Raw genomic sequence first — 144,179 nt, 5'->3', positions numbered from 1 at the left:
ACATTTTTGCAGTAAACGTTCCCTCTGTGCCTATGTTTCTGCCTCTGCATATCTGCACGGCAGCTCCATGCCAGGTGTCTGAATGCCTATGCCCAAAAGTGATGCACAAACTAGGGGAAAGTAGGCGTTCCTTTGCCTACAGGCGTGATCCTGTAAGTGTGCTCATAGCTCACTTACTGAACCAGGCCCTTATAGGAAAGCTTGCACAAAATGGAGGGAGGAAGAGGCTGAACTCCCTCATCACTTTTGGCTCAATGGTTAGGGTACTCAGCTGGGATGTAGGAGACCCCCAGTTCAAGTCCCCCTCCACCTGGGTGGGGAGAAGGGCTTTGAAAATGGATCTGCCACCTGAGTGCCCTAACACCGGGCTGTGGGATATTCTCATGTGGGGCTCCCTCAGGGGAGACAAAAGGGGCAGGGACATTAAAACACTGCCATGGCAAAGGACCCTGTAGCGCTTTAATGTCCCTGCCCCTTTTGCCCCCCCCCCCCACACCGACAGGCCAGGGGGGGTGGGGCAAAGAGAGCAGCTATCCTGGGGCCTGCGATTTAAAAGGGCCCGGGGCTCTGGATGCTGCTGCCACTACCGCAGCAGCGGCGTCCGGGGCCCCGGGTGGCAAGGACCATGCAGCATGGAAGGGCTGGCTGGAGGATGCTGACCCCCGAGCCCCGCCCCTTCCACAGGCCAGAGGCATGCCCACCACCCCATACCATTAAGTGTCCTCAGTTACTTTCACCCCTGGCCCAGTTACAGTACAAAAATAGGTTTCAGAGTAGCAGCCGTGTTAGTCTGTATTCGCAAAAAGAAAAGGAGTACTTGTGGCACCTTAGAGACTAACAAATTTATTAGAGCATAAGCTTTCATGAGCTACAGCAAATGCATCCGATGAAGTGAGCTGTAGCTCACGAAAGCTTATGCTCTAATAAATTTGTTAGTCTCTAAGATGCCACAAGTACTCCTTTTCTTAGTACAAAAATAGTCATACACTACCATGCTTGTCTGCAGTGCTTTAGCACCACTGTGCTCTAACAATTTTTTAAACGGCAAGTATGGGGAGAGAAAAAAGAGTTTTCTAATCACATTAGGGAATATTTGTCCTGTCCACTGCAACAACAGCATATCCATATTAGAACACAGATGCTCCAAACTGATCCTGGTGCAAATGCCTAGCTGGAGCAATGATAGACAACACCTGTTAGCGCACAGTTATACCTGCAGTGCAGATAGGCCCTAAGTTATCTCTCTTACCTTGTGTGAAAGGAGGGAGTAAGGTAGGAGCAGTGGAAATTTACCAGATATAGAACAAAGGAGGCCAGGTGTCCAGGAGTGGTTTACAATAAAGAACACAGAGGAACAGGGCTCATATGGGAAGAGGAAACAGAGAGCAGGAAAGAGTGCAAGGTCACCAGGACCGGCTCTAGGCACCAGCTAAGCAAGCACGTGCAGGGGCAGCATTCCGGTCATCCTTTTTTTTTTTTTGCTTGGGCAGTGGCGCTCTTGGAGCTTGGGGGCAGCAAATTTTTTGCTTGGGGCGGCAAAAATCCTAGAGCCAGCCCTGAAGGTCACACAGCTGGGTAAGGGGTACCAGGAGGAAGAGGTCACATAGCATATAGAAACTGCATGGGGCCAGGAGTCCCTGCCTACTTTCCTGAGTTCAGATGACCCCAGGGACTCTAGACCACCCAAAGAATGGCCTAGGGCAGGGGTCCCCCATGTGGTGCCTGCGTTGCCTTTTCTCGGCGGCATTTCGGTTGCGACACTTCTTGTCACTGCCACTTTTCGGTGGCATGGTGTCTGGCGCCCACCACAGCCTTCTGGGAATAGGAATATGCTATTCCCACAGAAAGGTTGGGGACCACTGGCCTAGGGTATGAGGAAACTGAAGCCAGGACATGCATTTGTTTTGTATGATTGATTAAGTAAAGAAAAGCATAAAGATGTTAGACTGTGCAAGGTGTGTGATCATAATTGCTGCATGCTCCTGAGAGAGTTAAACTGTCACCTGAAGCTTCACCCCTTTTGGGTGGCGTTCTAGGAGCAGGGTGTGTTTAAGTAACTGGGATAGCTTGGGGGTCAGTGCTGGTACTGAGAACCTGGGATAAGTACCTCATTTCCAAGAAGGTGGTCCCTTGTTATGCATATAACAACATTACAGGTAAAGAGACAAATCATCATCATTTATTTTTGAGACTATACAGTTAAATGCCATATCAGATATTCCTCAGGGAAAACAAACAATTACAGTGCAAAGGTAAAGATTAATTTAAATACCATTAAAATATAATTAAGTGTTAATAAAAGCATATGTTCTATTTGAAATTAAGTTATTTAAGCTTCAGTTTTTTTCACAAAGCTCACCACCCACTCCCTTTTTTAATGCCACAAAATGATTCATACTGCAAAAGTTTTCTAGGCTCCTGATCAAAAAGCTGCAACAGTTTAGATTTTTCGCTTTGGTCGTAGCAGAGCTTTAGAAGTCAAGCACCAAAGAAACAGATTTCTATGAATCATTACTGCCATAGCTCATACTTAAAAATATCAGGATTTCTGACAGGAGAGAGAGAGAGAATTTTGATCATATGCTGTCTTGAAACAATCCATGAAAGTTATACAAACTGGGCAAGCCTGACTCATGCCGTATGCCATATTGTAAATACAGTACTTCCCCTTGCTCAGTATAGTCAGTGATGTATGGAATAAAAAACAGCTCATTGCACCTAGTGTATACAACTTGTAAGATGTGATGTAAGAGAGAGGAGTGGTCAGCATTCAGCCTTTTTTTTGTATTCTGTTAAATGTTGCTTTTTTGCAATAGTTACTTGCCTGTTGTGCAAATCACTATTATTTGTAATGAAAAGTAACTGTATAGATGTAGTATTTGGTTATTCTTTGCCATGACATAAGGTGGTTTGCAAATGACAAAAAGGGTATTTCCCTAGGGTCAGTAGGTGGGTTGTCGCATTTTAATGTTCATGTAGTAAGATGAAGAGTCTTCTATTCATACTCTGGGTTCAAATCCTTCTCTGGTATGAAGAGTCCGTGCAGGTCCAGATGCAAGTTTACATTAACTGTGGCCCGAGCCATCTCTGTGAATGTTTTAGCATCCAAGATGAGCAGGAAGGGTGCTTTCCTAGGATCCGATGTCACAATGGAGGATAAAATAAGACCTAAAAAGGTATAAATAAGGAATGTATTTAAAAAGGGAGACAGACAGACAGACTTGCTTTCCCAAATAGAAAAGGCAACATCATCAACTGATAAGTCTGGATAATCAAGGACAGCAATGAAAACTGCTTTGTGGATCAAAAACTCTAACTGAGGCTTGGTCTACACTGGGCGGGGAAATCGATCTAAGTTACACAACTTCAGCTACGTGAATAATGTAGCTGAAGTCGATGTACTTAGATCTACTTACCACAGTGTCTTCACTGTAGTAAGTCGACAGCCGACGCTTTCCTGTCAACTCTGCCTATGCCTCTCACCCTGGTGGAGTACTGCAGTAGACAGGAGAGCACTCGGCAGTCGATTTATCGTGTCTAGAGTAGACGCAATAAATTGACCCCTGCTGGATTGATCGCTGCCCGTTGATCCAGTAGGTAATGTAGACAAGCCCTAAGAATGCTAAAACAAAACTACTAATGAATGCCTCCATCTTGTTGCTGATTTGCCTGGTGTATGCCACAAAGAAAAAAGATGCTGAAGCAGTAGTCTCAGTTACACATCACAACTGGTAACATGGTTGGGCATTTTAGCGGTGAGGCTAGGGACTTGAATGGATCCGACTGCACTCCCCATCCACTACTGTGGTTCCTCCAGAATAGGACTGGCAGGAGATGATGTGGGAGCTTGCAATACTACTGCATCTGTTGGGCCTGGTCTGTAGTTAGACCGCTTCAAGCTTCATTCAGTCTAGCAGTTTTGAAGAATTCTTTGATGCCAACCTGATAAAAGATGGCTCCACTGGGCTACATGAAAAATCCAATTGTTTTTAAAGTCTAGCTTGGGAGCATACATATGAGCTGATTTTGGCCCATTGTTCCTTTGCAGGAGTGGAAAGAGGCAGTCATATGCCCAATTTTGAGGAAGGATGACACAATGAAATGTAAGAACTAGCATGTCCTCTCCTTCCTCATTACAGCCTATAAAAATCTTATTTTGGATACTCTTACATAGACTTATTGTTTCGAGAGAGGAAATAGAAGGAGATGATCAGTGTGGATTCTGGAAAAACAGGTTCATTGTGGATCAAGTATTTTCAATTCATATGCTACTCAAGAAAAAATGGGAATATGATCAAAATATTGTGGCAAGGCACCTTCTTGGTTGGGGTAAAACAATCCCTCGTGGCTGCACGGGGCAGTCCATCCTTCTCTCAGCCAGTGTTTTGGGCTTGTTTTTCTCCCTTATGGGAGGGAATGCAGCCTCCCCTCCTAGAGAGGCTTGCTCCTACTCCCCTACTGGTAGCTTTTTTCTCTCTCCCCCTGCCCCTTCTCCCCAAAAAGGAGGGTTTAAAAAGGTCTCACAAAGCCCTTAGTTGGAATCAGCTGATCCTAATTGACCTCAGATAACTCCCTCTCAGCTGATCCTAATTGTTCTCTGGTAACTCCTTTTCAGCTGAACCTGATTGATCTGTAGTCACTCCTCCCCAGCTGATAGGAAGAAGGACCTTTTAACCTTCTGGGACTGTTTTCTACACCCCCCTCCTTGCAGTCATTTGTCCTGAGTTTATCACTATACATACATAATTTTTATAGACTTTATAGGAAAGCACATGATCGTATAATCACAAGATGGCCTCTGGGCCTCAAGGAAAAAAATCCCTGACAAAATTATTAGGATGGTACAGCTGGTACTAGAATGATCCTCAGAATGGAAAATCCACCTTATGAGAGGAGCCTCAAGGATCTGGACTTGTTTAGCCTAACCAAAAGAAGGTTGAGGGGAGATAGGACTGCTCTCTATAAATACATCAGAGGGATAAATACCAGGAAGGGAGAGGAGTTATTTAAGTTAAGCACCAATGTGGATACTAGAACAAATGGACATAACTGACCATCAACAAGTTTAGGCTTGAAATTAGGTAAAGATTTCTAACCAGAGGAGTGAAGTTCTGGAGCAGCCTCCCCGGAGAACAGTGGTGGGCAAAAAACCTAACTGGCTTCAAGACTGAGCTTGACGAGTTTATGGAGAGGCTGGTATGACAGGACTGCCTACAATGGCATGATGCCGATCTGCAACTGCTCTCAGCAAATATCACCAATGGCTGGTAATGGGACACTAGGTGTGGAAGGTTCTGAGCTAAGCATATCTTGGAAGGATAATCTTATGGTCTTTGACCTCATGGCTCACCAAGGAGAAGATGGAGGAATAATATTGAGAAAGATCTAAGAGTGCCTAATGTGAATTACCATTAACAGAAAAAATTACCATTAATGGGGAAAATATGCCATTGAGAGAAAGCGGTTAGGGCAGATGGTGAAAAAGTTAAGGACCTCCATCTCCATGGTCTACAGAGCGAAGAAGTAGTAGTAGCAGACATCTTTGTTTGCAGGAGCACAATGGCTGGGGCTAATTTTACTTACCCTGTGGCACAGTTGTTCAGTGGAAGAGATTTCATATTAAAGGTCATTGACAATAAAACAGTTAAAATTTCTGATTCTTCATTGCAAGTCATCTTGACAGCGTAGGGCTCTATATACTTATATATATGTTTATCCCCAATTTATTAGAAGAGCAGTCTTCTTACCATCATCCTCTTCTTTTAAATCAGGACTCGGAACAAAGACAGGCTCGGCTGGCCAGCAGTGCTCCTCCTCCCAGCTGAGCTTTTTCTTTGTCAGAACATCAAATTTTGCTATCTAAATTATTAAGACAAAAATAATTCTTCAATCTCCATTCTAGCTCTTAATTTCACAATCAATCATTCTGTGTACCGTACAACAGGGTGTCTGGGTAAAATGATGGGATCAGTACTGCAAGTCAGGAAGCAATGGAGATATAATTACTCCAGCATGCCACAGATGAAATATTTGGAAAACTTTAGGCTCCTCAGTCAGGTTTAGTGGCTGTATAGTCACAGAATCTTGTTTGTATTTAACAGAAGACAATTTTACTTTAGAGCAGAAATTGATACTGTTTTACTACATTTCAACTATACCTGTCAACCAAGGATCTTAAAGCATTTCACAAACCTTAGTTAATTATTTAAGCCAGATGACATCTCTGTGTCAGGTGAGTCAATAATATCATCCCCATTTTACAGAACATGAGCCTGAGACACAAAGTTTAAGTGACCTGCGCAAGGTCGCACAGGAAGCTTATAGCAAAGCAAGGAATAGAATTCAGAACCTCCTGATCCTTAGTCCTGTGGTTCAATCATTTTCTTTTTTGTGTGACCTCAGTCTTTACCAAGGTAAAAAACCTTAAGTAGTTAAACAGAACAAATATTAAAACAAAATCAAAGAGACAAGGCGAGTGAGGTAAAATCTTTTATTGGACCAGTGTCTGTTGGTGAAAGAGACAAGCTTTTGTGCTTACACAAAGCAGAAGAACTCATTGTCAGCTTGAAAGCTTGTCTCTTTCACCACCAGAGGTTGGTCCAATGAAAGATATTACCTCACCCACCTTGTCTCTCTAATGTCCTGTGATCAACACAACTACAACCACACTGCAAAAAACAAAATCAGTTCATTGTGATGGTTAAGTAGCTAGTAAACCAATGGGGCCAGGATTTCACCCATGTACTGTAAATATCTCCTCATCTCACCCAACGCCCAGTATGACAGAGTTACGATTTCACATTCAGCTCCGTTATCTTCTGTTTGCATCTGCATTGCTAAAGGTAAATCACTGTTCCCCTTGTGAACCCCAAATCTGAAGAGATCCCTGACTTAGAACTTAAAGGTATTTAAATAAATTATAAGAGAAAATATACAAAACAATATCAGATGTCTTCATTGCACCTACTGCATATCACAAATACCCAAAGGATTAGGCAATATAAAAAAACCCACCAAAACAAATTCTAACTCAACAACTATGGTTGTATTTAAGTCATTTGTAAAGGAGGATTATCTTAGTTAGAAATCACAAAATTGCTGATTTGTTTGAGCTGTATCAAATACGCTGACAAACATTTTATTGCATCATCGACTATATAATGTTACATATCCAACTTTATTTTGTAATCAGCTGGGATAATTAAAAACAGGAACAAATAGTGAGCTCTATCTGCTTGGCCTTATATTCTCTCTGTAGGTTTTAGGATAGATTGTGCTGAATGAGCAACAAGCATCAAGAGCCAGCTTGTCTACAGAACTTTCTCCTACCCTCAGTTAACAGGATTTTCCAGCTTACAATGTACTTGTGTCCTAAGAAGTCTCTCCTTAAAAACTGGTATCATGGAGGAGCATGGGGCTGGGGCTCTTCCAGTCTAGGGCTGGTGCTGCAACATAAATTAAAGCTTCCTGAAAACATCAGAGGGTCAGAGTGAAGGGTGCGTTGTGATGAAATAGGCATCTCTGTATGTGGTAATAACAGTCCGTATTCTCAGCTGGTGTTAAGTGGACATAGCTCCATAATGAAGCTACACGGATTTACAGCAGCTGAGAATCTGGCCCAATTGGTTTTATTTTTGTCATGTGGGCAATGTAGGACTTATGCCCTTAACTTTTCATCCTTTTGCTTGGAGTGTGTAGTGCCAGAGTTTGTAAATTTGATACGTAAAAACATATTGTTATGACTTACTTGTTTAAGAAATGTGAATTTTTTATGTTTGGAACATTCGCAGTACAGAGCAGAACAACTGGTTAGTAGTGTTCCAATTCTGACCTCACAACCAGGCAGCTTCACTATAGTTGTATGGATGTAGATCAGGGCATAATTTGGACCATGTAGGTTAGCTAGTGAAATAAACTGCCTTCACTATTTGCACAAGTTTAATTTGATTTGGGTTATATGAATACAGCCATGCAATATGCAATCAGTGTTATATTATACCTTTGTGGGAACTGGACTCCACCGAACTTCTGTTGCATAGAAATATCTGTATTTTTTGCCATTATAATCATAGTTGATGCGAGGCAGCTCTATTGCTACAGGTAAAGTGAAACATACATACTGATAACAAGGAAGAAAAATAGCACAACTGTACATCTAAGACATGCTAAAAAAAATGAAGTACATCATTGTCAAGATCTTCAGTTAACCTCTGCAATTTATATGCCTTGGCAGAGTCTATGTTAAGTTTTGCTTAGACTTTATGTACAGATATATGGATATATTTTAAAAAAATTGAAAGCTGAACAATTATATAGGTGATGCAAATTCATAAACCACTGACATTTCACTGTCATGGTTTCACTCTCAGCCTCATAATCCTCCAATGTATTTATAGTCTTACTATTCAGTTACCTTTATTTTTCCATAAATACATAGTAATATAGTGCGTTTACCTGTGAAGTGTAATTGGAGAGCTCTTCCCCAAAGTAAAAATAGATAAATATATGCATATAGATAATCTTGCATATTTAGATCCCATGATCTCAGATCTGACCTGTAACTTTAATGTCATGATATTTTGAGCATTCGTAATCTACTGTTCCTTGAACAGCTATTCCCATTAGACTTGCATTAATTCTTCATTTAACCTGGATCTAGTTAGGTCACTGAGGTGAACCCATGCGGCCATGCAGAACCTCACTGTTCATCTCCAGGACCTGACTGCTAGATCAGGGCTAGATTATATAGAAGTATTTAAGAGATACTAGCAGGGGGTGCTGGGACAATTTTTTTATAGTGAGGGGTCTGAAAGCCATTGAACCAAACTGTAATCCCTGTATTTGATGGAAACCACTTCAAGCCATGGGGTGCTGCCGCACCTCCACCTGAACTTCGAACACCCTCGATATCACACTAGTCCGTTATTATAATGCACCTACATTTAAGAAAATACAATGGAAGATTTTTAATGAACACATCTCACCTTCACATAACATTTCAGGCTGACAATAGATGTTTCCATCTTTTTCTTTCAGAGCAGTTGCAGTAGTTGACGGAAGTTTGACTAAATTAGTACCTACTTCTGCATCCTGCAAGAGAGAGATGCTAAAACCAACAAGACATTTCAAAGGACATTTTTCTAATTTAGGACTTTCATCAAGGTTGATTTTACTGTATGTAAATTGCTATTAGGTTCCATTTGGCATAAGCCAGATGATCCAACTTCAAAAGGCTGCCTTCTTAGCGGCATTTATCTTGCATTATTAGACTATGAGCATTTCCATTTAAAAGCCCTTAATTTGCAGGGGATTCTAATAAATCAGCTATGGATCAAACTTGATAAAGGTGTCAGCCCAGATGGTATTTTTGCTTTATCACAGAAGCAGTGTAAATTCATCATGCTATTTGGAAGTTAGGGCTTAAGGCTGGGATTTTCACAGTCATTTAAGGGAGTGAGGCACCTAAGTCATTCGGGCTTGGGCTCTCATATCCCTTCAACTCCTTTGAAAATCCCAGTGTATAAAAAATAAATGTAATGGCTTCTCATTTTAAGCATGCGCACATGCACACGCGTGTGTGTGTGTGTATGTATGTATATATATCTAGCCCATGTATTATCCTCAACAGACAATGTTAAATAGACACCATGTACATTGATGCCATTTGGTGTTTTTTAAAAAGCTTAACGCTGATATTTACTTTAATGAAAATGCCACAGAGTGTTCATATTAGTAGTTCAATGAGATTTTTCGGTATAGTGTCTTTCTGTACAATGCTGCTGAATTCTTAGATTGCAAGGTAGGAAAGCAGGACAATTTGAGCAGATCCATCATAAGAATGCAAGAATGGCCATACTGGGTCAGACCAACAGTGGCTGGTGCCACATGCTTCAGAGGAAATTAACAGAACAGGGCAATTTCAAGTCATCCATCCCCTGTCGTGCAGTCCCAGCTTCTGGCAGTTGGAGGTAGGAACACCCAAAGCATAGGGTTTCATCCTTGACCATCTTGGCTATTAGCCATTTATGGACCTCTTCTCCATGTATCAAATGTATCCTCCTGCATTGCTGCAGAACTGTTTTCATGGCATTAAAAAGACCCAGTTTCCAGGGTGTAACAAGGCAGACAGTATCAGCCATTCCAAACGGAATCAGGCTGAAACTTGCCTGGCAAGTTGCTGAGCAGAATATGAGTTTTTCCTACAAAACAATGATGTGAAACAGATAAGCTGTTTCAAAGCTACAGAAAGGTTTGATCCTCTTCCCCACTTTAGTAAAGCTCTCATCGAAATAAAAATCCCATCTTCATAAAATTACTATTGAAAAGCAGCTAAGTTTTTTTTTCAGGGAGGAGTTTGGTAGGTAGCTTGCGGGGGTTCTGTGGGGGGGGGGCAGGGTGGGAATAATTTTTCACAAGCTTCCACTAATGTGCATTAGATTGTATGTGCAAAAACCCATGCTTGCACCTGCCAATCAAGAGCCACACTGACATTTATTCATGTGAGGTAGCACCTTGCCCCACAAACAGTTCCATTGACTTTGAAGAGACTAGTCAAGTTGAATAGGACCTTTCTCCATGAACAAAGGAATCAGAAGCTGGCACCAGGTAACTGCCCATTGCTTGTGCAAATATAAATTGCCCTGTGCACACAAACAAACAATTACATACCTCCCCAAATTTTGTGGATATTATTAAAAAAAAATCAGGAATTTGGACGTGGCCTGGCAAACCAATGCTTCATACACTTTTTCATTTAGTGAGTTATTCAAAATACTGCTCAAATATAATAGATTAAATGTTACCTTGTCAAACCCCAGAGGAACCACAAATCGCTTGCAGGCTGGTATGGAAGTGAGTTTGGTGTTTTTCTCCAAGTCTTTATTCAGGTTTTTTAAATAGAACATTTCATACAGGCTATTGTCTGAATAGGAAATGACATCAATAACAACATGGCCATCCTCCTCATAAGCATTCACATGGTGAAAAAGGACCATGGCATCTGTATAAATCTTGGTGGATATATCCTTTTTGGTCTGTTTGTCTATGAGGTGAATCCAAGTCTGAAAGATGGCAAACACGCTAATGTTTAATAAGCAGCGAATACGTAATTTAAAAAAAAGTTATTTCATTGCAAACCAGTGTTTCCAACTCGATGATGGTACATTTGCTTTATTTATAATGATGGATTTGGAGTACACAGGTTGTGGCATTAAGAGGCGAGATTCTGGGTAAGAGGCACAGCACAGAGCATGCAGGCTGGAGGTGGGGTGAGGCGGCAGCTTTCAACCACTTTTACACCCTCCCAATTCAGGGCTTCTCTGGGAGCTGAAGTGGCCTCCATAAAAAAATTTTGGGCCCTTGGGAGGTGTCTAAATTACAGTCACCTGTCTCACCTGACCGGACCCTCCACAGTGCTACATGCAGAGGGCAACATGCCCTCTCACCCATGATTCCAACTCTGGCATACCAGGGGCACCCTCAGAAGACAGCCTGCATTTGCCTTCTCCTGTTTCTGCATTAGGAGAATTCTCCCTCAGCTGAACACAGGGTTTTTAGAGTGCCTTTATGCCAATCTGGTCCTCTTGCCTCACGTAAAGGAGCCAGAATGGGGATTAGAATCTCAACTAAAGTCTCTACACTTATTGACCTAAATGTGTATACTATTATATAATATGTTGTTTAAACTAGAGGTGATTGTACGTGGTTACTTGACATGACAGATGAGCAGAATCTCTCTGCTGCTGTGGGATATTTCTAATAGTACCTAATACTATTCTTTCTCTCAGGTACCTTGACACCAGAGATTTACTTATTGGAATTTTAGATGGGGTGGTTTAGGAGTCTTAAGGAAAGATCCTGCTAGCTACTGAAAATATATATAGGACGAGAGGGGGAAACGCATTCCTCTAATGGGAAGTGACTGAACTTTTACAGTCAGGGAAAATATAGTATAGAGTGGGAGTGGCTTCCCCCCACTGCTTGGCACGTAGTAGGAAAAGTACCTTATCTTCCTTATGGAAGGAAAGGCAGGACGCCCAGTTGACACCTCTGAAGTAGGCAGTTGCCAACTTGAGAATGTCCAGTTTGAATGGCTGCTCTATGAAGATGATATAATTTTCTGTAACTCCAAAACTGTGATAGTAGCTTGGGTGAAGGAGAGACTTGGAAGGGATAGAGCAAAACACGTCCAGGTGTTTGAGACAGGACAACTTCTTTTCTTTCTCTGAACATAAATTAGAAAGATAAACTATAATTATGTAAATAGTATTTGCCACTCAGATTCCTTTGCATTCTCCTCGTAGGGGCAGAGTTCCTTCTCTTCTCCAGGATTAGCAGGGGAATTAGCCCCCTAGCCAACAACTCACACAGATAAGACCAGGGCCATCCATGCAGAGGACTTGAGCCTTTGCAGTTACTCCCAGCCCCTGGGGAGTTACTCAGAGGCCACTGCCCCTGAAGTTCCAGCATTGAGGGGGACAGAAGATAAGTATTGTACGTAGCTGTACAGAAGTGACTGTATGGCCCCATGCTAGTGTAACCTCCTGGTGAGCTTGTGCTTCTGGTCACCTCTGTGCCACAGATTATGTGAGTCTATTACAACCCTACCTATAGTGCCTGGCGCTTAAATTGTAGCCATTCATTCTTTTCACTCTGGAAGGCTCAAGTTCAATCCTGATGTATTGGCCAATAGGGTAACAGCTACATTAGCAGCCAGGCCCTGCTCCATTGCTACATTTAACAGAAATGCACAGAAAGTAGATCACCATGAAGAAGAAAAGGGGAGAAACTATATGAGCTGCGACACGAGTGCAAAGAAACCAATGAACAGCCTTTGCTTTGGTGAGGGCTAGCATTGGCAAAGCTGGTGAGGAATGAGACCTACATACAGTTTCATGTATTGTGCCTCGCTCTAACCAAACACTGTCTGTCCCCACTTTTATAGGTATTTTCACCCACTGTCCTTTTCCCTGAAAGTATATTTATAAAAAAAGACATTTTACAAATTCAAATACTACATGCTGGATACATTTTTTTTTCTGTGCTTCATCCGTTAACATATCTCACAATGCAGAGAATGGCAAGCTAGGAGTAGGGACTAATCCTTCTGAAACAACAACATTCTTCAGAACTGAAATATGAACAGGATACAGTGATAAAGATGAACCTGTTCAAACACCAAATACCCAACTAGGACGAGCAGCTAGTTCAGGAGTCTCAGTCTTTTTCCAATGTAATTTTCATGCAGTTACTCACCACCTGTCACCTTAACAGTGAAATGTCAAATGTCTTTGTACAAAGAAGTGATGTTAAAAAACAAACAGTGATTCAGTTGGTTTCTAGACCTTTTGTGGCACAGCCCTCCACCCTCAAAAGAAAAACAGCAACAAACTAACAAGGAACTCAGACACTAGCAGAAGCCATCTCTTACCTGGCACTGAGGAAGGAATCTTAAATATAACATATTTTGTCTTCCCCTTGTCAACTATAGAGGTGCCCATATTGAGAACATTTCCAGCGCTGTCATAATGGGGATGAGAAGTCGCCAGGTTCACCGCTACATATTTATTGTAGTCAACCTAACCAATGGACAGCATAAGGATGTATAAAGAGTACGTGAAATTACTAAACCTACATCACAAAAACTATCTCCCCCTTTGGCACTAATGGCCTTCCCATTGGCAACCCCAGCACAAGACCAAAGACTCAGGCCCTGTTTCAGGAAAGCCTTCGAATTCAGGAATCAACTTGCTTAACTTTTAAGTCTTGAAGTTAAAAACATTGAACTCAGTGGGACTTAAGCATGTGCTTAAATGATTTCCGTATTCTGGGCTTGAATGGGTCATGGATGCTGAGCTTTTAACCCTAAAGGTCACCTCCGGGGTGAGGCACACGGGAAGAAGGTTTGTGTAAGCAAAGGTAATTGCCAGTGCCAATCCCTTACTGAATGGGCTTCACACAGCAAGGCTGTAAAACCAGCAGCTTTCATGAGCAAAAAGATTTCTAAGTTATTTAAAGTCGATAAACTGTATTATAGCAGGGGATAAGGACTGGGAGGTTATACACAGTAGAGAAGGTTAACTAAAAAACATATCTTAATGTATCTAGACTCACTTTTTTAGAAAATTAAAGAAATGTCTTGCATAAGGAAATTCAGATGGTCTAATGACTGAGGAAGTTGTGATATAACTGACCTAGAGAATTAATTACACATTATATAAATTGTTGCGTAATAGGGATAGCTAGTAGGATCAGTAATCAAAAGGAATAATTCAAAATAATCAGATGCCATAAACACAAGACCTGACATTATGCTTACAGCCAAGTAGGATTATGCACAAGTTAAAACTGCAAAAGCCAATACTACTCTAAGACACCAGGAATTTTGTAGTTTGAAAGAAATGAAGACTAAAATATTGTAAGTTAAAATAACTGAAATTATAAGTTGGCAACAACAACTACCCCAGTCTCCATGGCTCCCAAATGGCCTATTCTGACACAGGAAGCACTGGCTAAAAAACATTTTATCTTTCCACATTTACTTATGTCAAATTTGGCCACCTTTAACCTGACACCCCAGACTGTAAAGGTCAGCATGACACTGTATTCATTAGCAGATAAAGCATCCATGTTGGATACCATGTTTTACCTTCTCTAATGTCTCCAGGGTGTGAGGATTAATTTTCCTAATGAAGTTAGTCTCGCTTGTAGCATAATAATCCTCACCAGTTTTCATAATATTGATCAGGCAGTTATCTGTGAACTCAGGAATGGTGTGGGACAAGTAGCAGAATGCCCTGTGGGGATGAAAATGTTATATAAATACATTAATCTTTGAGAAGATCAGCTATTTTATAGTTGCTTTCACTCTCAAATGGGACAGAAGTGATCATGGCTCTGTTTGTTACTTGTTTAGGGTTATCCTCCCCTTGAGCCACTCATAGAACTGGAAGTTGTGCCTGCTATTAGAGAGCAGGATGTGACTTCTATGCAGCACAATCATTGGAAGTGAGTTTATTATTGAATTTGTACTCTCTCTGCTGGCTAGTCCTACAGCAACACTCTTAACCCAATCTGGAAGTGTGGACACACACAACTGCTGCTTTTGCATGCACAAACAGTTCATCTAATATCTGGCCAATCCTGCTCCTATTGGAATCAATGGCAAAACCACCATTGACTTGAATGGGAGTAGACACTAGTGTGTGTGTGTGTGTGTGTGCGCGCGCATGCTTCTACATGCAGTTAGAGATCACATTTTGAAAGTCTGGCCCAGTAGGTCATAGATATTGGTAACTTTTTCAATACGCTTTGGTAAGAAAGTGGTGGATTAATACTTCCTCTGACAATACGTTTTTATTCCCAAAAATATTCCCTATCATATTACCACAGTGTTAAAATAAAGACTTTGGGCATAAACTGCTTGATTGTTTTCTGTAATTCTTGCTTAAAGAAATCAAAAGATTTATTGGAGTACTGTGAGTAATAACTCCAGCACACACAGGCAGGATTTAACTTTGTAATTGTTACTTGCAATGTGCCAATAAATCCTTTGATTTCTATAAGCGAGTATTAAATTTTTTAAAATGTATACAAAGACTGGAAATTAGATCCCTGGCATTGCCAATGGTGTGTCAATTTTAAATTTACATACAAACATTGGGGCTTATTTTGTATATGCCGAGGGGAAATTGAAAAGCAGTTGTGTTGGAGAAATAGAAAGCAGAACCTCGTTAGAAAAATATTGCTTACTTGGCAAATAGGTTTTTGCATGGATCTGGATAAGCCATAGTTCCAAACTCTGACACCACAATTCTGTTTGCTTCTATATTGCAATTGTATGCGTCACTGCGGAGGTATTTACTTCTGTAGTAAACTTCGCCTGACAAAGGGCAAACAAAATGCATCTGATGAAGCGAGTTGTAGCTCATGAAAGCTTATGCTCAAATAAATTTGTTAGTCTCTAAGGTGCCACAAGTACTACTTCTCTTTTTGCAAAATCTTTGTATTACATGCATACTCAGAAGATATTTATTTTCCTTAGAAAATTAATATAGAACATGTGTCAGATAAAGAAATTACAGTAGAACCTCATCTGGTTGGCCCAGTTAAGCAGACTATGGATTGCTTTCAACCCCTAATTTTTCAGGTGGTGTTTTGGGTCTCTGAAAAAATTTCAGGGGAAAATGGGACTGTCTGTACTTTATTTAACCCAGGGTTGTGAGTTCAATCCTTGAGGGGGCCATTTAGGGATCTGGGGCAAAAATTGGGGATTGGCCCTGCTTTGAGCAGGGGGTTGGACTAGATGACCTTCTGGGGTCCCTTCCAACCCTGATATTCTATGATTCTATTCCAATTTTTTATACTTATAGGCTGTCAACACTGATAGCCCAAATTTTGACTTACCCACTTTTCTTGGTTCATAAAATGTTTAGGCAATATTTTGTGTATTGGATGTTGAGAAGAAGGTTTTCAACTAAAAATGTCAGCACTCGAAAGCAACTCTACATTAACTTATCTACATGATGGAGCGGGAAGAATAAATTGTAAGTTTCAAGTTCCTAAGGAATTGTTACAACAAACATTGAGGGAGTTCTAAAATTATGAAAGACAACATGACTTTTTCCTTTTTAAAAATCCCACTTTACTAAATTTGACCATTTAAGCTTTAAAGGCAGTTCCTTTAAACTCTCAATGATGCTGTCACTAAAACTATCTAACCCACCCCTAATCCAGAATAACCCTTTGTTACATTCCTAAAAACCTCCTCTCTAGAGCTGGAATACTTGCAGGCAGCTGTTCATGAGCATGTTTATGATACTCATCACTAAAATATTTGAACACCTGTCAAACAATGAATTATGCCTCACAGCACCCTTGTGAAGTAGGGAAGGATTATTATTCTCATTTTATACACTAGGAACTATCACAGAGAGGTGAAGTGACTTGCCAGTCATCACATAAGAAGTCTGTGGGAGAGTCACACACAGAACCCAGATCCCAGAACTCTTATTTCTGTGCTTTAATCACCAGCCCATGGTTCCTCCATCAGGAGAACAGTATGCATCTCCAGACATAATGGGGGAGGGGTGGCGGAAATTGATTTTTTTGGCAAATTTCAGTCTCCAGTGTTTGTAAAAAAGCAGCACTCTTCTAGGCCTGAAGGAATGCCTGTATAGATTAAGCCACTTCAGGCATATGGCATGTGTGTCTGAACAAACACAGCTCCCTTTGCTTTATGTGGTGCAATAAACTGGCAGTTTCAATGTCTGTCCATTTCTGTTTATGGCTGCATTCTTAACAGGCACTGAACTGGGGAGGCAGACAGGAAATGTGTTTCTGGAATCTCTCATCCCAACACAGCAATGGAAAATAAAAAACGAACAGGGGCAGGGAACCCAATTCTCCTACAAAGCTTGTATATTGTGCAGCAAATAAGCACAATGAAAAACAGCCCCCATTATATTCTAAAGCAGATGAAATAATATTCTATTTCCATATTTTACGGTCAGGTTGAGATTAAAAAGAAACCAGTATGGACAGAGGAAATATTGCTTCTGATCATTTCCAGCATCTTGCCTGAGGGTAGCAAGTAGGATTTGGACATTCATTTAAGTATTGTTTATATAAACACAGTAAATATACCTGAGACCTGATTTGCAAGCTAAGTGGCACAGTGGCCTAGTTTCACTTTTGGCTGCTGTCATAACTAGGTTCAAATCCTAAGAGGGTGTGTAACCCATAATGTAAATAGGCTGTTTTCCCATGTCTAGGAAACCTCTGTACATGATGGTACTATTAGCTGATTCAGTTTGGAATCGTGCCGGTACTGGGGCTCTGGATGGAAGCATAGTAGCAAAGTCTCTATACCTCCTGGATGCGCCATGGCTACCTTCAGCTGTGGCAGAGGCAAAAGCTGCTATGTGCTGCCAAACAGCTGCAGAATGGAAGTTGTAAACGGAAATGCAATTCTATTGTGAGCTGCATTTCTTAATCCTTTACTTTAATGTCTACTCAAAACCATGGTATCTAGAGCAGTCCACCAGAAATCCTGCCCTAGAGTGAAATCTTGAACCCACTGAAATCAGTGGGAGATTTGCCATTGGCTTCAGTGGAGCCAGGATTTTACCCCGGTGTAAATATTCTGTATTGCACAGCTCTATGCATAGTGCCCACAGCACAAGCCTGTGAGAGCCTCAGGCACCTCAGCTCCCACTGAAGTCAACCTCAGGAAGGGTCAAAAGACCTGGCCCTTTAATGGGTACTAACATCCTTGAGGGAAACATAATTGACTTACATTTTTAAAATATTTCAATTAGTTACTATGAGCCAGCTTTTTCTCTGCATTAGAGCAGGTTTGTCTCATGCCACCAGCATAAATCTGATCTAAAGCCAATGTAGCTGTCCCAGGGAGGGTCACCCCAGTGTAAGGGGGGGAATCATCTTGTGCCACTGAGCCACTATAACAGCTCCTAGGCACCCCTTTCCCTGCAGCCAGAGAAGGGCTGTAGCTGGAAGAAAAGGGTATGGCTGGGCATTCCTGCTGCCCAGCAATCCTAAGGTTCTCGAATGTTTTTTTGGGGCCAAGGGCAGCTGGTGCAAATTAGAGCAGCCTTTAGAAGACTGATCCAGCACAGAAGCCCCAGGATCAAGGGAACATGCAAGGCTGACTTTAAGCCACCTTTGCACATTCCCCTTCTGAGGTGAGCACAGCATTTCCACCTCAGAGAAGGAAAGTCGCACTGAGAAGGGCAAGACCAGTACCCCTTCTCTCTTTGGCAGCTGTGTCTGTAAGACTGCATTGACTGTCCTTCCCTTCATTTGATGCTCACTAGGTACACCGACCCTTGTTAGTCTAATGTTTTGCAGGACCCCTAACCAACCGTATGTCCGACAGGACCTTTAGCTAAGCATCTGAAACAATTCAATATACAAATATTGTAAGCAGACTCCACCCACATTTATAAAACCTCACGCTCCTGTTTAGAGACCAAGACTTGTTTTGGATGCTCGCACTATAAGGCTGCAACCTACCATTTTTAAATGTAAAACTGTGAATCAGAGCCAAGCCATCAAACCAATGATTATATTGGGTTTCCCCCACTGTGTGCATGCCTGGGCCATTGCGAAGAAGAATCCCCCGCAGCCAGCTTGGTAGCTCACCTGTAAAGAAAAAGGACACAGTTCATTTCCACTCCAAGTCAAAGGTAACCTTGTGCACTAAAGGACAAATTTCCAAAGGTAAACAGGTACATGGATGATGCAAGTCAGGATTTTACAATTGCGTATTTGCCATTTAGGTTTGCCTAACGATGCGGCCCTCATTATATGCAAAATTGAAAACATGAAATTACCTGAACATAATTTACTAATTATAAGAGATTGATGAGGGAGGAGTATTTTCTTCCTGAACTTTCATTTTAAAATTATCCATCTAATCCCATTTGCTATTACCAGCAAAAGCCAGGAGTTACCAGAAATAAATTATAGGAGTTATTTACAGATCAAATGCCTCAGTGGCCAAGATGCCAATGTAAACTGAAGGCTGGGTGAATTCCAGTAACAATCCCACTAATGAAATTACACAGTGTAATGAAGCATCATGATGGCAGTGCTTTAGAACACTAATAATGTCAATTCTCAGAGTATAAATAAAGATTATAAATATTGTATTGATACTACATAAGTGCTGTCCAGGGTTGAATACAAGATACAGGGATTTGGTGATTTATGACACATGAGGAACAAGTTACTACATGTTATTCACAAAAAACTCTTTGCTAAAAAAGCATTAAGGTTGCAAAGTCAAGCATTCACAAGTTAGGAAATGCCAGAATTAAGCTTGCCTGTTTTTCCTTTGTCATATGCATGTGCTATTGTCTTAAATTACTTTATCACATTCTATTTTTTCTCCACAAGACCACAGCCTCAGTCAGTGCACAAAATGGATGACACTCATTTAATGAGAAGCTCTTCAATATTTTGTGTCTTCCTCATTGTTCAATGGGAGACCCCACAGCACTCAGTTCAAACCCTGCTCCAAAGACAAAATTATTAATAGAGCTGATCAAAACACTTTCAATGAAATGTTTCAAAGTAGCAGCCATGTTAGTCTGTATCTGCAAAAAGAACAGGAGTACTTGTGGCACCTTAGAAATGAACAAATTTATTAGAGTATAAGCTTTCGTGGGCTCTAATAAATTTGTTTGTCTCTAAGGTGCCACAAGTACTCCTGTTCTTCTTTCAATTAAATGTTTGTCAAAATATCTGGTTCCATCAAAGCTGAAACATTTTGCAGAGATGTACTGATTTTGACTAAGTTTTTGATAGGAAGATTTTTGAGGTCCAGGATGGTCTCTCTGGTCACTTCTACCGAGAAGCATTCCTGATCTTTTCTATACCAAAAAATGGCTGTTTGAACACAGTTTTGGTTTGTGAAAGTGGTTGAAAGGTTCTGGTTTTGTTCCAATGCAGAATGAAAACAAACTGTGAAATCTTGAAGGCTGTCTTGAAACAGAATGGTCATCCTCTAGTCAGCTCTAATTATTCATTGCCTCATAGGCTTTTTTGTGAAATGGATTGCTCTAGTATCTGACTGCTTCATAAACATCAATTAATGTATTTTCACAACACTCCTTTGAGATGAGGAGCTATTATCCCTATTTTACTAATGGGAAACTGAGGCACAGAGATTAAGGTCAAAACGATCCACCAATTTTGGGTGCCCAATTTAAGATACCCTATGACCTGATTTTTCAGCATACTTAGTATTATATAGCACTTTATGTTAAAAGCACAGCTCCCACTGACTTCAATTGCAGCTGTGAGTGCTCAGCATTTATTTTTCTTTAGTAGGTATAAACTTTAATTCTTTGTAGTTTAAGTAGGATGTGTTAACAACGGGCTTTGAGGCCACTCTGTTTCTCAGCCTTGATGCAAAGAGGAAGGTGACCCTTCACCTAATTAAGCCATGAACAACTTGTTCCCTAATTTTTTGCTGGTAAAAAGGGCAAAGGGCAGTTGAAAAGGGACTTCTAGGAGTATTTTAAGAAAGGCTGAGTGGGAATATGAGTGGGTGAAAAGCAATGGCAGTCACCACTAGGTCATAAGTCACATATAAGAATGTGTCAAGGCCCTAGTAAATTCAGGGCCATGTGCACTCCCAACTGTTACCCCCACGAGAGGAGCAGAGGGGACTGAGATACTTCCATGAAGCAATCTCCTGCTTATCACATTTTTGGAGTAGCCTATGCTTGTGGTCTAATCTAACATCGGTTATTAGAAGAGAACTTTCAATTAAAGGAGGAACTTTCCAAACTGACCAAGAGCCAAGCTTGCCCATCCGTGACTGGGAGAGGACCATGTTTCTGGGTTATTAGATTTGTGGTCCCCTGATTAGCTCCAGGGAGGTGCCATAAATTCGAACAAGCTAAAAATCACCACCATAAGGATCAAGGTAGATGTGGAGAATGGCATGTTCCTCCTACTCCACCACAATGTCAGCAAGGGCTGATGCCTTTGCTTTCTGTAGGCTAGCTTTAACGAGGAGGAGACCAAGACCACCACTGGTTACGCCAGCTTGACCAGCACAGAGAAAGCCCATTGGTCAGCATGAGATACCAACCAGAGATATCATCTGTTCCCCCGACCTGCAGTTCTGTGCTGACACTCTGAAAGCCACAAAAGCTGAAGAGCAAATCTTTTTCTTTTATTAAGAAACTTTCTTTTTTCTCTCTCCCCCACCCTATTTTGTTATTGCATGGAGACACCTGCCAATATTACCGATTTTTCTCTAACCCTTTTAAAGGGTGTATGGTGTGCATGTGTACAAACTGTGCACATGTAAGCAAAAGCGTAAGTAACAGTACATGCCATTAATCATTTCCCAACCAACATGCTAAGTGAGTCCTCCCTTAAACCATTTTATTACCTGGTTTGTGTCTGTATGCACCACTCCGCACTAAGAGGGGAATGGAGAGTTGCAGATCTTTGATGTATCAAAAAGTAAGGCAATAGTCTGGAACTGTTCAAAAAGTGGATCCATGTGGCCTGAGCCAGGGTTTAAATTAATGAAAGGGGAGGTGACCAGCCAGCTCCCTTCATCCTAAACTAGCCCCTGAGTACTTACAGACTCTAAAGGGGAGGGACAAATGTTCCCCTCTCCCATTCAGCTGGGGCCAGCCCAATTGCCAAGGTCTCATCAAGTTTCCCACCGGGTTGAGGAGGCACGTCAAGGACGGAGAAGGAAACACCACCTTCTTAAGCTTCCAGCATTTAGTATTTGAAATAATTGACCTGCTGTCTTAATTTCATGATTTGATTACTGGCAGTGTTCATCTGGTACTATAATCAATTGGTGATTCCATTCCACATCATTGTTAAGGTGCTTCATTCTAACTGTGACCTTGATGTGATAATTTGTATTGTGTGGTCTTACTTAGTTTATTAAAAGTTTAAGTAATTACCCATAGTGAGAAGTTAATTGACTTTAAGTTTGCTTGTTTATTAATTTGAAGAAGGGGTGTGCGTGTTTTCCTCCCCAAACAACCTGAAGTGCAAAAGTAATTTTGTAGAGTATCTGAGGGCTATTTTGCTCTGTTTCCAAATAAATATTTATCTTCCTTACAAATTAAAAACTGCATCATAATGGATATTCACAAGGGGTCCAAATTAAGGTTGTAAACAAACCAAAAATACAACTATTCTACCATGTGACATCATGAGGGATAAAACCTATAGAGCTACCACACAGACCTCGGCTTCTTCAAAAGTAACTGATAGTACAAGTAGGTTGGTATCCTCTGTGGACCAGCACTAGAGGGGGATGAGACAAACACTTTCACAATGTGTTTCACAGATATTTGCTAACAGCAGAGGAATGGTAAGACTCAGGAATCATGAGTTCCACTCCAGGCTCTGGAGGAGTGTGTTATTTAATAGGCACAGACCTCTACCTTTTTTTCCCCAAATGCAACTCTTTCTGCCACCCCTGCCAGCCTGTCCTGTCTCCAGTCCTCTCTCTTCTGCACATCTGTATCATCACCCCGTCCCATTCTCCACTTCCAGTCAGCACTCCTCAGGCTTCTTGTTTCAGCTCCAGGCTCTTTGCCCAGCAAGTCTTAGTCTCACCCCTCTGGAATCCCTGTCCCCCAGCCTTCCCCCCATCCCAACTCCCAGTTCCAGTCTCTTTAACCAGACATTCCCAGGCCACATCCTAATCCTGGCTCCTCAAGTAATCTCTCTCTCTCTCTTCCCTACCTTGGCCTCCAGTCACTCCCCACATTCTCCATCCCCACTTGCTCCTACTCATCCTCCAGGGATCTTTGTCCAAAGTCAGTGAGACCTCCACAGCTCCTGTCCCAATCTCTTTACCTAGCCTGTCCCGGTTCTCCTTTGCCCCAGGTCCTTGTCCAATCTATTTCCCCTCCCTTCTGACCTCTTTCCTCCTGCCCCACTCATTCTCAGTTCCCATCTCTGTTCCAGACAATCCCCCTCTCTCCTCACTTATTTACTCTCAGCCCCTTCCCTGATTCCAGTTCCTCTCTCGTTCCCCCACCCATTCAAGTCCCCAATGGTCTCCATCCCAATCTCTGCCTCGGTGCCAATCTCCTTGCTCAGCTAGTCCCAATCTTTCCCTGCCCCACCTTGATTCCCACCACCAACCAACCTTTATGCCCTTTGTCCCAGTCTATTTTCCTCTCCCAGGTTTGGCTCTTGTACTCACTACGTTTGAATCCTGTAATTTTCTCTTCCATGCTGCCTCAGCCCAGCAGGGGGCATTGACTCTCCCGGGCTCTCAAACACCCTATTTTCAATTCCAGGGCTTGGATCTGGACCTGGCACAGTTCTCAGCAGCCCAGAGCTGCAACCTCAGGGACAATCCTGCTCAGCCCAAACTGGAACCTGCTCAGAATGGATGGAATCTTCAGGGAATCTGAATGCTAAAATCCAAGTCTCTACCGAGCATGTGTGGACTCAGATTTTTTCAAAGACTTATAACTTGGCCAAATTTGGGTGGATTTTCACAGGGATAGCAAAAGGCACATCCCTGACACAAAGGCCAACCCCCTGTTAAAGTTCAAGTCCTTGCACCAAAGCATGGAGACAGGGAGCAGGACAGGCATAATGCAGTTTAAAAAAAAATCACCAAAATTTTTGAAAATACTTAGAACATCTTGTCACACCAGCCTTGTTCTCAAAACTGGCTGAACAATTCTGGCTGACATTTTTCAAAACACATTCAGCCTGAGGCAGACACCCGGCATGGAAAATTTCAGTCCAAATGGGTAAAGTTTGGAAAAGTTCTAAGCAACTGAAAACAGGCTAGTACAATGGAAAGTCAGGCAACCTTAATAGAAGGCGATTTTAACAGGCCCGCCTTTAATACATTCCAAGAACATTTATTTAACTAATATTGAATACACATTACTACTATTTATATTGTAACAAGTCCAGTCATGGACCAGGATCCCATTGTGCTAGGCACAGTACAAACACAGACATCTTCATATGGTATTAGGTTTGAAATTCTGTGCAGGGGGGAGAATAAATGGATGAAGATTACAGATGCACATTTGACTGTTCTAACAAGAGCTACAGAAGAGTCTAGGCTCTCTGACAGACAGCATAAAAACTTTTGTTACATGGTGCAAACACAAGAGCCAGATAAGAAATCCTTGCTGAAGTATGAGGGGGTATATGTTATTATTCTAGTCTTCTCATGTACTTTCCTTTAGTCTGTAAGAGTTAGCCATATGAAGAGAGTGGCTCTCTTCAGTATTGCCACTAGAGGGCTGAGAGTAGATAAATAATGTATGTTTAATATATTCCAAGGGGTTTTCAGATTGCAAAAGCTTTATTTCTTGTTACATGTATAACAGAATTGGAGGGGGAAAACCACAATAATTCTCTCTCTCTCTCTCTCTCTCTCTCTCTCTCTCTCTCCTTCCACCTCAATCCCCCCAAAAAGGATACATATCTGGGGGGGGGAGGGGAGGAAAAAACCAATCCCATACTCTAAACACCTTCCCTGCTCCATAAGATGCGTTCGTGCAGAGTTTCCCCAAGATACGGGGCAAGGGACTAGGCAGACACAGATGATGTACCAGTTAAATTAAGTAGGTCTCTAACACCACATGGTGGGATTGCTTTCAGCCTTCATTAAGTGGGGCTCAGCTGGAAGACATTGTTACTGTATGTACACAATACTGTATACAACAGAAATGTTACTCTGCACACAGTGAAAAAGACTATTTCTAAACACTGATCTTGTATGAATTTTCATTCTCTTGGCGAAAACAGCTAGAATCCTAATTAAAATATTTCATCATCACTCCCATAACCGCATTGGTTGCTGGGGCACCATATGAGCAATTAACCAATTGTCTCCTTCCCTGACAATTGTGTGTCAGTGCTTGAGTCTCTGAAGTCCATTCCTGTCCACTCTTTTATGTTGTCATTCCATCTCTTCTTCTGTTAACCTCTTCTTTGCTTCCCCTGTACTATCCCTTGGAGGATGATCTTGGATAGGCCAGAGTATCTTGTTACCGTACCACTTCAGCTTGCACTTCTTTACAGTCGTCAGGAGGTCTTCATGTCACCTACTGCATTGGGTGATGTTGCAGACCTCTTCATTAGTGAGGTGGTAGAAGTAGGAGTTTCCCAGGATTTTACAGAAGTAAGTATCTCAGCTCTATCACCAGTATTTTCCGTTCAAGTTCTGCCATAAGGGTCCATGTCTCTCACAGATACAGAAAAATGGAGATGACCAGTGCATGCAGCAGTTTCAGTTTGGATTCCAGGGAGATGTTCTTATTCCTCCAAATTGGCTTTAGCTTTGCCACTGCTGCTGCTGGCACAATTCTTGCCAGAATTTCTGCTTTGGATCCTTCATCAGTGATGATTGCCCCCAAATACTTGAACTGTCTCCAGCTCTTGTCCACTGAGTGATATGCGAGCTGATCCCATCACGTTTGTCTGTCATCAGCTTGGTTTTCTCTGCACAGATTTCCATGCTATATTTTGTGGAGGTTTCATCCAATCGCTTCACAAGGTTGGCAAGTTCATCTTCACTGCCTGCCAGGCCATCAACATCATCAGCAAACCGAAGATTTAAGATTGTTCACCCCCCAGTGCTGACTGTGCATATGTGATCTAGGGCATCAGTCATTATCCACTCCAAGTAGATGTTGAACAGTGTGGGCGAAAGAAGGCAGCCTTGCCGGACTCCAACAGTGGTGCAAAACCACACTCCTATTGTGCCATTGACGAGAACTGCACTGCTGGCCTTGGCACACAGTTGTCTAATGGCAAGAATAAGCTACCACCAACATTGTACTTCATGGTTCTGAGAGAGCTTCGTGCCATACTCTGTCAAACGCCTTCTTGAAGTCAAAGACGTGGTAGATGTCCTGCTGGTGTTGTAAGTACTTCTCAAATAGAACACGAAGGTTGAAAATCTGTTCTGTGGTACTTCTTCCAGCATGAAAGCCAGCCAGTTCTTCAGTGATGATGCTCTCCGCTTGTGATTTCAATCTGTTCAATATGACTTTCAACATCACTTTGCTGGGATGGCTAACTAAGCTTATGGTCTGGAAATTTTGACAATTGCAGGTGGCCTCTCTTTGACAGAGAGATGATTAGTGACTGTGTGGAGGGCCACTGACTGGTCTGCCAAATCTTGTTGCAGATCTTGGTGAGTACATCTATTGCTATTTCTCCTCCGAATTCCATAAATCATCAAGACAAAAAAGGGAACAGTCTTACAGAAGAAAGGGACATCAATAGGTGGACAAACTACTGCTCTGATCTATACAACCACCAGACAAATGGAGATCCTAGTGTCTTAGGCAGCCCAGCTTCAACAGAGGAGGATGACTTTCCAATACTGCATGAAGAAAGCTGTGAAATCACTCAAGAACGGAAAGGCTTGACAACATCCCAGCCGAATTGATATTAAAATATTTACAGACTATAAAAACTTCAGGGGACAAACTCCATTGGCCTTATTCACAGAAGTAGTCCCAGTGGAGAGAACAGATTTACTTTTTGGAGTGAGGTGAGCAAGATTTGGCCCTAGATGCATAGAATTACCTAAAAGGTGAAGGTTTCAGAGTAGCAGCCATGTTAGTCTGTATTCGCAAAAAGAAAAGGAGTACTTGTGGCACCTTAGAGACTAACAAATTTATTAGAGCGAAAGCTTATGCTCTAATAAATTTGTTAGTCTCTAAGGTGCCACAAGTACTCCTTTTCTTTTTGCTAAAAGGTGAAGAGTACTGTAGAAGATAAATGGGGAAAGGGAAGATGATAAGCAAGAGAGTGAAGAAAAATGTGTTCAGAGGGAGTAGTACTACTCAAGAAATGACATATGGTAAGAGATCCAGCCTATTAAAGTTAGATACAGTACAACATTTTTGCTCAGTAGTATATTTAGTTGAAGTAGCCCAGTATAAATATCTGAGAATAGGAATGTTTATCTAACGCTCTTATTTGCATAACAGAACACTTCAGGTTATGCAGTCTCTAAAGACAGTCTAGGTGACTGGAGCCCTTTGTGGCCCCCCCAACCTTAAATGGGGCATTGGAACAGGAATCAGTGCAATGAACTTGGCCCACTGGCCATGTCCCAGCCAACCCTCATTACCATCACACCACTAAGAATCAGGCTAACCTGCCTTTCCTACCATGCATCCAAAAAAAAAAAAAAAAAGTAGTATTTCTGCAGCATTTGGGGCTTTGTCGATTGACCAAGGATTTGGCCTTGGTAAAGCTATTCTCTGCCCTCAGATATTTCACATAACAAATGGCAATCATTTTTGCAATTCAAAGAACATCTAGATTCAAGTTAAAAGAGACCTAATTAAAACATGTTCTCACATCAGATTAAAAATACTCTAAAGATATCTGGAGAGTCAAACAACTAAGACAAACTCTTTCAGTGGCATATATAATGGAGCAAGGATGGTTTTGTGGCTAAGGTATTGTATAGAGCTTTAGAATACCTGGTTCAATTTCTAACTCTGCCACAAACTTCCTGCATGACCTTGTACACATAACCCAGGGCCACATTTTAAAGATATTCCGGCACCTCAAGATGTACATAGGCACCTAAATACCTTTCAGGATCTGGATACAGCTACACTGCAAAATAAACCCATGTCAGCAAGTCTCAGAGCCTGGGTCAACTGACTCAGATTGTACGGGGAGACTTTGGCAAACCAGTAAAGTGCCTGAAACCACTATGGCTTTTTGCTAAAAGCAGCCAAGTCAGCAAGCTGTAAATTGGCCATTCAGCAGTCTCAGTTTAACCAAGGCAGGAGAGGAGGGAGGTTTCTGGGTGCCACAGAGAAGACAGCTTGGCCCCTGTCCTTCCTGATAAGAATTGTGTTGAAGTTGCTGATACATGCATTTTAGAAGAGCAGAATGTGTCCCAGTAATGTCTATTGGGGCCCCCAGGCTTCAAACTCTGGAAAAACCCACACCTGGTTAATTGATAATAAGAAGGAACCTCTCACTTGACCATTGAAACTGCTTACTTAACAAGTTGCTTTAAGGACATGTCATTCTATTACTAATGTATAAATAAGGGGGAAAAGTTTGAGGTGGTGGGACTCTTCAGGACTGGACTCTCCCTCTGGATGCATCTTGTGTTCCCCAGCAGCAGACAGGCTGCTGCTGTGCCACTCAAGAGCCACACTCAGCTTTGGTAATTATCAAAGGTTGGGGGTGTTTTACTAGCCTGTTGCAGACGTGCGTATAAGTGCTTGAGACCAAGTAAAGTTTAGCTTTAAGTGAAAGCACTCGTGTTGTCCCTTTTGTGCCAGCCATCTATTGGTTGGACGGCCATGTCTCCCCTGACACCACCTTTTACAGAGTAAAAGTTACCAAGAGCTTGGGTTGAAAGAACCCCGGGTAACAAGATTTGTGAGGCTTGCGCCACGGGGCTAAAAGTCAGTGTAGATGTTCCTGCTCAGGCTGGAGCCCAGGCTCTGAGACCCACCCCTGAGTGGGAACATCTACACTGCTATTTTTAGCCTCCTAGAGGAAGCCCAACTCAGCAACTCGCTGCCGTGGGATTTTTCCCCCAGTGTAGATATATCCTATCTGGCTTCTGAGGCACCTAAGTCCACCCTTTTGGCACCACTTACACTTTCAGATCTGCTGCTCAGCTGCTGCCTTACCTTGTAGGTGTTTAAATTTCCACCAGTCAGCATTTGCAAAGCTGCCTATGCACTGAAGCCACTCCACAGGTAATGAGCCGCTTGCAGCCCTAGCTCAAGCCAAAGCCCTGAAGCAGGATTCTCAAAGTAGGCAGGGGAAAGCCTATCTCGCCAGCAAAGGCCAGTCAAGTAGGCAAGTTCTGAGCACACTTAACATTTGCTTCTTACCAGCCCCCTGCAACAGAAGGAAGCCACTAATGCATGGAGGCGCAGCAAAGCTTCTGCACAAAAGGCAGCCCGGGAAACATAGGTGAGAGACAGACATTGTTTCAGCTGCTAGTCCATGGGCTACATAAGCAGATGACCTGTCTTAGGCACCTAGCTCCAGGAGAGGATTCGTGGCTGAGGCTCCCAAGCAGAGGTCAACCACTTAGGCGCCTAAGCCCCTCTTTTCTCTCTACCCCTCACCTCAGCATATCACTCCAGGCTAGTTTAGGCAGCTTCCTGCTCAGCCATCCAGTTTCTGAAGATCCCTTCCATACACGAAACTCTCTCCTCATGAATTATAATCCCATAGTATTCTTGCCAGAAAGTTAAAGTAGTATATGTTGGATCAATGGATTATAAAGTGGATAGAAAGCTGGCTAGATCGGCGGGCTCATTGTGTAGTGATCAATGGCTCTATGTCCAGTTGGCAGCCGGTATCAAGTGGAGTGCCCCAAGGGTTGGTCCTGGGGCCGGTTTTGTTCAGTATCTTCATTAACGATCTGGAGGATGGCATGGACTGCACCCTCACCAAGTTTGCAGATAACACTAAACTGGGAGGAGTGGTAGATACGCTGGTGGGTAGGGACAGGATACAGAGGGAGCTAGACAAATTAGAGGATTGGGCCAAAAGAAATCTGATGAGGTTCAACAAGAACAAGTGCAGAGTCCTGCAATTAGGATGGAAGAATCCCATGCACTGCTACAGACTGGAGACCGAATGGCTAGGCAGCACTTCTGCAGAAAAGGACTGAGGAGTTACAGTGGACGAGAAGCTGGATATGAATCAACAGTGTACCCTTGTTGCCAAGAAGGCTAATGGCATTTTGGGCTGTATAAGTAGGGGCATTGCCAGCAGATCGAGGGACGTGATCATTCCCCTCTATTCTGGAGTGAGGTGAGGCCTCATCTGGAGTACTGTGGTGAGGCCTCATCTGGAGTACTGTGTCCAGTTTTGGGCTCCACACTACAAGAAGGATGTGGAAAAATTGGAAAGAGTCCAGCAGAGGGCAACAAAAATGATTACGGGGCTGGAGCACATGACTTATGAGGAGAGGCTGAGAGAACTGGGATTGTTTAGTCTGCAGAAGAGAAGAATGAGGGGGGAATTAATAGTTGCTTTCAACTACTTAAAGGAGGGTTTCAAAGAGGATGGATCTAGACTATTCTCAGTGGTACCAGATGACAGAACAAGGAGTAATGGTCTCAAGTTGCAGTGGGGGAGGTTTAGGTTGGATGTTAGGAAAAGCTTTTTCCACTAGGAGGGTAGTGAAGCACTGGAATGGGTTACCTAGGGAGGTGGCGGAACCTCCTTCCTTAGAGGTTTTCAAGGTCAGGCTTGACAAAGCCCTGGCTGGGATGATTTAGTTGGGGATTGGTCCTGCTTTGAGCAGGGGGTTGGACTCGACTTCCTGAGGTCCCTTCCAACCCTGATATTCTATGATTCTATACTAGGAGGAATGGAGCCTAACTCATGGCTGAAGATCCCACTGAGCAGCAGGCCACCTCGAGGTCAAACATTGCAATGCTGAGCAGAGTAATGCGTAAAGTACCTAAGGATCGGGGCCCTAGTAAGATTTTTTTCCCCCTCCATCTGCAAGGAGGAGATGATATTTTCCTATGTCCCCTGAGGGATGTGAAGATGAATCCATAAATGTTTGGCAAGTGATCAGACATTACAGTGATCAAGTCATGTTAAATTAGCATGTTATTAGATAGGATAGCACAGTGAGTTGCCGGTGAAGTTCCTGGAAAGAAGGAAAGTCAAATAAAGGCCTCAGATGCAAACTGAGATCAGTACATAGAGTGAGTGATAATAGAAGCCACGGAAAAATACAGAGAAGGGAAGGTGTGCATAGCTGACTGAGAAAAATATTGAATGTTTAAAGATTTTCTTTGTTTCCTCAATCAATAAGTAACTGGACCATCATCTGTTTTAAGTGTGTTCTATTCTGAAAAGTGACTTTAAAAATCGGCATTGTGGAATTCTGTGTTCATTGTCTCTGCACCATGACCTAAACCTGGAATCTGAGAGACAAGTTGGGTCCTCTGATGCACTGCATCTCTACCAATAAAGATTTTGCAGGTAAGATTTTAAGCAATTCTGGTTGAGGATTGCAAACCAGAGTACGTAGAATCCAGCTCACCCCTTATCTGTGTTAGCCATGACTACAGGACTGAAAAGCAATAAAATCTTGTTTTTATCTCTAACATCAGCAGACATGACTCTGAATTCACACCAGGGGCAGATCTGTTGATTCAGAAGGTACCACTTTTACCTACTTGCTGTTCTGACAACCACCACTCTTTATAAATCATTCTTCACCTCGCTGCATCACAAAACTCTTTAGAATGAGATAAAATGTGGCAATCAAATCAAGGCAAAAATACTAATCATGGACACAGTATCTACTGAAATGACTTCTGTCATAAATATAAAGGGAAGGGTAAACAGCTTTAAAATCCCTCCTGGCCAGAGGAAAAACCCTTTCCCCTGTAAAGGGTTAAGAAGCTAGGATAACCGCTCTGGCACCTGACCAAAATGACCAATGAGGAGACAAGATACTTTCAAAGCTGGTGGCAGGGGGAGAAACAAAGGTTCTCTCCGTCTGTGTGATACTTTTGCCAGGAACAGAAAAGGAATGGAGTCTTAGAACTTAGTAAGTAATCTAGCTAGATATGTGTTAGATTCTGTTTTGTTTAAATGGCTGATAAAATAAGTTGTGCTGAATGGAATGTATATTCCTGTTTTTGTGTCTTTTTGTTACTTAAGGTTTTGCCTAGAGGGATTCTCTATGTGTTGAATCTGATTACCCTGTAAGGTATTTACCATCTTGATTTTACAGAGGTGATTCTTTTACTTTTTCTTTAATTAAAATTCTTCTTTTAAGAACCAGATTGTTTTTTCCTTGTTCTTAAGATCCAAGGGTTTGGGTTTGTGTTCACCTATGCAAATTGGTGAGGATTTTTATCAAGCCTTCCCCAGGAAAGGGGGTGTAAGGTTTGGGAGGATTTTGGGGGGAAAGACGTTTCCAAGAGGGCTCTTTCCTTGCTATATATTTGTTAGACGCTTGGTGGTGGCAGCAATAAAATCCAAGGGCAAAAGGTAAAATAGTTTGGTACCTTGGGGAAGTTTTAACCTAAGCTGGTAAAAATAAGTTTAGGAGGTTTTTCATGCAGGTCCCCACATCTGTACCCTAGAATTCAGAGTGGGGAAGGAACCTTGACCTTCACCCAAAATGCATTCTACAAATTATATAGAGAGAGAATTTGTAGAATATATATATTTTCATTAAATTACCCACTTAAATCATATGACTTTAAATTACCCTGATTCAGGAAAACCGTTCTTTTCTCTGGTTTGTTCTGCTCTCTTTGTAATTAAGCCACTTGGCATTAGTTATGTCTGCCTTTCTATTTGTCTTTAGAAACAGTTCTACAAACAGTTAGAGTGTCCCTCTCTGGTTCTAGGAAGTGAAAATGACAATATCAGCCACTCCTCTGAACTGCAACATGGAGAAAGAGACTAGAGGCTAGTGACTGACTACAGAAAGAAGAGAGAGAGAGAAAGAAAGAAACTGAAAGGACAAAGAAGGGGGGGGAAATGGGGGTGGCACCAGATCTGAATCCCCCTGACTTTGTTGGTAACCACCAGTTTCAGTGACTGTTTCCTCCAAGTAAGTTTGAAAAGGATACACCCAAAAATGTCCATAAAGTGAGAAAAGTCCTGCAATTAGGGGGTAGAAATAAGATCTGATCTCAAACTTCTAAACAGCCATTTACCTCTCTCTCTCTCAGTCTCCCTTTCATTAGGCCCAACAGTTCCCCTTTTCAGTGTTGTCTTGGGGAAACAAGTGCTAGATTATTAACTCATTTGAAAACACAAAAATACCCACCCAGTTTGGACGAGATTTCCTTACCTTTCACCTCTGCTTTTATGGGCTCTGGGTGCTCCTCTTTATTTCTACCAAAGATCACATCCATGTCTGCTGCACTTAAACAACTTGTATATCTGCTGCACAGCTGGTGTTGCTCTTGTGGTATCCCCTCTGACTAGGCTGGAAACAGCTCTTTCCTGTTATTTATAGGGCCAAAGTGCGCCTCCAGCCAGCTGCTGGTGACTGATATCCTTTCTTTAATCCTTAGCACATACTACTATAATTCTCTCCCTCCCTCTCCACACTTAACTCTTAATCTCAATTCCTTTGATGGACAGAGAGAACTAATTCATTTGCCTTTTTGCTCATGATTGAACAAGAGATCAGTTCGGCAGGGGTCTATTATCAGATCCCACCTGAATCCCAGGGATTCTGAGAAACTTTAGATATTGATTAGATAGGGATCCCTGCCCATATGACAATGTTGAAGGAAAGAGCAAAAGAAATCTCCACTTGCTACTGTGATCCTGTTTTTAGAAGCTGATAAAAAAAAAGTCTCCAGAGCTGACATCCTTCTCTCTGGAATACAAGCTTGTGCCATTCTAAGAATTAGCAGAAAATGATCAGTGCACAGCTCTGTGTTTTATTTTTTGACCAGACTGTTGGAAAGTAAGCTAAAGGGCACCTCTCTGAATGACAAATGGCTGTCTTCACAAACCAGGGTTGTAACATACCCACCGTTGTATGATTTGAGTGAAGTGGAGTTAGGGATCTTTTTAAAAAAAAAAAAAAAGAGTTTTAACTTCACTTTTGTTTCAAGATTAGGTTCTTAGCTGATTCCAGTGTTCATTTTGAAATCCTCCCGTCAAATAATTAATTTCAATATAAAGCATGTGATTGCAGAGCAAGGGACTACATTTAACATGCACGATAAGACTCCTTGTACAACTGAATATTATACAACTTCATATAAGATTACCTTGGAAGTCAGAGACTTATTTGTTCCCATATGTATAAATCACCTCCTATTAGCTGATTAAGCAATGAAAATATTTACATGCTTATTTTATGTAAAATTTAGCTTTCATTACTTATGACAGCTCTTGCTTCCTTGTGGATATTGCTCCTGTTGTCCTTACTCGCAGTCTTCCCGCAGGTCTGCCTTCACACTGCACGGTTCCGCAAGGCAGTCATCATGCCTTCTTCTCCATTTGGAAGACATCTCACACACTGTGGGCTCCACAAGAAATAAAGGATAATACAGTAACACAAACCAGCTTCTAAATACGGAAATAAAGGTGCTTTGCCGGAGTCTGTAGCACTGGCAAAGCAGCACAAGGATTTTAACAGTGAGGGCTTGAGAGGGGAGGAATCAAAGGTAACCCTCCATTACACAGGCTTAGTAATGGGTGTGTTATCAGTGATAGAGAATGGAGAGCATTTGGGAGGAAAGATAAGGGGCCTGATTCTCACACTACACCCATTTCCCCCTGTGCAGGGAGCCTCTCTTGCAACATAAGGCCTCCATTGGTCCTGTTCCCTGCCCTGGTGAAGAGGACATTGTCAGAGTGCACTGCACAGGGCAAATAAGGGAGCAGGGGAAGCAGAACATAAAGCACAGTCTAATCCAAATTACATCAGGAGCGAAAACAGGTCCCTGAACAGTCCCAGAAAATGGGGAGCACAACGATGGCTTAAAACCACCTTTTCTCCTCATCTCCCAAAGGCCAGGAAGGAAGTAACTGAGAATCAGTCCCAAGGAGTCTGAGGCCTGCTCTACAGTATTAGTTGGTTATTTTGGAATTAGCCTAGTTAATTTGAAATAAAACTGATTCCGTCCACACGACCAAACTGTTTTTTTCGATTTAAAGGGCTCTTTAATCCGGTTTCCGTTCTCCACCTCGGCAAGTGGAGTAGCGCTAAAACCGAGATCACAGTTCTTGGTTACAGGTACTGTGGACGCAATTTGACGTTATTGGCCTCCGGGAGCTATCCCAGAATGCTCCCCTGTGACTGCTCTGGACAACACTGTTCACTCCAATGCACTAGCCAGGTAGGCAGTAAAAGCCCCGGGAACTTTTGAATTTCATTTCCTCACCATGGCAAGCTCATCAGCACAGGTGACCATAAGCACAGTCCACCATCACAAGAGACCACGCAGTCCCAGATTCGCAGACAAGCTCCAGCATGGTCCGAACTGGAGGTACTGGATCTCATCGCATGTTGGGGAGACTAATCTGTTATGGCAGAATTACGTTCCAAAAAAAAAAAAAAAAAGGAACGCAAATACGCACACTAAAGTCTCTAGAGCCATGACGGAAAGAGGTTACTCCAGGGACACAGAGCAGTCGTACAAAAATCAAGGAGCTCAGGCAAGTGTACCAAAAAGCCAGGGAGGCAAACGGGCGCTCTGGGTCACAGCCCCATACATGCTGCTTCTACCATGAGCTGCATGCAATTATGGGGGGTGACGATGCCACTACCCCACCACTGTCTGTGGACACCTGCAAGAGAGGAGTTGCACAGATCGAGGAGGAGGACAGTACACAGGCAGCAAGTGGGGAATCCATTTTCCCCCCTAGCCAGGAACTATTCTTAATGCTGGAGCCAACAGCCTCCCCCCACTCCCAAAGCCCTGGAGAAAGCACTTCTGGTGAGTGAGCCTGATCGGAGCCATGCGGTGGGGATCAGGGGGGAACCCAGCTGCGCTGGGCTGTTCGTGTTTAGTTTAAAGGGTTCATCCCTGCTCAGAGCCTCATCGGAGCCCTGCGGTGGGTGCAGGGGTTGTGTGAAGCAATCATCCCAGAGAGCCTGCAAGCCCTCCTTTTATATTACAAGCGCACCAGGCATTACTTGCTATGGGAAAAGGGGCCCGGCCCTTTGAAAGCATTGAAATGAATGTGGAAGAAGCAGAACCCTGCGTGCCCCTAGGGCTTACCATGGCTGCCTGCAAGCTGAATTCTGTTGCCCAGCTGCACGTGATGGCTTACTCACACCAAAGTGGCAGGCACTTCAGTATAAGAGGCAAAATGCAACCTTGTACAGAAAGAACTGTGGTATGTACTATGAATTGCCTGTTTCACTGAGAAAGAGTGTCCCCTTTGTTTTCTAAAATTTCTTTAAAATACTACCCTCCCTTTTCCTCCTCCCGCCAGTGCAAATGTTTCAATGCCCCTCTCTACTTCGTCCCAGACGCTGGTCCAGATTAGAAGGTGTAAAAAATGAATTTGGGACAACAGGTTCGCTAAGCTCTTGCAGTCCTCCAGCAATGATGGGACCAGCTGAACGCGTGGAGGCAAACAATTGCGGAGTCCCTTAAAGCGTTCAATGAACACGGAGAGGAGGGACGTGTGCGATGAGAGCAGGCAGGATGCTATGCTCAAGCTCATGGGGGGAAGCAAACTGACATGCTCCGCTGTATGGTGGATCTAATGCGGGAAAGGAAGCAAGACCACAGACTGCCGCTGCAACCCCTGTATAACCGCCCTCCCTCCTCCCCAAGTTCCATAACGTTCTCACCCCGACACCCATGAACACAGGGGTGAGGAAGGCGACAGGGACCCACACCGTCAACCCCAGAGGATTGCACAAGCACCAGAAGGCTGGCATATCCTAAATTTTTATTTGGTTTCTGGACTTGTCCTTCCCTCTTCCTCCACCTCTATAAACCGAATCCCACCCCTGTCCCCCCTGCTCTACCTTCTCAATGTGTTGTGCAACAAATAATAAAGAACGGTTTTTCAACAATTGACTTTATTTCCTTTCATATATCTATATAGATACAGGGGGCGGCTAACTTCGACACACACACACACACACACACACACACACACACACACACACCCCTGTCACACCGTACCCTGGCCAGTCCTGAAACTGGCTTTCAAAGCTTCTCTGATGTGCAGTGCACCCTGCTGCGCTCTAATCACCCTGTTGTCTGGCTGTGTGAAATTGGCTGCCAGGCAAGTTGCCTCAACCTCCCACCCTGCCATAAATATCTCCCCCTTCCTGGCACAGATATTGTGGAGCACACAACAAGCAGCAATTACAATTGGAATATTAGTTATGCTGAGATCTAACCAAGTCAGTAAACTGTGCCAGCGTGCTTTCAAACACCCAAAAGCGCATTCTATGACCATTCTGCACTTGCTCAGCCTATAGCTGAACTGCTCCTTACTACTGTCCAGGGTGCCTGTGTACAGCTTCATGAGCCATGGCATTAAGGGGTAGGCTATTTCAACATCCTCAACAGTAATTTTCTGGTCTGGAAAGTAAGTCCCTTCCTGCAGCTGTTCAAACAGACCAGAGTTTCTGAAGATGCGAGCATCATGCATCTTTCCCAGCCATCCCACGTTGATGTCAATGAAACGTCCCTTGTGATCCACCAGTGCTTGCAGCATCATGGAAAAGTACTCCTTGCAGTTTACGTAGTAGCTGCCCTGGTGTGCCGGGGCCAAGATAGGGATATGTGTTCCATCTGTCACCCCGCTGCAGTTAGGGAACCCCAGCACATTAAAACCATCCACAGTGGTCTGCCATTTCTCTATAGTCACTAACTTGGATAGCAGCTGGTCAAGGATTGTGTTGGCTACTTGCAGCACAGCATCCCCCACAGTAGATTTGCCCACTCCAAACTAATTTGTGACTGACTGGTAGCTGTCGGTAGCTGTTGCAAGCTTCCACAGGACTATGGCCACTCACTTCTCAACTGCGAGGGCTGCTCTCAGGACAGGGCAGGGAACAGCAAGTCAAAGTTCCATGAAAGTGGCCCTACGCATATGAAAGTTTCTCAGCGACTGGGAATCATCCCATACCTGCAACACTATGTGGTCCCAACAGTCTGTGCTTGTTTCCTGGGCCCAGAATCTGCGTTCTATGGGATGAACCTGGCCCAACGCCACCATGATCTCCCAATTGCCACATGCCGTGCTTCTAGGAACGCCTGTGTCCATGTCCTCATCAGTATTGTAATTGCGCTGTTGTCGCTTCCTCACCCGGTTTTGCAGGTACTGCACGTACTGCTGGATAATGCGCAAGGTATTTACAATGGTGAAAACTGCAGCGGACATCTGAGCGGGCTCTATGCTTGCTGTGCTATGGCGCCTGCATGGGTAATCCTGGAAAAAGGGCTCAAAACGTAGGAGAGCAGCGTGGCAGCGGAAGAGGTGCTGTTTGGGTCACGATAGCCAAAAAAAAGGCAGGAAATGGTTGTCTTCTGTAGCTTTCAAGGAGGCGGGAACCCAGGGCAGACAACATGGAGAGGCTCGGTCACGCAGCAAGAGCAGGAGAGCAGAGTTGGTGGCGGAAGCTGTGCTGCTCAGTTCATGATGGATGAGCAGAGTTGGCAGCGGAAGCAGTCGAACAGAAAGAGTAGATATTATAGAGATTACATAGGAAGATGAGAGGAAATGCGAGATGAATTCATAGTAGCAGGAGAGCAGCGGTGCACCGTACTGCACTGTCTGCTGAAAGCACTATGGCATCTGTATGCCAAAAAGGTGCGAAGCTTTCATGGAGGGAGGAGCGACTGATGACACACCCAGAAAAACCCACGAGAATGGTTTTGCCCCATCTTGCACTGGGAGCTTATCCCAGAATTACAATGGGCAGTGGGGACTGCAAGATAGCTACCCACAGTGCACCACTCCAACATTCGATGCTAGCCTCAGTACTGTGGACGCACTCCGCCAAATTCATGTGCTTATTGGGGACACACAAGACTGAATGTATAAAATCGCTTCCAAAAATTCGAATAGAATATTTTTGAAATAATTTCATACTGTAGATGTATCCTGACTGTGTTGCAGTTAAGCTCATGATGCGACAGCACTAGGGTGACCAAATAGCAAGTTGAAAAATCGGGGATGAAGGTGGGGGGGAATAGGTGCCTATATAAGAAAAAGCCCCAAATATCAGGACTGTCCCTATAAAATCAGGACATCTGGTCACCCTAGGACAGCCTGTGATGTATAGGAAGATTTGCAAATCACCAGCATGCAGATGGCAGTGGCAATAATGAGAATAAAGCAGAGAAAAGGTGTAAAGGAAGAAAAGGAGGCTGCCAAGGACAGAGCCATGTGGGAATTTCACAAACAGTGGGAAAGAAGAGGACCCACTCAAAGAGACGCTGAAGACACTATCAGAGAGGCAAGAGGAGAGCCAGGAGAGAAGAGAGTCATGAAGGTCAAAGGAGAGGACAACATACTGAGGAAAGTTTGAATTTTAAGAACAGGCTGGAAAAACACCTGTCAGGAATGACTTACTTTCACTTGGCGCTGCCTCAGCCCAAAGGGATGATGGACTAGATGCCGTCTCAGGGTCCCTTCCAGCCCTATATTTCTACAAGTGACAATGTAAAATCAGCATAGAGATCCAGGGGCAGAGCCAGGTTTTGCAATGGGTCATGGGCTGGAGAGCGAGCCCACCCCACACTCACCCAGCATTCAGGGCTCCAATGCACCACAGGGCTGGGCCCAGCTCCCCACTCCACACGTTGAAATCTGGCACACGAGGTCACAGCACCTTTCAGGTTTGGCCTAGCTGCCCCTTCATCATGAAGGAGGGGTGGCCAGGCCAAAGTGACCTCCTGCACCATGGTGCAATGCCCAGAGTAGGGAGCTGGAGCCAGAGCCAGGCCCAACCTGCAGGACAGGCTCACTCTCCAGCCTCCAAAAAGTGCCATACATACACCTAAAGACTGCCAGGGGGCGGTCACCCCCTGGAACCCATTACCGCCACCACTGGAAAGACCTAGGATGATGTGGATGGGGTACAGGCCTTGAGATTTGTCTAGGAAGAGGTCATTAGAAAACAGTGAGAGTAGTTTGAACAGAAGACCATGCAGCTGCAGGTGCTCAGCCCCTCTGAAAAATCAATCCACATGTTTATTTTGCTGCTTAGGTTTAGGTTTTGATGGTTAAACTTTAAAGAGCCATGTTTCAAAGTTTTGGCAAGTGTATTATAGCATTTAGCTAATACAGTATTTTCAGCCTTACGAAGGTCTATTCTCCCACTTGCCTGGGGTAAGTAAATTTTTCCATGGCAAGCTAAGTGTCTTTAGTTTGCCTTCATCATCATGCTAATGATGGCATTTGAATTTGGGGTGGTGAATTTTCATGGTATTTTTACAGAACTGTATTTTTCCTCCCTTTGTGTTCAGCCAGTAATATTACATACAGTATTACATTTATTTTAAAATAGTTAGCAAAGGAAGAAGGTGAGAATTGGATTACATTTCTGATTTCCCCATCACTTAATAGAATTTCTACCTCTCTGGTAGACCGAGTCCTCTGCTTTGGGAGTTTATTTACCCTACAGCAAGTGCTTTCTAAACGGGTGTAGACAGGAGATTATTTCTTGGTTGATGGTTTTCTACAGCAAATAGTTTCTTGGCCAAATATGATGGTGGCGGGCAGTCAGAGCATGGCAGGGGGTGATTTCAGTTTCTCTTTTGATTTTGAAATTCAAAGAGAAGTATACAATTTTATCAATATGATTCTCCCAGAGATCTAAGGCTGCGTGTCAGCACAAAACAGTGCATGCTCAGAGTTCAGCTGAGAGCTTGCCCTGGAAGCGTTTACACTGCGGTACTCTGGTTTTGGATCAAACTCTTTGTAAAATGGAAGACAAAGAACATAGCACAGGACTACACCCTTGCCTGGCTCTGTGGTAGAGACACCCCGCAGCTCTCATATCTTTGTCAGAGGCAGGCAAGGGCACTGAAGTGAGATGAGATCAGTACACAGGACTATAGCTGTCAGCCTCAGCAGACTTTGTAAGCCAAGGCAATCAGGTTATCACTATGTTGCACTGGGTAGACCATGTTCTACAGCATCCATTTTAAGTCACCTTATTTGAAGATGTAAGTGGACAGTTCACAATGCAGGGAACAGAGATAACTAATGAGTATGGAGGAGGTCCACAGGAGGAGAAAGTGAGGAAATAGAGGGGTTTTTTTTATCTTCAAGATAAAATAATGAATCAGGCCAGTGGTTACCTATCCGCCATACCTCAGTACAGCCTGCCACTGGTAGTGTGAGCAGCCATTTTGCTGTTCCTTGAGTGGAGAGGAAAGAGGTCCATACTGCTGAAGGCTTGAGCTGATGTGCACAGGTTCAACAAAAGAGCCTGAAAGCAGGCTGAGCCCGAGCAGGTCTCAGGGGTGGTGCTTTGGTGGCTGCGTTGAGAACACTATTGCTTTGTGTTTTCTGTGCACTGTCTCTCCCAGGCCTGTGGGTACAGAAAGTTTGTATAATTTACATAAAACCTCCATGTCCTAATTTGAATAATATATACACTACCTCATTTGCAAAAGTTATCCTCACAAATTCTTCACTTCCCCATCTCCCACCCCTTGCCAAATCTATCCTCTTCTCTCCCCCCACCCCAAGTTTGTTCCTTTCCTTCCCCCTGGATTTCCCAACTCACCACCCCACACTGGCTCCTGTCAAGTTTCCTCCACATCCCCCCTTTAAATTCCTTGCCCACACCATCTAGAGCACCCACTTCAAGATTCCCCTCCAACACACTCTCCCTCTTCCCCCCTGCCCCGCATCCCCACTCTGCCTCTTCCCACCTACAGCATAGTCCCAAACTACACACGGTCAAAGAGTGATGCACTACACATCACACTGCCTGGCATTGCTCTCACCATATCTGTGGCCATGGACAGCTGGGAACTACACTCAAGGGGGAATCTTTAAGGCTAGTCCTGGAGGACTGCCTAGAGCAAGCTATAGCCATAGAAACGCAGCTGAGAGCTTTCCAAATGTAGACAATATTTGGGAGCCAGGTGGAAGCCACTCAGCGTCAGATCCCTCCCAGCCAAAGGGCTGCTTTATATTTCTGAGCACTTTTCCTGGGAATAGAGTTTAGCAGACATTTAATACTCAGTTCAGTGCAGGCTGTTGCCGAGGGGAGCCAGACTAATAACATACATCTATATTAGACAGTGTTGCACTTTTCTCTAGCACTGGTGCTAACAGTGTAAGATATAGCACTGACAAAACTCGGGACGTTTTTGTGCCCGTCTCCTGTCAATACTAGCAATGACACCGTTACTAAAAATAGTGCCACTGCACCACTACTGACCAATGTAAACAATTTTCCAGCCAAACAAGGCCTAGTCTTGTTCCTTTATTATAAAATATATAAGTCAGACTGTAAGCACGTTTGCTTTTGTGTATGGAAAAAACAGTGAATGTTTCACACAGATTTCCATATAGCTGCATGATAATAAAAACATAATGAAGCAATATGTTTATCTTTGGACTCGTAGTTTGTCTACTCAAGAAGTAGATTAATACCTTGCTAAGCAGATGGGCAATGATATTATTGATTATATGTATTTTCAAACACAAGTACTTATCAAAATGACTTTTACTACTGAAGGACCTTGAACTTAAAGTGAAGTTATCATCAATGCTTGTAAGTGAAAGTACAAATTGTTGGATTCAGTTTCTAACATACCCCGACTACATTTTCCCATCTACTACTACTTTACCAGGTATGGACTGTAATAGCAGTAACTATATCTTACTGAATATCCGATATCAATAACTGATATCTTACTGAAATTATATTGACTGATATCTCGCTGTGCCAGGAGATGCAAGCTGTATTTTTTAATCTTTGTTAATGATTGCCTTGTGAACTTGAACTCCTTTTAAAAAAAATGTCAGATTTCTATATCCAGTGTAAATACTTAATTATTGATGTCTACTGATAAAATCCTTAGCTATAATATCAATAGCTAAATTATAATAATTGACTTGTTTACCAATGATGTTTTGAACAAAATAATTGTTTCTATATGGAAAACTTTGTAAAAAATGATGAGACTTGTCTTTTCCTACATTCATCTTCATTCATTGTAAAGATAGAAGATGTTATCAGTAATATTAAATTAATCATTTAAGTAAATACTACACAAAACCGTTAATTAAGGGTATGTCGGCACAGCAAATAAAAGGTTTATTCTTAACTGATTAGCTAAGCAGCCTTAGCTAACCTGGGTTAAAACAGCAGTGAAGACACAGCACCTCCGCTTTTAACTCAGGTTAGCAGCTCAAGGCAACGCTTACAGGGAGTTGGGGTTGAACTCAAGGGCTAACTTGAGTTAAAGGCCAGGTAGCTGTGTTTTCACTACTATTTTAACTCAGGTTATTTGCAGCATAGACATACTGAGAGTTAAGGATGCTCAAGTGGTTTCCTATCAAGGGTATTACTAATTGAGCCAACATTAATATCCACACCAACCTCAACTCTTTCAGTCATCAAAATACCCTAACATTCAATGACTGCTGATTCCACAACAGCCTCCTCCTCCATTCCAGCGTGTAACCAAGTACAATCCACACCTTTACTTACCCATCACCATCACACTGAGCCACGTAATCCTAACGACTACCTCCAACAATGCCAGGCCATTTACGTGTTCTAATGTTCAACCAGCATGTTCTAGAATTTACCGAGACATGTTTGTCTGTATGAGTATGGAGAATATATCTAAATCTCACAGAGGCTGGAGTTAGGCTATGTTGAGTGAGATTGTAATGTATGGTGGAGGTATAAAGGGATCTACAGTAGGAGAGATCAATGGGATTCCACTATATTTCCACTATCCTCTTCTGGTTTATGTTGTTTGGTGAATTTTAAAATCCTAAAGTGTTTTTTTCCCTTCTGTGCATTTTTATTTTTTCACTCAGACTAATCTGCAGCTGTTTTCAGGCACCCTGCTGCCTATCCCAGTGTGGCCAGGTGGCTAGAACAGTGGAATAGGACACAGGAGGTTTGGGTTCTCTGTTCTTTGTCATGGGTCTGTTGTATGACTTTGGGCTCTGTGCCTCAGTTTCCCCATCTGTATAATGGAGATAATGATATTCATCTACTTTGTAAAGTTGCTATCTACTGATGAAACATACTGTAGAAGAGCTTTATTATATTATTATTTTATTAATGAATCCCACCTGTTTTAATCCTTTTCTCCTGTAGCAACTGACTTCCTGGCCTCATGTCAGTTGCTTTTTCTCCTCTAAGCTCAGCAGCAGCTCAATAAGCAGAAGAAAAACTAAGCACTGGTTTAAACATAAGAAACAACAGGTCTGGTTCTGCTCTCACTTACACCTGTGAGAAATAGGAGTTGCAATGTCAAAGGAGTTGCAATGGCTGGACATTCTGAATCAACCCAACTTTTTGCAGCTCTGTCCATGCTATGGACAACTTTGTGTCCAACCATTCTTGTCCAACACTGAAAAGATAGTTAATGCTTTACCCAGGGAGGGGAAGTTTAGAATGATAAATTCACAGCCCAGGTCTCTAATTAAGATACCATCCAATTGTATCATTAGTGAGCTGTCAGGACATATCAGCAGGTATGCCATAGAGACCTTCCACATGCTATCTGAGTTCAAGGCTAACCCGGATGCTCAGCGCAGGGGACATCTGACCAGCATGATCATGAGACACTCTTTGCACAGGTTTCTCCCAGTGACCTTGGCAGCAATCAAGTGTAGGAAGGGGCAAGAGATGCAGGAGTCTCTGCTGGGGAGGGAGTAGAAGACTGCAGTTGAAGAAACTTGTATTACTAGACCCTAGACAATTTTTAAATTTCCTCTAAAAATATGCCGAGGGCCGAATGGAAGACTGGGAGGTCAATCTGCCCCAGAGAGCAACCATGCCCTAGTCTCCAAACTGCCCCTTGTTACAAGAGCAGTCATTTAGCATATGCAGTGTTGTAACCACAAGGTTGGTGAAGTAATATCTTTTATTCTTTAGCTGTGAAGAGCAGCTCTGTGAAACTGCAAACACTTGTCTCTCTCACCAATAGCAACTGGTCTGATAAAAGATATTCCCTCCTGCACCTAGTCTCTCATTTGGCACTCACATTTATGCTCACCCCACACAGGCCTGTTTTATTCACCTGTCTGTGATGGTTTATCACTCACTTGTAGAGATGGTGAATAGTTCCCAACAAATGATGCATCAAATGCATTGCACCTCTTTCCGTTTGCAAATTGTCCACGAGCAAATAGATTTGCTGTTTGAACTTTTTCCACCAAATACATCATTTTCATTTATGGCAAAGGGGCCTACAGCTTTTGACTTGTTTAAAAAAAAACAAAAAACCCACAACTGTCAGCCAGGGACCCAGTCGGATTCTGTGCTGTGCCTCTCAGGAGGTGCAGAGATGCAAAGGAGCAGGTGGAGGGAAGATGGCCGCAAACTGGCTTTGCTACTTCCTAATACTAGGCTGCTCTCTGGGCTGCATGGCCTTTGCACAAATTAAAGCAGCCCTAGGTATTACTCTCATTTAGGGCAGCCTTACCTGGTTCCCTGTGAGCTGTTCTGTAGACCCCTCCTGCTTTCATATTCCAGTCTCACTCCTAGCCTGCCCCGAAGGGCAGCATAGGGCTGCCTATGTTGGCCCTGCTCCACTGGAGGTATTCCCCAGGATTGCTGCAGCCCCTTCATGCCACTGAAGTAAAGTGGATGTAGCAGGGCCTAGAATCCATCTCAAGGCCTTTTCTTCAAGGTTCTTTGTTGAAAAAGAGAGGGTGGTGTCTAAAACAAGACTGAAAAACACTTGAAAGCCATAAAATAGACAGAAAACTGCCCAGCATGGGGTTCAACCCAGCCCTGCAACCCAAGTGTGAGGAGCCTGTCTTCCCAAAGTCATTCTCCCTTGCAAGCTGCTAGTCTTATAGGCCTTCCACCTGAGTGTATGTGGAAGGGTTGGGGGAAACTAAGCTAAAGTTAACCCCTCAGAGACCAGAGCACCACTATTCCCACTCAAACTTGGGTTACTTGGAGCCTTTTCAGAGAGCAGCTTGACAGTTATTTTATAGGTTTAGACAAAACAGATAATATAGGAGAGTTTGCTAACAAAGAAATGTGGGAAAGGCACATTTAGAAATAAGCCATCGTATCAGAAAAGCCTTGTTACTGTGTCACAAAAATAAAGCAACTTCTCTGGCTATAAATTATGAAAGAACAAATTCTGCACATGCTAGAGTAATTCTCCTTGAACATTTTATAAGCAAGCAATTAAGTAGAACTTATCCTAAGTCCTGCTTAGGTATGTGACGCTCTTATTGTCTTTAGCCTAGGTACAAGGTGAATACCATATATTACATGCGTGAACAACAAATAGGAATCGCATTTACCAGGAACTACTTCAACTTGGTGTATATCACACCCTTGACAGTTGATATGTAGGTTGGTTTTAGAGGGTACTTGACAAATATCGCGCGAGGACTGATCCTAATAAAAAGCCTAATACTAAATTTGAGTCCTCACCTTAGCTTGAGGTTTAACCCTACCCTGTTTCCAGGTTGGCCTGAACCATCCTCCCAGCAGGAGGCCAAATGCATCACGAAAACAGAAAGCATTCAAATATTCACGGATTCCATGAGTTTGTGCGTGTGTCACAAATACTGACCCTTTGGTTGTAGATTCAATTTATTTTAATGGGACTGTTTTTGTTCTGTGTTTGTACAGCCCCTAGCACCATGTGGTCCTGGTCCATGACTGGGGCTCACAGATGCTACGATAATACAAATAATTAAAACACAAAGCTATTCTTGATTAGCGTTAGTCCCATACTGGGTCATGGGAACAAAGAGGACACCTCTTTCAGGTTAGCACTGAACTTTATTTAATTCTTTCTGCCTCTGTGGTGATGCAGTTAAGATAACAAGGACACTAATCTCTTCTCTACATCTCCTTTTCACCTACATAGACCTTAGTGTAGAACGCATTCCAAGCCACATCAGGTAATTGCTTACACCCCAACCATTCTCCAGTGCTGCAATAATCCATACTTAGCGCCCTACCAAATTCGTGGCAATGAAAAACGCATCACAGACTGTGAAATTTGGTCTCCCCCTGTGAAATCTGGTTTTGTGGGCTTTTACTCTATGCTATACAGATTTCACAGGGCGGGAGGAGATCAACATTTCTCAAATTGGGGGTTCTGACCAAAAGGGAGATGCGGGGGGGGTCGCAAGGTTATTTTAAGGGGGTCACAGTATTGCCATCCTTGATTCTGTGCTGCCTTCAGAGCTGCTAGCTAGAGAGCTGTGGTTGCAGGCTGGGCGCCCAGCTCTGAAGGCAGCACCACTGCAAGCATCAGCGCAGAAGTAAGAGTAGCAGTACCGCAACCCATCCGAGAATAATTTTGTGACCCCCAACTCCTCCTTTTGGGTCAGGACCCCTACAATACCATGAAATTTCAGATTTAAAAAGCTGAAATCATGAAATTTACAATTTTTAAAATCCTATGACCATGAAATTAACCAAAATGGACCATGAATTTGGTAGGGCCCTACCTATAGTAGAACATCATGGCTTCTCTAACCCACACTGGGGGCAAACCAGCCCATCCTGGGTTAATGGAAGCATATTGCTGCTCCTCTTGGTCCATGTAGCACAGAGCTCAACTCCCCTGTAAGACTTTGGAAGTGTTTTCACCACAACTAGGAGACCAAAGTTCAAAAATATGAACCTTAGAGAACTGTAAATACTAGGATGAGTCAAGCTTTCCTTACAGGTAAGTTTTGTAATAGAACAGAGCTCTGCAGTTGTTTGAATGTAACCCTGTGCTGTGGCTCGAGGGTAGCACATCTATTCTGAAGGAGGAGAAAGGCTTACATTTTCAAACTGTGACCTCCAGTTGTGGTTGCTCAACTTGAGACCCTAGGGCCTGATTTTCATGGGGCCGAGCACCCACCGAAGGAAATAGGAGTTGTGGGTGCTCCGTACCTCTGAATTATCAGGCCCAATGTCAAGCTGAGGTTCCAAAAACTGACATGCATTAACCAGCCCCAAGCATGCAAAAATAATGAGTCAGGCCTCAAAGTATCATGAGGTTGGCTTAAGTATAATGAGATTTTAAAACTAAATGCTGGGTTATTTGTGTGTGTCTTGTTTAGCCTTCAGGGATCATATGTTCAAGCTGTGCTCCAGAACCATAAGGGCTAGAAACCTTTTTTTTTTTTTGGGGGGGGGGGGGAGGAGAGAATTGAAATAGGGGCCAGATTAACAATCACCAACATTTAGAGGAAAAGGCCAAGATTTTCAAACACAACAAGTGATTCTGGGTGCCTCAGTTTTTAGCAACTGAGCTTGAGACACCTGAAAGGGGCCTGATTTTCAGAAAGCACAGAAACCCTCTGAAAGAAAGGGCCTTTTAAAACATCACAAGCTTGGCACCCAAACTTACTTTTGAGAGTCTTCGTCATAGCTCTTGACCTCTAGAGAATGTCAAAGATGTCTCCCTCTGCTGGTACACTCCCTCTTGGCTGGGTACAGCAGAGCAGGTTCCTTCTCCATGTAGCACCCAACAGCCGCTCCAGCCCTGCCATGGTCCCTCTTCTTATAACTCAGCCAGGTCAGCATTTAGTTGCACCCCTTTCAGAATAACAAGAAATCCCACAGATAAGCGTCCCATCTCTCCATCCAGCCCACAGCGGGTCATATACCCCTTCCTCAGGGCTTCCTGTCATACCTTCCCTTCTCAAGGGCTTATGCCACCTCACCCATGGCAGACAGAAGAGCCCAGGTTCACCTTCAACACTGGATTCCAGTCAGGGACCCCAAGACAGACAGTCAAGGTTCAATCCTTCCAACACCTTGATGCTACCTTCCTAAACTTCTTCCTATCAAACCTACAAGCAGGGCTCTCCCACAGCTTCTTCAAGCTTACCCTTCCTGCAGGGGCTTGGATTCACAGGGATCTCCTCTCACATCCCTCAGTAAATCCCAGAATAAGCATATTAATATAACCCCCATTCTACACTCCTCAGGCTTGACTTTGCATCCCTCTTTTAGCCCTCAGTAGAGCACCTCCCAGGTACTTTCCACTCTCTGATCCCAGAAAGAGACTGTAAAAACTCCTTTGTGAGCTATACTTCCTTTCTTTATAGTAACCCCAGCTCTTCTCCCAGCTGGGATTCATCAGTAATTGGAGTTAACCAATCCTTCAGGTGCAACCAGGTACCTTAATTGAAATCTCACCTCCAGTTAACCTTTTTTGTGCCAGTGTGGTGTAAACATCCCATCACGCTTCCAAACAGTCTAGCAGTTGTCTTTCAATTCAAGAATTAACACCTGCAAAGGTAAAAAAGGGGAAATGTTTTGCAGGGTGCTTTTGACAATCAGGCCCTATTTCATTGTGATTTGTACCAAGGCCTTTTCTGATGTTTCAGACAGCACAGTGATTTCCCCCAGAAGACTTCACTTGATGGCCACCATCTTGTATGAGCTATAGGACAGGTTAAGACTCTGTAAAAGAGCTGGAGGATCCCTAGACCCAATTCTCAGAAAGATGATGGACTTATTCCAATAGGAGCAAGGGAGTTCACAAATGAAGTAGTTATTATATTGCATCTTGGAGTGAGGGTTTGAAAATATGGGAAAGCTTTGTCACTGTTATAGTTAAAGCTACAAGACACAATCACTTTGCAAACTCCATTTCATTTGGATTAATGTGCTTTAGATTAGCAAGTCATTGGGACAGAACACATGCTATAGGACTGGCTGGTCTCTGACAGACAGATATATAACACAACAAGGATTAACATGTTCTGCCATTTCTTTTAAATTTTTTAGAGAGTTTGTCTGAATGCCTCAGTGCTTTGCAAAAGGCAAACAAAAAACAGAGTGAATGGCTTTAGGCATACAAAAAATCCAGACATCTGAAATGCTTCATTACGGCTAACGCTTTCCTGCTGAAACCAGAGTGCTGTACAGTGCTTTCAACATCTAGTGGTGATCACCTGCATATCCAACAACCTACCTGGGACAATGAAGGAGAGGTTTAAACAAACATTTTTATGTCTCCACAATGAAATATACAAATGCAGATCAAGCACTCATATGCACCAACCATGATCTTTTGTATATATCAGAAGTACATGGCTATTTGAACTACTTTTATTACCCCTGCGTATCCCCATTTCATACAGTCCAGGAAAACAACAAACTATTGTATCTCGGTACAATCTCCATACTAACTTCTATCTTAAGGAAGCTATTTTAAATGAAGATGAGTTTATATGGTAAGAAAAATGTAAAAAATCATGGTTTTTACAAAGCTTTAAATTCAAGGGGCACTTTCCACTTGAAATCTAGTCAGTTTCCAAAAATTAGTTTAAAGGAGTTTCAGGTACTGCATCTGCCCCTGAAAAAAACCCTGCTGATTTTGGTTACTTTACAGAGATATTTTGCTGTCTTTAAATGTTTTTCTCTCCTCTGTTACTGTGTGAAAGACCCACACAAATACCAGAAAAGTAACTGACTGTTCACGAGACAGTGAAATGCACAAAGTAAGCAAACTTTTCTAATCTCTTTCATTTCTAGGCATTTGACGGGTTACTCATGGCAACAATAGATTAAAAAAAAAATCATGCAGCTGCAGAAACTGCCAGCTGGGGATTCGTCTGGAGAACCTGCTTTATTCTTTAGGCAGCTCTACTCAACACTGTGCTCTTACAGGCCTGATCCAACGTCCACTATAGCCAAAGAAAGGACTTCCCTTAATGGCAATGGACTCTGGATCTGCCCCATCAGTTCTTCCTGTGGCATCTCTAATTCTGGCATTTCTAACAGGATCTGCATAAAACTAGATTCTCAGCTGCAGAGAAAGGATCAAAAGATATGAAAGGATAGATTCATATCTCACAAATATGGCAATGTATATCATTTGCAGGAACTGCATATTCCCATATAACTGAGTCAGACTCACTTAATAAAGCACAGCCTTCTGTATCTGGGCCTCCTCTCTGAAACCTGTGCTCTCAGAAACAGCATCTGTTCCAGGGACTTAAATCAAGTCCAGCTTCCTCAAGGCCAGCCAGATCAACAGGGTATGGGAGGATTAAGGCCCTTTCAGACAAATGTAATTAAAATATACAGTATTGAACCAAGTAAACAATGCACACATTCAGCTCTGCGCCTCATGACAAACCTTATAGTGCATGATTTGACCTTAAAATACCTTAGTTCTTCTGTGCCCTGCTGAGCTAGTTGAGTGGCTGGGAAGGGGAGTTGCAGGACATTTTTTGAATTAATAAAAACAACAACAAGGAGTCCTTGTAGCACCTTAGAGACTAACAAATTTATTTGGGCATAAGCTTTTGTGGGCTTTAACCCACTTCATCAGATGCATGGAGTGAAAAATACAGTAAGCAGGTATAAATATATAGCACATGAAAAGATGGTAGTGGCCTTACCAAGTTGGGGGTCAGTGCTAATGAGGCCAATTCAATTAGGGTGGATGTGGCCCATTCCCTCCACCTGCAACAAACCCCGTTGCCAACTCTGTCCACATATCTATTCAAGGGACACCATCATAGGACCTAACCTCATCAGCTACACCATCAGGGGCTTATTCACCTGCATATCTACCAATGTGATAAATGCCATGTGCCAGCAATGCCCTTCTGCCATTTACATTAGCCAAACTGGACAGTCTCTACACATAAGAATAAATGGACACAAATCAGACATCAAGAATTGTAACATTCAAAAACCAGTAGGAGAGCACTTCAGTCTCCCTGGACACTCAATAACAGACTTAAAAGTGCCCATTCTTCAACAAAAAAACTTCAAAAACAGACATCAGAGAGAAACTGCAGAACTGGAATTAATTTGGAAACTGGACTCCATCAAATTAGGCCTGAATAAAGACTGGGAGTGGATAGGTCACTGCAAAAAATAATTTTCCCTCTGTTGATACTCACACCTTTTTGTCAACTGCTGGGAATGGGCCACATCCACCATGATTGAATTGGCTTCGTTAGCACTACAAAAAGTAATTTTCCCTCTGTTGATATTCACCCCTTCTTGTCAACTGTTGGAAATTGGCCACATCCACCCTACTTGAATTGGCCTCGTTAGCACTGACACCCCCCCACACACACACTTGGTAAGGCAACTCCCATCTTTTCATGTGCTGTATATTTATACCTGACTACTGTATTTTTCACTCCATGCATCTCATGAAGTGGGTTATAGCCCATGAAAGCTTATGCCCAAATAAATGTGTTAGTCTCTAAGGTGCCACATGGACTCCTCATTGTTTTTGATCATACAGACTAACATGGCTACCCTTCTGAAGTCTTTGAATTGACACTCATACTGTAAGTGCTCATGGGCTTCAGTGCATATGGTTTTCTTGGTAAGAAAGGCTTGAAGCATAAGACTTAAAAGTGTCACATTTTTGTAAGACATGATTTATCATCAAATGTAAGAGCCTGAATCTCCTTTCACTTACACTAGTGTAAATTGAGCAACCACACTGAATTCAGTGGAGTTACACCATGTAATACCCAGTGCAAGAGGAAAATCAGACCCTGAGACTCTAGGGTAAAAAGAACTTTTATCCTATTGGGTATGCAGAGCCAGCAGACTTTGGGAAAGCTGGAGGACTTCCTTTCCTTTCCTTTGCATGAAAGCTCAAAAGCATGTATGCAATTTAGCTCATAAAGACTGTGGTCTAGCTTCCCAAAGGCCATCCTACTACTTCTTATTAGAGTGTCAGATCCACAGGCTCACAAATGTAAACTTAAGGTCCCGAAGACATTCTGATAATCAAGGAAATATTTTAATTTGAAAAACAAGTTTGTTTTACCATTAACTCTCTCATCTACTTTCTCTTAAAGCCACAGGCAGCAATGATAGTATAAATAATGGAGTTCTGTTTAGCTTCACAGGGGATCGTGCAAGCATTTTCTTTTTTGTCACCAGATATGGGAATTCACCTAGGTTGTTTACTTGTTTCGAATGGAATGCATTAAAAATCCCAAAGTGAAACTTAACTGGAACAGCTGAGAGTCCTCTGGCTGTGTGTTAAAACAAGAGTAGAGTGAATATCATATGATAATTATATATATCTTACACTAGCATCCAAAATCTGAAATAATAATAAGAGAAACTCAAGACAATTAGAAGAATCTAGATGAGCAGCTTGGTTCTTTCCCATCTCTATAATTCCCTGTCCTCCTAAATTCTGATTTTTCTTCTTCTTCATTCATTCCTACTGATTACAGCTCTTTTTGTTGTTGCAAAGTACTCACCCACAAATGTTCAGTACAATGAATCCTTTGATGGCGAGGCGTTATCTTAGCATACCATATGCCCAATGGCAACATATATCAACTTTATCTTTTCCACTCATGGATGAGATGAAAAGTCTAATGACCACTATGCAAACCAGCTTGATTTGGAATGGGACGTTTACACAATGGTTTTCATATCGCCCATTGCAGTGACTTAGCATCAACACTTACTGCATGTAGCCCCAGACGCAATAACCTTTATTTATTAGGAGCAATCTGTTCCCCATGCTATTGCTGGTATTATATGACAAAGAACAAGGAGGAAAAAGAAAGATTCATGATGTAACAGGATGACAGCCCAAGCCTTTGAAGAGAGAGGGACAAAAAGGGTGGTGATGTGGTGCAAAAAAACAGTGCTATGGAGGGCTCCAATCACTAAGTTAAGAATGTGGCTTCTAATCACTGTTCTCTCCTCTCTTGTTCTCTGCTCGGCTTTGGAGAAAATTGCTCTTGAAGAGAGGATACCTTGTTCAAAGTACCAGGTGGCTTTCAACCTTTCATGCTACGAGTTTGTGAGACTCCAGCGCACTTTCACAAGTGCCCAGAGCTGGTGCGAGAGAGGAGGGGGGCACCTCATTTTTATTGAAAATGAGGAAACTCAACAGTTCTTGCAGAATCATATCTCCGAGGACAGGGAGTGGTGGATAGGACTGACCTCAAGTTCCCTTCAGAATGAAACTACAGAAGGTAGGTGATCTCGAAAGAGAAATAGTGCCTTCTTTTAAGTTAGGTTGCAACTTGAAAGAGCTACTACCTCGCTGTAGTAATGCAAGGAAACCCTACTGTAGGGTTCTGCTGATGAGTCACTCATTTGTTCTACTATCATCAGAGGACAGCTAGGGGCATATACCAATGTATTACAGAGCTGCTTCTATTATGAGAGGCATCATGACCCTCTGGACCAGGAGTCTGGGTGTCTGGGTTCTATTCCTAGCTCTGCTACTGACCTTGGACAAGTCACTTCACCTCTTTGCACTTCTTGTCCCCCTCCCACTCTTTGCCTGCCTTGTGTATTTTGACTGTAAACTCCTTGGGGCAGAGACTGTCTTCTAAGATGTTTTTGTAAAGTGAGTAGCCCAGTATGGCCCAGATCTTTGGCTGTGGCCACTAGATACTATTGCAATACATAAAAAGAAAAGGAGAACTTGTGGCATCTTAGAGACTAACAAATTTATTTGAGCATAAGCTTTCGTGAGCTACAGCTCACTTCATCGGATGCATTCAGTGGAAAATACAGTGGGGAGATTTCTAAACATAGAGAACATGAAACAATGGGTGTTACCGTATACACTGTAACCAGAGTGATCACTTAAGGTAAGCTATTACCAGCAGGAGAGCGGGGGCGGGGGACGGGACCTTTTGTAGTGATAATCAAGGTAGGCCATTTCCAGCAGTTGACAAGAACGTCTGAGGAACAGTGGGGAGTGGGGGGAATAAACATGGGGAAATAGTTTTACTTTGTGTAATGACCCATCCACTCCCAGTCTCTATTCAAACCTAAGTTAATTGTATCCAGTTTGCAAATTAATTCCAATTCAGCAGTCTCTCATTGGAGTCTGTTTCTGAAGTTTTTTTGTTGAAGTATTGCCACTTTTAGGTCTGTGATTGAGTGACCAGAGAGATTGAAGTGTTCTCCAACTGGTTTTTGAATGTTATAATTCTTGATATCTGATTTGTGTCCATTTATTCTTTTACATAGAGACTGTCCAGTTTGACCAATGTACATGGCAGACGGGCATTTCTGGCACATGATGGCATATATCACATCGGTAGATGTGCAGGTGAATGAGCCTCTGATAGTGTGGCTGATGTGATTAGGCCCTATGATGGGGATACCCATGTATGGTAACACCCATTGTTTCATGTTCTCTATGTATATAAATCTCCCCACTGTATTTTCCACTGAATGCATCCGAAGAAGTGAGCTGTAGCTCATGAAAGCTTATGCTCAGATAAATTTGTTAGTCTCTAAGGTGCCACAAGTCCTCCTTTTCTTTTTGCGAATACAGACTAACATGGCTGCTACTCTGAAACCTGTCATGTTGCAATACATATAACTACTATTGTTATATGGACCCTATTTGGAAGACCTTACTGAGATCCTATTCAAGCTGATGGCCCATTTTAAACACGCTCACACATCCACACTCATGTAGACAAGAAAGACCATCTCAAATACAAGGCAGGACCTAATTTAATGGCTAGGGAAGGAAACTGTAAGCAAGGAAAACCAAGTTTTATTCATAGCTCTGTTACTGATTTTCTGTGTGACCTGGGGTAAAATCATTTTAACTCTCTCTGCCTTAGTTTTCCCATCTATATATTGGGGATAGAAACAATATTTAATATCTACTAGGAATAACTAGGAATGTTATGCTTCTAACAGAAAAAAAAACCCAATGTTATGCTTGCTTTCTGCTTAACTCATCTCAAATGACTGCAGGGTTGTTCATCAGTTGTAATAATGGGCTAAATCCTGCTCTCCGTAACTCCAGTGTAAATCCATTGTAGACTTGCTCTATACTAGAAAGTCAGAGAATGGAATTAGTCCAGATTTTCACTGGTATAGCAGAGCAGAATTTTGCCCTTTTTTATAGATTTATATACACATAATATAAACATATATATACACATACAAGGTAACTGAGTGAAATTTAAGGACCTGTGATATGCAGGGAATCAAATTAGATGATCAAATGGTCCCTTCTGGCCTTAAACTCAATGAATTTATTAATTAATATACATGATCCAGTACCTAAACGCGATGCAAAAGGGAAACATTTCCTCAGTGAAAATCACTGAGACTTGGAAGACTCTGTTGTGAAAGGTGCTAGGCCTTTAAAAATACAATTTTAAAAGAATACAACCAGAGTCTCTTTCCAGGTCTTCATCCCCCACCTCTTCCAATGGCACAAGCCGAGCTCTGTAATGTACTAACAATACATTCCATAGGCTTTTCAGGAATAGGGTGACCTGATAGCAAGTGTGAAAAATTGGGACGGGGGTGGGGGTAATAGGCACCTATATAAGAAAAAGCCCTAAATATTGGGACTATCCCTATAAAATCAGGACATCCGATCATCCTATTCAGGAACTGCATATGAGCATTTCCATCAAAATCCAGCTTCATATAAGTTTGTCTGACCAATACTGGTGTTTCTCCCCTCATTCACGTTTATGAGACTATATTCTTATTTAAATGGCGATAAATAGACTAGAATCCCCAGTCCACCTTGTGTGTCCATGGACCCCTGAGACATAGGGACTGGCACAGGTTGAGCAGTGCATTTTTGTGGATGTCCTATGTTAAAATGTTGGAAGCATCTCACTGTTAATATTATTATAATGGGTTTGATCCTAGCACCGCAACTCAGGAAAAACTGCCTTTGGCTTCAGTGGGAGATTTGTCTGAGTAAAGACTGCAGGACTTGCATTACAGCTTTGCTTCTTACTGACAATAGCCCACGTCTCCCATGAGGCGTGGCTTGAGCCTCTTCATTGGCACTTGCTACTTGGAGTGGCTGTTCCCCTCTCCTCATATGGTTTGGGTTCTGGGTTCTTTTTTGTGATACTTGGTTTCTCCCTCCAAGGTGACTTTCTCATTGTGCTGAGACATAAAAGGGTGCTGTCCCCTGGGAAACTGAATATGTTGCCACTGCTGGCCAGGAGTATAAAACCTAATACACAGGAAACAGCAAAGTACATCAACACAAACCCCAGCAAAAAATGCCACCAAAACCAACAGTATAACAAAGGGGAACTTTCCTGGGAGCAGGAAATTAGGATCTGGGGAAGGAAAGCATTAGAGTTAATTAACAAGTACTAAAAACATCACCAAATTTCTCACCTCCCACCTCTTCCCAACCCCCAGCACCTTTCCAGGCAGATGGTACTCTGAGGGGTTGCTGCAGCACTGTGAATGTTGGCTGGTTTAAACAAAAAAAGGATCCTCTTACAGTGTCTTTGCCTCTGGTTGGAGCAAGGGCCTCTCCTGGCTCCCTGGGCTGCAGTCCTGTGTATGGTGACCACCTTTCTTAGATGGAGGAAAATGACAAGAAAAATAAGGCACAGCACTTTATTTTAAGGGATATTTTAGGGAAACACCATTTCCCTTAGCATACCACAGATTTTTCTCTCAAATGTACATTTCTACTGCCCTCAGTATGATATAATGCAATTATCATGTTTCAATTTAATGTTTAAAATGGTACTTATAATACATATCAATAAATCTTAAAATCAGTGACAGGTGGTCACCCTCAAAGGGACAAACCAATGAAATAAGGGATGGTCTCTGAAAATAAGGGATGGTTGTTTAACCTACTCAGCTGGCTCTCGGTAGCCGAGTCAGGTCTCTGCTACTCAATGCTGGTCTCTGCAGGGCTGGAACTGCCTGACCCATGCCCTAGATCCCACAGAAGTTCAAAGACTCTCTTTGTGGGGAAGGGGAGTTAATCAGAGACTGATTCTGAACTGTTCTGCTTCTCTCTGAGCTGCTCCCAAACTCCAAATTGAAACGAAAACATGCCTTTATATCTCTGAGTCAGGCCGTCCTCTTCCAGAGCAGATGAGCAGCCCTGACTGCTTGACCCTATCACCTCCCTACTGACCTAAGTAGGAGTTTCTAGTCCATTCTGTCCCAAATCCAGACTCTAGTAGCCTTAATTGTTGTAGTCTAGACTCTGGAGGCTCAGTCCAGAGTTCCAGGAGCTGGCTAACTCCGAGTGATGGTTACAGACATTTTCGATGTGGTTTACTTTGTTCACAGGATCATTGATTTGGTTGGACACTTCAAATATAAGCTACAGCAACTGGCACGAGGATCAGCCGACTCTCTTAGCCAATTGTGGGTACATCCTGAAGAACGCTGGCTACGAATGGGGCATGACAGAAAACTGCAGTCAGGAGTTTGACTTCATTTGTGAATTTGGTAAGGTGCACAGCAGATGGTGCTAGAACTGAGCATGCTGCATTTCAGGCGATGTTTAATTCAGCCAGGATTTGTTAAAAGTCATCATTCAATAAATAAATATCAAGCTTATTTAAAAAAAAACATAAAACCCAGGCAGCTGTCCCCTTTGCCTATCTGCTGGCAGAGGGAAAGATTCAGAGAGGGGTTGAGCGCCAGAGTTAATGGGAGTTGTGGGTACTTAGCACTTCCATGGTACAGGTTCTAATCCCGACAAAGGAAGTGGTTGTTGTATGATATGGATCTTGATTGCAACTAGGGGCAAGGATGGGACTACCCAAGTCATTTCCACATGTGCCCAAAGCGAAGAATAGAAGCAGGTTCCAGAGATGAAAGGCCACTGCATTCACTCACTAGGCAACTAGTGACTGGTTAATTTGGACTCTGAACTCATAGGAGTAACTGGAAATCATTATCTGAGCACGTTCCTCTTGTCTTCTCTCATACCACATCTCCTACAGCACTGCAGCCTGCAGTTTCCCCTAAGGTAAGGGGAGGGTATAGACCCGATAGTTTCCTCTGGCTCTCCAGCAGGAGACCAAACGAATGCAGCCTATTGTAAATCCTGGCTTGGATCCAGCAGCCCTGGAATGGAGTGCTGACTATACTAGTTCATCCAACATACACACCCACATATAAGGAGAATTTGTGCTTCTCATCGGTTTCATGTGAGTGAGGCATTTTAAGCTGCTCATTTGCATAAACTAGAGCTAAGGTCACAGGCATCTTAGTATTATTCAAGATAGTTAAGTCCAAAGCAGACTGCGAGGAGTTAGGGGGGGATCTCACAAAATTGGATTACTGGGCAACAAAATGACAGATTAAAATTCAATGATGATAAATGCAAAGTAAGGATATTGGAAAAAATAATCCCAAATATACACATATAATGATGGGTTCTAAATTAGCTGTTAGCACCCAAGAAAGAGTTCTTGGAGTCCCTGTGGATAGTTCTCTGAATACTTCTGCTCAGTGCACAGCAGTGGTCAAAAAGGCTAACAGAATGCTAAGAACTATTAGGAATGGGACAGAAAATATCAGAATGCCATTATATAAATCCATGGTGCACCCACACTGCTTTTAAATACTGAATCCAGTTCTGGTTGCCCCATCTCCAAAGGATTTAATGGAACTGGGAAAAGTTCAGAGAAGTGCAGCAATGATGATCAAGGTTATGGAACAGCTATAAAGGAGAGACTAAAAAAGATTAGGGCTGTTCTACTTAATAAAAGAGACAACTAAGGGGGGTGGATTATGATACAGGTCTACAAAATCATGAATGGTGTGGAGAAAATTAATAGAGAAGTGTTATTTACCCTTTCCCATGCTACAAAAATGTGGGCTTACCCGAGGAAATTAATAGGTAGCAGGTTTAATACAAACAAAAGGAAGCATTTTTTCACACAACGCACAACTAACCTGTGGAACTCATTGCCATGGAATGTTGTGATGGCCAAAAGCATGACTGGATTTTAAAAAGAACTGGATACTTTCACGGAGGATAGGTCCATCAATGGCGAATTGCCGAGATGGTCAGGGATGCAACCCTACGCCTAGGGCAACCCTAAACCTCTAACTATCAGAGGCTGGGAGTGGAAGACGGGGTGAATCACTTCAGAAGTGCCCTGTTCAGTATACTCCCCCTGAAGCTCTGGGCCATTGTCACAGAAAAGATATTGGACAAGATGGTCTGACCCAGCCTGGCAGCTCTTTTGCAGCACAGTCTGGCTGCAGGTTGACTAATATACACAATCTCTGAATCCAGTGTTCAGGCAGAGGCTGCAACAAGCTCTAGCAATGCTCCTGCCCTGCTCCACTGTCAAGTACAGTATTTTATGTATTTAAAATTAAAACAGGAATTTTTATTTACAACCAGAATTATCACCTCTCTCTTTGGAAGGAGGTCAGTGTTCATTACCACAGGGCCTAATCCAAAACCCTTTAAACTCAAAGGGACTCTTTCCATTGATTTCGCTGCAATGAGGTTTAGATCAGGCCTTTAATGAGCAATATTAGGGGTTCAAAATGGATTAATTTTGCAATGGGTTCCCTTACATTATTTGAAGCATAGAAACTCCTGGCATCAATCAACCATTTCAGAGACTGATCCAAATCACTGACTTGTTTTCAATATCTCCAGTCCATATCCACCAAGGCACAAATAAACTTCATTAATAGTTAGAGCAGGGGAGCGGGAGAGAGAACTATGTTCTTTTACCAGTTCTGCATGCTCTGAGTCTAGTCCTATGTCCACGGAGGTCAATGGCAGTCTTTTCATTGGCTTCACTGGGTGTTGGCTTGAGCCCTATGTGATCTTTAGCAGCTCACATAACCGCATTATACATCAGTTTGCCCATGTGTAAAACGGGAATCACAGTATTTACCACCCCACCCCCCGGGCTATTGTATGGGTTGAATAATACTTCTAATATGCTTGAATCCTCAACGTGAATGTCTCTAAGGTCTGACAATCTAATCTAAGTGATCCTGTGACTAGATATTCAGATACAATGTTGGCAAGTGCAGTATAAAAGCACAGATAGATAGATGGACTTGTAACTAAGCTTTCCTCCCTTCTGTCATTCTTCCCAGAACTTTTCATGCTTCTCTGTCTGCAGTTAGAGCTTCACAGACCTTGTGGAATTTATTCTTTCCATTCCGCTGTTAGATGCATAATAAACCATAGCACTATACTGTAGTCAAAATACACATTTCTAAACAGGTTTTGAATGGATAGTGTTAGTCAATGTGTTACCTAGGGAGGTGGTGGAATCTCCTTCCTTTGAGGTTTTTAAGGTCAGGCTTGACAAAGCCGTGGCTGGGATGATTTAGTTGGGGATTGGTCCTGCTTTGAGCAGGGAATTGGACTAGATGACCTCCTGAGGTTCCTTCCAACCGTGATATTCTATGATTCTATGAATTAATCCTACTTTTGTAAAGCATAAATGCCATGCAAAAGTTGCTGAGGGAGCAGCTATAATGACAACCTTCTTTGTGGAAGGGGGGGGGGGGAAGCACTAGATAATAGCCCCAATTAGAATTTAACAGCAAATTATGTTACAAGCTTATTTAGACAGCTCTAATCTGTAATCTGGTCATGTTGCTATAGATACAGCTAGGCTTAGATTTAGCCATTAAATAAGGATAGCACACAATTACCACAGTGTGCACACACTGGCACTGCTAATTAAGACTTTCAAGAGGAATGGTCTCAGTTCCATTGGAGAATGATGTACTTAAATCTGGGGCAATTGAAGCAATGTTCCTCTGTGGCTCCCGTAAGTGACACCAAGGGTTTTCAGGCAGTTTCAACTGTCTAATCCTAGACAGTTATCAGCTTGCCCCTCAAAGAATAAGGTATGTGTGTTTAGGGGCATGATCTTGCCATGCTTACTCACCCACACAGTCCCACTGAAGTCAATGGGACTTCACATGTGAGTAAGGGGTGCTCCCATGTGTAGGCTGCAGTCAAGCTCTCTATTGAATAAGTAGGCTTTTCTCCTGAGCAACTTCCTGAGCCTAAAGCAGATCACACATTACCTAGGGGCTGTTTCTGATCTTACAAGTAGCCTGAAACCTTTAAGTATTGCTGGTCAAAACTTTTAAATGAAAAATTTTTGAATTAATTTTTTTTCAATGTTCTTCATTTTTAATTCACTTTTAATTTTTTAAGAAATGAAGTCTGTAAAACTGTTCTTTTTTTGGTTTTCAAAACCAAAAATATGATGGGTTTTGTTCTTTGCCCCCCTCCCCTTTTCTTCTCATTTTCCCCATTTTCTTCTTCTTTTTCTTTAGTTGTTGTCATTCTACTGGGTGAGAAGAAAAAAGGGAGAGAAAGGGGGGAAACAACAAAAACTGAAAATTTTTGGTTTACTTTTTTTTGTCAAAAAACCCCAGATATTTCAATAAAATGAATTCAAAACAAAAGGCATTATTCATTAAAAAAACTGATGAAAAATTACAACCAACTTTACCTTTTTGTTTTCCATCCCAGTGTCACTTAAACTTGTTTTTTTTAATACACACACTGTGCAGAGCCTTCCACCCCTCACTTCCTTCATACCGCAAATACAGCTTTCTGCTCATTCTAACAGTCATTGAGGAGCCAGCATACTAACAGTTGAGACTAGAGCAAGAGCTGATCAAAAAAGGGAGAGAGGGAGGAAACTGCAGTTTCCCCCAGGCCCCCGCTCCCATTTTTTCACAATTCTTAAACATTTCAACCAGCTCTGTAGTTGTTCAAAAATTGAGAAAGTTTCATGAAAATTCCATCTGCATTCCCCCCCTTTTTAAAAAATGTTGCAATTTTGTCAACATTTCAAAATTCAAAAAAACCCAACTCCATTTCAAAATAACTTTAGTTGAGACCCACCTTCAGGATCCACATGGCGGGGGGGGTTCCTCATTTCTTGGGCAGGATAAGACAACACAGATTCGTGGTAGCGGAGAAACTGTTCCTAGTCCCTGTGGCAGAGGATGAAAATAGGGCAGAGCCTGCACTGTATATCCTTGTCTGAGATGACATCTGCTCTTCCTTTTCCATCAGAATCTGGCCACAGCATTGCTTGTGATAACTTCAATGCCACCATGCAATGTGGATCAGGAGAAGTCATTCAGATTGGTGACAGTTTCTATGGGCGGAAGACCCCTCACTACTGTGTATTGGAGACTCCCCTCCAGCTTGACACGGAAGAGGATTGTAGCTGGACCAGTGTCAAGGATGAAGTAGCAGGTAAATATCTCATTGCAGCATTTGTCAGAGTTCTACAGTAAACACTACAATGTGTGGTACGTAAAACAACTTACCTTGCTTTATTTCAGTGGATGTTCATGGGTCAAATTCTGCTCACAGTAACACCAATGCAAGGCCAGAGTTGAGTTTTATATTAGTGTTAGTGACAGCAGAATTTGGCCCATTACTGGCAAATAAAAACTACATATACGTAAGCTTGATTCTAGCTGCCTTCTCCTATATAGCCCATTGTCCCGTGGTTTCAGCCACTAATCTAGGATTTGGGAGATCGGGACTCATGTCCCTATTCTGCTAGAGACTTCCTGTGTGACCTTGGGCAAGTCACTTGACCTCTCTGTGCTTCAGTTTCACATTTGTAAAGTGGGGATGATAACAGTACTTTTCTGCCTCACAGGGGTGTTGTGAGGATAAATACACTAAACATTGTGAAGCACTTGATGCTGTTCTGATGAAAAAGCTCTATACAGAAGCTAGCTGTTATTACGATTCAGCTGTGCACTTCTTATGTTTTTAGCTTTGCTCGTTTTTTCACAGCATGATCAAAAGCTTTCACTGTCATTTCACTGCAGTTTTCTCAGCAGAATTTAGGTTCATGCCTTGTTCCTTCTTTCTATCAGACTAAGATTTTATGGAACACATTTCATTGTTTATTGCTAAGGCAGTGACAGTTGAAGTGAAACCTCATGGAAGAAAAGTACATGTATGAAGGTGAAAAAGACTGGTATTTATCCACCAGATTTTAGGCTACAAAGTTTTCTATTCACTTGGGACTTTATTCATCCATTGTTTCCTTTGCACAAATCCCATTAAAGTCAATTTCTTCCCACATTTCTCTTGTCTCTCTAGCATGGAACCTGCACAATATCATTGACTCTAATTCATTATTTCATCTTTATGTTTATCTTTCCATCCTATTTAGTTATCATGTCAATTTCATCTACTAAACACCTAAAAATGGGTTCTACTTTATAATTGACACAACTATAAATTCAATGCACATCTTAGTTCCTTCCACTTTTGTAATAGTAATAGGGGTTTTTTTGCTGGTCTCCATCCAAAGCATGACTGATTCAAAAATCATGCAGCTTGTCTGATCATCTGTTCCTCATAGAATCATAGAATATCAGGGTTGGAAGGGACATCAGGAGGTCATCTGGTCCAACCCCCTGCTCAAAGCAGGACCAATCCCCAACTAAATCATCCCAACCAGGGCTTTGTCAAGCCTGACCTTAAAAACTTCTAAGGAAGGAGATTCCACCACCTCCCTAGGTAACGCATTCCAGTGTTTCACTACCCTCCTAGTGAAAATTTTTTCCCTAATATCCAACCTAAACCTCCCCCACTGCAACTTGAGACCATTACTCCTTGTTCTGTCATCTGCTACCACTGAGAACAGTCTAGATCCATCCTCTTTGGAACCCCCTTTCAGGTAGTTGAAAGCAGCTATCAAATCCCCCCTCATTCTTCTCTTCTGCAGACTAAACAATCCCAGTTCCCTCAGCCTCTCCTCATAGTCCTGTGTTCCAGTCCCCTACTCATTTTTGTTGCCCTCCTCTGGACGTATTCCAATTTTTGCACATCCTTCTTGTAATGTGGGGCCCAAAACTGGACACAGTATTCCAGATGAGACCTCACCAATGTCGAATAGAGGGGAACGATCACATCCCTCGATCTGCTGGCAATGTCCCTACTTATACAGCCCAAAATGCCACTGACCTTCTTGGCAACAACGGCACACTGTTAACTCATATCCAGCTTCTTGTCCACTGTAACCCCTAGGTCCTTTTCTGCCCCTCTTTTCCCCATTTTTCCATTACAGAACTATGTTTGGTCATTTCCTTTCACCACTTCCACAACATGAGTGTAAGGTTCTGTCTCAGGCATTTAAAGTCCTTCTCTCCAGATTTATATATTATCTGTGTAAACTGTTTTCTGAATATGTATTAGACAGACTCTCCACTCAGTCCCTTGTTGGTCCATATAGCTATATTTTTACTAGTTGCCAATTCTAAATGTTGGGCTGTTGCTGAGATTCTGGGCCAGACAAAATCAAAACTGGTTCTATCCTTCTTAACTTTGTTTTTTGTTTGTTAAGCACTTCAGTGCTTTTGAAAAGCAGCCAGTTAACTACATAATAAAGTAAAAAGTAAAATGGGACTTTGCTCAGAAACTGATGGCATGAAAATGCCCCTTTTTTACTTCAATACCTAGCTTTTCTTTGAGTTGTTGTAAAGTTTAAAGTTTTGTACTTTAATATATCAAATGCCAGTGCACATGAGACTATGATGCCTTCCAGGACAGTGCCACGGACTCCAGGCATGCCAGGTGGCATCAGATGGGACCTTCTTTGGAGATCCTTGTCCTACATTGGGGAGCTACTTGTCTGTTCAATATCACTGCATGGAAGGTAAGTATTAAAGTTGTAGTCATAGTGCCCATACTGTACAATGTTTTAACATTGTGACTGGTGATATATCTCCTTAAAATAGTTTTAGAAGTTAGAGACAAGTCTGAACCAAGAATATCAGACATGGATCTGAAATTCCCCAGTGTCTAAGGAGGTTCCAATCCAACATTCAGGTTGGGATCCATCACACAGAGAAAGCCCCAAGTGGAGAAGTTCAGGTCCAGATCAAAATTTCCCCCAAATCCCAGGGGTTCCAACGGTGCTGTTCCAAGTTCAGGTTCAACTTTAAAGACAGACATTTGCTTTCTTTAATAATTTAATTATATGTGTGTGAGTGAACTCAGTACTTGTGAAAGATGCTGGCATGTTAGCAGTGGATATTTTAATGTATCCACACATAACCCTTCTGCCAATGGCATCAGCAGCAACAAGGGCCAGATCCTTATTTTAGGGGATTTTCAATAATTCCTTAATTCTTGGTTCAAGCCCCCATCCGGTAATCTGGGAACCTAAACCACTCTGGGGCCTTTGCTAGGCAAATCTGTACCCACTCTCAAGCACAGAGGTTTAAACAAATTAATTTTATTGGGGGGGGAGAGAAAAGGAAAGACCAGGTTGAACTAGAACAAATATTTCCAGTTCAATACCTTCCACCACCATTTACCTCGGGGTGTATAAATCACAGTCCCAAATAATTAGACCCTGAATGGCTGATGCAGTTTGTTCTGCCTCCCAGCCTCCCATCTCACTTTGTGGGTCCCCAACTTCCTCACTCATAGCTTGTGATTCCAAGAGTCCAGGAGGACAATCAGGGTCCCTGTTTCGTAGATAGCTCTCTGATTTCAGCAGCTAGGACAGGGAGACCTCACCAGAGTCACTAGGTTGACAGACTGTTACTATGACAGGTTTCAGAGTAGACTGACTATGAATTCCTCTGTTCCCACTAAAAGAAAAGGAGTACTTGTGGCACCTTAGAGACTAACAAATTTATTAGAGCATAAGCTTTTGTGAGCTACAGCTCACTTCATCGGTGCATTTGGTGGAAAAAACAGAGGGGAGTGCATCCGATGAAGTGAGCTGTAGCTCACGAAAGCTTATGCTCTAATAAATTTGTTAGTCTCTAAGGTGCCACAAGTACTCCTTTTCTTTTCGTGAATACAGACTAACACAGCTGCTTCTCTGAAATCTGTTCCCACTGTAATGCATGCAACTGCTCTCACTCTGCTGTGACCTATAGGGGAATGCAACTGCTACTTTGCTCTGTCTGCTGCTCACGTGACCAAAACTGCTGCAGGGTTCTGACCTCTGCTTGCCACTGGCTAGACAACTGAAACCTCTGGTGATCTCTGCTCCCCTAAAGCAATTACAGCTCTTAGCTCAGCTCTTCTAGATATAAGGGGACCAGTGGTGTTATGAACCCCTCAGGATCCCTACCACCAAGAACAATGCACTCTCTGCCCTTTCTCTCTGGCTTTGTCCAGGGCCTCTTACCGGACTAGGGTTGCCAATTCTGACTGAAGCTATTCCGGAAGATTTTTTGCCCCCAACATTACGTAATGTCATTTTCTTAAAATATCGTATTAAAATCTCCTGGATTGCTTTCACTAGTCACCAGGAGATGGATACCGATTCCAGGAGATTACAGGCCAATCCTGGAGGGTTGGCCACCTTATACCCCCACCTCAGCAAACATCACTTTCATCAGGATGACTTCATACCCAGTCATTGTCCAGGCTTTGCCCAGGGAGGTTCCCAATGGGGTAATCTCAAAAATATGGGCCCTAAGTACAAAACTTAGTCAAATTATATATCCCAGTGTCCCCAAACTACTTGCAGTTAATATGTAAATAAGATACTGCCTCGCACAGTTGACTTCCCTTGCTCTCCAGTAGATGACAGCAGAGAACAGAGTTGATATTTAAATGAGGTACTGCCTCATTTAAACTCCCCTTGCTCTCCAGCAGATGCCATCAGAGAGTTCACTCAGTTACCTCCCATCTCTGGTAGGTGTCAAGCCACAGGGCTTACACAGAGCATAGGTGTAGCTGAGGCAGTAAATAGCACAAGTATCCTCAAAACTGCCTCAACAAAGTGGCTCAGCTGTGACAAAGAAGGGCTACTCCTAAATTTCCATGTCCATTCAATCCTTGGCTTCTCTGCTAAGAAGTTATCAGTTAGTGTGGCACAGACACTTGTCCCCCCAGAACTGAAATGAGGCCACCAAACAGCCCTCAGATAGTCCTGAACTGGACTGGAGTAGGACCAATGATCCAGAGGTGAATCTATAGCCTACTACCTGTGCCCTGAGCTACACAGTCCCCCAATTTTTTCTTCCTTGAGCTCCATGTTCTCAAGGAAGGCTAGGCTGGAATAGTGAAGCACTCTCTGGAAAAGGATATGGCTAAATACAGATTAATTGCATAAGAAGAGTATGCTTAACAAGAAAGATCATGTAAGATGACAGCTGTATCGGGCTTTGAATAAATATATATGACTAGGAATTTCAAGTATGTACAAAACAAGAATATAATTATGTTTCAACAAGTTTCAGAGTAGCAGCCGTGTTAGTCTGTATTCCCAAAAAGAAAAGGAGTACTTGTGGCACCTTAGAGATTAACAAATTTATTTGAGCATAAGCTTTCGTGAGCTACAGCTCACTTCATCGGATGCATTTGCTGTAGCTCATGAAAGCTTATGCTCTAATAAATTTGTTAGTCTCTAAGGTGCCACAAGTACTCCTTTTCTTTTTATGTTTCAACAAGAATCATGACAAGCAAAACGATGAGCAGGTGATGATGCTGTGCTCTGTGCATTATGTTTTACAGGTTTGCAGCTGGCCATGACTGATACGTGCTTTATCTTTGAAAATATTACAGTTTCTTTGAAATGGCTACTCTCTCCCTATTCTGGCAACCTCTCCTGTATCATTAGCACTGGAGATGGACACACTATTGATCCCTATTACCCTCTAACGTAAGATGAAGATTTTGTACATGATTTTACAGAAAGGCTAAGGATTTTTTAGTTTTAGAGGTTTTGGGGGTATTTTGTGTTTCAAGTCGCTTAAAATTAGATGCTGCAAATAAAGCAGTGACAGGACATGCAGGCAAAATGTGTGGATTGTGCTGTAATTTGCTTTGAAATTGTTAAAAAACAGCAATGCCTATTCTGTCAAGCTGCCAGGCATGATCTTTCATCTGCTCAGTATGAGTGAATTCCTATTCCTTCTAGTGAGCTTTAATATAAATTCTGTACACATACAATTACTGTAAATTCTGTACACACACAATTGAGAAACCTGCTGCCCTTCTAAGGAGAAACTGGCAAGGAGCTTAAGGCTAATATTTTGTTGTTTTTTTTCCAAAGAGTATTTTGCCATATTATTGAAAATGGTCCCATTATGCTTTATTTTTCTTTATTTTTTTTCTAATTCCATGAAAACCTGGATTCTTCATTGCTGACTATTTTAAATCAAGACTGGATGTTTTTCTAAAAGTTATCCTCTAGGAATTATTTTGGGGAAGTTCAATGGCTGGGTTATACAGGAGGTCAGACTAGAGGGTCACAGTGGTCCCTTCTGGCTTTGGAATCTATGAACTTTTTCTTTTAACAACCGAATATTTTTCTGCAGTATTTGAAAATCACATCTTGCTGCATTGTTCTAGTGCAGGGAAATCCAGAGAGAGAAACAGCCTAAAAACTCATCCATCTACTTACAAATCCAAGATGAGCGAAATGAAAAAAACAAAGAGCAGAAAGGGCGAAAAGTAAAGTGGCTGTTCCACATTCTTTCAGTGTTAATAGCTTATGGTGTTATTAATGACAAAGGTAAAGAGCTTTATAAAAAAAACATAGTATTATTTTTAGCTTGTCCATGTCTCAGCAAGTGAACATTTTTTATTGTTACCTCATTCCCTCACTCCTCCACTAACCTGGTTTGTCTGTTTCTGCCACCTATTATGTCTTGTTTGACACCTAGGCTGGGTGCGCTATAGGGCAGGGATTGTCTCCTATGGCCATGTATTACTCAGAAAAAGTGGTCCAGCTGAGATTGTGCTTAACCCACCTCAGCTGACGCATATTAGCTAAGCCTTATCTAAACTCAACCTTTTTCATAGTCAAAATAAGACCTTTATTATTTTATTATGTCTAAACAATGCCTCACGTAACATGGCCCTGACCTTTGACTGAGCTTCCTAGGTGGTACTGTAATAAAGAAATAGTTCATAAATAATGGTCCCAGGGATATTTATTTTCTGCATTTATTTGCATTCCATGGTTTCTCTCACCTCCTTATTCTGCTGTGGGCTTTGAGCAGGGTTAGACAGCATGGGGAGAGATTTTCAGAAGCCCTTAAGGGAAGTAATTGGGACTTGTGATCCTAAATCCCTTAGGTGCTTTGGAGGATCTTCCCTGTATTGTTACAAACCCCAGTGGCTGCAGGAGCCTTTTCTATAGAAGTGTGCCTACCACTGATGCTGCTAGTAAAGCTGCACCAGTGTTAGCAATGAGAAGACATTTTTGCCAGCAAACCCAAACTGTCATGAGCAGGGCATGGGCAGTCTGAGCTAGTGCCTGGAGCAGGAGTTGGGAGCAAGCTCAGGGCAGATACCAGGAAATCAGATTCCAGGGTAGACTGACAGTTAGGAGACCGGCAGGGTCAGGTTACCAGGAGATCAGAGTCAGGCAATAGGAGTAGGTAGCAACAGGGAAGCAGTCCTGGGAAGGGGAGGGGGCACTCACTTGAATGGACAACTTCTTGTTCCTGGTTTAAATAGAAACAGGGAACCAATCAGGACGCCCAGCGTTCCACCAATCAGATGCCAGGATTGGAGTCCTCTGTTGGAGTTCAGCTTCTAGTTTTGAGAACTTGTTAGCAAGTCACTGGGTGGTAGGTTGGAACTTACTGGTGCCTGTGGACTGGGCTTCGAGACCCGCATTCCCCGACACAAGCATAGATAAGACCATGCTTAGGGAGAGAAAAATAGGCTAGCACTGGGATGATCTTGCAAGATGCTGAGTATCCTCAGCTCCCACTGACTTTAGCAGTAGGTTAAATATGGGGATGAAAAATTGGGAGAGAAGAAATGTAGTGTGCCCATCCTCGACATACCATGTTACAACATATGAGTTGGGGACAGGGAGACAAACTTAACCCCGGAATAATATGCAAGCAAAATAGGAATTGGTGTGGTTGCAGAAGATAACAATCTCCCTTAGAGCCATAATTCAGGAATGGTGGCCATTGCTTTCAGATCAGACAGCTATAAATCTCTCAGTGCAACCTTCCATGACAATTGGATGTCCCCTTTGCATTTTAAGCTTGTCCAGCAATGTGACACACCAGTATGCCTCTCCTGGAGAGTTTACTGTCTTCGTGGAATGCACAACCAGTGAATGGCACGTCACAGCACAAAAACTGGTGACAGTTCAGGATAAGATGGACCAGCTCAGCATTACTGGGTGCTACAGCAAGTATGAATCAGGAAACAGTTCTCACTGCAGGACCCTGTACGGGGAGATGTTATGGATCCAAGTTGAACTTAATGGAGGTGAGAGTAACCAGTTTGCACAGTTAAGTGGCAGGTTCAGTGGGTACAAGCAGAATCTCCACTAAGCAAATCTGTATTTCTTTAAATGAAAGCTTTCACTAAATGTTAACTTTTTCAAACTAACTTCACCCATCCTCATGCTAGGGAGTCTATGTTATAGCTTCTGCAACTTTTCAGATGTGAGCACAACCCTTTTTCTCTTCTGGATATGTCTGACAATCAAGGAGCACACAGGCCTAAAGAATATACCCTGCTCTTATTGGCACTGTGTTTAATAGTTAGAGCAGGGGCACTGGGAGTCCCATTCCTTGGTTTCTGGCTCTGCACAGACTCGTGTGGCCTTGAGCAAATCACATAACCAGGCTGTGCCTCAACTGCCCAAATGCATAAAAAATATAGCAATATTTACCTACCTCCGATGGAGGTTGTTAGGATTAATTCATATTTGTAAAGCATTCTGAGAACCTTGGGGAAAGCTGCTAAATAACTGCAAAGGATGATAATTATTATATATTAGAGGTGCGTGAATAATTCATTACAAATCACTTATTAGATGAATTTGTCACAAAAAGACTGATTTTTCTCAATTCGTAGAATCATAGACTATCAGGGTTGGAAGGACCTCAGGAGGTCATCTAGTCCAACCCCCTACTCAAAGCAGGACCAATCCCCAACTAAATCATGTGTTTGTTATTCAAAATTATTTACGGAATAATTTCTATAGATGGTTCTTGGTCTGCAGCTTGTGTTGAACATTTTCAATAATCAATATTCATGCTGTTTTGATTGGACACATATTTCTTGATCCTGCCAGGGAGCTGGGTGAACACTCTGGCTCCAATCCAGTAAGGCACATAAGCATGTGCTTAACTTTAAGCACAAGTCCCACTGAAGTCAACAGGAATTCTCAGAGCCTTAAAGTTAAGCATGTGCTTAAGTGCTTTGCTGAATCAGGGCCAAAGTGCTCAGCACCTTGTAGGATCATGCCCCATGGCACGTCTCTAGTCCTTGACTGGGTGATCAGACCTCTTAGAATAAGACTTCTAGTCTACATACTCGTGATTAAGAATTCAATATTATTTGCTTGAATTTTGTTGTTTCACCTTACATTCCTTCCTTCATTTGTTAGAATAATCATAAAAAGCAAACACAAAAGAGGGTACAAAAACAGATGAAGTGAATGCATTTAAAAACTGAGATGAATGTTTGCAGAACATTGTTGCAATAGTTGCCCAGCTTGGTTATTTATGCCCCTGAATGTGACATGGAACAGGTAGAGTTGGATGATCTGGGACTAAGTTCTGAAATCCTACTTTCCAGGTACTGGAGTGACCTACACTGTAACAGCTGACAACACAACTCTGATTGACTCCAGCGCAAAGGAAGGAATTGTCCCTCACAATCTGACGCTTGATGGTACTTCTCAGCAGCTGATTGGCCCAGGAGTGCATCAACTGGAAATTCTGGCAACCAGCAACACAACAACGTCCGAGATTTCTGAAAGCATTGCTGTTCATTTAGTTGAACCTATATCCAGTCTTCAGGCTGCATTAGCCTCTCACACACTGGAAATGGGAAAAGACCTGGAAATAAATGTCTCTATGGCTCATGGTGCACCAGATAAGCTGAAGTTTGAGGTGGTCGGGTCTAATGAAACTTACTCTTACCAGAAAGACAGCCCTAAAGGAGAACCTAGAATATACAGTATTCCAGTTCATTCTGAAGGTACAGGTCACTAGCAGGTTACTTTTTCCCATACACAAAGAGTCAGAATTTTTTTTTTAACTTTAGATTAAGGAAAGCAAGAAAGAACAAAAGTCAAAGCTCCATGCGAAAGAGCAGTGTCTATATCTCCTTGCAACAGGCTGCAGCAATTCTGAGAACAAAATAGCTGCTGTCTATGCACACAGATTAAGTTCAGATAGACTGAAAGGTGTCCTACATAGAAAACAAGAGCATCGCAGTTTCAGAGCTATATAGGCCACATAACAGATACTGTATTTTTTCTGGTTTCAGAGTAGCAGCTGTGTTAGTCTGTATTTGCAAAAAGAAAAGGAGTACTTGTGGCACCTTAGAGACTAACACATTTATTTGAGCATAAGCTTTCGTGAGCTACAGCTCACTTCATCGGATGCATTCGGTGGAAATGCATCCGATGAAGTGAGCTGTAGCTCACGAAAGCTTATGCTCAAATAAATGTGTTAGTCTCTAAGGTGCCACAAGTACTCCTTTTCTTTTTGTATTTTTTCTCTCCTTTAATTTTTCTTTATAATTCTTTAATAAGGCAAATCAATAGTTACTGTCAAGTCTTAGTTTGACAAGAGGTTTATTGTGTGTCTGTAAGGAGGGTGGGACATGCAACTTGTTGTGGCCACTGTGCAGTTACATATTTTTTGTTTTCACCTCGATACAAGCAATTATTTTTGTGCAGCCTAAAGGCTCAGGGCCAGTTCTATACCAGTGTGACTCCAATGATTTGACTGGTGTCAGGTCAATGCAAACTTGGTGTAACAAAGTGGAGAACTGGGCCTTCAGTCTGTTATTTTTCTAACAGATACAAGATCCAACACTTAGCATATGTCTGCCCAGGAGCATTAGTGCATGGTATTGACCAAAGCTGGGCTTTCTGGCATTGCAAGACATTGTACACCAGGCTTCGTACCACGACAGTGGTAGCACAACTTTCAAACTCTTGATGTGAGACAGTGCAGTTAAAGAGTTCTGCCTGGTATCTGGAGTTTGGAGAGGGCCCCACAATATCTGCAAGGCAAATGAGGGGCACACACTGTGCAAGCACATTTCACTGGGAGTCTGGGGGGACAGTCCTAACAGACTCAGAGTGAATCTTGAGGCAGAAGCCACATTGTCTGGATGGAGTTGCTCTGATGTGAGTCGTCTTGAACTGGCAATTACACTGGAAGGTTGTGTGTTGGCCCTGACTCCAGCTATTCTGTCTCCCTCATGGGGGTATTGTAAAAAGCTGCAAGTATAACCCTCACCCACTCACTGTAGTGCTCTCTCCCCCTCTAGTGGTGGCTAGGTCGCATGTATAGGTTGATAAGTCTGCCACAGTTTGGCAAACTGTAGATTTTGCCTTTTTGCTCAGGCAGGAGAGGCTCATGCTTTTTAGATTCAGAGGTCACAGGTTCAATTCCCACTGCTGCTGACTCACCCAGAGGCAAGGTGTTAACAGAACCCTAAAACTTGGAGGAGTTTGGGATCCAGTGAAGTTCAGTTTGGAAGCAGGCAGGTTACATTGTTCCTGGATTTGTTAACAATACCATGGGATAGTAGGTGCTGAGCTGTTTTCTGCGTTTGGAATTGGTGTAAATATGACTGTAGTTGGAGGCTCAGAAGAGGGACAGAAGAAAGAGTTTTTTCCTCTGGAGCTAATTTGACTGAATTTTATGGGCCAATAATCGTAATTCTTGTAAAATCCCAAGAGCTCGATGATCAAATAACCCCTAAATAAGTTATTTTAAAGAGGTAGTTTATTCCAGTATTGCCTAGTAATTCACAAGGGAGGAAGAGGATTTCTTCATGAAGGCCTGGAACACAAAGTTGGATTTTATGACTCAAACATGTAGGTCTAGTGCACTGCTGCTGCTAATGCCCAATCTACCTTTGGCACCCTGTCCTTCCTAGGAACGTTTGTAGTCAAGGTGCTAGCTATGAATGCCTTCTCGAACATGAGTCTGGAGATTGGGAGCATCACCGTATTGGCCAACAATTCTTTTAAAGAAGGTAAGAATGCTTACCTAACATTGCTATTTGCAGTCATATTCTGTGACCCTTTACAATACATTAGTTCACTGCACTGAGCGTTTGCATGGTCTACACATAATACTCTAATAATTGCTTCCCTCCAGAGCCAGTGCTGATAATCCTCTTGGACACTCTGAGGAAAGAAACCAGATCCTACATATATACTAATTGATCCTCTTGCTGCTAATCTCCGTAGAGAGGCAAGAGACTGACTAGGCATGGAGAAGTAAAAAATGCTCCTCACCCAGTATAGGTGTCCCCTTATATAGGGGAGGAGGCATGTTGGCTATGCAATACAGGGAAGCTGACATTGCTCATTCTGTTATTGTCTCATTCAGCCCCAGTTGCACTATAGAACCATTGGAAGTTTTGCCACTGACTTCAGTAGAGCAGGATCAGGCCCTATGTGAGAAAATGGACTTCCAAGGACTGTCCATTTTGCACCTCTTACCAGCTCTCAATTCACTTTAAAAATAAAGTGAGAGATACAAGAATGTATAACCTTCTCAAGTTTAAAAATCCTTTAAAAAAAAAAAGGCCAGTAGCTTCTTATTACTTCTGCCGAATGAAGAGAGCTACCCTGGCTTTGAAGTGGTCCCAGCTTGGGGTCTCTCCGGATAAGGTTACACATTGCACATGTGCGGTTTGTGCTAGAAAGAATTAGCTACAGATGTGGCCTGGGAAATATCTCCAGATGTTGTGTAATACCTGAATCTCAGCATAACGTGAACTGCTGTTGACAAATAACATGCTGCTAGATAGTTCAAGTCACAGCTACATTCCTACTAGTGTAAAGATAATGATACATTTCGATCCCATGAACAATGGGCTATTGTAATAACACTGAGCCCTTAATTTCCACTGTTCTTTCTCAAATTGTCTTTGCACCCCCACTTAGGCTGTAAGCTCTTTGGGGCAGGGACTCTCTCCTTGCTCAATATTTTTACTTAGCACAATGGGATCCCGGTTCATCATTAGGGCTCCTGTGGATCATAATAATACAAATAAAGTTCTGATTTTTATTTCATTTGCACCAGTTTAACTTAATCAACTTCAATGAATTTACTCCTGATTTGCCCAACTATAAGTGAGAGGAGAATCAGGATCCTCCTCTTTATAATATATTAGTTGCTTGTTGTTATTATTTTGTCCATTGCAACATTTCTGCTTATCATAACCTGGGCGTTTGATTCCTGTAACCCTGACTTTCAAACAGATTGCAGGCAAATCATGATTTATTTAAGTCATAATGTTCAGTCACTGCTGTCTGGCAGCTTCAAAAATGGCAGTAAAACATTCTGTTATCTTTTTTATATTTAACAGATTTGTCTCAGAACAAAGGCAAATCCAAAGCAAACATCCGAAAGACAAACGTGAGTATTGTTCAAAAGGTATAACCTTAGGTGGAAAAGCTAAGAAATACCTCTTGGTTGTTAAAGTACTTCCTGAAGAACATTTGCCATGCACATAATTATGAACCCGATTTTTCATGTTGCTGAGTACCCATCAACTCCTCTTGACTTATTGGGGTTAAGAACATAAGAACATAAGAACGGCCATACTGGGTCAGACCAAAAGTCCATCTAGCCCAGTATCCTGTCTTCTGACAATGGCCAATGCCAGATGCCCCAGAGGGAATGAACAGAACAGGTAATTATCAAGTGATCCATCCTCTGTTGCCCATTCCCAGCTTCTGGCAAACAGAGGCTAGGGACACCATCCCTGCCCATCCTGGCGAATAGCCATTGATGGACCTATCCTCCATGAATTTATCTCGTTCTTTTTTTAACCCTGTTATAGTCTTGGCCTTCACAACATCCTGTGGCAAGGAGTTCCACAGGTTGACTGTGTGTTGTGTGAAAAAATACTTCCTTTTTTTGTTTTAAACTTGCTGCCTATTAATTTAATTTCTTGGCCCCTAGTGCTTGTGTTATGAAGAGGAGTAAATAACACTTCCTTAATTACTTTCTCCACACCAGTCATGATTTTATAGACCTCTCTCATATCCCAATCTTATTACTCTCTCCTTATACGGCAGCCGTTTCATACCCCTAGTCATTTTTGTTGCCCTTTTCTGAACCTTTTCTAATTCCAATGTATCTTTTTTGAGATGTGGCGACCACATCTGCAAGCGGTATTCAAGATGTGGGCATACCATGGATTTATATAGAGGCAATATGATATTTTCTGTCTTATTATCTATCCCTTTCTTAATGATTCCCAACATTCTGTTCGCTTTTTTGACTGCCGCTGCACATTGAGTGGATGTTTTCAGAGAACTATCCACAATGAGTCCAAGATCTCTTTCTTGAGTGGTAACAGTTAATTTAGACCCCATCATTTTATATGTATAGTTGGAATTATGTTTTCCAATGTGCATTACTTTGCATTTATCAACACTGAATTTCATCTGCCATTTTGTTGCCCAGTCACCCAGTTTTGAGAGATCCTTTGGTTAAGTCTTCGCAGTCTGCCTGGGACTTAACTATATGTATCATCTGCAAATTTTGCCACCTCACTGTTTACCCCTTTTACTAGATAATTTATGAATATGTTAAATAGGACTGGGCCCAGTACAGACCCCTGGGGGACATCACTATTTACCTCTCTCCATTCTGAAAACGGACAATTTATTCCTACCCTTTGTTTCAATCTTTTAACCAGTTACCAATCCATGAGAGAACCTTCCCTCTTATTCCATGAGTGATTACTTTGCTTAATAGCCTCTGGTGAGGGACCTTGTCAAAGGCTTTCTGAAAATCTAAATACACTATATCCACTGGATCCCTCTTGTCCACATGCTTGTTGACCCCCTCAAAGAATTCTAGTAGATTTCTGGTGAGGCATGATTTCCCTTTACAAAAACCATGTTGACTATTCCCCAACAAATTATGTTCATCTGTGTGTCTGACAATTTTGTTCTTTTGTGCTTTACTATAGTTTCAGCGGAGAAGCTTAGCACATCACATTACTGGGCCCTCTAAATCTGAGGCATTGCTACCTAAAATGTTATATTAACATAGAACCCACGCTTCATATCTTTGAGGCAAATACAGTCTTTAGATCTGTTCTAAATCTCTTAGTAAAAGCAGGCCAATAAAAATAAACAGACTAGAAAACTCATTTCTCCCAATGACCGAGCCCACTTGGATTGAAATCCTCTTACAGTTTTTTAAAAAGTCAACTAATTTTTTTTTTAAATCCAGCTTCTGAGAAGGTATTCATTAAATAGAATGTCCCAAATTTATTTTTAATGCCTTTTTACATTGTTTCTGAAGGTTTTTCTGCTCCCCTGTTGATATTTATAAGGATCTTTTCAGCAAAGGAGATGCTAACAGTCTACTGAGAGGTTTCAGAGTAGCAGCCGTGTTAGTCTGTATTCGCAAAAAGAAAAGGAGTACCCGTGGCACCTTAGAGACTAACAAATTTATTAGAGCATAAGCTTTCGTGAGCTACAGCTCACTTCATCGGATGCATTTGGTGGAAAAAGCAGAGGAGAGATTTATATACACACACACAGAGAACATGAAACAATGGGTTTATCATACACACTGTAAGGAGAGTGATCACTTAAGATAAGCCATCACCAGCAGCAGGGGGGGGAAAGAGTAAAGGATGAAATTGATGATACCCTAAGTGCAGTCAAATTTACAACATTAAATGAACTATAAAAACTAATTTAAAATAATGGTTTTTTTTCTTTGCAGTGTAATAATCTTAAGGGTTACTTGTAACAATAGCAAATACAGAATTTCACACGGACATAATTTTCAAGACAACAGTATCCCTTAAAAACAGACTTCACTCAAAACAGAAACTATGTCAGAAGAACAGGAGACATTACTCATCTTTATTACTAGAGCCATTATGTGTCAGAACACTGAGAAAAAGAAAAACCACATCATTATTCATGTGTGACTTATTGTAAGAGGAAGGATTGTCTGGTGGTTACAAGCACAAGACTAGAATTTGTGACATCTGGGTTCTAGTCTCAGATCTCCTATAGACTTTCTGTATGATCGTGGACAAACCAGTATTTAAGCTGATTGGGGCCTAATTTTTTAGCCCTGGCTCTCTCTGCTAATAGCATATTGCAAATCCTTTTTTCTTATTCATTATAAAGTAATAAAAGGTTAGACAGCTGTTCACACACATTGCTGCTCTAATTGGTACTTTCACTTCTTGTTTAGGATGACAAAAGGAAAAATAAAATACACATTAAACCTAGTCGCCATGTGGATCCATTCACAACAATTACCCTTGACTGGCCAGATGACAATGATAATTCTACCTTCACCTGGGCATGTGGTATGTGCAGTTCATGTTTTGACTTTTTCCTCCCATTAGCTAGCTGCCTAATGGTAAACTCATCATCATACTGGATGTGCTGTGACAGTCTGACTGTAAGAGGCTATAGAACCCACCTGGCTTTAAACAAAAGCTACATGCTCGTTGTACAGTCAAAATATAAACCTTCATGTTAATTCCACAATACTACTACATGGACCCCAGTCTAATCTTCTCCCTAAGGATGGCTGCTCCTCAAGCTCCATCTCTCAAGAAGTGTATCCCCAGCCCTGAGCCTCCTCAGCCATGGATCTACTTCTACCTGACCCATATTCAGAGTCTTATGAACCCACAAAAATTAACTGGCAGATCCCAGCAGAGTTCCAACACTTGACAGCAGAGGGTATCAGTGCTGCCAGAATATGATATCTCCTTTTTACACTGAGGAGAAGCAGGCCTGCTGCATCTGAAGCTGGGGGAGGTTTCTGTTTTTCTGCAGCAATGAAAAAGCATTCAAGGTTTAAAATTGGATCGGGACTCAGGAGATCTGGGTTCTTTCCTCTGCCACTGGGCAGGTGGGCCACTCTGGTTAAGTCACGTCACCTCTTTGTTCCTCAGTTTCCCCATCTGTGAACTAGGGAAAAAGAAGCTTGCCTCCCTTGTGAGCATTTTGAGATCTATGGCTGAAAATTGCTACAGAAGAGCCAGATTTTATTACCAACATTAAAAAGGAAATGTTTGTGCAGGGGCTTGCTGGCGTGGGTGGCAGGAATGTGTGCAGCAGCAAGTAATCCCCACTGACCAGAGCATGGCACAGATCCCGCCTTCCTGCCTGCCTCCGCCAAACTCAGCGGTGACCCTACAAGTGATAGTCAGAAGCCATGGAAAAGAAGAGAAGCAGGACGAGCAATGTCTGTATGTGACTGCCAGACAAGAACTGCGCCCAGAAATCAGGTCTGCCTTGGAACCATAGTACTTATTCCCCATTATTATTGATACATTTCCTCTTGCAACCATTGAAATCAACGAGAATAATGTGCCGATTTTCAAAGCACCGACGGGCCTATCTGCATCTTTAGGCACCTAAATATCTTTGCAAATATGGCCCTTAGGAGCCCAAGTTTCATGAGACTTAGGCCTGGTCTACACTACAGACTTAGGTTAATGTAATCTGCTCTATGTCAACCTAACTGTTAGCATCTACACTAAAATGTAGCTCCCACTGATATAACTCGCCCACTACACTGACTTAATAACTCCACCTCTGCAAGAGGCATAGCATTTAGGTCGATGTAGTTAGGTCAACACAGTGACAGTGTAGACACTGCATTGCTTACATAGACTGTTGCTGCCTTTCAGAAACTGTCCCACAATGCCACACACTGGCAGTTAATTGGTGCAAGCGCTCCTGATGAGGACGTACACCGCTGACACCAGGAGCGTAATGTGGACATGTAAAACCAATTCAATTACTGCAGGGGCTGTGCATCGTTGTAACTTAGGTTGATGTAATTTTGTTCTATAGACTTGCTCTTAGTCTTCTAAAGCCTGGTCAACACCTAAAACTTAGGTCAACTGAGCTACATTGGTCAAAGGTGTGAATTTAAGCCAACAAAAGCCCCAGTGTAGACACTGCTAGGTTGAGGGAAGAATTCTTTCATTGACCTCTTCAGGGGGTGGATTTAGTACAACAACAGAAAACCCTCTTCTGTCACAGTAGCAAGTGTCTACACTACAGCTGTGCCACTGTAGCATGTGTAATATAAACTAGGGCTGTCAAGTGATTAAAAAAATTAATCGCAATTAATCGCACTGTTAAACAACAATACAATACCATTTATTTTAAATATTTTTGGATGTTTACTACATTTTCAAATATATTAATTTCAATTATAACACAGAATACAAAGTGTACAGTACTCACTTTATATGCCCCTTCATACTTCAACCACCGTTCCAGAGGACATGCGTCCATGTTGATGATGGGTTTTGCTTGATAATGATCCAGAGCAGTGCGGACTGATGCATGTTCATTTTCATCATCTAAGTTAGATGCCACCAGCAGAAGGTTCATTTTCTTTTTCGATGGTTTGAATTCTGAAGTTTCAGCATCAGAATGTTGCTCTTTTAAGATGTCTAAAAACATGCTCCACACCTTTCCCTCTCAGATCCCTCTCAGCACTTCAGATTCTTAAATCTTGGGTCAAGTGCTATAGGTATTTTTAGAAATCTCACATAGATTTACGTAACTTCTTTACGTTCAATCTGCTGTGAAAGTGTTCTTAAAATGAACATGTGCTGGGTCATCATCCGAGACTGCTATAACATGAAACATATGCAGAATGCAGGTAAAACAGAGCAGGAGACATACAATTCTTCCCCCAAGGAGTACAGTCACAAATTTAATTGACGCATTATTTTTTTAACGAGCATCATCAGCATGGAAGCATGTCCTCTGGAATGGCGGCCAAAGCTTGAAAGGGGCATACGAATGTTTAGCATATCTGGCATGTAAATACCTTCCAATGCCAGCTACAAAAGTGCCATGCGAATGCCTGTCCTCACTTTCAGGAGACATTGTAAATAAGAAGCAGGCAGCAGTATCTCCTGTCAATGTAAATAAACTTGTTTGTCTTAGCAATTGGCAGAATAAGAAGTAGAATGGAGTGGATTTGTAGGCTCTGAAGTGTTACACTCTTTTGTTTTTGAGTGCAGTTATGTAACCAAAAAAAATCTACATTTGTAAGTTACACTTTCACAATAAAAAGATTGCACTTCAGTACTTGTATTAGGTGAATTGAAAAATACTACTTCTTTTGTTTATCATTTTTACAGTGCAAATATTTGTAATCAAAATAATAATATAAAGTGAGCAGTGTGCACTTTGTATTCTGTGTTGTAATTGAAATCAATATTGAAAATGTAGAAAAACATCCAAAATATTAAATACATTTCAGTTGGTATTCTATTGTTATAAGTGCAATTAATCACAATTAATTTTTTAAATCACAATTAATTTTTTGGAGTTAATCACATTAGTTAACTGCAATTAATTGACAGCCCTAGTGTAGACACATCCTCAGTAACTCTGTTCCTTTTGAAAATAGGACATAGGCTCCAAAGTCAGTTGGGAGTTTTTGAAAACATTGCTGTTTGTGACTTCTGTGTACCACCTGCCTCATAACCCACGAGTTCAGCAGATTCCGACCAAAAGACGGAAAAAATAGGGTGGGCTTTTAGCTGGGAGTACTGTCATCTGTTGGTGCATAACTATTGTCTTGCCTTCCTTTTAGGTGTGAGACAAACTGCAAGCTAGTGAATGTCACTACAGAAGTTGCTTTGAGAGCCATTGTGCAGGAAGGCTCCCAGGCCGTACAGTATAACTGGTATTTAGATAACACATTCCAGTCAAAGGTGAGATGAGTGGGTTGGTCAGGAATGCTGCACCCACAAAAAATAAACACCCAGATTGAAAGGAAGCCCTTTGAAGTAGGGGAGGGAATGTCTCCCTAGGTATCTTTAAGACATTTGCTGCCAGGAGAGATAATCATGATAATTGCATGTGTAAAAGCAGGCACACAGTTGCACATGCATTTTTCAGACAGATTTCCAGCCTTGTCATGTATATTCAGGTGGATGAATGTTTCACCAAATATCATTCATTCTTTGTCACTATTAGTGCACCGTACTCCCATGTATCATAGTTGGGAAAAACTCCTGCTGATGTCAACAGGTACATTTTTTGAATAAAGGCTTCAGGACTGGGTCTATAAACAGTGTAGCACACCGAATTCTCTGGATGGAAATCGCAGTAAACAGCCTCTTCTGCTTTGTTAATTTTCCTGTTGGGTTTTCCAGCCTCCCTCCCTCCCTTCAGTCTGCAGTCTGAAGGGTTTCCGACAGAGCTCCTTGACTTTGCTTCAGAGCAACAGATCTACATTGGTATTGAACAGCTCCTTTCTGCAGACACACGGAGAAGCATTTCGGATTAAAGTAACAGGTGGGGAAAGCCAGAGTTTCAAAAACTCCACCAAGATACAATCTCTTTGCAATACGGAGACATCATAGAATCACAGAATCATAGAATATCAGGGTTGGAAGGGACATCAGGAGGTCATCTAGTCCAATCCCCTGCTCAAAGCAGGACCAATCCCGAACTAAATCATCCCAACCAGGGCTTTGTCAAGCCTGACCTTAAAAACTTCTAAGGAAGGAGATTCCACCACCTCCCTCGGTAACACATTCCAGTGTTTCACCACCCACCTAGTGAAAAAGTTTTTCCTAATATCCAATCTAAACCTCCCCCACTGCAACTTGAGACCATTACTCCTCGTTCTGTCATCTGCTACCACTGAGAACAGTCTAGATCCATCCTCTTTGGAACCCCCTTTCAGGTAGTTGAAAGCAGCTATCAAATCCCCCCTCATTCTTCTCTTCCGCAGACTAAACTATCCCAGTTCCCTCAGCCTCTCCTCATAAATCCTGTGTTCCAGTCCCCTAATCATTTTTGTTGCCCTCCACTGGACGTTTTCCAATTTTTGCACATCCTTCTTGTAGTGTGGGGCCCAAAACTGGACACAGTACTCCAGATGAGGCCTCACCAATGTGGAATAGAGGGGAGCGATCACGTCCCTTGATCTGCTGGCAATGCCCCTACTTATACATCCCAAAATGCCATTGGCCTTCTTGGCAACAATGGCATACTGTTGACTCATATCCAGTTTCTCGTCCACTGTAATCCCTAGGTCCTTTTCTACAGAACTGCTGCCTAGCCATTCAGTCCCTAGTCTGTAGCAATGCATGGGATTCTTCCGTCCTAAGTGCAGGACTCTGCACTCATCCTTGTTGAACCTCATCAGATTTCTTTTGGCCCAATCCTCTAATTTGTCTAGGGCCCTCTGTATCCTATCCCTACCCTCCAGCATATCTACCTCTCCTCGTTTAGTGTCATCTGCAAACTTGCTGAGGGTGCAATCCACACCATCCTCCAGATCATTAATGAAGATATTGAACAAAACCGGCCTGAGGACCAACCCTTGGGGCACCCCACTTGATACCGGCTGCCAACTAGACATGGAGCCATTGATCACTACCCGTTGAGCCAGCTTTCTATCCACCTTATCTTCATTCATCCAGCTCATACTTCTTTAACTTACTGGCAAGAATACTGTGGGAGACTGTGTCAAAAGCTTTGCTAAAGTCAAGGAACAACACGTCCATTGCTTTCCCCTCATCCACAGAGCCAGTTATCTCATCATAGAAGGCAATTAGCTTAGTCAGGCATGACTTGCCCTTGGTGAATCCATGCTGACTGTTCCTGATCACTTTCCTCTCCTCTAAGTGCTTCAGAATTGATTCCTTGAAGATCTGCTCCATGATTTTTCCAGGGACTGAGGTGAGGCTGACTGGCCTGTAGTTCCCAGGATCCTCCTTCTTCCCTTTTTTAAAGATGGGCACTACATTAGCCTTTTTCCAGTCATCCAGGACCTCCCCCGATCGCCATGAGTTTTCAAAGATAATGGCCAATGGCTCTGCAATCACATCCGCCAACTCCTTTAGCACTCTCGGATGCAATGCATCCGGCCCCATTGACTTGTGCTTGTCCAGCTTTTCTACATAGTCCGGAACCACTTCTTTCTCCACAGAGGGCTGGTCACCTCCTCCCCATGCTGTGCTGCCCAATGCAGCAGTCTGGGAGCTGACCTTGTTCATGAAGACAGAGGCAAAAAAAGCATTGAGTACATTAGCTTTTTCCACATCCTCTGTCACTAGGTTGCCTCCCTCATTCATTAAGGGGCCCACACTTTCCTTGACTTTCTTCTTGTTGCTAACATACCTGAAGAAACCCTTCTTTCTACTCTTAACATCTATTGCTAGCTGCACCTCCAGGTGTGATTTGGCCTTCCTGATTTCACTCCTGCATGCCCGAGCAATATGTTTATACTCTTCCCTGGTCATTTGTCCAATCCTCCACTTCTTGTAAGCTTCTTTTTTGTGTTTAAGATCAGCAAGGATTTCACTGTTAAGCCAAACTGGTCGTCTGCCATATTTACTATTCTTTCTACACATCGGGATGCTTTGTCCCTGTAACCTCAATAAGGATTCTTTAAAATACAGCCAGCTCTCCTGGACTCCTTTCCCCCTCATGTTATTCTCCCAAGGTATCCTGCTGATTAGTTCCCTGAGGTTGTCAAAATCTGCTTTTCTGAAGTCCAGGGTCCGTATTCTGCTGCTTTCCTTTGTTCCCTGTGTCAGGATCCTGAACTCGACCATCTCATGGTCACTGCCTCCCAGGTTCCCATCCACTTTTGCTTCCCCTACTAATTCTTCCTGGTTTGTGAGCAGCAGGTCAAGAAGAGCTCTGCCCCTAGTTGGTTCTTCCAGCACTTACACCAGGAAATTGTCCCCTACACTTTTCAAAAACTTCCTGGATTGTCTGTGCACCGCTGTATTGCTCTCCAGGTATCAGGGTGGTTGAAGTCTCCCATGAGAACCAGGGCCTGCGATCTAGTAACTTCCGTTAGTTGCCGGAAGAAAGCCTCGTCCACCTCATCCCCCTGATCCGATGGTCTACAGCAGACTCCCACCACGACATCACCCTTGTTGCTCACACTTCTAAACTTAATCCAGAGACACTCAGGTTTTTCTGCAATTTCATACCGAAGCTCTGAGCAGTCATACTGCTCCCTTACATACAATGCAATTCCCCCACCTTTTCTGCCCTGCCTGTCCTTCCTGAACAGTTTATATCCATCCATGACAGTACTTCAGTCATGTGAGTTATCCCACCAAGTCTCTGTTATTCCAATCACGTCATAATTCCTTGACTGTGCCAGGACTTCCAGTTCTCTCTGCTTGTTTCCCAGGCTTCTTACATTTGTGTATAGGCACTTGAGATAACTTGCTGTTTGTCCTGCTTTCTTAGTAAGAGGCAGGAGCCCTCCCTTTCGTGTTCTCCTGCTCATGCTTCCTCCCGGTATCCCATGTCCCCACTTACCTCAGGGCTTTGGTCTCCTTCCTCCAGTGAACCTAGTTTAAAGCCCTCCTCACTAGGTTAGCCAGCCTGCTTGCGAAGATGCTCTTCCCTCTCTTCATTAGGTGGAGCCCGTCTCTGCCTAGCACTCCTCCTTCTTGGAACACCATCCCATGGTCAAAAAATCCAAAGCCTTCTCTCCGACACCACCTGCGTAGCCATTCGTTGACTTCCACGATTCGACGGTCTCTACCCAGGCCTTTTCCTCCTACTCGTACATAGTAGGAGAAGAAACATTGTAAAGAACAAATATACTGTTAAATAATTCAATACACTGAGTGCCATTATGTTTACTGTGACCATTTTCTTAATTTTGCCAGAATATGATGTATAGTATGGTACTCACACACACACACACAAAAGCACGGAATAGAGGTACGGCAAAGCTGCTACTGAAACACGTCCCTAGTGGCTATATGTGGTATTGCAATAGCTGTGCCTCAGTTTGTCCCGTGTCTTCTATGGCTGATTTCAGCCATTGGTGTGATCTGGCCTTCCTGCCAAGCCAGGTAATCGAGTCTAACCCTTCTCAGGGCCTCAGAGTATTTCATTTAACGTCCACCAGAATGCAGCAAAACAACTGAGTCTTCAGCCCAGCTGGGCTCAGCTGGTCGCCTTCTTCTTTTCAAACCATCCCAATACCAACCCCAGGTCCTGGATTTGACTCTTACCACCGAAGGTAGTCAGGTCGCACTCTCCCTCCACCCACGGTTTCAGGCAGGCTGCAGTCCCTGATCAGCCCCTATTTCCAGTCAGGCTTCCAGCTCAGGGCTCAGCCACCCAGGCTTCTCTCAGCCCTCAAGAGAAAGCTCTCAGCTACCATTCCTCCCTGGCCCCTCCTCTGGAAGACCTTTGTTTCTTCCTTTATGAAGACCCAGCAACCCTAGCTGTGTTTGACCTCTAGTTAGGCCAGATCCCCCTTCAGGCAGGGATGCTGGAACAATTTGTATAGTGGGGGTGCTGAGAACCATTGAACCAAACTGCAATCCCTGTATATGATAGAAACCACTTCAAGCTAGGGGGTGCCTTCAGGTGCAGCCTGGTAGGTTAGTTGGCCTCTCAGTCCACTTTAACTCTTTTGTCACCTGTATAGCCCACACAAACAGTAATTTGAGGTGAGTGAAGGCTTGTCTATATGAACACTTAGATTGTGGCAAAATGCGGCGGGAGGGGGAAATCTACCCCACAATGGCATGCTGTGCACCAGGGGTCTATATGGACCCTGTCGCCATGTGCTAAAAGTACCGTAGTGCACTTTAGCCTACTCCCATTTCAAAGAAGAGTAGTGCCCAGCCACAGGGTCCTTACAGACACTTAGTGCATGGCAAGCTAGTGCGGGGTAGATTTACACTCTAGCTTGCCACAAAGTGTTCAGAAAGACAAGCCCTGATTCAACAACCCTAATCCAAGATTATGTTAATCATCTGATTTAGATACATCTGGAAATGGCCCTATGATGAAAATTCAATTTTATAATCCAGCTTCTCTTTACAAGGGAAATAAAACTATGTTTGTATAGTGCTGTCTATACTATAGATTAGCCTATAAAGGTATCTCAGCTCTGGTTAGACAACATGCCATTCCCAGAGCCTGAACAAACTGCATCATTACTAGTGTATGATGCTCAGTGCTGGTGAAAGTCATCAGATGATCATCACTGATGTTTTCCCTCTGAACTTTCCAGCAATGACTCAGCATGAATATGGTGATGAAACCTACGTTGTCAGCATGGTGCCTTCACCAGTAGTCCCAGTCTGTGCTATATCCCCAGAGGAGGGATCGGTGTGCACCAGCTTCACAGTCTCCTGCAGTACTGCCTGCTCGGAGGACTCCTGCCCCCCTGCACACAGCAGTCTGCTCACGTACTGCTTCTACCTGAAATCAGGTAAGTTCTGGGGCTGGTTTGTTTGACTGGCAGCTTCCCTGTGTGTGCACCCAGCCTTGTACTTCCATCACTAACAAGAGCAAAGGCGTAACCCACTTCCACTGCTGGCCAGATAATAACTGGCCAGATTCTCATACCCTCAACTCAGACAGAGTAGCCCCTTGTTCTGCACATAGGGTTGTTCACTTTAAACTTGTGGAGTAAGATGCAGCCCTTGCTCAACCTGGCCCTATCACAGTAGAAAGAAAAAACATGTATGAACAGGGCATATATGTATAAGAGGGCCATGACCTTTACAATGGTTTCTCTTTAGAAACTGCAGGAGATTTTTAAAGAATCCCTTTAAGCATTGTGGAATCACCTTAGGCAAGGAATCTGAATTTAAGGGTCATTATCTATTTTTCTCCAGAGGAGCTATTTTAACTTAGTAAATCAAAGCAAAGAGACATGATTCCATGGTGATAACTACAGGCCCAATCCCGTGCAGTGCTGAGTGCTTCTTTGGAGGATGCTGAGCTGTTCAGTAGGTGTGAAGCGTATGATGGGTAACACTGTCTTTCCTCTTTCAGGTTCCCTCCTGAACTGTGGCCCACATCCTGAACTCCTGTCGGTTTATCTTCCTCTTGGAGAAGAGGAAAATAACTTTGTTTTACACATTACAATTACTGTCAGCAATAAGTTTGGTGACACGGTTCAGACTGATGCTACTGTCAAGGTACATGGAAAAATCTTTTCCCTTCTAGACTTCTGACTGCCGAAATCTAAACCTGTGATTCTGAGGGTTGGGCCACCTGCCAGAGCTTCCTCTCCCCATTTTATACCCATTACTCTCCTGCAATCCACAGCCACCATCCTTCTGACCAAGGAGGACTAGACAAGCTTCCTTGTAGAATCCCATGTGCAGCCAGCAGTTTCTTCCACCACAGTTTGTTCAGGCCAGAATTTAGGGAGACAGTGAACAGCACAGGCTATGTTTAGTTAGTCTTGGAGTTAAAAAAAACAGAGAAATACTGGAACCTGTCTCCAGGGGGCCCAAAAATAAATCTTCATACTTATTAAAAGAATGTGCTCTACTGCTTCATCAGTGTTACTCAACGGAGTTACTCATCACTACGCTGATTACAATGGCATCATACTGGAGTCAGACTGAAGTACTGCAGAGGTGAATTGGGCCCGCTCTCTCTCTTTTCTAACATGAAGGATACTACTACCTATCAGTATCTTTCTTCAGTTAGTCAGGTGGACCAAACCAGAGGCATCTCTAGAAGAGACTGTAATTGTTTTGTAAGTTAAGAGTTGGAAACTTTTGATCAAAACATTTTTTCAGATGAAAACAGAGATTTTTTTAAACAAATGCTTCTGCAAATGTTGTTTTCTTTTTCCTGGGTGGTTCTAAAGATGGCTGGAAAATTTCATTGGAAAAAAAAGATCCCTGAAAAAAGGTGGAACAAACTCAGTTTCTTGATCAGCTCTCATTATGAACATCATTAGTATGATAATTGAGGTTGTGAAAGGGTAATAATACCAGCAGGCAACAGTAACAATGCTCTGGGCATGTCTAATTGCATCATCAGGTTCGACATGAAGATATGAACACTGGGAACCAGACCCTGCAGGCCACTCTAGCTGAGAAAGCAAATGCCATCCTAAAAGAAGGAAACAACAGCATGTCCTTGTTCCAGCTGTATAAGTCAGTGTCTTCAGTCCTTAATCAGGAGAGCCAGGGAGACACCTTTAATACATCTCTGCAGACCGACACTCGAAGGGAGGTCAGCCAGCTGGTTTATTTTCTTACACTACAATGATGCATTTTCCATTTTTTGTAAAGACCTTGGACCATTTCTTGAGTAGCACCAAGGGCTTACATACCTCCTTTTGAAGTCAATGGGAGTTGTAGGTTCTCAGTATCTCTCAGGATTTGGGCCAGCATTTGCCATAGGTTTCAGCTAACAAGAAGCAGCTGTTCATTTCTTACCACTGGCCCTTTTGAGTCATTGACTTTTCATCCCTTCCATATCAACATTCTCTCTCTTGGCTATCCCAGCATCACCTCCCTGAGTGCTGCTCAGGGCATTGCACTTACCCAGAGACTGACTGTGGGCAGCCAGTCCCTACTAAAGCTAGGGCACTGGCCCACCAGCAGCCAGTGGGGGATGCTCAAAAGGGGTGAAATCTCTTCCCTTCCCTACCCCAGGCTCCTTAGAAATAAGAGCATTCCCTCTGTGATTCTCCAAACCCTCTCCCCCTGGGCTAAGGTAAGAGAGTCCCAACATCTATCTTGCTTCTGCAATCTCTAAGTAAACTGCACACAAAAAACATCATTCATGTTGAATGTAGTGGGGATCTCTCAAGGGTGAGATAATGACTGGAGCAGGGAACTGGGAGTCAGGACTCCTACATCTTATTCCCAGGTTGGCCACTATTTGTGTGGCCTTGGGCAGCAAAACACAACCATTCTGGACCAGTTTGCCTGTGTGTGTTACACACCTTCCAGCAGTGTGATAAGACTCCATTCAGATGTGGTATGAGGCTCAAATGTTTCCACTGCCTTGAGCTCCTCAGAGGGGAAAGAGGCTAGAGAAATACAACATATCCTGAATTTATCAGCTATGATTTGTTGTTCTTCTGAACCAATCGTCTGCAATTCTGCTTTCAGTGGAGGTGGTATTTATACACTAAGGCCTATACATTCATCCCAATGGGTAGGAATTCACACAAGTTGCTTTCATTACTGTTAATGGATGTTATATGTGTAAATCCCGTGTCTCAGAGTGACAAAATATCCCTGTGATTATACAGTCAATAGCTACGGAAAGTGGCAATTTGTAAGTAGAGCTAATACTACCTTGAATTATCCATCCTGGGGAGCTTGTTTCTGCCATTAGATCTATAGCAAACTAGAGTGTCAATATCCAGCACTATTTACATTTACAGTCTTAATTAACGTCTTTGTTCCTGTCTCTAATTATCTCCTTTCATCCCAAGCTGAGAGAGCTGATGCTGACAACTCTGTCTGCTGTTAATGTAACATCAATACAAACTGCTCTTAAGATGTCAGAGGTACTGAAAGAAACCACTCACAGGAGTGAAGAGCTCTCTTCCTCAGCACAGGTGAGCAGAGCTTTGATCCACATCTTCACCCACTGAACCACACCTCCTGACCCTGGGCCCTGGGAGAGCATCACTACTTGCAGTAGCCTGTTCTTTACTTAATGTTTCAGAGACCAGGGATCATATCAGGAGACAGTATTGTCTAGAGTGGGAGACGGGGAATCAGGACTCTCGGGTTCTATTCCTGCTCTGCCACTACCTCACCAACAGTAAATGGCCATTTGGGTTAAACTTAGTGACCAAGCTATAAAATAGGTATAATAATACTTAGCTGTTTCACAGGTGCGGTAATTCATTCATGCCTATAAAACACTTTGAGATTCTAGGATCTCCCCATTGTATTTTCCACCGAATGCATCCGATGAAGTGAGCTGTAGCTCACGAAAGCTTACGCTCAAATAAATTTGTTAGTCTCTAAGGTGCCACAAGTACTCCTTTTCTTTTTTTAGGATGAAAGGTATTGCTATAAATGTGCAAAGCTGAGTTATTCCAAAATCCGTTTGACTTCATGCTTGTAACTTCCTGGCATTTGCCTTACTGTCATGTACATGCTCTCACTGAACTACATGTTACAAGCAACTTTCCACAAGAGGAGTTTCACAGCAGCAGTACTCGGCATAGCTGTTCAGCTTTACCATAAATGCTAGGAATCCCTGAATGTTACTTGAACAACATTATATAGTCAAACAAATTTATTTGAGCATAAGCTTTTGTGAGCTACAGCTCACTTCATCAGATGCATGCTGTAGCTGTAGCTCACGAAAGCTTATGCTCAAATAAATTTGTTAGTCTCTAAGGTGCCACAAGTCCTCCTTTTCTTTTTGCGAATACAGACAAACATGGCTGCTACTCTGAAACCTGTCATTATATAGTCAGTAGATTGTGCTGTTTGTTTCAATGTTCATCCCAGTGTTTTTTGTGCTGTGCTGTTAGGGAAGTGAGTCAATGGGGAAGGGACAGAATAATTCTTTTGCAGGCTGTGTTTTCCCAGCACACTAGCAATAAAAAAGCAGTTTCTCCTGATTTCTGAGATTGTTTCAAATGCAGCCAGCAAATGATGATGGAGTATTTCAGCAATGGCCAATAACCGTAGTCAAGACAATGTAGTTCAGTCAGATTCATGAGCAGAAGCTTAAGATTGAAGTTACTGGGGTAGCAGATCTGAGGGATAGGCAGTGGCTGCACTGTGTAGTAAAATTTGGACAGCCCCTTGACCACTCTGGGCCAGGCTCCTGCCCAGGTAAATATTACCTTGGTTTCATGATCACAAAATACTCAGTGTCTATACTTAGGCATAAATGGGAATGCACAAAACCCTTCTATCTTCAGCATGGAGCACAGGGCATGGAGAGAGGTAATATTTGTTGATAAACTGACAGGTTTCATGGAGAAAAAAATTGAAATACGTTAACTACATACATTTAACAATATAGTAGTATTTCTTGGGTACCATGACAGGGACACTCATCTCTCGTGGGTGCCTCCTGTCACCTGGGTGGGATGCTGCAATTCCTTTTCTCCTGCGCTCCTGGCACCCCCTGTAGGTTGTTCACCTCACTGGGTGGGTCTTCAATGGCTCAGTCCTCCAGACAAGTCACAGTCCAACAGTGAATGGACCCCTCATGGTAGCAAAGAGTTCAACACACTGTCTTCCCTCACCAGTGTCTTCAACCCTGTCTCAGGGCCCCTTTAAATCCTGCCTTGCACTTGGGCTTCCCAACAGAGCCTTGTCCCCTTCTTGGGTCTTAGACCACTTTGTTAGAGGGCCAGTGGAGGGGACCCAGGCCTGCCCATTATTATGGGTGCTCGCCCAGGGATCTTACTCAGAGCAGCCCTGTACGGCTTCCTTCAGTTTGCTGCTGCTGTTCCCTGGGCCTTTTCCCCTGTAGCCCGTTTCTCTTCCCCCTGACCTCAGGGCTGAAGTTTTCAACTCTTTTTCCTTCTCGCTGAATGCAAGTACCACCAGAACCCATCTTGTGGCTCTCAAGTGTGCTCCTGTGACTAGACACTGCCATTGAGCCAGGTTGTGCTATGCTCTCTCACACTGAGCCGTTACTTAGGTTGTAAACTGTGTGGGGCAGGGAACACCTGATTGTTCTGTGTTTGTACTGCACCTAGCACAGTGGGGTTCATGTCCATGACCAGGGCTTAGGCATAACAGTAATACAAATACATAATAACAGTAAAAATACCTTTCTCTGCAAACAGCCCCATTGGACTATTCATGTTGTAAGGCAGTGTTTCTCAAACTTGGGTCGCCGCTTGTTCAGGGAAAGCCCCTGGCAGGCTGGGCCCGTTTGTTTACCTGCCGCGTCCGCAGGTTCGGCTGATCGCGGTTCCCACAGGCGGTGGTTCTCTGTGCCCGGCCAACTGGGGCTGTGGGAAGCGGCAGCCAGTACGTCCCTCGGCACGCACCGCTTCCCGCAGCCCCCATTGTCCGGGCACAGTGAACTACGGCCATGGGAGCCCAAGTGTGGGAAACACTATTGTAAGGGACCATACAGCGAGAACAGTGGCTTATTTTAATGGGTATTATTTTTAATACACACACACAACCATTTCCCCATATCTCCTGTTCAGGTGGAAGCCAGTAACTCTCTCAAAGATGTCAGTGAGTTCTTACTCACTGTAAGCACAGAGGACAGTGAGGATTATCAGAAGCGAAAGGACGCAGCTGGATACCTGTTCAATGCAGTGAGCAATGTGCTCACAGCTTCCATACAAAATGGGACGAAGGACACTTCATCGTCAGAGGCTGGACAGGTTGTTTTCACGTGGTTCAGTTTCTAATGTATAGTGCGTGTGTGTCTGCCTGGCGTAGAAGATAAAAAAAGCCCTTCTGATTTGGACATGTTTGAAAGTGGCATTGCTTAGAGTGCACTGGGGAGCTACTAGGTGCAAAGGGGTTAGGCTGAACATCAAGGTAAATAGGATGGTGAGATCGGTTAGACTATGGAATAGTGCCCCAAGGGAAGTGATAGCAGCCTCTTAAAACATTACTGGAGATATATGAAAACAGACTGGCCAAAGTAGTATATTACAGAATATACAGTAAAGAGTAATACTTCCCTTTGTGGATAAATTAGATCACCTACAGTAATAGGATTTTTCCATCTCTGATTCTATCCTTCCCTACTGAACCAAATCCTGAGGAAGTTATGTGTGCTCAGCACCTCTGAGGCTTAGCTCCACTGATTTCATCAAGGGACTAAACTGAAATCAGTTACCTTACTTGAACCTTCTGAAAAGCTTCCCCCTGATTTTCTATTCAGATTTATGCGGTATGGGTTTTTCATACTTCTACGTGAATTATTACAAATGCCTCTGTATGCTTCTTATGGGGAACAAGCATTTTAATTCCATCGCTCTGAGTAGGGTGTGATATTAATCTAATCTGAGAGGTGAGGATATGAATACCTTATAGGGACAGCACAGGGTATTCAGTATAGAACATTAATACATTAATGGGAGGCTGAAGATACTAATTTTGACAGAAGGGAGACAGACAAAGTGATCTGATGACCAACTTAAGGGGGTAGTGTTGGCTGGCGGCTAGAGCACAGGTTTAGCAGTCAAAATATCTACATTCTAATCCCAGCTCTGACGCTGGTCTACTGTGTGATCTCCAGACAATTTCACTTCAACTCTCTATGCTGCAGTTTTTCCATTTGTATATTAGGGATGATAATACTCCCCAGGCCCAGGGTAGTGTGAAGGGTAAGCAATTGGGCCCTGATTCAACAAGGTATATAAGCATGTGCATTAAGCACAGAATACTCCCTTTGAAGTTATTCACATACTTTGGCATAAGTAACTTCTTCTGAATCACAGCCATAAAGTTTGTGGTGCTTTGAGATCTTTGGATAGAGTAGTACATTATAAGATTATAATTACTATTGTAATATTTAATTTATTCACTGTATGCATTGCTCTCATGAGAATTATGGATATGGACTACACCAAGATACCCTTTGCATGCTTTCATAATAGACTGACCTTTAAAACATCTAATCTAATCTATCTATCATTTTGCATTATTCCATCACTTTGGTATCTGAGCTCCTGATACTTCACTCTTTCATTCACAAATAGTACTTTTCCAATTTCTCAGCAGACACTAAGGCTTGTTAATTATTTCTTAGAGTCATTTTATTGTTTATAATAACGTTATCTGAGGTTACCAAGATTATCACCCAGTCTGCTGCCCTAAAAAGAAACACTGAAAATCGGAATTACGGAAGTATGGTTATAAATTCAAACAGATCACAAATGGAAATTAATGCAAAGAATGCGTTCCCTGCTCTTTTCAAATAACAAGTGCATATCAGGAGGCTCCCTTGTCTTTCCAGAGTTTGGTCTCACACCAGCTGTTGGACACTGTTGAAAACCTGCAAAGCACACTCCTGATTGGGAAGCTGCCAGATGATGAACCAATGGTACTGATCGCTCCCTCTGTTGCAATGTACATAAACAGGTAACAGTCAGCACATTTCAGTTATGGCCTGTGCGTCTACACATCTGACAATCTCCAATCATTCTCAAGGAAAATAGCTATCATTTTCTCATTAAATGGAGTCACCCAACCAAATATTATACAGGTGGTAACAAATCCATAGGTGCTGTGATGTTGTAACTCGTTATCCATCGTAAAAACAGTTTTAACTCCAACTAATTTCAGTAAGACTAGACTGAAAATTCTCATATATGATCTGTATACAGAGAATGATTCTCTGGGATTACATAGGTCAAGCATCACCCACTTAAATTTGTAGGTATGTGGAAAACACTTGTTGTAAAAGGCTAATTTTTCTTTCTTGCTGATGCTGCTGTAGGTAAAAAATTGTCACCAGTTTGGGCAGAAGAAAATGTGAGTTCTCAGGTCATAAAATCATCCCCAAATCTGTTTACTTAGAGCATGATTTTCAGCTATGCAGATCACACTTGACATGATCAATTGCTCATCTAATTTGTGCAGATGCAACAATAGTGCATAGAAATCAAGTATTTGTTCATGTAAATAGATATTTAGATGAACTTCTACCTCCCAATTCACAATGTGAGTATAACTGCAAGCCCAAATTAAGTGTGCAATTGCAGGTGCACATTTTTAAAAAATCATGGCCTTTAATCATTCATTACCAGTGGCATGCAGAGCATTACAGCAAGCGGAGACAAGTCCTGAAGTATTTGCCACTGGAGTTAGAAATGGTTCTCCAGCACAGTTACACTCACTCAGCCAGGAAGCCTTTCTGGATGTAACATCAACTATGCTTAGCAACCCTGCACTGGGCTATTAATACTTCTCTGTCTTTGTCTCCATCTGTTCTTATTTTCTCTGCTTGCGTCTGACCCCAATTCTGGACAGGTTGCAAACAGACAGCATGGATGGCACATCCATTAACATCTCCGATTCCAGCTCGGCCAGCTTTACTCTGCCCTCTGCCTCCTCTCTCAGTGTCTCAGGAGACAGTGATGAGACTGTGGATATAAGGGTAAGTGACTGTTACTCTGACTTGATGTATTTGATGAATTCATTAATTTTCTTGCTCTGATGAGTTTGGAGCCTTTTCTCCTTTCACGCTGATGACACTGGCACATGTGGTGTCCTGCTTCTTGGCCTTCCAATTATGTCAGCAAATTCACTTGGAATTTATCAGGCCAGAGTAGCCTTTTCCATTTTCTTATTGCATGGGATTTGGTACAGGTAGTTGAAGGGAACTGGGAGCTTACTGGAAAGGCACCTCCCATCACAGCCCCTGCCTGATTCACTGTTCTCTCGGCTGCCCACAGCAATGGACTCAATTGATAACTCTAACCCATTCACCATTTGGTTGCATTCACTGTCACAAGGAGTCAGCTGATCACAGTATCTATACCATTATTTAACAAGGAAGCCTGAAACACTGTTTTCCCCAAGCAGCATATGAGTCAGCTGGAGCTACTCAGATCTTATAGGGGACAATCGGGGCCCAGGTTTCCTGCCAGTTGGGTATCTTCCATTGTCTGATCTAGGACACACGCTATTCCCTAGTACATTTTTGTGTTATTATGATATTTTTATATTCCTCTTTCTAAGGGTCTCCCAGGCTGATTCAAAACAGTCAGCCTGGCAAAATCCTATATACTGCTGTAGGCTAAGTGTCTCCTTCCAATTCCCCTTCTCTATTATGTCCCCCCCAGCTCTGTTACGTCATGACCCCAAACTTACTTACATCAGTGGAAACATTCCCATTATCTTCACAGGCTTTGGATGTCCCTCCTTTTTTCCCTGCATCTGTACTCATAACTCTAACATACTCTGATATGCACTCCAGGCAGTAGATTTATATATGTTGTCAACTCCAGTAATTTCAGGAGAGGCACAGCAATTTGACTTTGATGGAATAACTCTGGATTAACATTGGTGTGACTGAATTTGGCCCCAGATATCTAAATCAATGGTTCTCAACCAGGGGTACACAGAGGTCTTCTAGGGCGTACATCAACTCATCTAGATATTTGGCTAGTTTTACAACAGGCTACATAAAAAGCACTAGCAAAGTCAGTACAAACTAAAATTTCATACAGAAAATGGCTTGTTTATACTGCTCTATATACTATACACTGAAATGTAAGTACAACATTTATATTCAAATTGACATTTAAAAATTATATGGTAAAAATGAGAAAGTAACCAATTTTTCAGTAATAGCGTGCTGTCACGCTTTTGTATCTTTATGTCTGATTTTGTGAGCAAGTAGTTTTTAAGTGAGGTGAAACTTGGGGGTATGCAAGACAAATCAGACTCCTGAAAGGAGTACAATAGTCTGGAAAGGTTGAGAGCCACTGATCTAAATGACCCATAAGAGGATTACATATGAATGGAAAGTGATTGCTGCATGCTAGAGATACATTAGAGATAGCTCTGAGCTACAATATTCATATGTAGATCACAATCCAAACTTTCCCACAATGTAAGGTCTGGGATTGGTCCATAATTGAGATATGGGCCAGCTTCAAACTTGGATCTGGATCCGAACTTCCCTGAAGTCCAGGGTTGTTTGGCTCTTGGGTTTGGTTCTGACTTCATCTCCAATCTACATGGAAATCTAAAAATTGTGACTATAATGAAGTATCTTGTACAACTCAAATGCTGCTTGTCATTCATATCTCCTTGTAGATGGTGAGCTTTGCAGTGAATCCCTTTTCCTTAAGTGACACCAGTTTTGAGATCAGTGGAACCGTGGGAGGCCTAAGTCTTACCAGTGTGGATGGATTGGTCATACCAGTTAATGACCTTACTGAAAACATTGAGGTAAATCCAATCCTCTTTCTCAGTGTGAATTGGAGTCTAATTAGATCCTTGGGTGGCAGGTGCTCTATAAATGTCAGTTGTGTTATCATCATCATCATCATCATCATCTCTCCAAGTAGCAAGCTCAGTAGAGAAATGGTAATGTTGTGTTTACTGCCAACATACAAAGAGAGAACATGGTATATGCACATGTTAGGAAGGACTACATGTGGTTTGCACGATGAACACAATAAGCATCTCTTTCATGAGGTCTATGTGTGGGGCCCTAAAGTGCATCTTACTTGTACAAGTGATTCAGCCTTCTCCTTCATCATGTGGATGAACAAGAAGAAACATGAGAATCCTACTGGCTAAGGAAGATGGCTGCTGTCTATGGTCAACCTGAAACACACTGTGATGTCTAAATAATAAAACCATCATAATCCTGCCTCGGGGTAGGGCAATGGACTTAATGACCTCTTAAGGCTTCTTCCAGCCCTACATTTCTTTGATTCTATCATCCCAATATTGCATGTCCATGTTACTATTTCTTAAGCCTCCTAGCCCATGTGTAAAATCATTAAACTAATGCCTAAATCATTCAACAATGCATTTACATATCAATTTGTGTTTCAGGATGACCATAATCTCAACTCTTTTTAGATTTAGTAGGTATCTGTATTGTTACTCATCTGGAAGACGCAGTCTGGAATCATTTTGATGAGTAGCATGCCATTCGTGTCCTAAAAACTCACATATGGAACACTTGCAAATGTACTTCAAGCCTGCCCACATTCATCCCTAACCCATGTATGCACTCAGCAAAAAGAGCTTTGAGATAAACCAATGTAGAGTTGATATGGACTTTTCAGAAGCTTGTTCTAAGTATCAATCAAATTGCTTTGAGAAGGCATGCAATAGGGAAGTCTTATTTATGATAGCTGTCCACCAGGATGGATTTGCTTGGGAATGCTTTCCCTATAGTATGTTTTGAAAGAAGAAATTAAAGGGTTTTTAGAAATAAATCCCATAAAATGTGCTTTGATTTTAGTATGTAGTCACATCGTGTTACTATGTAATAGAATCCAGGCACTGTCATACATTTTTAGGAATGAATCTCTGTGTTCAAATATAGATAATGCTGCCAAGACTTTCAGCACCTCAGGAAGACAGGAGCCTGTTGAATCTGGGCAATTTTAGTGCTTTCCAAGTCAATGTCTCCTCAGAAAATACATCTCTAGTGATCCACCTGGAAACTGAACAGGATATTCCACTAATACTGTACTTGGGATATGGCTACCACCCAAATGAGACTAACTATCATATGAAAGCTCATCTGCCCCTTAAGAAAAACACTGGAGGTAAGATCATTTGCCAAGGACATTTGATTCTGGGCACTCTAGGCTCATCTGCAAACTACATGATCACCCTTAACTCACACTTTCCAATAGAAGCTTAGCACACTCAATATGAGCTCTTAGGCCCAGATCCACAGAGGTACTTAAACTCCTAACTTCCACTGATTCAAATGGAAATTAGGATCCTAAACACCTTTGTGGATCTGGATCTTAATTCTCACATATAGTGCTGTCATCCACATTTTTGACAGATAAGAACAAATATAAATTGTAGAGATGAGCTCAAGCTCAGAAGTTTGGATGTGTAAATGGCAATGAACCTCCTCAAAGACTGAAAGAGTTCCAATCTGTGTCCTGGTTCAGGCCATCTCTAGTAAACACTATGCACAAACAGAAGCAAAGAACTGGTGCTTTGTATAATTAACCTAATAAATCAACCAGAATAAAATCCTATACTGATAGTTGTTCTGATAACTGTTCTGTTATTCTATTTATTTTATTTATTGGCATGTATACAATATATCTGTATATTGCTGAAACAAATGCTTTCTTACATAGCCTGCAACTAAATATTTCTGTTCAAGATAAGTCAAACACATGGGTTCTTAGCCCAGAAGAACTCATTTTTGGAGAAGGGACTTACTATCTCATGATGGAACAAGACATGGAAATGGATTCTACAATCAACCATGATCTAACCATAGCTGTCACTTCCTTTGAATGCCAGTGTGTGTTCTGGGATGAGCTACGGGGCAACTGGAATAGCTACGGGTGCCATGTAAGTAGAGAGAAGTAGAAGAATGTTGTCATGGATCTTTCCTCAATACATTTCAAAGCCACCCTAGATAACAATAACATTTGGTAAAACGAGTGAACATGTTTCTTTGAACTCTTGATAGCACTGTGAAACAAGACCAGTTTGGGATGGGAGAAGGTCATGAAGCTCAGGTTAATCCAATATATAGGAGAACTTAGACACCTTTTCTCTAGGATGTGCTTCTAAGTGAGAAGTGGTTGAAGCATTTTGAATGGATTATGTTTAGTACTATAATACCCACTTCTGCTTAGGTCTTAGAATCACTGTCCTCTACTGGATTTTGTAAGATCTGCTTACATATAACAATGCTTCACGCCTAGCTCAGCTAGCTTTCCTGTTTCTTTAGCTTGGTAAGTAAGTTAGCTGTACTTTGAAGCCAAAAGTTGAGAATGTTGTGAACATGATCGTTCTTTGGCTTTCAGGTAGGTCCAAAAACAACCCCCAGCAGCACCCAGTGTCTCTGCAACCACCTGACCTTCTTTGGGAGCACCTTCTTTGTCACGCCCAACACCATTGATGTCAGCAAAACAGCGGAGCTTTTTGGCACATTTGTGGACAACCCCGTGGTAGTGACAACTGTGGGCTGTATCTTTCTCGTGTATGTGCTGGTGGCTATTTGGGCTAGAAGGAAAGACATTCAGGATGATGCCAAAGTAAGCATTGTGCTAATAGATAGTGTGATAGGAAGTATTTCTCCTCTGTCTGGCCTGCTCTGCTGTGGTCACATTAATGCAGCCACTTAAGACAGAGTGAGCGCTCAGCTCCCTTTGGAGCTGATGCCACTAATTCTCCATAAAGGGATTGTGATCCAGGAGTGATTAAAGAGCTAGCATTGGATTGTGTAATTTTTGTGTAATGTCTTTCTCTGTCATCTTCAGTGTGTTCCCGACAGTATACATGAAGAAGGAGGGAGTCTAAGGTTTTAGTGGTTTGTTTTCATTAAACTTTTACATCAAGAATATAACACAAGACTTGAGTTTATCACTCAGGGTGTCCCCAAATGCTGTTCATGTCTATGTCTCTCTCTAACCTACTTCTAGACATAGCCAAAAAATGGAGAGGGAGTCCTGTGGAAAATACTGACAAAAACAAAACAGTTTTTGTCTAAATATTTCATGGAAAATTTTTGCTTTCTGCAGAAATTTGAATACTGAAAAATTTGGGGGTTTGGCCAGTATATCTCAGCTTTCAAACATTCAGCTTTTCGACAAAAAAAATCAAAATTTCCCATGGAAAGTGGACTTTTTTTTGAAAAAAAATGTAATTACTTCATAAACCTAGTTTTGTATCAAAAAAGAATTTTGACGGAAAATTTTCTACCAGCCCTACCTATTCCCCTTGCCTCCACACTTCCTGCTAGGTATATGCAGTGTCCACAAGATGGCACCATGCCACATTTCCCATCCAGGATACTGGAGAAAGCCCTGCTCCAGGCACTGTTACTATTTTACCATTCATAGTATTCTCCTGGTGGTGTTGTCCTTCTTTCCAGGTGAAGATCACAGTGTTGGAGGATAACGACCCCTTTGCTCAGTATCGTTATCTTGTGACAGTTTTTACAGGGCACCGTCGTGGGGCAGCCACAACCTCCAAGGTACTGATGGAATTACAGATCTGTAGATATCTTCTGAATGTTTAATAGACCATCAACATATAGAGCTCCAGCTTCAGAAACATTTGTCACATCAGGAAATTGACCATGTCATATGTAAGCCTAGCATGTAATGGAGCTAGCAGGCTACCAAAGAGAGCTTTGGCTCCTCCAAGAGAAAGAGCAAGTAATGAAGTGTTTTCTCTTCCCCTCCCTAGGCCTGGGAAGGGGACCTCTGGATCTGGGCGACAGAGGTAACAGCAGCAGTAGGCAGTGCTTGGCTTTGCCACCCACAGTGTGAGGAGGAATGGGGAAGTCCAGAGGATTCACTGGGCACGATTAGATCTGCAGCCTCACTCACTCTGCTGCAAAACAGGCCGAATGAGTGAAGCTCTCCCTACATGCACAACGATGTAAGAGCAGTTGCTCTTATGCTACTCAGCAGCTGTGACAGCTTCCATTACACTCAGTTCATAGGATTTGATAAGGCTGCCTTGACATCCTGCCAACTGTGGGCCACCGCCTGAGCTCCTGACTCAGTTTTCACTAAGTCCCTGTGGGTGCAGCTTGACTTCAGTTGGAATTTGCCAGAACGGAGGCTCAGTAAGGAGTTCAGGATTGGGACCTGTGTCAATACAAAGTATCCATGTACAAGCTATGAATGCAAACAAATGGTGCCAGGCTGTCAATTATCAATACACTCATCGGTATGTCTTTCAGGTGACTCTCACGCTTTACGGCCTTGAAGGAGAGAGTGAACCCCACCACCTGACTGACCCTGACACACTAGTCTTTGAGCGTGGAGGAGTGGATGTTTTCCTGCTCTGTACCCTGTTTCCTCTTGGGGAACTGCAGTGTATCCGACTGTGGCATGATAATTCAGGAGATAGTCCATCCTGGTAAGCAAGGGGAGAGGCTATGAGGAGACAGAAGACTATCCTTTCTGATAACACTTTGCCCTTCTGTTGCACTTGTCAAACATTCATGTATTTATCCACTCCCCACTCTAGGAAGTTGGAATGAGTTATCTCCATTTTGCAGATGGAGAAGCTAAGTCACAGATAGGCTAAGGGTCAGAGTCTGACACCCAAACACTCAGTGAGTTGCACTTCCAGTGACCTGAATTCCATAGCATCTTCCCCATATGAGTTAGTTCTTTATTTTTATGGCGCAGGTATGTGAATCGCGTGCTGCTCCATGACCTGGCTCAGGATCAGAAATGGTATTTCCTCTGTAACTCTTGGCTGGCCATTGATGTTGGAGAGTGTGTCCTAGACAAAGTGTTCCCAGTTGCTACTGAGCAGGACATGAAGCAGTTCAGGTAACTTCTGCCTTGTGTCCCTGTTGGTTAAAGGCAGCAATCCATTTGAAAAAAGAAGGGATGCAAAGAGGGCCTAACCCAAAGCCTGTTAATGTCAATGAGGTCTCAGCCTTGACTTCAATGGACTTTGGACCAGAGCCAGAATGAGGACTGCTTAGCTGCATCTGACTGTTAAAGCGTGGTATTACTGCTCTGAAAACACTGAGGAGAGGGGAGAAAGACAGTTGGAAGTACCCAATACAAACCCCAGCACCAAATCTACTTTACTATGTTTTTTCCCTGACAGACTAATAGAAATTCCTTTTGATATGTTTGGTCCTCACCCTACAATGACAGGGACAGGAGCTACGTTTTAGGCCTCTGCAAAAGGCATTGGTCTCGTGGATTTTGGGGGACGCGGCTATATCCAGTACTAACACGACCATCTCACACAACCCAAACAATGAGAATCCTGTTGAGTGTCATCTCATTATTATTTAAAATCTGTATTGTGGGAGCACTTAGAGGTGTCAGCTAAGGTGGGGCCCCAAACTCATCTCTCTTTCCCCCTCTCCTTTCTAAGCACTTCCTTGCTTCCCCCTCCTTCTTCCCAGAAACCTGTTTTTCATGAAGACTTCCAAGGGTTTCCAGGACGGGCATATCTGGTATTCGATTTTCAACCGCTCCCCACGAAGCACCTTCACGCGAGCCCAGAGAGTGTCATGCTGCTTCTCCCTGCTGCTCTGCACCATGCTGACCAGCATCATGTTCTGGGGTGTGCCGAAGGACCCAGCTGAGCAGAAAATGGACTTAGGTAAGGCTGAGTGACTGCTTGGGCTGGGTAGGGGGGAAGAGGAGACCCAGAGCCAGGAAGCAGTTTCATTGGGGGATCGCTCAGCAACAAGGTTTTTCCACAGGGGAGGGGCTCTAAGTCTGGCATTTTCACTTTGCTCTGGGACTATTTTTACCCTGCCTCTCTGCCTGACGATGGCAGGTAAGATCGAGTTCACGTGGCAGGAGGTGATGATCGGCTTCGAGAGCTCCCTCCTCATGTTCCCCATCAACCTGCTCATCGTGCAGATCTTCAGGAACATACGACCCCAGGTGATCAAGGAGCAGAAGGAGAAGAAACCAGGGAAAAGTGGCCGAGTGTCTCCAAATCTGCCCCCTCCCCCTCAGGCAATCCAGAGCGTCACACTCACCCCTGAGGCTGTGATAAAGGCAAGTCCCTCTGCGCATGAGCTGTTACAGGGAAATGGTTGACAGTACTGATCTGCCCCGAGGGTGTATAAAATACATTGCACTGCCCCCTGCTGGTGGGTGTGCGCATCAGTATGAACTCACTGTTTACTATGTGTGGCAAGAAAGCACTATTTTTGTCCTGTACCAGATGTGCTTCATAATTCCTTAAGTAATAAGCAAAACATTCACTGAGGGGTGTCTCTCTGTTAGAGGTCCTCTTGACTCTGTGGGATGGGATTAAAGAATGAGGGGTACTTAGCTAGGATTGCCATTGTCAGGGTCAAATTCTCCATGTAGGGGACTCTTGCTGATTTCATGTACCTCCCTAGGCAGATATGGAACCTTATGGGTATGTACTGAGGACTAATATCACTGTGTTGTGTGGTAACATCAAAGAAATGGATAACATTTGTTCCCATGATACAACTAACAACACGAGACATATGTGTAGTCATGTTGCTTAATGCACAGCTGAAAGGCACTCCACTCCTGTCATGATGAGCGTGGTATAAGAACCTTTATAGAATAGAATAGACTCCCCAGCCCTGGTGAATTGTATGTATTTTCACATCCTGCAAGCTTATATTGTTGGACTTAAACCTGTCAGATCAGGGCTGTCCCATGGGACTGTCTAACCCTGTGAGAGTCTAAGGCCTTATCCACACGGGGGCAGCACTGTAACTACAGAATCAGTGCAAACCCCCATTGTAGATGTGGTGCACCCACCAGTGAAGCTTACCATGGTTTTAAACTACATTAGTGCAAGTAACCAGAGCCACTAGGTGACTGCCATGCTGTTGCTGCATCTTCCAGGATATTAGGAGAATTGCCAATTCACTGTTTAAAACCCTGAAGACTCCACTACCCTCCTCAGAAACAGACCTTGGAAAATCTACTGACATCAACACACTGTTGGCCTTGGTTGAGGACATCATCTGCCAGCAGAACAGAGCTGGGCAAGAGTTTTATGATGAGAGTAAAAAGAAGGATGATCCTATTATCATCACACTAGGGTCTGTAGATATACAAGGTAAATCGCAAGCTAAGAAAAGCCTCACTGAAATGCCTGTAAGTGAAGCCACCACAATCGCTAGATATGAGGACCACTCTCTCACTTCATTTTGAGTTAAGGACAGTTCAGTGAAAATACTTCGTTTCCTTTGCGGTAGAGTGAATGGTGGCTCTCAGCTGTCCTGCTTTTAAAACCAATGCAGGCTTTTCGGTGTTTACGACGAGTCAGTGTCCATGTATCATCAAGAGCCTCATGTCTCAGTGATTCCATAATCATGTTGTCCTTTCCCTCATCCTTCCTCTCCCTGTGTTGTCCCCTCCTGTTCCCACTCAGGGCTTGATTCTGCCACCTGGGCTCATGTTGAATATTACCTTAGTCTGTAAATTGCCCCAATGATTGCAATCCCAGTTTGCCATTGGCTTTTTCAATAGATTTATGCAGTTACAGACTGCACAGGTAGCCTATGAACAAGGATGTTTGGTCTTGGACTCATCTGTTGAAGTTCTGAGGTCATTGTCATAAAATGTTGTTTGCTAGGTATGAGGAGCATGCTACTGCTACACTGGTTGTATAAGTTATGAAAGGTAGATTATTAGTATTAGCAGTCACCATCGATGTGCATCACCTTCAGAGTAATTCCCCAACCTGAAAATCCTAGGCCCTGATTCTACCACTCTTATTCACACTTTATTTCACAAGCAGCCTCATTTATTTCCCTTTTTCCCCCTCCCCCATTTCCCTGGAGAAAAAACAAGAAGCCCAACTCTGGAGAAAGGAATGAGTGAAAGGCTGAAACACAGTGACTATAACCGCTACTTGTACATGCAACTCCAGCACGTGGAGATGGAGTTGGAATTACTGGGACCTCATAAATTCCAGAAGGCTCAGAGTTATGTCCAAGCTGTTAGACAGGTCCAGCACATGAAAGGCCTCCTGGAAAGCCACCTCTGCTCTTCAGGATCCATCAGTGAGAGGTAACAATCACCCTTGTCATTGGTATACGTAGATGTGGGTCACTGGTTCAAATTCAGCCCAAGCTGGTGGTGACTGAAAGTCATTACCATCTGATGACTCCTTGATAATTGTATAAACACTCTTGGAGGAGCAGTAAGGAAATTTCAATGGAATGATTACTGCATACTAGAGCAGTAGGGGCAACTCATCACTCTTTTGTTTATACCAGTGATTCCCAAGCTGCTTCCTGCAGCTCCCATTGGCCGAGAACAGCGAACCATGGCCACTGGGAGCTGCGATCAGCCGAACCTGCAGACACGGCAGGTAAACAAACCAGCCCGGCCCGCCAGGGGCTTTCCCTGAACAAGCAGCACCCCTAGTTTGGGAACCACTGGTTTATATATTTATACCTCCAAAACTAAATGTTCCAATGTAGTAAAACATTATAGTAAAGAGCTGAGGACAAGCTCTGAGCTCCAAAGTGTTCAAGGGTCTGTAACATAATGGATGTGTGAGAACCTGTTAACAAACAACAGAGACAGAAATGGGTCAGAAAAATCTGATTTTTAAGTAGGAAGTATTCAACAATATAGTGATGTTACTCTTCATGGTCTCTAAGCCCTTTTTTATAGGGGCATCCAACAGCCACAATGTAGTGGTGGGTCTGTCAGCATTTACATTAGAAATCCTATTATTATGGGGTTTTAGAAATAAAGCCCATAAAATGTGCTTTGATCTTTGATCTGTTTCTATCTGTATACCTGTGATTTGTGTACCTGTTTTCGCCACTTCCTGAATACTATTTATATCATTGTATCTGTCAAAATAATTTGAAAATAGTTAATAGTTTTTAAAATCTGACTTTCACATAAGGTGTTCTTATCCCTGTTAAGTCCAGAGTTTGCACCTTATTTTGTTTTATTTGTGGTTTGCTTCTGTCTCACTGGTAAAATGACTTTCTCACGATGGTTGACTCTCCAGGTGCTCCCCCACTCCAAGTTTCTCTGGGGATGGCAAGAAAGGTTCCTCTTTCAAAGGCTTGCCCTGGTGGTTTGTTTTCATTGGCTGGTTCCTCATAGTTGCCACCAGTGCTGTGTCCGGATTCTTCACCATGCTTTACGGGCTACATTATGGCAAGGAGAACTCCATCAAGTGGCTGATCTCCATGGCCATCTCCTTCTTTGAAAGTCTATTCATCACACAGCCCTTAAAAGTAAGGTCACTATCAATACAAAACACTGGCTAGGGAAGGGTTGATCCTGCAGCCCTCTCAGGCACATCACTCCCATTGAGGTGAACTTGAGTTTTACATTCAAAAGGACTGCAGGACAGAGCTCTTAAGCAAGAGATCCTTCCTGCAAGTTAAGGGTTTTGTTACAGTTGAGTTATAATGTCATGTTGATTTCTCTTGGCAGGAATCTTGTTCCCGTTAGCTTCATTTCACCTTATTTTGTCTTATTTTGATAGCTCCCAAGATGATGAAAGTTCCCAGTGGGAAAGGTATGGCCAGAGGCAAAAAACAATCGCATTTAGTGGGATTCACACAGCATCTTGAGGTCCATTCTCCTTCTGATTTCTTGTTCATTGAATTAGCCTGTGTTTATAGAGCAAATTAAAAGGCAAAATTCTCCTCCCCAATCTGCAGTGCATGGATCAGAGACAAGCATTTAAGGCAAGGTCTAGACCTCTCCTCATGCAGAATGTGCAGACTCTGAACAAATAGCTAATGTCTTCCAGGTGTTGGGATTTGCTGCTTTCTTCGCTCTGGTTCTGAAGAAGGTGGAGCATGAAGACGAGGAAAACACTGCTATTGATGGACCTCTGTCTGCACCAGGTAATTGTGTGTCAGATGTAAAACATGTGGGGACTAGTTAATTAATGTGAAATGTCTTATCTGAAACTTTGAAGTGCTTTATTCATGCATATGGTCAGGATGGACAAATGTGACCAACCGCCTATAACCTTCGTCTGCTCCTGATCCCTAGACCAGCTGCTCTAATTTACACCAGCTAATAACAACACAGGCCAGGAATCCCTGGAGTGCCCAGGGGCTCTAGCTCCATAATTTCCCCTGAGCATGTCTCCAACATGCCCTCTAGATTGTAGGGGGGGACAAAGGGGGGGAAGGGAGGCGGCTACATTGGTTCTGTTAGTTAGGGATTCCCCTTTGCTTGAGGAATTCTCAGGTGCTGCATTAGGGCAGCTTTAGGGCCCTTTTGCACGTTTAGAGCATAAAAATCTATTGGAGTACAGAAAAGCTACTGTAGGCACAATGAAAAGGAGAGCATAAAACCTGATCATACGTTTACTTAGGAAGAAACTCTACATTGCACATAACAGGGAGGCCAGAAAAGGAAAAATCTTGGATCAAAAAGAACTGTCTATCCCTATGGGTCTTTCTTCTATATCTCAACTCACACCCCTTTGACCTAGCACTGTTGTGAGATTGCCCTTGTAACTGGATGGGTATAATCCTATTATTTGGGACTCATCTACTTTCAGGACTCTGATGTCAGACCCTTCCTCCCCACCATCACTTGCTCTGTTCCCTCTCAGAAGTGGGAATGAACCATATTCTCATTCTTAGTAGTAGTAGACCAAGAACTGTGAATGGGTCCTGCTTCTATGGCTGATTGCTATTGCCTCTCGCACTCCCACCTGCATGCTGCGAACTTCAGCAACTGTGTTACAGTTTCAATATCCAAGGAACAGAATTCAGAAGACGGGAATAATATTTAGCAGACTAGCTGAAAACTTAAGAACTAAAATAATGGAGTAGGATTTCAGAGAGATTCAAATATGAAGAAACCAATTTAAATTATTCAACTCTCATCCAAAATATAAAAAACAAAATTGCATATGGAAGAAAGAATGCACACAGTTTTCCATTCCTGAACACAATGCAATTTACATTAGTGGTGTGCTAACTTCCCAATGTTTATATCATGGGTTGTTTTGCAACAAACTCTACAACAACTCCACAACTTAATGAAAAAGCATAGTGTGATATGCTGCACTTTTCACTAGATTTTGTAAACCCAGGCCTGCAAAAATATCAATAAAACCCAGCTTCTATCTTAAACAAATTCCCTCCATGTTCTTCTTTGCCATTATATGTAACTCCTTAGTTTACTATTGGTTTCACTTCTCAACTGTTGTTCTACTCAAGATGGAACTAATGTGCTACAGCTCTCATAATGCAACTGGTGCCTCATGTGGCCTTACTACACTTTATTTAAATAGTGTGTATAAATAAAATGTATTGTAGTCAATGGGGAGTTCCATTGTCCAGTGTGCAAGTACTGCCTTAATACTACAACTCGTTACCACAGTTCTCAGGCTTCTGACAGGCACCTCCTACTGAGCAGGCCCTGAAGAGTCCTTAGGGCACTTCCATCTGCCTAAGTAGGAGGCCCAGTGACACAAGTTGGGTTACATAGTCTCTTTGTGTTGATGGGGATGGGGCTCTTGGCTCTCACTCCCCTAGTTCCTTTGGCTACTCTCAGATTCTCTAATCTCAAAAGGGGACAAGGGCTTGGGGCTTGCTGGACCTATCTTACCCAGCTAATACACCACGGTCGCTATCTCCTTGTAAGCATGGGGCGGGGGCAGAGGGGAGGCTGGTAAATGACCTTCCCAAGGGCAGATCCCCCCAAAAGCTTCCAGGAGTCTCCTCTGTGAGCATAGAACCACCTTGGACTCTCTCCTAGAGCTGTTCTGCTACTGCTGGGAACTTCCCATTTTTAAGACCTTATTCCACATGACTGACAAAGGCTGAGGGGCAAAGCCAGCCTTCCCCAAGGCAACTCTTTAACCCCTTCCATCACTGAACAGGGTTTATATACCCCATCACACTCCCTCCCCAATATATCACAAGAAAGACATCCCAGTAAGGAGTTGTGGACCTCCCATACTGGTAGAATGAAGGAAATGGTGCTATTCCCCAGAGAGAGGGGCTTTGTGTTTGATTTGCTATTTTCTTTCAGCCTGATCTTAAGAGGCCAGCAAGTTCTAGGTCTGCTTTAATTTATTCACCAAGTGGAGAAGGGGGGTTCAGTCGGTAGAGGAAGCAGTTTTCACCTGGAAAATTGCCTTTTGCCGTAGCAATTGCACCAACCCTCTTACAATTTCCGGAACTGGACTGGACGTCTGCCAGGCTTCCCTGTATCTTTCTGAAGTGTAAATCCTGCTGCCTCTGATCAGCCCTGCAAGCCGTGCGCAGGTCATTCTCCATTGTGTTGGGATCTATTTTTATCTTTCTCTTCATCTGAATCTTCTTTTTCCCCTTCTCACAACCCAGATGGGTGTTAAATCATTTATGGTACTTAATATTTGTAGTCCGTTTGAGCTAAAATCCTCGGTTCCTTGTCCTAGCTAGTCGGTAAGTTTCCATTATTTTCCATTTTCTGGGTGTTCTCCCTTTGCTGCTAGGCTTAGTTATACATGTATAAATATACCGTGTAAATGTCTGCATGTATGTACCGTATGTACATACGCTCTTGACCACAGTGTGGGGCAGGGCCTCGGTGGGTGGAAATTGTCTTGGCTCAGTGAACTCTGATGGAACTATGACAATTTACACCAGCTGAGGGTCTCTCCCATGGCTTTATCATTTACTGCTGTGTGAGATGGGTGCTGGGGGACACCGCTCTCCTGGCAGTTCGCAGAGGCACTGCGGGAGTGCACACAGGGACTGCAATGGCAGAATCTGCTGCCCTGTGCTGAAATGGGCTGGGACCAAGGCCCCAACCTTCCCAGCTGTCTTTGAAGCCTGTGGTCCTGCTGCTAACCCCTGTCCCATTGTACTAACTGCACAGGACACAAAGACTGGGGACATGCTGCCTACCCCCTACCTCTGTGGGCAGGCGTGGGCTGGTAGACAGAGCCATTTCCTTTCTGGCCCTTCTCTCTCCCCTCTCCCTTTGTTCCTATTTGTCATTTCTTATTTTTATCTATTTTTTTCTTTTTTGCTCTTCTGCATGTTTTTTGCTGACTTTTCTCACTCAGCAGAAGGCTTCATGCTGCTGGGCATTGGATCTATTGGGGTGGGGCATCCTTTGGAGCCACCCCAGGCTGGGCTGAGAGCAGTGGGAGCAGAGAAGACAAGCCTGGACTGTTGGCCCTGTGTTTATAAGCTGCCCCCACCCAGCCATCTACATAAGGGACACAGTGGGAGCGTGAATGGAAAGTCAGCAACTTTCAGACTGGTCACTTTACCTGAAGAAATAGCAGCATATGGATCTGGTAGTTTCCCCCCAGCACTGATCCTTTCCTCAGCCCTTCACCTCCATTGTCCTTTGAACTAGTCTGTTGCCCCAGCCCAGGGTTAGTCTCCCCCACCCCGGATGAGAAACCCTGTATAACTAGAAATGTTTCCCTGAAATGGCTGGGGTCCCCTAGAAATAAAAAGTAGGGCTTGGAGGAGCTACTGACATGTTGGCTTTTATCGCTCTTGCACACAGGCGACTCAAACCCTCTATTTGGAGCTCGAAGGGATAGCAGAAGCAACATCTACCAGCCACCCCCTGCCACAGACATTCAGAGAATGAAGAACAATCACATCAAGGAGCAGAAAGCGTTTGCCTTAATCAGAGAAATACTGGGTCTGCAATGTGCCCACAGATGATCTTCTTGTTTTAGTGACAAAGCTCTTTCATGTGTTTGCAAATCAGTGCTAATATTATCCTGCTGGACTCCTTGGGTGGGGAAGGGAGAGCTTTACACAGGCATAGCTATTGGATATATGGATTGTAAATAGTGCATTCAGAGGGTGAAAGCGATAATGGGGTAATAGCTGGCAATGCCAGTGGGGCTAAAGGTGGGTTTTCTGAGGAAGGGGCGAACACAGCTTGCTTGTATTTTAAGAGAACAGGCCAGAGGAGTGTGAGAGTTTATGAAGAAGGCAGAGGGAGAAGATGAAGGAAGTTAGTAGCTGGGAGAAGGTGGGTTTGCTCCTTCCTGTGAGCAAGAATTACTCATAGTTACTATCCTAGGCTCCATTCTTGCTCCCTCTGAAGGCAAAGGAAAAAAAATTGCCTTGACTTCACTGAGAGCATCTTTGAGCTTCAGGTCCTTTTTATAGCCTGAGTTACTGCTGGTGCCTGTTCTTTTCTTGAACCCTACTCAGATTCTGACTGATGTGACGTGGGAAAGACACAACAGTCTAAGCCAACCCATGTAAATTCAGCACTGATCTGATATAATCCAGAGAGAGAAATTTTGCTAGACATCTTCTTAGCCTAATACTAAGTGATAGCAATAATTGTCATGTTGTTCTGTACTAGACAAACGATATCAATTCTAACCTAAAAGCATATTTGCTGTTCTTTCCAGCCTACCTGGGATTTTTATGGATGCTACTGTTGGTTGCCTATGGACAAAGAGATCCCAATTCCTACTACCTGAACAAACACATTGAAAGCAGCTTTACGAATGGGTTTCGGGATATCTACTCTTATCAGGACTTCTTCACATGGGCAAGAACTACCTTAGTCAACAAGTTATATGGCTCATATCAAGGTGCAGAGTTCTGAGTGGATTTCACATTGTTTGACCTGGCATTCAAAACTCTGACTTTTGTGCATGCCCCCAACTTGTCCATGTGTATTGGGCTTCTGGGGAGGGACATTAGGGTGCAAGTCTGGTGCCCTGATAAATTACACAAGTTAGTATCATCCAGTACATTACCCTGTCAGCTGATCAATATTTGCATAGCTGAACGGATACAACTCAGACTGTGCATTTAAACACAATGGGCCAAATTCATCTCTGGTGTAACTCCATGGAAGTCAGTAGAATGGCCCCAAGTTGATTTTGTCCTGATACTTTAATTAACTTTTTTATGTAATGTACAAGATCTGTGTCTTACTGTAACACTACATAATCTGTGTCTAGTGTTGTACTAAAATATATGCCTGATGGTTTTTCCATGAGCTTTTGTCATTTAAAATAAGGCCAAACAGCTAGATGGCGGCAGTGATACTACCGGCTTTTCCCCCAGATCTGTGCTCATGGCTTAGGCCACCAATGAATACAAGTATTGGGGTTCTCATCCTGTTCCCCATCAGGGAAAATCCCAGAACATACATTCAGCCCATTTTTGGTGCTCCGAAGTGTCTCTGTGCTATTGAAGTGCATTGGCAGACTTGTGTGTAGGGTAATTTTGATACAATAGACCAAGACTCATGAGTTCTAGGTTCTATTCCTGGCTCTTGCCTATGGGGTGACCTTAGACAAGTTGCTTCCCCTCTCTGACCCTCAGCTTCCTCAGCTCTATAATGGGGATAATGATACTGACTGCTTGTGAAATACTTTGACATCTGTGGATGAAAAGCTCTGTATAAGAATTAGCTCTTATTATTACATTAAGCCTAACTCAAACCAAGACAATTAATCCTTTCTTTTCTTGAGGATTAAATTCACATTGGTTTTATTTTATTTAAGAAACAGAATCAAATAATAAACAAGACAAAACAAATCTTTCAGCGAGGAATAAATGGGAGTTGAGACTATGGTGATTATTGAGCCTGCCATAATGTCAACACTGACTCTTTTACATAACTCTTTTAGGCTTCATTACAGATGGCAACTCCAAGTTGGTAGGCAGTGCCCGAATTCGTCAAGTGAGAGTGAAGGGGAACACCTGCCCGATAGCTCCCAAACTGCAAGGCTCGGTCAAAGAATGCCATGCTATGTATTCTCCACAAGCAGAAGACACATCAGACTATGGGGAACACTGGAATATCTCAGCCTTCGATAACTCCTCTGAGTTGACTTCTGCATGGAAATATCAGAGCCAGTCCAAACTTAGAGGGCATCCAGTGTGGGGCAAACTTGCCATCTATAGGGGAGGAGGATATGTGGTTCACTTGGGAACTGATCCAAAGAATGCAACCAGGTAGCATTTTTATTGTATTTGGGTTTTGCTACTGTTGTGATTTTGATTTGATTCATGTTTTATGTCTATTGTCACCATGTGTTACATTAGGTATTAACCAAAATCTAATCCAGGATTATAACCTGATTTCCTAAGATTAGAACTAGGTGCATGCACATGGATTCCAGATTTACACAAGCAATTACTAAATAATCAAAAAAATTAGAGCTGGAAAAGACCTAGTACTTCCTCCCAGTCAGTGCAACGTTACTCCCTCTTCCGCACACTCCAGCATTTGGTTTAGTCTACTTTTCAATGTCTAAAGCAATAGGTTTTCTACCTCTTCCCTTGACAGATCATTGCATAGTTTAACTGGATGCCTTTGTTAGGAAATATTTCAGCCTTATCTTTCAGCCTAATCTTCCCCTGCTCATGTTCATCTTAGTGAGATCTTCTTGGTCAATCCTGTGCTTTTCAGTTCCCTCCTCAGTGTTTATGCTCTTCAGATGATTGCAAACAATCATTATGTCCACCCTCTAGCCATGGTTAGAGATGGAGTGAATTATCCATTACAGGAAACAATCTACAGTACTGTGTTTGTGAATAACAACAGAGATTGCTTCTAGTGAAATAACACAAAATGGAGGCCTTGGGACCCAAGGCTTGGAGACAAGTTGGCAGATAAGGGCCCTGTGTATTACCAACAGGAAATAGTGTCCACCAGTGTTGGAAACCCACATGTACCTATTTGCCTACAGGTAAATTAGATGTTGTTGGAGATAGCTGCATAGGAACCTAGCTTTTGCCTTGCCAGGCTGGGTAACTGATCCAGCCAGTATCTTGGCTTCAGCCAAACTTGAAGCTTCATAGGAGAGTAAAAACACTAGACTAATTGTGCAGTGTAGTCCATAGAGGGACAGAGAAATTCCTCCCTGTTTGGACTTACACATCAGGTGTCCTTTGAAAGTCCCTGCCTCTTGTTCCCACTTTCTGTATGTAGTTTACAAATACTTCTACTCCTCATGTAACACCACACACCTCTAATATGAGTCAAAAGTGATTAGTCACTCTCTCTTTTGTGCACTCTTTGGCAGAATTCTCCAATATCTCTTCAACAACGTCTGGCTGGACACCTTCACAAGAGCAGTGTTTGTTGAATTTACAGTCTACAATGCCAATGTGAACCTGTTCTGTATTATAAGCCTGATGTTTGAAACAAACGCATTAGGTAAGAGCCCACTTTCAATTCTAGCACTTTCAGCTCTTGCATTGCAGTACACAACAAGGAACAGACTCAGGGAGGAATTTTCAAAAGAGCAGAGAGCTGAACACAGCTTTATTTTTTCAGGGGCCTTCTTCACGCATGCAGAACTGCAGAGCATCCGGCTCTACCCCTACACAGATGGTCTGCACATCTTTGTTGTTGCAGCAGAAGTGATTTATTTCCTATTTGTCATCTACTACATGGTAGCACAGGTAAGACCCAGAAGAAGCTTCAGTTGCCATGTGTCACTAGATCCGATTCTGATCTCAACGACAAGGGTTTTACATCAGTGAAATTCAAACCACTTCATTGGTGTTGCTCCTGACATAGGTGCTGGAAGTAGGCATGCTGGGGGTGCAGTAGTACCCCCTGGCTTGACGTGGTTTCCATTATATACAGGGTTTACAGTTTGGCTGAATGGCTCTCAGCACCCCCACTATACAAATTGTTTCAGGACCCCTGTCAGTGTGAGGTCTGAATCAGATCCTGCACCTTTAATAAATAAAGGAAAGGGGGGATTTCACTTGACTGGAGTGCATGCTGAGAAGGAGGTAACCAGAGAACAGCACAAGAACTGGTTGAGCAGATGTGCAGGGGTCTCTTCTTGTGCAGAGGGGACCATCTGAATCCCAAATGTTGGACTGAACTGTTTGTAGCTCCAGGCGGAGCTGGGGTCTGGATCAGCAGCCTTAGCAGAAATGAATGGAATCAAAGTTTGTTAGAGTAACATGGCAGTGATATATTTGATTTACCCTGCTCACTTTATACAGTCATATTGCCAAGATTCTTGCCAAGGGCTGTTGGAACTGAAACTCCTGTTTTCACAGGGAAAGCTCATGAGGGCTCTGAAATGGAGGTATTTCCACAGCAAGTGGAATCTGCTAGAGCTGGCCATTATACTGATTAGCTGGAGCACCCTATCAGTGTTTGTGAAGAGGACAATCCTGGGGGCACGTGATATCAGCTACTATCAGCATCACAAGGATGAGTAAATGTTCCATGACTCCGCCTTTCTCTGCTTTAGCTTGAACTTCCCTTGTTTTCCCAGCACCTCTGCTGCCTGAGATATATGCTCTCCAGAGATAGCTACATTTCACTGGTAGATGAAGTGAATCTGTATGTCTGTATTATGTAATCCGTGTAAGGATTTTAGGACTTGGATTTATGTCAGTGACAGAAATTAAAGCTACCTCACCTGGGGAAACGTTAAAGGACAGCAGGCATTAGCACCACCTCCCCTAACATGGTGTATATGGAACTGATGGGCCTTGCTGGTGCAGGCCATATATTAGTATCATCTGCCTTTCCCTCATCTCACTGCAGCCACCCTGGGTAGGTACATGGCTACTGTTTAAGAGCTCAGAGCAAAGCCAGACACAGCAATATCCTAGGACAGAAATTAATAACAAACCAGTCACAACAGAGAAGAATTCAACAGGCCCATGCAGATTTTAGACACCTTTGTGGTATGCTCTGTTGCAAAACAGAGTAATAAACATAACGAATGTGCAGCTCCTTTAAGCAGCAAAACACAAACATAAGTGGCTTCTCTCAAAGCCAAGTTATTGTAGGATGGCTTACTTCAGCCAAGAATGCCCCCATAACCCATCCTGCTCCAGCCCTATTGCTAGAAACCCCTCCCCCTTTCACTGTTAGATTTATTACCCAACTTCCTGCAGCACATTCTTCTTATAGAATTTACAGGGTATTAGTTATTTCTCCACAGCTGGCCCAGCCCTGCTATCCTGCAGACCTAGGAGGAAACTGGGGTCCTCTTCAGAGCAAGATAGTAAATGCCATCCCTCTCAATCTCCAGAAAGGGCCTATACACCCCATTACAATACCCAACAGTAAACTAAGCATTTGCATTAGGTACCTGTTACTCCGGGATTTGGTGAGTATCTGGCCTGACTGAGTATTAGAAGCACTCAAGCTTTAGTCTATACTGCAGATAGGCCAGCCAACTCAGATGTAAAGCATCACCATGCACAAGAGACTCTTGTGTGAGGATGGGATGGGAGGGGAGTTAGGAGCAACACGTTAGTAAGAACCTGAATTAACTTTGCAGTGAAGACAAACCCTGACTCACCAGTGCTACCAGCATACTCATTAATCACAGTCCACAGAAATGTTCTGAAAGTTTTTCATGCATTGTTTATTAATCTTCTTTTCTCATAGGTGTGTAAGTTTCAATGAAACAGCAACAGCTGATGCAGCTCTTGGCTACCTAATTGCTTTCCTGGTGCTTCTCTCTACTGTGAAATTGTGGCATCTCTTGAGGCTCAACCCTAAACTAAACATGATCACCTCCACCTTGAGGAGGGCTTGGGGTGACATCTCTGGATTCATCACTGTTATTTTAATCATGTTCCTTGCCTATTCCATTGCTGTGAGTATCTTTGTGGTTCCTGTTTACAATCTGCTAGCTGCAGATAAAATGAATAATTTCTGAATAGTGAAAACAATGTGGCTTATACATGTAAAATTAAATAAAACTGTCCACCTAGATCTTAGTTTGATGGCTGCAATATGCTGCAGAAGGATCCGCTCTCCAGCATATATGAGTGGCAAGTTAAAATATCCACTTGTCTGCCCTTTTGCAAACTAAAATGAAGTTCAATAAACAAACAAGATGATAATACAGATTTCCTGTGCATGGTGTATATGTGTCAAAGAGCAGAGTACAAAAATATACTTAGTGGAAAGATCTTACAGGACAACCAAACAGAGGAGAGTGATTGACTGACAGCACCAGATATGATATGGTCTGGAACATGTAAAACAAACATAGAGAAGATTTTTTGGATTTCTGCCCATTGCTGGTTATACAGGAATAAAGTTCATTATTGTGTAAATATACTAGTTTATTCAGTCAGGTTAATGAATTACAGCACTGTAACTATTTATGTGTATTTATTTTATTTGAAACACTGTATGTACATTACCATGTAGTGAGCATGTGGGATATAGAACAAATATGTTCAATCTATCACTGAAAAGATTAGGTAGTAATTAGAACTTTTCCAAAATAGCAATAAATCAGATCAAAACAGTAATCTCAAAGAAGGATAAAGCACTGAACTGGAACTCGGACCAGGGTTCAATTCCCAGCTCTGCCACGGACTTCCTGTGTGGCCTTGGCCAAGTTAGCTAATCCCTCTGTGCCTCAGTTCCTCATCTGTAGACTGGAGATAACAGGTCCAGTTTCTCTCTCTTGTCTACTTACATTGTAAATTCTTTAAACTGAGACCCCCTTTTACTAAGTGTGTGAACACCCAGCACTGTAGGGTCCAGTGTAGGTTGGGTACTATTGTAAAATAAATAAATCTCCTGCAACCCAAACCACTATTTGCATCTTCCCTTACATTATTCTCTATTTATATTACAGTAGCATCCAAAATGCACTCGGTACTATACAGGCACAGGAAGATGTGGTCCTTACCCCCTAAGAGTTTGCAATCTTTGTTCATTTACAAATAAATTAATTGGAGAGACATAACTAAACAGTATTCTTCACTTCCTTCCCTACAGTGCTCTTTAGTATTGCTGTGTATTAAACACCACAGAGGTAACTGCATTTCAGGGATAGGTGAAGAGATTTATGTATATAGTTTGTAGAATACTTTCTAGATCTTTCAAGAAGAAAGGCACCATTGATCTGATATTGAGAAGTGCTGAGCACCCACAAGGCCACTTGAAGCTAATAGGAGCTGCAGGTGCTCAGCATCACTGATAAATCAGGTTACGTATGGATGCAAGATATTTTATTGTGGTTATGGCTATCCACCACGTGCTTCCTTGCTGCTGAACTAAACCCAAAAAGCTGGTTCCCACATTGTCTCCCCTACAAACACTCCTGTTATTGACATACAGAAAATCAAGAACTGAGTAAGATGACTTGTTTGATGGGCCCATTAGTTTGCATGTGCATCATGACCCAAGTCCCAATCATGAAGGAGAAGTAACTCTCAGATCCTAGGTTATTGCCTGCTCCATGTAACTTTGATGTCAGACCAGGACAACTTTCTGTGAACATAAAAGTTGTGAACTAAATGGACAACAAACCCGTGTGATTATGACGCAAGATCTGCCTTCTTTCCTTTGCAGACAAATTTGATATTTGGCTGGAAGCTGAACTCTTACAAAACCCTCTTTGATTCAGCAGAGACAATGGTCAGTCTTCAGCTGGGAATCTTCAACTATGAGGAGGTACCAGATCTACCCTTCAGAGACTTATTATTAATTACTTATATTGTGGTAGCACCTAGGACAGTGGTGGGCAACCTGTGGCCGTGCTGCTTCCCGCAGCTCCCATTGGCTGGGAACGGCGAACCACAGCCACTGGGAGCTGTGGGTAGCTGAGCAAATGTAAACAAACTGTCTGGCGGCCTGCCAGCGGATTACCCTGACAGGCCACATGCAGCCTGTGGGCCGCAGGTTGCCCATCACTGACCTAGGACAACGATCATCTTTTGTACAAACACAGCACAAAAAAATATAGTTCCTGTCCCACAGAGCTGTCAGTCTAACTAAGTTGTTTTTATTTGCAGACAAATAAAATGAAAAACCGAAACACAAAATCATGTTATGGTTTTCTATACTTAGGGCTCAATCCAGCTCCAATTCAAGTCAACAAGAGTCTCTCCATTGAGTTGAATGGGAGGAGGATCAGGACTATAAAGAGCAGCCATGTGGTTTCAAAGTGATTTATTTTAAATTAAAGAAAATGAAACATGAAAGAAAAAAAGTACAGTAAAGGCTCCAGGAGGGAGAGCACAGTGTGTGTCTTGTCTGTAACATGCTACATTTGCTCTGCTCCGCAAAATGACAGCAGCCACTGCAGACAGCAGACTTCTAGAAATGTACAAGTGTAAAAACAGAAAAACCTAACCTCCTAAAAGGTTGCATTTAAAAAAAAACACTTTAAATATTAATTTTAATACATATTCATAAAAGTAGACCTGAACCCAAATCAGACCGCAGCAGTCCCAGAATCTGGGGAAGTAAGGGTACAAAAAGCCAGATCAGAATTTTACAGCAGCACCCATGATAATTATTATTTCTATCCTCACCAAAATGTGTGGTGGTAGGTGCTTATCCCTGTCCAACAGAGATTACAAGTTAGCTGAGGCACAACCTAACAAGGGGAAAACAAGACAATAGTGAGGAGCTGGAACGGGATCGGGAAATAGCAATAAGAATACACAGTTTCTCTATGAAAGCAGTAAACAGTTTAGTGGAGTCAAGAGAGTGACTCTGGTTTTTTAATGACTAAGTGAATGTCTTATGTGGCTAATATCCTGTAGAAATTTCAGCAGCAGTGGGGTTTCTTATAAACAACAGATGATTTCATTTGTGAAGAAAAAGTGCCAGCTCTGCAATGTATTCACAACTGCAGAAAAGCAGATAAATAACTCAGCGGGTCATGATGAAACTATTTTGAGAAATTAATACAGCTACATTTGAATGTTTTCCCTTTCTAGAAGAAACTCAAAGAAAAAACATTGTTCATGACAATCTCAAGTTCTGACCTGCTGAACTCAAATCCGAGTATTACAGATGCAGTAAAGGAAGAAGAGCTTAATGCTCTAAGCAAACAGGGAGACTTTAGATTAGTGTTAGACGAGTCTGATTTTAAAAGCTCAACTGCCTGCTTTATATCTGGGAGCACTTTCTCATCAAGCCACGAAAGAGAGACTAGGGTGCAATATATTTCCTACCCTCTTCTCCATTTCATTTAAACCCTCTTGAACCCTTCACTAAGAAATGTACTCAGGTTTTAAATAGCCACCTTCCCTGCTAGCCAATACAAAATTATTGTATGGTTCATCTAGACAACAGACATTACTATCAATAGTCTAGATGCACCCCTGAAACAGAGACCAACCATCCTCTTGGGGAAGCTACATACATACAACTTCTGCTCTCCAAGGGGAGTTGTGTTTGCAGAATAAGAGGCAAATGTAATGTCTGGATTTTTAATAAAGTTTTATTTATTCAAGAAAAATTCTTCCATATTACAGCTTTTTTAGCCAATTCTTTTGTGGATTAAATTAGTTCCTCTTTATCATCTTTCATCATACGTGGGCTTCTCTTTATTTGGTACTGAAGGTTACCTTGTAGTCATATTATAGCTTTAAAACTTGTTTGTGTGCTGCTAATCTCTGTGACTCTTCACCTTTGACATAGTTATCTTGTGCATGCCATCCTGTCCTTGTATGAAACATTTGTCAATCAATAAATATTTGCACAAGCCTGCAAACAGTTACTACCATGTGTTATATTTGCCACTGTGAGAAATCTCATTGAAGCATTGTAAGCATGAATCCCAGTAGTAAATGTTTGCAGATGTCCCTCAGCCTAAAAAGAAAAAAAAAAGTCTCTTTCACATAGGGAAACACATTTTCAAAAGGAGTTAAACTTGTGGATACAGTCATTTATAACAATACATGCAAAAGCCCATGCTTTTCTTGTGCATTTTTGTGGACTATTTGAAAAACTAGTCCAGCAGGAGACTGGATGGTTAAGAGGACTGGCAATGAGCTAGAAAGGTGTTTCACATCTTGGTCCTAGGTTCAAATCCCACCCAAATTGCTACATATGAAAAATTGTTGCTAACTGACTCCTATTTTGTAGTTCTGATTAAATGAGTTTGGTGGGTCTCACTACAGGCTTGGTTTGACAAGTGTCCACATCACCATAATTAACCTCAGCAAAGAGGCCCATGACTGAATACATATGGAGGCTGACCTGTCCTTTCACTGCAGGAGCCGACTCAGGAATGCATGGTGAAGCTTGCACTGCCTGTGCTATTTTGTTCTAGGCCAGTGGTTCCCAAACTTGTTCCGCCACTTGTGCAAGGAAAGCCCCTGCTGGGCCAGGCCGGTTTGTTTACCTGCCGCGTCCGCAGGTTCGGCCGATTGCGGCTCCCGGTGGCCGGGGTTCACTGCTCCAGGCCAATGGGACCTGCTGGAAGTGGCGTGGGCCAAGGGACTTACTGGCTGCCGCTTCCAACAGCTCCCATTGCCCTGGAGCAGTGAACCGCGGCCACTGGGAGCCACGATTGGCCAAACCTGCAGACACTGCAGGTAAACAAACCGGCCCGGCCCGGCCCGGCCCGGCCCGGCCCGCCAGGGGCTTTCCCTGCACAAGAGGTGGAACAAGTTTGGGAACCACTGTTCTAGGCATAAGCAGAAGCCTTTGGTCTCCAAGTCTGTCAAACTGACACCTTCATGATCACTAAATTCACACACAAACATTTAAAAAATAAAAGAAAGCATGGCCCATAATACATATGGATGCATCACATGCATAAAAGCATGTTGCATCAACTCTGATGTATAGTGCATCATGGCATGAAAATCACACCTGGAGAGAGAAGATACATATTGTATATTCTATCAACAACTTGGATGCCTTCTTCAGGGTTTTAAATTGACCCTGCTTCCAACCTTTTTCTGCTATAATAAAAAACATAATGCCTTATTTTATTTATTCTCTAGGTCTTGGACTATAATCCAATTTTGGGCTCCTTTTTAATTGGATCCTGTATCATTTTCATGACATTTGTGGTGCTCAATCTGTTCATTTCAGTGATTCTGGTTGCTTTTAGTGAGGAACAGAAACATTATCAGGTATGTTCAGCTAAACTGTTTTATTATTTAATATTTACATTACAGTAGCACACAGAGGATTTAATCTGGATTTGAATATCATACTGTGCTAGGCCCTGTACAAACACTGATGAGGACACAGTCCCTGCTTTTAAGAGCTCACAATCTACTCCAATTAAACACATTTTAGCTTTTATAAAGGTTTTTTCAACTCACAGAACTAAATTTTCTAAGTCAGCCTAAATTTTATTAATAGAAATATATACACTCTCAAAACAACTTGTGCACACAAGTCAGGTAAGCATCTAGCTACTTACTTTTTGTGCATTAATCTTAGTTGTATCTGTAATTTCTATTATATGCACCCACACCAAATCCAGCATAAAATTTAGGTTGAAATCCACTGAAGTCCATGGCAAAGCTTCCTTTTAAGATATTCACAAAAAAGAAAAGTAGTACTTGTGGCACCTTAGAGACTTACAAATTTATTTGAGCATAAGCTTTCGTGAGCTACAGCTCACTTCATCACGAAAGCTTATGTTCAAATAAATTTGTTAGTCTCGAAGGTGCCACAAGTACTCCTTTTCTTTTTTGTGAATACAGACTAACACGGCTACTACTCTGAAACCTGTTTTAAGATATTGACACTGTGATATGAAATCCTCTTTGATACTATACATGAAGCCCTTGATAAATCTGTTGTATTGTATATAAAACCAAGGGAATGGAAAACAACAGATTGTTAATGTAAACACTAGATGCAAGTATGCAACGTCCACTCATTTTACTAGGAGTTATAGGCATGTATCTGTGGGAACTGTCTGGTGTATAGCTAGCTGATGCATTTCTGACCTCACTGAAGTCAATGGCAAAACTCCCATAGACTCGAGTGGAGCCAGATTTTCACCTAGCATGTTGCAACACGCTGAGGGTTTTTTTTTTTTTTGAAGTGATGGTGATATTCTGCCTCATCCACCTGAATCCATGTCTGTTCTACCTACAGTATTTATATTCTCTATGTGTAATCTTGGCCCAATTGAAGCCAATGGTAGTTTGCCATTTACATCAATGGAGCCAGGACTTCACTCCATTTGTTTAAACTAACAATCCATACACAGCTGCAGCAGCATGGGGCTTTATTTTGTCATTTTTTTAGGCTTCAGAAGAGGAAGAGATTGTTGATCTAATGCTGATGAAAATTTTCAGTTTCCTTGGGATTAAATACAAAAAGGAAGAGAAGCCGACCAATGTTGAGCAACTGAAAGAAGCTGCTAGCACCTGACAACCATAATGACCAATTGCTTTCTGTAAAGTCTTTCCCTTTATCCATTTTAAACTACAGCTGCTGAGGCTGGACTTAGATATTATGGCTCCTATGTGTAAAGTGGTGTCATCTGTAGAGCTGTGACATAAACAGGAATACGTTCAATAATAAAATCTTATGTTGTATTATGTTATGGGATATTATCTGTGAACTAGTAGTAAACAAATCTAGAATAATGTGTCCAATTATGTATATCGTCTTATAATTTCTGTAAATTTACTGTCATGTATTTAATAAATGCTAAGTGTTCACTGCAAAGTTTATCTAAATTATTTGATCATAAAATCACCAAGAGATAGTGTCCTACTTTTCCAGTCTGTGATTTGTTTCAGAGTAGCAGCAAAAAGAAAAGGAATGCCTTGTTAGTCTCTAAGGTGCCACAAGTACTCCTTTTCTTTTTGCAGTCTGTGATTTAAATGTCTTAGAAGGAATATGCATTTAAAATTCAACATCTCTCTTTGCATATTCAACATGGGCCATATCATCACAACAACCAGGTCATCCAGGGTAGTACTAAGGTCTCCTTTCCTGGAGCCATTACAGCTTGAGGACCAACAGAGATCTTTCAAGAGACAAGGTGGGTGAAGTAATATCGTTTATTAGATAAGTATCTGTTGATCCAGTAAAAGATAGCACTTCCCACCTTGTCTCTCTAATATCCTGGGACCAACAGGACTACTACAACACTGCATACAACACAGATCTTTATTTTTCTTGGGAAGTGGGGTACTTAAGGATCATCAGACTTAACGGCCTTACAACTTGTGGACAATAGCTTCAGCCCGAGTCATTATCTTACCGACTATCACTGTATCCCCACTGACTAAGGCTGTGTTTACACTGCCACTTTCAGTGCTAAAACGTTAGTCGTTCAGGGATGTGAAAAAACACACCCCTGAGCGACAAAGGTTTTAGCGCTGAAAACCGCCATGAGCCGCGCTTTAGAAAGCGCTTTATTACCAGGAGTTGCGCTCTCGGCGATAAAGCTACCACCCCTCGGCTCTACTCATGTCACATCACAGAAACACACCCCTTCCCCCTTATATGTTATGAGTAACAAGTAACATCAGAGTCTGTAAAAAGTATGGTAAGTAAGGAATAGCACTTGACATGGGGTATAGTTGCTATGAGTTAACCACACACCTCAGGTGTACAGGGAGGCACAAAGGCCAGCTCCTGAGAAGAGCAGTTAGGCCTGGTTTACACTAGGAAATTAGGTCAGTATAACTTTGTTGCTCAGGGGTGTGAAAAATCCACAGCCTTGAGCGAGGCAGTTAAACCAACCTAACTTCTGGTGTAGACAACGCTAGGTCGATAGGAGAATTCACCTATCAACCTAGCTACTGCCTCTCGGGAAGGTGGATTACCTACACGAACAGGAGAATCCCTCCCGTTGGTGTAGACAGAGTCTTTACTGAGGGCTTGGCTACACTTACACTTTATAGCGCTCTAACTTGCTGGCTCGGGTGTGAAAAATCACCTTCCCCCAAGCGCAGCAAATCAGAGCGTTTTAAAGCGCTAGTGTAAACGGGCTTCCAGCGCTCAGAGCTAATCCCCTCGTGGAGATGGATTACCAGAAGCGCTGGGAGAGCTCTCTCCCAGTGCTCACGTGACCACACTCGCACTTCAAAGCACTGCTGCGGGAGCGCTCCTGCGACAGGGCTTTGAAGTTTCCAGTGTAGCCATGCCCTGAAGCACTGCACAGCTGCAGCATTTTAAATGTAGACAAGTCTTTGGTTTACATCACCTGTGCTTCTAGTGAATTAGTCCACTCCAAAAATGGCATAGCTAACTTTTAGAGGCAAATTTCCAGAAAACTTCCTGAATTACTCTCACCAAATTTGCAAACAAATCCATTTTAGATAAGTGCACACCTAACAACCCACAGGGACACAGTTACCTGATTCACATGGGCAAATGACATGCTTCCAAATAGGCCCTTTGAAAAGGTTGTCTTCAGAATAACAAAAATAAATTATGTGGTCTGGAACCTTAGTTGGCTAATCCACTTGTTTCTTCAGTCCTGTCCCTTTCCTAGCTCTCTGTTATAATAATAAAATCACAGTGTTGTTAGTGTGATATACATCTTCGCATCTCTTAAACTTTGAAAAAGTCATTACTAGCTACCTTACGTTATTTTATTGATATAGTTATTGCATAGGAGTCAGATTCTCTGATTGATTTTGTTGACAAAGTAAGCTAGTAAGAAATTACCACCAGCTTTCCTTCTATAGGTTGATTCTGAACAGAGTACAATGGACACTCACAGTCCAAAACATACAGCCAATGAAAGTGAAAATATTCAGTGCCATGCTAAAGTGGTTATACAGGATTTTAAATAAAAGTTTGTCTACTCAGTGAGAGGCAATCACGTCTCATTATTAGCATGTTATTATGATAGTGTCCAGAGGCCCCACTAAGAGATCATGGCCCAACTGCATGAGGTGCTGAACACAAATATAAGTAAGAGTAGTAGCAATCTAAGTATAAAACAAGAGATTACAGATGAATAAAACAAAGAGATGGGGGGAGTGGGAGGGAGCGACCACAAGAGAAGAGACAATTATGACAAGCGCCTCCACTGGTGCAAGTTGCTGAGGGACAGATTTGGAAGGTGCATGGGAGGAAATACCAGTCGTCTGATCCTCCCGCACTACTGAGGGGGATTCTAGCCAAGCACTTTCTTCAAACAGTGAAGATAACAGAAAATTATATCACTAGGACAGAGAAAAAAAAACCCACTAGAGACCAATGGGTTCTGCAGGGGATCAGCCCCTCTGGATATCTAGACTTTACTGTATTGGTGATGCCCATAATTTTTGTTGTTATTATTTAGCTCCCCAAGGCCCTGATTTCACAATGAGAACCATGCAGATGGTTCTCTCCACCTACATGGAATACAATTTCTGCCTGAGCACATCTTCTCTGATAGTATGTTATCCGCTGGACTCTATTGGGGATCGCAGCTGTCCTCACACATCTTTTCACATACTGGATCATGGCCGACAAATATGGGAAGAGATTTATGATAGCAGACAGCAGAAAAAAAATAAGAGCCAATGGAGGCAAGCTGAAGATAGACAAATTCAGACCAGAAATAAGGCACAAATAAATGAGGGTAATTAACTATTGGAACAATTTTTCTACGGATATGGTAGATTCTCCATCATTTAAATCAACACTGGCGATCTTTCTAAAAAATATGTTATAGCTCAAACAGAAGTTATGGGCTCGATGCAGAAATTATAGGGTGAGGTTTTATGGCTCCTTTTATACAGGCAGTTATACAGACCTTTCTGGCCTTTAAATCTCTGAATGAATAAATACATACCAACTCTCCCTATTTAGAAGATGCAGTTTCTGGTTACGGACAGACTATCTTTCCACTCTGTCCCTCCTTGCTCTCCTTATCTTTGTATTTCAAAAGAGACAAGCATCCCTATTTACATTTTTCACCTGTTATCTTGTTTGGCTTTGTACCACACTAAGGCCATTGCAACTATTCTGACAGGTAATTCCAAAGTACCCATAATCATAGCATTTAGGCTCTGTTACGCAGACACTTCCATGTAGAAGGCATAACATAGACAGGAGCAGGGCTCCCTGCTCTTTCCCCCCACTCCTGCAAGGCCCTTCACTAGAAGGGCTGAAAATCTGTCCGATATCACAAAGTTACACTTGGTTTGATTCCACATACCTCACCCACATCAGTTTTGGGGAAGAGACCCATCCCTTTTCTACATTGAATCCCATTGACCCTAAAGCAGTGGTCCGCAAACCCCTGGAGGTCCGCAGGCTATGTCTAAGATTTCCAAAGGGGTCCACACCTCCATTCAAAATTATTTAGGGTCTGCAAATGGAAAACATGTTGAAAACCACTTCTCAAAAGGAATCAGGAGAACACTGGGCTCTTAGCTCCCTCCCGCAAGGTCTCCGCTCCAAGACTGCACTGGTGCCTAAAGTAGGGTAGTGTCTGATGTGTCTGTGCAACCCAGAGCCATCTTATCTGCCCAGCAACTGGGGGGGGAAGGGCAGGAGCACAGAATGTTTGCTCCAAGTGAGTGTGTGTAGACAGCAGGGTCCCCCAGTGACCCTGCTTCCACCCTGCAGCCTCAGCACCATCTCACACACCTTCCCACAACAACAGGCAACCTCCCCTCCCAGCTCCTCTTACCCCACACACCTCCCCTCCCCACACTCTCCGGCCTACATACCTTCCCCTTCCCACCAGGCTCCTCCCAGTCCCACCCTCACTCCCCAGTTCTGTCCTCCCCCCAGCCCCTCCCTCTCAGAGCCCCCCACCCCCAACCCCCTCTCACACCCACTCCCCAGTTCTGTCCTTTTCCCACAGCCACACCCCCCCACAGCCCTCTCCTACAGCCCCCTCTCTCACAGCTCCCTCACATCTACTCCCCAATCTGTCCTTCTCCCACAGTCCCCCGCCCCCTCTCACACCCACTCCCCAGTTCTGTCCTCCCCCCACACCCTCCCTCTCTCTCACACACCCCCTCCCCTAACCCCCCTCTCGCAGGCCCCTCACACCCACTCCCCAGTTCTGTCCTCCCCCCACACCCTCCCTTTCTCTCTCTCACACCCCCCTCCCCTAACCCCCCTCTCGCAGCCCCCTCACACCCACTCCCCAGTTCTTTCTCCCAGAGCCCCCCCCACCCCTCTCACACCCACTCCCCAGTTCTGTCCTCCCCCCACACCCTCCCTCTCTCTCACACCCCCCTCCCCTAACCCCCCTCTCGCAGGCCCCTCACACCCACTCCCCAGTTCTGTCCTCCCCCCACACCCTCCCTTTCTCTCTCTCACACCCCCCTACCCTAACCCCCCTCTCGCAGCCCCCTCACACCCACTCCCCAGTTCTTTCTCCCAGAGCCCCCCCCACCCCTCTCACACCCACTCCCCAGTTCTGTCCTCCCCCCACACCCTCCCTCTCTCTCTCTCACACCCCCCTACCCTAACCCCCCTCTCGCAGCCCCCCTCACACCCACTCCCCAGTTCTTTCTCCCAGAGCCCCCCCCCACCCCTCTCACACCCACTCCCCAGTTCTGTCCTCCCCCCACACCCTCCCTCTCTCTCTCTCACACCCCCCTACCCTAACCCCCCTCTCGCAGCCCCCTCACACCCACTCCCCAGTTCTTTCTCCCAGAGCCCCCCCCACCCCTCTCACACCCACTCCCCAGTTCTGTCCTCCCCCCACACCCTCCCTCTCTCTCTCACACCCCCCTCCTCTAACCCCCCTCTCGCAGCCCCCTCACACCCACTCCCCAGTTCTTTCTCCCAGAGCCCCCCCCACCCCTCTCACACCCACTCCCCAGTTCTGTCCTCCCCCCACACCCTCCCTCTCTCTCACACACCCCCTCCCCTAACCCCCCTCTCGCAGGCCCCTCACACCCACTCCCCAGTTCTTTCTCCCAGAGCCCCCCCCACCCCTCTCACACCCACTCCCCAGTTCTGTCCTCCCCCCACACCCTCCCTTTCTCTCTCTCACACCCCCCTACCCTAACCCCCCTCTCGCAGCCCCCTCACACCCACTCCCCAGTTCTTTCTCCCAGAGCCCCCCCCCTCCTATCACAGCCCCCCACCCCCCTCACACCCACTCGCCAGTTCTCTCCCGCCCCCCCAACACGCCCCGCCCTTCCCCAGACGTACCCCCAGGGCGGATCGCGTCGGTTCGTCCCGCCCTCGGCTCCGCCCGCGGGGTCAGGCTCAGCGCGGCTCGGGAGGCGGCGGGGCCGGTGGGCGCGGCGGCTCGGGGCGGCAATGGCGGCGTTGCGAGCGCTGCGGAGGCTTGGGGCCAGCCTGGCTCCGCGCTGCCCCGGCCCCGTCCTCGCGCCCCGGCCGGGCTGGCCGCAAGCAGCCTGGGCCCGGAGCCTGGGCACCAGCGCGCTGCTGTGCGCGGGTGAGTGCGGCCGCGGGCAGCCGGGGATGGGAGCAGCGAGGGCGAGCTGCGGCGGGAGGCCGGGCCGGGGCCCCGGTGCGGGCGGGCGGGCGGGCGGGGCCGGGGGGCCTCCGAGTGCATGGACGGGGCCGGCCTTGGGAAGCGGGGAGTCTAATCCAGCACGCCGGACTCGCATTCCCACCCTCTGAATGCTGTAAATCTGCCTGCCTCATTCATCTGCAGAAAAGGGGATTTATGCCTAAAAATCGCGCATTTTTAAAGACGCAATTTTTAGTGAGGCACACAGTGGTCTTGGAGTCAAGTTAGCAAATCGTGTTCCCCTGTCGATAGCCCTGGTTTAAAAACAACACGTGGCCTCTTGCAAAATGCACAGCGAGCCGTTATTGTGGTCAGAGATGCCGTCTCTGCAGTACCAGACGTCTCACCTGTTTTTATCAATAGGTAATGCTTCAGTGGGGCTACTACAGGTGTAAGCACTAGGTGGACGTGGTGCAGCCATTTTCATCACTATGGCATAATCCGACCACTTGTTAGCATCGCTATGCGAGTGACCATGTGGTGCTTCCCGCTAATGTTGGCGAGTAAGAAATTTGCTAGTGTGTAGGAGGCCTTGGATGGTTTTACTTTACTATGCACACTGTGATGCAATAGAAGTTTAAATGTTTAACCAGATCTAAAAGAATGCATTGGCAGGCTTTTTTGTAGAGACAGGCACTGAACGTTGTTACATATTTACTGATAGCTGTCGTGTGTGTGTGTATATATATATATATATTAGGTGCTGATCCTGCAACTCTTACTCAGAGTAGATCCTTAGAGTCATCTAGCAGGTGTCAACAGGTGAAGTTTTGATGATGCACCAGCCAGTGTGGTTACAAGTTTAAGGTGAACGAATCACTCAATTTGCCTCTCAATGGACTATGTGAATTTAGAACTGAATGAGCTTTATGCAGGCACATTCACAAGGGTACAGGAGTCCGCTTGCATGGAGCTACTTGCAGGATCAGGACCCTGAACCCTGTCTATATTAGGAACTTGGACTATGTAACTATACTGATGTAGCTATGCTATACGCTGATTTGAACACCTAGTATAGATGTGCTGCACTGGTGCAAAACTGAGCCTGCAGCAGTCTGACTTACTCCACTTGTGCCTAATGTAGGATAGGTACTTTATCCGGTAAGACAAAAAGTGGGATACGTTTCTCCTTTTGACTTGATTTACCATGCTAAAAAAGACTTCTGGCAAACAGCGTATTACCCATGAAGTTCTTAATCAGAAGCAGGCTTATAGTTTAAGGCAGAGGTGGGCAAACGTCCTGCCTGGCCCTTGAGCTCCCAGCCAGGGAGGCTAGCCCTGGGCCCCTCCCCTGCTGTCCCCCCTCAGGGCAGGGGGTCAGGGTGCAGGACGGGTGTGGGGTGTGGCAGGGGGTTAGGATGCAGGAGGGGTGTGGGAGGTGGGCTCCGGCCTGGTGTGCACCGGGGTCAGGGCAGGCTCCTCGCTTGCCTGCCCTGCCCCCGCGCTGCTCCAGGAAGTGGATGGAACCTGGTGGCGGGGGGGCGGCCGGCCGCAGGGGTCTGTGTGTTGCCCTGGCTGTGCCTCCAGGCACCGTTCCCTGGGAGGGAACGGGGAACTGCGGGGAGGGGGTGGGAATGGAGGAGTAGAGGGGAAAAGGAGCAGACTGGAAGTTTAAGGAATAGGATTGTGGACCTGTTTCTTAAAAAGAGGTTAGGGATTAAAGGTCATGGAGAAGAGATGTCTTCAAATGGGATTCCAAGCGGGAGAATTAAGTATGAGGAGGTAGGGCATCTGGAACATCAGCATGGAAAATAGCACACTCTGGAGAGAATCAGAGTAGTATTTGTAGAAATGTGACTAGAATACATGCAGAACTATGAGTGAGAATTGCTGTGAAGTGATCAAACTTTAGCTGGGTCTTATATATAATTGTCTCTTAAGAATACAATTCTCTGGTGACCCGGCAGTAGTTGCACAACAATTATATAAATGTCCCAGAAATTGATCCTGCAACCTTTATTCCTGTGGGTAATCCTTACTTGCATGAGTAGTCTTATTAACTGTAATGAGTATAGGGTGCGAAATCAGGCCTCTTATCTGGATTTGGAGAATGAAATGCGTTCAGTAAAATATGGACAGTTTTGGGGATTCAGTGATCTTATTTCCATCTTTTAAAACAAAGTGAATTGTTGCAATAGTGAATAAGCAAAAAATAAATGTACTTAAAAACCATTATGGTTGAATTTCTGCAAGCTGAAATAATTTTTCTGCAAATACAGACTAACATGGCTGCTACTCTGAAACCTGCAAAGGGATAGTATGGCATCTCCATGTCATCTAAGAAAGTTAAAATATAGTGCATTGCATGAGGCACTGTGACAGTTCCAGTGTTACAGAAATGTCATTAGGGCTGGCTTTAGTGGGAATAATGTGGAGAATTGGCTTAATTAAACAATTCTGAATTTGAGGGAAAAACCTTTTAAAGTTGTATTAGATGCACGTAACAGTGAATAAAATTCTTAAACTGTCATTTTAATAATACAAACAAACTTTTTTTTCAACTAAATCCCATCTGGTGGTGCTTCATGCTGCATGCTTTGAGTTGGTAGCTTTAAATGTGGTTTCCTGTGGCATATTTATATTATCCAGGGCCGGATTTTGCCATCTATTATCAGGCCCCTACTCTGTCACTAAAGATGTAAATCAGGCAGTGTTTTTTTTTCTTTAAATGGATCTAAATGTTAATATATATTTTGGCATCTACAGGTAAATTATGTGATTCTGATGCACATTTCAACACCTAACATGTGGTCTGTATTAATATAAAGCATAATACCAGCACCTTCAAAAAGTGCCCCACACATCCACACCATAGTTAAACAATACTGTTCAAAGCCAAACTCAAGAGAAAAGTGTTTAGAACTTCCAGTATATTAGAGTATTTATAAAAGTAAAATGTCAATTTTTTCTGAAATATCAAGTCTGTTTCATTTTAGCCCGCAAATTCACCGACAAGCATGAGTGGATATCAGTTGAAAATGGTATTGGGACAGTAGGAATCAGCAATTTTGCACAGGTATTGATTTTGGGGGGGGGTGTCCTTCAATATTTACTTGTACATTCCTGCTTTTGTCCTTGATCTTTGGGTTGTTACCGTGTCCTTTATTATTGTTATTGCATATACTGTACACTGAAGCATATTATGGGCTTAGATCTCAAACTATTTTAAAGCACATTATGCCATATCAGCATTTGTGGATAATTTTTTGATCATGTTAGTTCTCCATTGGATTGACTTAGACTTGATGAACATCTTAGTTGTTAAATCAGAACAATAACAAATCAGATTTATTACTCTTACTATTTTAATCTTTTTTACTTTCTTTATAGGAACAATAGACTGCATAAGGAAACTATTGCATTGTGCATGTTTAGGTCAAATTCTGCTTTGATTTTTATCCTTTTGATTTAAGTGGAGTTGTGAACAGGAATAGAATTTGGTGCAGAGAAAATCTGTAATGTGCGTGATAGTCATTAGCATCCTCATCTGTGATGCTTACCAAAGAGATTGGACTATTAGCTTTCAAATCCTTGGTCCAGGGTATTTTTCTAACTCTAGTCCCTGTTATGACTGGCTAATTGGATGCTAGTTAAAGATGTGCATTAAAAACAAAACAACAAATCCAAAGAAACATGCCTAAACCTGCTAACAACCAAATGTGGGACGCTGATGTACAATATATGGGACAATGTCAGAAGCTTTGACTGTAGTGGGATTATTTGTTCTTTCTCATTGGAAAGATTAGGAGTCGGATATTGCATGGTCTTTCAAATGACACAAACAGGAAATGTTTCATGCTTTGAGGGTCAAATCTTAGTTCCCTGACATCACTGGGAGTTTTGCTGTTAGGACCCATTTTGGTTCTATAATGATCAACAAGAGTTCTGGCACATTGTGCCTGGAGGAATGATTTCTTTCTCATGGACTCATAACGGAGCCTTAAGCTTATTAAAACCCTAATATATGAACACATCTTGCAATTTAGAGGGCATGCGAAGCTAACTAGTTTGCAAGTTGTTTATCAGAAAACATGATTCCTGTTAAGTGTGCAGACTTTGAATAGGATGGGCACCAACATTAAGGAGAGGAATATAATTTTAGTCTAATCAGTTGTGTAGTTACAATCTTAAATCCCTCCCCCACATGCTCATTTAGCCTTTACTAGTATATATTCCTGATGCATTTGGTTTGTTTTTAGGAAGCATTAGGAGACATCGTTTATTGTAGTCTTCCGGAAATTGGGACAAAGTTGAACAAACAAGGTAAGTATTTTTATTTTAAGCTATTAAACTATTGCTATAATGATTCTTAGGTTTTAATATAAACTAACATTATGCCACTTCCTCAATTCTTGTTGTTTTTCATATAGTTGAACATTGTTTGTTTGATGATACCCTCGGATCCTGTAAAATTTAATTTCATTTATATAATTGCATACTTGTTGGATGTAAAATATGGATTGCTCACATTTTTAAGAGGGCTAAACGCCTTATTTCTAAACTCTGAATGTTAGAACACAGAAAATAGAGTTCTCAGATCTTGCTTAATGGGAGTACCTGCCTTTAAAATTGTAAAGAGACACTTAAAACCAGTTAAAAGAACAGGAGTACTTGTGTTCTTTTTGTGAATACAGACTAACATGGTTGCTACTCTGAAACCTTAAAACGAGTTGTTTAATTTAAATGTTTGCTTACATTTTTAATTATACAAATTTAAATAGCATTGCTACAATAAACTTTTAAAACTGTACAATTTTCCATATTGTGATTTGACAACCTGCCATTGCTTCTAGGTGGCTTATTTGTTACTGTTTTGCAAGTTTCAGAGTAGCAGCCGTTTTAGTCTGCATCCGCAAAAAGAACAGGAGTACTTGTGGCACCTTAGAGACTAACAAATTTATTAGAGCATAAGCTTTCATGGGCTACTTTATCGGATGCATAGAATGGAACATATAGTAAGAAGAGATAGATACACACATACATATAGAGAAGGTGGAAGTTGCCATACAAACTGTAAGAGGCTAATTAATTAAGATGAGCTATTATCAGCAGGAGAAAAAAAAACTGTTGTAGTGATAATCAAGACGGCCAATTTAGATAGTTGACAAGAAGGTGTGAGGATACTTAATATGGGGAAATAGATTCAATATGTGTAATGACCCAGCCGCTCCCAGTCTCTATTCAAACCCAAATTAATGGTATCTAGTGTGCATATTAATTCAAGCTCAGCAGTTTTTCGTTGGAATCTGTTTTTGAAACTTTTCTGTTGCAGAATTGCTACCCTTAAGTCTTTTATTGAGTGGCCAGAGAGGTTGAAGTGTTCTCCTACCAGTTTTTGAATGTTATGATTCCTGATGTCAGATTTGCGTCCATTTATTCTTATGTAGTGATTGTCTGGTTTGGCCAATGTACATGGCAGAGGGGCATTGCTGGCACATGGCATATATCACATTGGTAGATGTGCAGGTGAATGAGCCCTTGGTGGTGTGGCTAATGAGATTAGGTCTTACGATGGTGTCACTTGAATAAATATGTGGACAGAGTTGGCATTGGGCTTTGTTGCAAGGATAGGTTCCTGAGTTAGTGTTTTTGTTGTGTGGTTGCTGGAGAGTATTTGCTTCAGGTTGTGGGGCTGTCTGTAAGCAAGGACTGGTCTGTCTCCCAAGATCTCTGAGAGTGAGGGATCATTTTTCAGGATAGGTTGTAGATCTTTGATGATGTCCTGGAGAGGTTTTAGTTGGGGGCTGAAGGTGATGGCTAGTGGCATTCTGTTGTTTTCTTTGTTGGACCTGTCCTGTAGTAGGTGACTTCTGGGTACTCTTCTGGCTCTGTCAATCTGTTTTTTCACTTCAGCAGGGTATTGTAGTTTTAAGAATGCTTAATAGAGATCTTGTAGGTGTTTGTCTCTGTCTGAGGAATTGGAGCAAATGCGGTTGTATCTTTGAGCTTGGCTGTAGACAATGGATCGTGTGGTGTGTAGGATGGAAGCTGGAGGCATGTAGGTAAGAATAGCGGTCAGTAAGTTCCAGTATAGGAACACAGCAGCTGATGTGGTGCTTTACAAATTCAAAGCTTTGTACAAACCTTGACCCCTATGGCAAGTTACCAGAGCTGGAATTAGAATTTGATAGTTTCCAGCTTCCAGTTCCATGCTTGGCTCATGCTGCTTGTCAGTAATTTAATTATGTATTAAATTATTAAGAGTGTAATATCTTGTAAATCATTACAAAAGAGTGAGTGTTAGCAAGCAGAAGGAGGCTTTTCCTTTGTTTTCATAAGGAGTGCTGATGTTCTGGTACATGTTCCAGAAATCATTCTTGCTTAGAGACATAAATAATCCACTTGGACTACAGACGCAGGAAATTGCAAAACAAGATTACAAAGTGGGTAAAGCAGCAGGACCTCTATTCTGAAATCCTTATAGTGTAAAATGTCCCAAGCAGATTACTTAGCCACATCGTCTACACAAAGCTTGAATGGTAAATGCTGGAGAAAGGCCCTTTGCTTTTGGGTTCTAATTAACAAACTCAAAATTTTTGTTTTACTTTATAGTGAGAAAATTCATTCCTCCTACTTCCTATCTGCTCCACCACTTCTAATGCTGATTCTGCACTGTGCACATCTAATTCCAAACTCCCAGACCCATTTCATTCTGTGCTCGTACCAACCTGCTGTTCTGACAATTCCATGTTTCTCCAGACTGTTTCTCATTTCATTACAGTTTATGGCTGCTTTCAGTAGCATTGTCCCATCTGCCATTTTAATAACTGCATAAAAAATAAGGAAAAGGGGGTGAGCAATTCAATGGTACTGCTTCCTGATTCTGAATACTAAGGGATTTGTTCTTCTCCCAGTGCATGTACATTAGCTCCTGATGGTGTTTCTGAAAAAGTGCACTCTTAGGCCTTGTCTACACTACCAAGTTTTGTCAGCAAAAGTTATGCTGCCTTAATTAAAACTGCTGTTGCATATCAACACTGTGCTCCTTGTGTCGGCAGAGTGCATCCACAGTAGCAGCTCTAGCGTGGATACAGAGAGCAGTGCACTGTGGTAGCTATTTATTCTGCAAGTGGCCGCAGGGTGCTTTGGGAAGGGTTTGCAATGCCTCACGGCGAAGGTGCAGCGTCACATGATGCTCATTCTCAATCGCATCATTCTATGGGCATCCTAGTAGATTGTCAGCCACTTTTCAACTGAAGCGTTGCGGGAGGGAGAGGAGAGTGGTGTGCCTGGGATGGGGAGACAGCAGACTGACCGACTTATCCTGAGGCAAGGGGAAGGAGATGACCCCCACATCAGCCCCTGGCTCTGCTCAGCACCACAGTTTCTCCCCAAGCAGCCCGCTCTGGCTGCCTGTGGTTCCGAGATTCCCTCCTCATAGCCGTCTCAGCTGTGCATCCTGAGCAACTCTGTGAGAAATGTGCTGAGAAATGTCAAAGCAGCACAGCAGGCCCCTGTGTTCCTACTGCAGGACAGAACAGGAGCATTCCAGGGTAATGATCTGCTCTCCGTTCCCACAGCAACAGGCTCAGCTGTCAGATACCAAGAGCTTTGAAAGGGGAGGGGCACCTGCCTGCAGGGCAGCAGAGATCGAAACAGTGAGCAGAGCGGTCACAGCATTGCGGGATACTGGTGGAAGCCGGTTCTGTGGACAACACAAACAGCAATGTCTACACTGAGGCTTTGTCACTTTAACTTTTCCACAGAAAGCTTTATGCCTCTCATTGAGATGATTTGGTTTTGTCTGCAAAATAGCAGAGTTTTGCCACCAAAAGTAGCTGTGTGTGTGAACACCTCACCTGTTCTGTTGGCAAAAGGCAGCGTTTGCCAACCAAGCTTTGTAGTGTAGACAAGGCCTCAGCATGGTGGGAAATCAGAGTTCAGGAGACTAGTGCTTTGACTATTTTACTGGCCGACTTGTCGAGGTAAAGGCTAGTTAGCAGCTACTCTGAATGGATATTTATACTCTGCAGCAAAGGGCTGGATGTTGCTCCTGGTGCCTTGCCACTCGTTGCTGGTCAAAAGTTTTGCGGTAAAGCATTGCAAGTAGGCTTAGCAGAATTCAATGTTTGGGTTTTTTTTATATTTGACAGATAATGTTGATGTTTAAACACTTTCTTATTTTGATCTATTCAGTTTTGCACAATTACACAAAATTCTGGGTTTGAAGGTTTGTTGTATCAATTTAAATGTAAAATTGCAGAAAATTATGGGTGGTGGGTCAGAGGTAGCTATTTAATGACAGTAGATATCCTTAAATCAAATTCTAATAAGCTCTCAAGCAGCATTGGTCTTACCTTGCCTATCTGTACCTTTCAGTTATCGACAAAAATATTTTTTGTTTGTGTGCAATGAAATCAATGTTTGTTGACATTTTACAAATAAAAATTGAATTCTTCCAAGCCTAATTGTAAGTAAGGCACCAGCCCGCACAATGAGCTAAGTAACAAATTCCCATTCTTTGTGCAGTAGCAGGTAGTGTTATCCCTCGACTGCTCTTTCCTCCAGAGTACATAGTGCAAAAAGAAATTTCAAACTTGAAGCCTCTAGTCATTGTAATGAAACCAGGGCCTTATCTTCAGTCTGTCTGAAAGTCTCATCCTTTCTTCCTTGTTTTGGTTCTAGAGACTTATTAGGGCTGGGTCATCTTTAAAACCTTTATTTACGAAAGTAAATCATCAGTGCCCCCCCCCCCTTTTTTTTTTAAATGAACACAATCTTGTATTTCAGATGAGTTTGGTGCTCTGGAAAGTGTGAAGGCTGCTAGTGAACTCTATTCTCCTCTCACGGGAGAAGTAACTGAAATTAACACCACCCTTGCAGATAATCCAGGACTTGTCAATAAATCTTGTTATGAAGATGGTAAGAAGCTATTGTTTCACTTTCAAGGCATAAACGGCACTTCTCTGATTAAGATCCAGATGGTGTTTCTATCACAAGCAGATCTTCTGTTGTCCATATCTCAGATTAATTATTTGGAAGCTAAAAACGACACGGAGGGAACATGGCCTGGTTTACACCACAGAGTTAAGTCGACATAAGGCAGCTTATGTTGACCTAATTGTCAGTGTCTACTCTACTGCTTCGCTCCCGCTTGATGCAAGTGCCTTACTACACTGACATAACTCCACCTCCATGAGAGGCTTATGTTGGTGTAGTTAGGGCGACTCAGTAGCCATGTAGACACTGCGTTACTTAAATCAGTTGTTGGCTGTCATTCTTGTCAATTTCACAGTTTCCTGCTGGGGTTGTGAAATCAACCAGAGAGGCTGGAAAGCTCCCTACTGTGAACCCTATATCCAGCTTAAGCTGTCACCCCAGGGCGGGTGGAGGTCTCCAGCTAGAGCCTGGGCTCCCCTTTGGGGGCCACCCCCACTTCGAGCCGGGCAGTCACCTAGGACTACTCCCCCCCAGGGAGTGGGGAGCCAAGGGGGCAGCAGGCTTCTGAGCTGAGCCCGCTGCTCGAACGGAGCTGAGAGTCTGGGTGGCAGCCTGGCTTCCGGCAGGGGGTGGGGAGCTGAGCCCTGGGCTCCCTGCAGGGAGCAGAGCTGAGAGCTGAGATCCTGGGCTCTGAGCCCCGCACACTGCCCTTCTTAAGTCAGCAGAAATGCTTCTGGTGAGGACGCACACCACTGACAGAAGGAGGGTAGTGTGGACATAAACAACTGCAGTAACTACTGCAGTGGCTGTAAGTCCACCTAAAATAGGTCTGCTTAAGTTTGTAGTGTAGACATGCCTCATGTCTCTGAATATCTCCAGTTCCAATAAACCCCATAGTATGAAATTGTTAAACATTTTAGTCCTGTCTTCACTAGGAAATTGACCTGTTGTTTACAGCTTCCAGAAATCTTCAGAGCTAAATATACTGTGGTTCAGTTTAAACCTCCTTTTAAATAGCAAAGGAAGAACATATTTAGAATGGTTATATTTCCTTCTTTAAATTTAACAGATTTTTAAAAGCATCTGAAAATTGTTTTGCCCATACTAGATGACCAAGCCCTGAGTCCACTACAGTTTTAAAGAGCTGTAGGTACATGGGGATGAACTTAAAAAATTATTTCCTTAATGTTTGGATTTAGATGCCTTTATTTTAATAGGTCTAGTTAATTTTTTTTAAATGTAATTTAATTTTTCTTACAGGTTGGCTTATCAAGATGACTGTGGACAACCCTTCAGAACTTAATGAACTGATGAGTGAGGATGCGTATGAGAAATTTATAAAATCCATTGAGGACTGACCTGGAACACTAAAATAAACCACTATAAAACACTTACTTCAGCGTAGTTTGTCATAGATTAGTGATGTACAGAAGATCTGACAGTGGGCAGCTTAAAAAAATTGCATATTCCAGAAATTTTGGATAAAATTTCAAGACAAATATGCAGCCTCTGAATTGTGTTGTACTAAAGATCAATCCTGTGACAATAAGAGATTGCAGATGGGGGGGGGGGGGGGAGCTTAACATTTGCTCCCTTTTGCTAGTGATTTTTTTAGCCTACTAAACTTTAATTATGTAATTTTCAAAGTTTGGAATGTCATCTAGAGTAAAATAAATTTAGTTCGTAAAAATACACACTTAAAGCGTAGCATTGCAGTATGCAACAGTCTTAGCAGCAGCATGGTAACTGTGTTGCTTTTTTCAGCACCGTAGTTAGCTGTCCAAATACATTTACATAGCTAACAGGGTGTTGTGATAGAAAAGCTGCATCAGGTTTCAGGTGTGCATAGCAATATAATCTTTAAAAAGTTTAGTTTAGTTAAGATTTTCTACAGATAAGGCTACAGCCTTGCAGAAGACTAGATAACAGAAAATAAAAAAAACTGACTTTACCACTTATGTTTGCTGTTGTTTTGTACCATAACCCATTTTACATATTTTATATAAAGTTGGGTATCCCGTTTGGAACTTGCAAGATCAACCCGCCACTTGGGACTCAAAATACATGTAACCCTTCAAAGGCTCTGGATCTGTATATTCTAACTAGTCATTTGCGTGCTAGAATGACTAATATCTCATTGTAACACATACGTGATAGAAATACAGCCCTCTCTAATGCTTTAACACAATCTTATGCCCTTCTCAGGCAAAACCATGATCGGTTCATTGATAGGTGAAGAGGACCTGAAGTTTCAGTGAGAGGCCAGCTGTGCCCTATTATGTATACAAACTGAAGGATAAGTTCAATGTACTTCAAAAAAAAAAAAAACCCACAAAAACCTGATTTAGGATTGCAAGGGGGATGGGATAGATGGAAGTGATGTGAGTGAATGAATGATAGTCTCCTGTTGAAAGGTTTAATTTGGGAGGTGAGAAAAGGATACAAGCACAATTCGATAGAAGGACATTACCTATATATGTTGCTCTTCATATGAGTTCTAGAGCTGTTTGGATTTCATTGTTTTTTCTCTAACCCTTGTGCAGAAATATACTGAACTTTAACATGATTTTTAATAGAAGTAAATGCTTTCAACTGATGGTTGGGAAACAGCAGGTTCTACCCATTCTTGAATATGACCCAATTGGGAAATGGTTGCTGTGATCATATGTGAATGTTCAGGATCATGTATGACATCCTCTTCTGTATCCAACTGGCTTTTCTTCACTACACAAATGTAAAGCTTTTGGAAAGTGGGTAGGGAGTGCCATCATAAAAGGAATTAGTAACTGTTTAATATGTATTCAACTGCAATAGTACCACTTGTTATAACCAGTACTGCAAGATGGCAAAGAATGACGAGTTGTGCAGCCTGAGCCTAATATAAGTAGGCTGTGAAACATGTTCCCTACAAGTTTTAATTTGCCATGTCAGAATATCCTGGGTGTATTATTGTGAAGGGGTCTTGCTTGGGTGTACTACTGCTTTTGTTCCTGGAGTTCTGCAGGGAAATCCTTTCACTATGTAATCAGTCTTTCTGTTCATACTTCAGTGCTCCCTCATGGATGGCGCTGGCAGTGACATCTTTCATTAGATAGACAATTGTCTTGTCTTGTGTCTGACAAACTTTTAGCCCTGTATTATAAGGACTGTCCTAGGAGGCTGGATCTAAAATTCTTTACTTAAAACCTTTTTAGGTGATCCAGATACCAAAAAGCAAACTTCCTGATTCTTGATTACATCATCTTCAGCACATCTTAGTATAAAAACAAGAAGTTTGTCAAGAATAGGGATTCTATTACAGCCAGAGAAAGAATACCCAGTCTGTGTGTTTTCATACCTCAAACTGCATCTTGTAAGGACTGTTGCTGTCTTTCTTGTAGATCTGTAATGACTTTATAGAAAATTCTGTCCAAGAATCATGCCTTTGAAATAGTAACACTGTGCTAGACAACACTATCAACATGTACTTGAACTTAGGACTGCCTAAGACCTACTTTTTAGGAACTATTTGTTTTAAGCTTTCAAGTAGTATAAGTGAGAGAGAATGCCACTAAAGCCAATTGCTCTGAAATGAGTCATTTCCAGGAATATATGGAAATTACACAATCAATGTCCTGCTTCTAGGTAACTATTCATGAAAGGTTTTAGCTGGCAAACTATTATTTCATAGTTCAATCTTTCTTTACCTGGGATTTTTAGAGCATCTTGACTTTCAGCATGAACTGCAGTCACAGAGATGTCCATCTAGTGGCTTGATCACCTATCTGGGACTAAGGCATTCTATATTTTAATCCTAGCTCCTTGGCTGACTGTGTGACCTTGGGTAATTCATTTAATCTTTAGGCCTCAGTCTCACCATTTCTAAAATGGAACTACACACATAAGGGTATTGTGAGGATGTTAATGAATGTTGTCAGAGTGCTTTAAAAATGAAAAACCCATTATGCAAATACAAAGTATAACAACTGGGTCTCAGTGAGCCTACCTCATTGTTAACCCAAATCCACAACAGTCATAACCCATGTACTAAAGCAGTGTTTCCCAAACTCGGGACGGTGCTTGTTCAGGAAAAGCCCCTAGCGGGCCGGGCCGGTTTGTTTACTTGCTGCGTCTGCAGGTTTGGCCGATCGCGGCTCCCACTGGCCGCGGTTCGCTGCTGCAGGAAGCAGCGCGGGCTGAGGGATGTACCAGCTGCCACTTCCCACAGCCCCCATTAGCCTGGAGCCGCAAACTGCGGCCAATGGGAGCCGCGATCGGCCAAACCTATTGACGCGGCAAGTAAACAAACTGGCCCAGCCCGCCAGGGGCTTTCCCTGAACAAGCGGCCTCCCAAGTTTGGGAAACACTGTACTTAATGCAAGGTTTTAACTTGCATAAAAATTGAAGGCAGAGCAGAAGGACAGAATAAAATAATACTGAAATATATGGCTAATCAGGATTTACTAACACGAAGGGATTATATTCTGAGATACACATTACCTTTCTGTTATCTGCTTTTAATAAGTGGGAAGA

General features: G+C 42.8%; 3 protein-coding genes and 2 long non-coding RNA genes across 6 annotated transcripts; 2 read left to right on the top strand and 3 right to left on the bottom strand.

Annotated features, from left to right (window-relative positions):
- Positions 1 to 2,157: 2,157 nt before the first annotated feature.
- Positions 2,158 to 33,513, bottom strand: BCO1 (beta-carotene oxygenase 1). The gene is made up of 11 exons (XM_038368085.2): positions 33,341 to 33,513; positions 19,033 to 19,161; positions 15,751 to 15,880; positions 14,648 to 14,795; positions 13,430 to 13,577; positions 12,003 to 12,223; positions 10,803 to 11,060; positions 8,985 to 9,090; positions 8,000 to 8,094; positions 5,748 to 5,859; positions 2,158 to 3,168 (listed from the first exon to the last, which is right to left on the bottom strand). The coding sequence occupies exons 1-11, from the start codon at positions 33,402 to 33,404 to the stop codon at positions 2,996 to 2,998; spliced, it is 1,584 nt and encodes a 527-aa protein (XP_038224013.1). The 5' UTR covers positions 33,405 to 33,513; the 3' UTR covers positions 2,158 to 2,995.
- A 6,880-nt stretch (positions 33,514 to 40,393) lies between these two features.
- Positions 40,394 to 49,167, bottom strand: LOC119841083. The gene is made up of 3 exons (XR_005288408.2): positions 48,804 to 49,167; positions 48,519 to 48,706; positions 40,394 to 41,527 (listed from the first exon to the last, which is right to left on the bottom strand). It is a non-coding gene; the product is annotated as an uncharacterized LOC119841083 (long non-coding RNA).
- A 4,634-nt stretch (positions 49,168 to 53,801) lies between these two features.
- On the top strand, positions 53,802 to 125,063 carry PKD1L2 (polycystin 1 like 2). Its single transcript, XM_043495247.1, has 43 exons — positions 53,802 to 54,102; positions 58,184 to 58,345; positions 62,931 to 63,116; positions 65,434 to 65,544; positions 68,370 to 68,517; positions 70,867 to 71,096; positions 72,417 to 72,821; positions 74,742 to 74,840; positions 76,185 to 76,252; positions 79,052 to 79,169; positions 79,895 to 80,102; positions 82,442 to 82,562; positions 83,007 to 83,148; positions 87,866 to 88,066; positions 88,636 to 88,781; positions 89,641 to 89,835; positions 91,052 to 91,177; positions 93,758 to 93,943; positions 95,527 to 95,651; positions 96,543 to 96,669; positions 98,337 to 98,471; positions 99,586 to 99,811; positions 100,393 to 100,586; positions 101,048 to 101,278; positions 102,118 to 102,219; positions 102,937 to 103,115; positions 103,391 to 103,537; positions 104,131 to 104,330; positions 104,511 to 104,737; positions 105,572 to 105,788; positions 106,516 to 106,744; positions 107,706 to 107,937; positions 108,462 to 108,558; positions 112,187 to 112,327; positions 113,058 to 113,243; positions 114,294 to 114,621; positions 115,695 to 115,828; positions 115,949 to 116,076; positions 116,692 to 116,852; positions 118,043 to 118,253; positions 119,972 to 120,073; positions 123,367 to 123,498; positions 124,634 to 125,063. Exons 1-43 carry the CDS (start codon positions 53,802 to 53,804, stop codon positions 124,757 to 124,759), a joined length of 7,470 nt encoding a protein of 2,489 aa, XP_043351182.1. The 3' UTR covers positions 124,760 to 125,063.
- Positions 125,064 to 130,459: 5,396 nt separating this feature from the next.
- Positions 130,460 to 141,231, top strand: GCSH (glycine cleavage system protein H). Of its 2 annotated transcripts, XM_043495260.1 has the most exons (6): positions 130,595 to 130,709; positions 131,151 to 131,290; positions 133,724 to 133,803; positions 134,987 to 135,050; positions 139,518 to 139,649; positions 140,928 to 141,231. In XM_043495260.1, the coding sequence occupies exons 2-6, from the start codon at positions 131,251 to 131,253 to the stop codon at positions 141,023 to 141,025; spliced, it is 414 nt and encodes a 137-aa protein (XP_043351195.1). In that variant the 5' UTR covers positions 130,595 to 130,709; positions 131,151 to 131,250; the 3' UTR covers positions 141,026 to 141,231. The 2 variants fall into 2 exon arrangements, with proteins under 2 accessions (XP_038224015.1, XP_043351195.1); XM_038368087.2 differs by lacking the exon at positions 131,151 to 131,290 and having other exon boundaries at positions 130,460 to 130,709.
- On the bottom strand, positions 132,909 to 133,170 carry LOC122456348. The gene is made up of 2 exons (XR_006275220.1): positions 133,032 to 133,170; positions 132,909 to 132,994 (listed from the first exon to the last, which is right to left on the bottom strand). It is a non-coding gene; the product is annotated as an uncharacterized LOC122456348 (long non-coding RNA).
- Positions 141,232 to 144,179: the final 2,948 nt, after the last annotated feature.

This window comes from Dermochelys coriacea, chromosome 12 (genome assembly GCF_009764565.3).
Source record: "Dermochelys coriacea isolate rDerCor1 chromosome 12, rDerCor1.pri.v4, whole genome shotgun sequence".
Taxonomy (NCBI): domain Eukaryota; kingdom Metazoa; phylum Chordata; order Testudines; family Dermochelyidae; genus Dermochelys; species Dermochelys coriacea.
The sequence above is the reverse complement of the archived record's forward strand: the minus strand, read 5'-3'. Positions and strand labels throughout refer to the sequence as shown.

What these genes read in the sequence shown, in the direction of transcription:
- PKD1L2 (XM_043495247.1), top strand. Translation starts at nt 53,802, where the DNA reads ATGTGGCTTCTAATCACTGTTCTCTCCTCTCTTGTTCTCTGCTCGGCT. An exon ending in AGACTGATGCTACTGTCAAG is followed by an intron (nt 88,782 to 89,640) that starts GTACATGGAAAA and finishes TTGCATCATCAG; the next exon opens with GTTCGACATGAAGATATGAA. An exon ending in TGGACCTCTGTCTGCACCAG is followed by an intron (nt 108,559 to 112,186) that starts GTAATTGTGTGT and finishes TCTTGCACACAG; the next exon opens with GCGACTCAAACCCTCTATTT.
- BCO1 (XM_038368085.2), bottom strand. Translation starts at nt 33,404, where the DNA reads ATGGATGTGATCTTTGGTAGAAATAAAGAGGAGCACCCAGAGCCCATA. An exon ending in CATAAAAGCAGAGGTGAAAG is followed by an intron (nt 19,162 to 33,340) that starts GTAAGGAAATCT and finishes TTTTCTTTACAG; the next exon opens with GTGAGCTACCAAGCTGGCTG. An exon ending in TTTAAAAGAAGAGGATGATG is followed by an intron (nt 3,169 to 5,747) that starts GTAAGAAGACTG and finishes ATACCTTTTTAG; the next exon opens with GTCTTATTTTATCCTCCATT.
- GCSH (XM_038368087.2), top strand. Translation starts at nt 130,571, where the DNA reads ATGGCGGCGTTGCGAGCGCTGCGGAGGCTTGGGGCCAGCCTGGCTCCG. An exon ending in GACAAAGTTGAACAAACAAG is followed by an intron (nt 135,051 to 139,517) that starts GTAAGTATTTTT and finishes CTTGTATTTCAG; the next exon opens with ATGAGTTTGGTGCTCTGGAA. An exon ending in TAAATCTTGTTATGAAGATG is followed by an intron (nt 139,650 to 140,927) that starts GTAAGAAGCTAT and finishes TTTTTCTTACAG; the next exon opens with GTTGGCTTATCAAGATGACT.